The sequence below is a fragment of the Dendropsophus ebraccatus genome, chromosome 6, assembly GCF_027789765.1.
Source record: "Dendropsophus ebraccatus isolate aDenEbr1 chromosome 6, aDenEbr1.pat, whole genome shotgun sequence".
Lineage (NCBI taxonomy): Eukaryota > Metazoa > Chordata > Amphibia > Anura > Hylidae > Dendropsophus > Dendropsophus ebraccatus.
The window spans coordinates 102,908,401-103,029,529 of NC_091459.1; the positions used below are offsets into that span (position 1 = coordinate 102,908,401).

Genomic DNA, 121,129 nt, shown 5'->3' on the forward strand with positions numbered 1-121,129 from the left:
TGAAAACAAAAGCAGGAACAGACTATAAACAGAGATCAGGTCATAAAGGAAAGCCTGAGATTTCTCCTCTTTTCAAATCCACTCCTGGCTTTGGCTTCAAATCTTTGGCAGATAATCTGTCAGATAATCTTTCTGTGTAAACGCACCATAACTTGCTGATTATTGATTGCTCAGGCCAATATATGGTCAATGTAATAGCGTGTGTTTAAAGGCATTGATCAGCCAATATGTACAATGTCGGCTGATTGTGGTCTTACAAGATGCTGTAAGATGATGGTTTTGTTAACAACGGTCCATGCTACAGATGTGGCGGCAGCAGACTTCAATTTGTCGCCCAAAAGATCTAAAGGCTGTATTACTCAGCACGATTTACCAGGGAAGCAAGCTTACTCACTTACCCCTCGTTCCCCGCTCACTTCCTGTGCTATTACACACAGTCACCGAGTGGTGAGCTGCGAGAGGGGATGCCTGGGCAATCCTTAGATCATCCGGGTGGCCTATTGAAGTCAGCAGCGGTCTCCTGCTGCTGCTCTTATTACATGGAGCGCAGAGCAGCATACCGCATATTGAAAGACCACAATCTGCCAACATTGTGATATCACCTGAGCGTGTTCTCTTAACAGGCACTATTACATCTAACAGTTATCCACTGAAACAGATGGTAATCGGCCAAGTACAGCTCATAATCATTTGGTGTAATAGGGTCTTAAGGATCATTCGAGGGCCCCCTCCCGCTCCCCCCCACCCACACACACACACACACACACACTATCTGTACATGTAATAGCACAGGCATTGAGCGAAAAATGAGAGGAAAGCAATCATTATCATGACAGGTTGTCCAGCAAATCTTTTTCTTTCAAATCAACCGGTTTCAGATTTGTTATTCTATTTAAAAAAAACTCAAGTCTTCCAGTACTTATCAGCTGCTATACGTCCTTCAGGAAGTGGTGTTTTCTTTTCAGTATGACACAGCTGTATGCCGTCACCTCTGTCCAAAATAGGAACTTCTTCTCTGGACATTTCCTGTCTCGGACAAAGATGGCAGCAGAGAGCAGTGTGTGAGATTGAAAACAAAACAGCACTTCCTGCAGGACATACAGCAGCTGATAAGTATGGGGACAGTTGAGATTTTTAAATAGGAGTAAATTACAAATCTATATAACTTTCTGACACCAGTTGATTTAAAAGAAAAAGATTTTCGCCGGAGTACCCTTTAATATAATAAATATAAACTGTACCCAGCATGCAGCACTGTACCCAGCACTGTACCCAGCATGCTGTTGATATGATACTAGAACAAGCTACTCACTGCTTCAATGCCATGTGATCCAATACAAGTGTCCTTAGTGGTTACATACTATGTAGCATCATGTGTAGCCACTTTTAGTGACATATGGTTGGAGTCATATTTCTATTGCTGCCTCCTATTACTATCAGTTATGTAACAGCAGTTTCCAGGCATGTGCCTTCAATAAAAACAAAGCACCTCATGATTTAAAGCCACGTGGCTCGGCATGAATTTTAATATCCATATCTATAAAACGATTGCTGAGGTCATTACTTCCGTATTACGCTGGAATGACTGTACTTTAGGTAATGACATGTTCCCTTGTGTTAATGGTATAGGAATGTATGTAATGTATTAAAGCATTAAAAGCCTACAGCTTCAGGTTTTACAGTCACAAGCCGTATATAACGTCGAGTTTCTTTTTCCCCGACAGCAGATGTATAATAAATGTATGATAATATATGTATAATAGCTGCACGTTCTACCGTTGTTGATGTAAGGTTCTGCTTTCGTGCCAATAGGTTCACATCTGGTTTAGAGTTTCTTCTAGAAGCGTTAGGGCCCTATTCCACCGGACGATTATCGTTCAGATTATCGTTAAATCGTTCAAATCTAAACGATAATCGTTCGGTTGAAATGCAGTTAACAATTAACGACCAAACGAGAAATCTTTGATCGCATTATAAGACCTTGACCTATTTTTATCGTTGCTCATTCGCAAAATGTTTGCAAATCGTTCGCATTGAATAAAACTCGGTCGTTCACAGTAGATAGGAACGCAATAGCGAAGAAAAACAATCGCAAATACGATCATAAGTAACAATTATCTATGGAAATGAGTGAACGTTTTCAGGTCTTTCGCAATAGCGGTCGTTTGAGATCGTTAATCTTTAACGATTATGCGAACGATAATCCTCCGGTGGAATAGGGGAGGGAGGGGGGAATGATACTTACTGTCCTGGTGTGCAGCAGCGTGCGCCAGGATGGCAAGTATACCCCCCCCCCCCCCAACAGAGCATAGTGTGGCCCCCAGAGGGCCAGAGTGTAACTTTCTGAGGTTTTCAGGTGAACCAAACACCCTTCCCTCGAAGAGCAGAGGGCATCTGATTAAAGGGAAACTCCGGGTGGAGGTTGAAAAAAAATGAAACTTCTGCAGAAGCATAACGCATTACTTACCTATCTATCCCAGTTTTGAAACTACCAAAAATCCATTTGTTTTGGGGGGTTTTGTTCTTTATTGTGTTTCTGTACTTCCTGGTTAAGCAGTTCCCAGAATGCAGTATTGGTTCCAGAATGCATTGCTTTCCCTCTGCTGCTCATCACAGTCCACAGTCCATGCAGCAGCTGCTTCTGGCTGGTCAGAGATGGTGAATCACTCGGGGAATAAGGGGATCGAGCCAAGCCTCCTGTGACATCACACCCTGTCAGCATCATCAGCCTGTGCTCAGCAAACACACACAATGTGAGACAGAGGCATAGAATATTTGTCTCCTAAGGGGGGGAGAGCAGTGGGAGCAGGAGACAATGTGGATTAGCACAGGGGCCATTCCTGGATTTCTATCAGCTACCAGTGTAGCAGAACCGTACAGGTACGGTAATACATTGTATAGACGCATCTATATAACTTTTAATGTAATTTTTATAGAAAACAAATTTTCCTTATGTGGTGTTCCCCTTTAAATGATCAAGCCTCCCATTAACTTCAATGGGATTTGTTACTCAAATCTCGTACTTGAGCATTGAGACACTAGTAGCAATTCAGTTATTAGAGCCATAAGGTTTTCCTTTTGATGCCATCTAGTCAGTGTCATAATGCATCAAGAAGGAGTTGTTGGAATCAAATAAAGCTTTATATATGTGAATGTAATGATTAAATATGTTATATGTAAGTGGATACGTTTATTGGTTATGTTAATTGAAAGGAGGCTCCAATACTCTGTTGGCCGACCTCTAGTCTGGATACAAGATGAGGAGGTATACAGATCTGTACAGACTTTGTTGAAATTGGCTATCAATGCTCAATTGGTAATAAATCTAACGACTGGACAGGGCAAGGAAATGTTGTAATCTGGCATTCCTGTGTGTGCACGGACATTATCCTGCTACAAATGCCAGCTGGAGGCCTGGAGAGCCGACATATGTGGCTGCAGCATGCGCTGTACATACCTCTATGCTTTTAGCATCCCTCGTATCACTACTAGAGATCACCGACTGTGGTACCCAATGGTTCCCAAGTTCATCACACCAGTTTGTTGCTCCACAGCCAAGGCAGAGTTAAAGCGCTTACGACGAGCCCGCCATACTTAAACCCGACCATTGTGGGATTTCAAACAGAACCTGGATGATACGGTTCCAATCTGTAACAATCCCATTTTATTTGTTCTTGACACCAGTATAAATAAAGGCGATGGTGACTGGCTGTCAAAGACAGGACAAGTAATAAGTGCCATGACACCAAATTTCCTTACACTTTATTAAAAAGTCTGATGCACTATTTTGGTTTTGAAATCCTGTAGTGCGTCCTGGATCTTTTTATATATGCTATTTGGGTTGGAGAACCTTTAAGGAGATTTGATTAGGAGCACCTAGCTGCTACCTCCGATCTTAATTCCAATAGAAGCACTATGGGGGAGATTTATCAGATATGGTGTAAAGTAGAATTGTCTTAGTTGCTCCTAGCAACCTAGAGATGAGCGAATCTCGAGCATGCTCGAATCAATCCGAACCTGAACGATCGGCATTTGATTAGCGGTGGCTGCTGAAGTTGGATAAAGCCCTAAGGCTATGTGGAAAACATGGATATAGTCATTGGCTGTATCCGTGTTTTCCAGACAACCTTAGAGCTTTATCCAAGTTCAGCAGCCACCGCTGATCAAATGCCGAACGTTCGGGTTCAGATCGACTCGAACCCGAACCCGGTTCGCTCATCTCTACTAGCAACCAATCAGATTCCACCTTTCATTTTTCAAAGAATCTGTGAGGAATGAAAAGTGGAATCTGATTGGTTGCTAGGGGCACCTAAGACAATTCTACTTTACACCAATTTGATAAATCTCCCCCTAGGAGGCTACTTGATTTTTGTCCACACCGCTTCTGCATTTTGGTCTAGTTTTTATTAACTAAAAATTAACATTCTGTCATGTGTATTTGTTCATCTGAGTAGGTATTTACCTAATATGTCCTGGTATATAAAAACATAAAGAGTATTTTTTTTTGTTTTTCTCATGGATGTAGATAAGACATTATCAGGCCATTCACAATAGGTTATGCCCTAAGCTTACAGCATGTTCGGTCATCAATATAAAATATATGCAGGTCTCCTGAAACTCCACCCACAGATGATGTCATGGAGATAGGGGTTGGGCATGACCCCTTTGTTCTGCAAGAGATAAGCTGCAGACAGAGCTGTCTGGCTGCAGATTACCCCTCCCTACAGAGAACACATGGACATTTGGCCATACCAAATGTTCATGTGTATAGGGAAGATGGGATGGAGATAACAGTCAACTAACAGTTGTTGAAGGTGTATAGCCACCTTTATTGGAGAGTTTCCAGATCTTTCCAATTACATGAATGGATGATAGAAAGACAGTGTAGCATTCTCAAAAGCCATGAATACTCCTTTAAGTAGAACAACGCTTCGCTATCAATAACATTGTTCAATGCACAAGTCCTCACTGGTACAAACCAAGCCAGGTCCCAGGTATATCTCATTCCTATGTGTCTGACATCAATAGTTTTTATTTCCATTCCGCGCTGGGTGTTTTAGTGATGTCGCTTCTGGTTTTACTGTTAACATGTTGTGATTTCTTTGATTCTAGTTTAGGTGTGTGCCTGTTTGGCTCAGAGCGAAATTATTTTTACATAACCATGTTAGACGTTTTACATATCAAGCGTCGACTTGTTTACTTGAAGATTTACAAGCAATATTTTCTTTTTAAACTAGGAATGTGATTACTTAATGTGTCCAACAAAGCCTCCATTAAGTAACACTAGGAGGTGAAGGTATTTTATTTTCCCTATAAGTTATAATGATGCAGACACAACATCCACAATGTATTCATCGAGGATAGCTGTCAGCCCAAGAGCATTCTCTCCTCAGCACTCCATTAACATGAACAATTGATAGGGCCAGGCTTTTTTATGTGTCCTTAATGGGGGTCGGGGGTTAATATGGGGTAAGATGCTGCCAAATTCCTCTACTCCTCCTAAGAACAAAAAGTAGTGTCCAATTTAAAAGGATTCTGTCAGCGCCCGGACCTGACCCTAGGTGCTGACAGTTTGACAGGTGGCAGCTCACTAGTCAGCCTGATACTTTTGCCTAAGGGTCCATTTAGACAGAAAAATTATCGGACAGATTATCTGCCAAAGATTTGAAGCCAAAGCCAGAAACAGACTATAAACAGAGATCAGGTCATAAAGGGAAGCCTGAGATTTTTCCTCTTTTCAAATCCATTCCTGGCTTTGGCTTCATATTTTTAGCAGATAATCTGTCAGATAATCTTTCTGTGTAAATGGACCCTAATATGTCCGAGGAGGCGATGCTGCACAACACCAATTCAGCTACTGTAATGAAGAGTCAAGGAGGAGTTGTGGTGTAGAACTCCTTCTTCCTTCTCCCTCTTCTGTATGAATGTTATGTGCTGCCCGGCCTCCTGCAAGCTCTCACCATCTTCCTGGTCCACACATGCACCGCGCATAGGAGAAGGTTATATATACAGAGGTGGTACACAAAGTGATGTCACAAAACCCAAATAACAAAGATGAGAATAAATAGGAAACATAGGAATAATAAGCTCAGCATCATAATAGAAGGATAAGGTACACAGTGATAGCACCTTATGAAGGTGATAAAAACTAGTATCCCATGTCCCGTATGTGTCAGGATGACCAATAGACCCCTTCAGGCACTAGTGTCCAGGTGCAATTATGACCTTTGAACTTTATATAGTTATGCTCCAGTTTCTCACAGAACTTCTCAATGTAAATCATGTGGAACCATGACAGCTGGGAGACAAACTGCACATACCCATAGACTTATTGAAATAAAAGAAAATGAAAGAACAAAAGTTGGCGGTGTTCATTGCATTGTATGACATGGATCCCATAACATGCATGCCCTTACACATGAGAGCAAAGTCATCTGGATCAGCAATTTCAGCAGGACTGGCTAGCTTCTGTGCATGGTGGTATGCCCACTCTCTTCTTATAGAATATGTCGGAGGGAAGAAGAGTCAGGCATGTTGGAGTCCAGCATTCCCTATCACAGGAGATGCCAGAGGTGTCTGACAGCGCTTATTTCCCTCTCCCTGATAAAAACACATGCAGGAATGACAGGCCCGAGTATACATATTATATATATATTATGGAGTCAGGGAGACAGGGATACTCTGTAAAAAAATGTTAAAAAATCAACTGGTGTTAGAAAGTTATAAAAAATTGTAAATTACTTATATTACAAAATCTCAGTCTTTCAAGAATTTATTAAAGGGGTTGGCCACTTTATAGTAAAATTGCTCAGTGTACAGTCTTAGTAAGTGTACTCACTGTACATACTATCAGCAGCTCCCTGTGTACCTCATAGAGCTAATATCAGACATCCCTCCTCCAGGCTGGGCTGCCCTGCTCTGTGGTGAGTCTGTCCATAAGATGGCTGACATGGAGGAGCATGTGACCAGGCCACGCCCCCCCCAGTGTCCACCACTGAGCCTGTATATGTCTATGGAGGACACAGGGGACAGGGCATGGTCACATGCTCCTCCATGTCGGCCATTTTATGGACTGAAACAAAACAGAGCAGGGCAGCCCAGCCTGGTGAAGGGGAGGCTAATTTTAGCTCTATAAGGTACAAAGGTACACAGTAATGGAGAGAATGGGAAACACAAGGGCGGAAAGAGACTGCAGGGAGTATGAAGGAATGAGCAGGGCAGATGTGGGCACAGTATAGCAGCACTCTCTGGGGAGAGAGGGGTTACAGCTATGGAGAGATTACTTCCACAGTCCTGTCCCCTGATGTAAGCCCCAGCCTGAAGTGGATCGGCTATGATTTGGAAGGTGAGAGAGACTTCCTGGGTCAGAGTACAGGGCTGTAGACCCCCCTATGCAGACCATGCCCCTCTTCCAATGCCGCTCTTAAACCAAAGCAATACTCTTAAACCAAGTCACAGTTTTGAAAAACTGTGAGCTCTTAAACCAAAACACTCTTAATCCAAGTTACTCTTAAACCAAATCTGTCTAACTTTCTGACACCAGTTGATTTGAAAATAATTTTTCACTTGAGTACCCCTTTAAGGCCAAGTTCACACTTAGTAAGACAGTGGCCTTTCCGTGACACAGCTGTGTCACTGAATAGCCAATGTCAGTGAAGTTCACGTTGGCCGTTACGGCAGTACCAGCCAGATAAACTTCACTTCTTTTGATTTGGAATGTGGGCACATTTGGGTGTGCCCGCCTTCCAAATCACCATAGCAGACAATGTAAAGTGCGGCCAGAGCCAAACTTTACATTGTCTACACTGTCAGTTTTGTGCGGACGCTATTCAATGAATCGCAGCCGCACAAAACTAACATGCCAGTTTTCTCTGCAGAATCTCGGCCGAAGTGTATACAGACTGTATACACTCTGGCCGGGATTCCATAGGACACAATGTTATTTTAATTTTCAATAAATAGCGGCTGGTGTTGGAACGGCCGTTATTTATTGAAAATTTATGTTGTGTGAACTTAGCCTAAAAGTGTATGGACTCCTTTAGGGTAACATAGGTTCTCAATGTTATTATAGTCATCATCTATTACAGAACCAATAAGTCAGTGGCTGGAGAGGAGTGAATTGCACAGATATAACATCAAGATCTGAACAGCTGGGGAAGAACCCAGACACTTGTGGGGAATCCAGGTCTTTGTAAAATGAGGTGTTATGTCTTTCCTCTTTGAAGGAATCAGCTTGACACCTCGGACAGCAGCTTCTTGGAGCTTGAGATTGCTTTGTTTTCAGAAATAACATTGCACATGTGCAGGGACACATCTACCATGAGCCCAGCTTCTATTTCAATGTACAATCTGCTGTTTACATTGAGGAGAAGAAATCCTATCGCCTGTATAATGAGAATGAAATGTGGCGTATAACAAGGAGGTTTACTTTGGCTTAATTGCCTATTTCCTTTTCTGTAGCTGGTGACTGAGAAGATGGGAATGGCTAGAATGATTCCCTACATGTCGCAGCTCTTAGTAGACTGCTAAATGGCACAGGCCCATTCTAATTCCAATCCTCCAGGAACAGCCCTTTAAGGCATCCATTGTAATCTGATGGCATATGATGCTGTCTGCCATGTGTTGTATGTGTCAGGAGGTAACGGGATACTTTATGCATTGGAGAATCAGATAGGAGGAGATTTGGTATCAGGATTCCTTGTATCTTATTGCTGGAGGACACAACACAAACACAATGGTGATGTCGCAATGGCTGTCGCAATCTTTGGAGTGTGGTCATAGTAAAGCGCTGCCATGGGATGTTTATTTCAAGAAAAATATTCCATTCAAGTCAGGCAGGAAAGTGAATGTAGCGTTTCCAGGGACTTATTGTCTGGGTGTTTCTTTTATCTTGATTGACTTCAGCTGGCAGAAATGGTTTCACAAGTTTGTTGTTGGATGTAAATACGTAAGAAGACTTTTGTTTCCTGGAAATATCATAGTACAGGCCATAATCAGAATTCCTTTACGAAAATTCCTTGAAGGGCAACTCCTAAATATATTGGGCAATTTCAGACTGTGTTATAGTCCTTTTACACGGAGCGATAATTCGCCCAATCGATCGTTTAACGATTTTGGGCAACGATTTGGTCTTAATAACGATACGTTTTTATCGTTATTGTGATTGTTTTAAGATCGCTTAAGCCTATCTCACACATAGGGTGAATCTTTGAAAGACAGTTTAGACGAAGCGATCTGCGAATTTTCAGCAAGCGACCAACGATGATTTGAAAACATGTTGAAAGATCACAATGAACAATTTCTCGCTCGTCGCTCGATCGTTCGCTGTATTTTCATAAATCCGTTTTTTAGAAGCACAACCTACCACATATAACTAATCACTCATCCTTCTTTTTTCACAGTACGGACGCCAAAAGGTTACAGTCTGTAAAAAATAGCCGATCCCATTGATTTCTATGAGAGCCTCTGGGTCCGCACTAGGACATGTCCTTTTTTTTCCAGCATTGGTTTGAGTCCTTGTAATCTACTGATAGTGTGAATAGTCCAATAGACATCAATGTGCACTAACTTCAGTATGGAAATACAGATCTGTAGATTACCGGACATGTGAGTAAGGCCTTAGACTACATTTACACGTCCGTAATGCCGTCTGCAATGCTCATACCCATTCATAAATCACTTGTGATCTGTGCCGCAATTGCAGGTCTGTACCATGACCTGTCCATTTTTTTTTTCCAGCATAGATCATAGCTCCATAACAAGTATGGATGTGACCATTCGAACCCATTCAAACTAATGGGTCCATAACTGCTGATTTTACTGTTGTGTGAATGAGGCCTTATTCCACAAATCAACTGCAAATCTAATGATCTGAACTTAATACCTGCCAAGTTACTTCCATAATGTTAACCCTTTCAGGACACATTTACTTCAATGCTAATATTGTGCTAATTTATTAAAGTAGCAGGTATAACTCCTTCTGGAAGAAACCTTCAGTTCAGCCCCCACCAGGGTCTCTCTAACTGTTGTAAACCTAAAACTCCCATCATGCTCTGCCAGCCCTAGGTTGGGGACACTGCTAGAATATGACCAGGGCTACACTGTGACCTTTGGTATCACTACAAATGGTTGTAACACAATATTGCATGCATCAGTGTATTGCTTTGGATTGTAACTGTAGCTCTGTACTGAAAATCCATTTATAGCGCTACAAAGGGTCACAGTGTGGCAATAGGCAGATAACAGCTGATAACACATCTGTCTCTGTGGCTGATAACCAGCAGTGCCCACTAGGTGGCGCAGCATATTCAGCGCTGTGGAGCAGTATACTTTGTGACAGCCAGCACCGCTAGGTGGCGCCTGACAGGAATGGCTGGGTTAGCGCTGAAGTTGGAGTGTGTAGTAAAGTTGTGCGGAGTGAAGCTGCGTTCCTGCCGCACTGCTCAGCTGTGTGTGAGTGCGGTATTGGCCGTCCCTGTATCCTGAGGCGCTGGACTGTGAGCCTGTCACTCCTGAGGACACGGACACCTTCCTCCTCCCTGTGCAGGTGGAGCTGAGCCTGGAGTGACGGGAGGAGCTGAGCCGGCACCGGGACACCGGGACTAACCGCAGAGCGCAGCGTGTGCCCGGGTGTCTACAGAGCGGCCGGGAAGTGTCACAGGTCTGCGCGGTAATGGACTACACTGCGGTCACTGACTGAGAGCTAGAAGGGGACCGGGAACTAGCACAGGTAAGCAGCCTGCCAGCATACCCTTACAGCACTACAACTCCCAGCATACCCCCACTGTACTACAGCTCCCAGCATACCCCCACTGTACTACAACTCCCAGCATACCCTTACAGCACTACAACTCCCAGCATACCCCCACTGTACTACAACTCCCTGCATACCCTTACAGCACTACAACTCCCAGCATACCCCCACTGTACTACAGCTCCCAGCATACCCTTACAGCACTACAACTCCCAGCATACCCCCACTGTACTACAGCTCCCAGCATACCCTTACAGCACTACAACTCCCAGCATACCCCCACTGTACTACAGCTCCCAGCATACCCCCACTGTACTACAACTCCCTGCATACCCTTACAGCACTACAACTCCCAGCATACCCCCACTGTACTACAGCTCCCAGCATACCCCCACTGTACTACAGCTCCCAGCATACCCTTACAGCACTACAACTCCCAGCATACCCCCACTGTACTACAGCTCCCAGCATACCCTTACAGCACTACAACTCCCAGCATACCCCCACTGTACTACAGCTCCCAGCATACCCCCACTGTACTACAGCTCCCAGCATACCCTTACAGCACTACAACTCCCAGCATACCCCCACTGTACTACAGCTCCCAGCATACCCCCACTGTACTACAGCTCCCAACATACCCCCACTGTACTACAACTCCCTGCATACCCTTACAGCACTACAACTCCCAGCATACCATCACTGTACTACAACTCCCTGCATACCCTTACAGCACTACAACTCCCAGCATACCATCACTGTACTACAACTCCCAGCATACCCTTACAGCACTACAACTCCCAGCATACCATCACTGTACTACAACTCCCAGCATACCCCCACTGTACTACAACTCCCAGCATACCCTTACAGCACTACAACTCCCAGCATACCCTTACAGCACTACAACTCCCAGAATGCCCCCACTGTACTACAACTCCCAGAATACCCCCACTGTACTACAACTCCCAGCATACTCTTACAGCACTACAACTTCCAGCATACCCCCACTGTACTACAGAACCCAGCATACCCCCACTGTACTACAACTCCCAGCATAACCTCACTGTACTACAGATCCCAGCATACCCTCACTGTACTACAGATCTCAGTATAACCTCATTGTACTGCAGATCCCAGCATACCCTCAGTACATTACAACTCCCAGCATACCCTCACTGCACTACAGATCCCAGCATACCCTTACTGTACTACAACTCCCAGCATACCCTCACTGTACTACAACTTCCAGCATACCTCACTGTACTACAGATCCCAGCATACCCTTACTGTACTACAACTCCCAGCATACCTCACTGTACTACAGATCCCAGCATACCCTCACTGCACCACAACTCCCAGCATACCCTCATTGTACCACAGATCCCAGCATACCCTCACTGTACTACAGAACCCAGCATACCCTCATTGTACTACAACTCCCAGCATACCCTTACTGTACTACAACTCCCAGCATACCCTCACTACACTACAACTCCCAGCATACCCTCACTGTACTACAACTCCCAGCATACCCTCACTGTACTACAACTCCCAGCATACCCTCACTGTACTACAACTCCCAGCTAACCCTCACTGCACTACAACTCCCAGCATACCCTCACTGCACTTCAACTCCCAGCATACCCTCACTGTACTACAACTCCCAGCATACCCTCACTACACTACAACTCCCAGCATACCCCCACTGTACTACAACTCCCAGCATACCCCCCCTGCACTACAACTCCCAGCATACCCCCACTGCACTACAACTCCCAGCATACCCCCACTGTACTACAACTCCCAGCATACCCTCACTGTACTACAACTCCCAGCATACCCTCACTGCACTACAACTCCCAGCATACCCTCACTGTACTACAACTCCCAGCATACCCTCACTGTACTACAACTCCCAGCATACCCTCACTACACTACAACTCCCAGCATACCCCCACTGTACTACAACTCCCAGCATACCCCCACTGCACTACAACTCCCAGCATACCTTCACTGCACTACAACTCCCAGCATACCCCCACTGTACTACAACTCCCAGCATACCCCCACTGCACTACAACTTCCAGCATACCCCCACTGTACTACAACTCCCAGCATACCATTACAGCACTACAACTCCCAGCATACCCCCACTGTACTACAACTCCCAGCATACCCTTACAGCACTACAGCTCCCAGCATACCCTCACTGTACTACAACTCCCATCACACCCTTGCTGTACTACTAATCCCCACATACCCTCACTGCATGGTTCACTGCACTGCAGATCCCAGCATACCCTCACAGCATGCTGCATTGTACTACAGATGCCAGCATACCCTTACAGCATAGTACTGCATTAAAAAAAACCTCAGCATACCCTCACAGCACAGTACTGCACTACAAATCCCAGCATATCCGTACTGTATGGTGCATTACACTACAGGTCCCAGCATACCCTTACAGCATGGTGTGTTACACTACAGATCTCAGCACAGCCTTGGTACATGGTACTGCTCTACAAACCTCAGCACAGTGCTGCACTACAAATCTCAGTATACCCTAACAGTGCTGCACTACAAATCCCAGTATGTCCTCACAGCCTTTCCACGGTGGCACTTTACAGTGTACTACAAATCCCAGCATCTCCTCAGAGCACATCCTCACAGCACTGTACTACAAATCCCAGCATCTCCTTGCACAATGTCTATGAGCGTCTATGCTGCCAGCCTCACAGACATTACAGGCTGACGTTCTGTCCGTGTAATGTGGCCAGTTCTCCTGACAAGCCTTGGAGTAGTGACCTGCCCTCGCAGTATATTAGGGAGGCACAGTGCAGTGAGGTTGGGTTGGGACCCCTGGTCACAATATGGGGGGCCCCTGTAATACCTTATGTGGCCTCGGTCAGTATTAGAGGGTCCCTGGGACACACCACTATATCATGTGACCTGTATGGGCAGCTTCCCTCTTTCTGGCAGGTGAGGTGTTGGGGGTCCCTGCAGGTGAGCCAGTTCTCTCCTCTGTGTCCCATCAGGGTCTCTCCTGGTTTCCAGTTACCTCCTTGCCGCTTGCTTAGGATGATGTGTGAGTACAGGGCGGCTCATGTGTCACACCTGCCACCTTCCCGGCCTGGCACACACCGCTACATGCACTTCTCCCACTTTCATCTGTCACCCTGTAGGGTTCCACCTTCTTTCTTTTCATTGTTTTTCACACAAGTCTGAGAACAAACTTTCCTTTAAAGCCAGATTGTTTTTCCTTGGTCACACAAGGTGCGGAGGGATTGTATTGTGAAGGTCCGTGTCACCGATAGGGAAGCCATTAGTGTGTGAAAAGCCGCTCCTGGGAAATCTGCTACCAGGGCGTTCTTGTTACCCCGGGGTCCTGATAGAGGGAATGAGGAGGGTTTAATCCCTTGATCCTCTCCCTAATAGACACGAATGTGGTTATTCGAGCTGTCAATGAAATGAAAATGTTCAGGCTTTGTGGTGAAATAAGCCGAGGTTTACACAGAGATATTCACTATAATCCGACTGTAAATCACAGATTAGAGAGATGATTGGCTTTGTCATCCAGCGGGATATGACCATTATTCCGCATGGACAATTTTTCTTAATCAGTCTTGGTTATCTGTGTGATCATAGAGTGTAAACAGTGAAAGATCCAGTTAGGGCACGTTCACACGTGTAGGGTTTTTTTAAAAAAATTTTTATGTTTGACTTTTATGTATTGGTGAGAATACATCTTAGGTTATGAGTCTCAATGAGTCATTTTGATAGAAAAAAAAAATTCCATTCACCGAAACAAAGCAAAACATTTTTTTCTTTTAGTCTATGGGCGGATTAGCTACAGATTTGGAATCCACACCTAAGGGTATGTGCACATTGAGGAATTGGAAGCAGAATCCGCTCTTAATTTCCGCTTGCTATTCCTCCTGTAAAATATGAACAGAGCCAATGTCTAATTGTGTTCAATGGGGTTTCCGCTCTGTTGTTCACACAGCAGAATTTCCTGACGCAGATCCGCTTTCCGCCCTAAGGCTATGTTCACACAACATAAGTTGTATATTAATCACGACTGTTGTTGCCGATGTGCAACCACGGCCGTGATACACAACTTACAGTACGTGCACACCTCTGCCTGTCCCATAGACTCGATTCTATGGTCAGGTGGATTCTGCCCAAAGAATTAACATGTCAATTTTTGTAGGCGGACGGCGGAATCCACCTGACCATAGAGTGGAGTCTATGGTGCATGGGCGAGCAGCAGAATCCACGGCAGGAGATGCGGCCGGATTTCTCAGTGTGAACGCACCCAAAGAATAGACATGTCAATGGAGCTTGAATTCCACTCAAATTCCGCTCCTATTCTGCCAGAGCTGGATAGGCGAGGTATTTCTAGCAGAAAACTTTCCTCTTCAATTCCTGGCCTTTCTTGTGAACCCCTTACATCAGATTACATCAGATGGTTGCAGTGACTTGCAGGTTGTGTCCACATTTACTATGATTAGTTGTGATTAAGCATTCTAGGCTATGACTGCAGGATTGCTTTGCCACACTCCCTGAATCACACCGCATGCTGCTCATAAAAGTGAGTGGGATCATGGCACCAGAATCCATCCACAGCCGTAGCCACCTGTGGGTTGCGAACATATTTACTACGATTAGTTGTTATGCAGCAGCGCAACATTGCCATCTTATGTCTAGATAGGTTCAGGCTCGGACTGACCCACAGGGGAGCAGGGAAATCCCCGGTGGGCCCAAACCCATAGTGGGCCCCTGACCATGAGGTGGGCCTCCCTGTTTAGCAGCTCCAGGATAACATATAATCCTCCAGCACTGCTGCACACGCCCGTGAGTTAAGTGCACTCATTTGTAACTCCCCCTCTTATATGTTAACCTGCTGACAAGTTACTAGCAGTGAGATAGCATCTGTGGTCACATACACAGCTCTGTGCAAAGTTGCTATAATAATGTGAAAGGTTTGGCGCCCGGGTATATCTGGTGTATGTTGGGTGGGCCCCTAGAATCATATTCCCTGGTGGGCCCAAGGTAACCCAGTCCGACACAGGATAGGTTCCCAAAAATTGCCTCTGCACCTGGTGCAGGAAGAAAAATCTCTGCTTATGTAGGATATGGCTGAATGGCAACATGGGCTGTGTGCCCCAAGATCGCTGTGTTGCATTCCCCGATTCATGCCAATGTACGTCAATTCGGGTAATGGTGAAACCTGCAAATGGCTGCCACTGCAACTGGAAATTTACCCTGCATGATCTCTTTGGGTTATTGGGTCATGGTTAGGGCCACTAGTTGGTCTCAACATGACCCTATTTACTTATACTAGTTGGGACCCAGCATAAGGCTCAATCTTTGACTATGTTCACACACAGTATTTTTGCTCAGTGTTTTGCAACCATAACCAGGAGTGGATTGAAAACACAGAAAGGCTATGTTCACACACTGTTTAAATTTAGTAGATGGCTGCCATTTTATTTTTAAACAAAAGCCATTGTTATAAAGTAACGGAAATCTTTTGCCATTAAATGGCGGCCATCCACTAAATTTCAACAGTGTGTGAACAGAGCCTTTCTGTGTTTTTAATCCACTCCGGGTTTTGGTTGCAAAATACTGAGCAAAAATACTTTGTGGGAACCTAGCCTTTGGCTACATGACCTGTGTTGTAGCCAGATTCACAGTTTACTCCTAGAGAATTCTGTGGTTTTTGTAACTATTGCACTCAACATGTTGCAGATTTTTATTGCATTGCTTATAACACATACAAACACCCACACAAATCCACATAAGTGAAAAACCACATAGAAAACAACAGCTATAGGTTGTCATCTTCTATGGGATGCATAGAAGCATGTCAGATACAGATACTGCTCTTAGATACAGTATCTTTCAAGTCCCTAAGCCAAGACACGTAATCATCATATAAAATAAATATATATATATATATATATATAAGTCTAGAGTGAAGAAGAAATGTCTGGGATGTGTACAAGGGATGGCTGAAGTGGTTAATTCTGTGTGGTCTGCAATGTGAAGCTTAGGAGTCCTGTACTTTATCATTAAAATAAGGGACTGGAATGAACATGTAAGGAATGAAACATAATGCTTTGTATATCCTGCACCTAACTTTATCTTCTCTCTAGGAATGGTGAATTGCTGGAGCTTTTATGACCTTCATTAGGATTTTGGTGGCTTTTGAAGAATGAACAAACGTTACCATGGAGGCAGAAAGTGAGGTGGAGTTTCCCAGTGATGTTAAGTTTGTTCCATTGTGGAGGAAAGCTAATTCTCATGTTCCGCACGGAGAGGGACTGTACTACAGCCCCAGACCAAGACCACAGTCTTATCAGAGCCCGAATGGATTGCTTATTACTGATTTCCCAGTGGAGGACAAGCAGTCTTTCACAGTGACTCAACCAGCCGAAAGGATTACAAGTTCTCCAGAGAGCAGGATACATCCCCAAGGAGGAACGTACTTGCACCGTCCTAATGGCAAATTACACTCCTCATCTTCCCTATCATGTCTGGAATATAAACCCATGTCCCCAAGGCACAGGCGCTCATCTCAGGTCTTAAAAGTGGTTTCTAATAATTCTATTACGTTTACGAACGGTGAAAACCTTTCTTCTTCGAGCCCAAAACCAATGGTTTCAAGGCGGACACCTAACAGCGTTACACTATCACCTGACCGGGAAAAGATTGTGTTTGGATCCAGTACTGGATTGGTATCTAATGGGATGGTTACCACTAGTAACTGCGCTCAATCTCGCATAACGCAGGACACGAATATTTTTATTTCAAATTCGTTGCCTAGCTCTCCAAAACCTTCTTTGGAAGAAAAACAGCCTCTACAAAGAGTCCCATCGAACCCTGAAAGGCAGTCCATCGTTCTGAGTACAAATAGTGCAGTGTCTCTCAAAGTAGGGGAGCGACAAATCATTCCCAAAGACTTAGCCTCTGATATAAAGGTGACCGCAAATAAGAATAGTGCACAGAACAATCACAATATGGAGCCCAGCAGAAGATTGCTTAAGACCCGGAGCTTGGTAGAGACCAGTTCAAGTAGCCGGGAGGCTACCCCAGAAGATAGAGATGGAGATGCAGAGACGGAAAGTCCAGGCTCGCTGCGTAGAGGGCTGAGGTCCACATCCTATCGAAGGGCAGTAGTAAGTGGTGTGGAGTTTAACAACTCTACAGATAGGAAAAAGAATAATAGAATGTCCCAACCAATCCTCAAAGCTGTTGTAGAAGATAAAGAACGCTTCTCTAGTCTGGGAAGAATCAAAGTAAGTAGTTCTATCATTGTAGTATTCAGCTTATGCTAATATATATAATCTAATGCCATATAATGTTATCACCCCTGATCTTGTCCCCGCCTTATAATGTTATCACCCCTGATCTTGGCCCCGCCTTATAATGTTATCATCCCTGATCTTGGCCCCGCCTTATAATGTTATCACCCCTGATCTTGGCCCCGCCTTATAATGTTATCACCCCTGATCTTGGCCCCACCTTATAATGTTATCAATTAATAGTAACCAATCACAGCTCAGCTTTCATAGCTTAATGAGTGCTGGTGAAATGAAAGCTAAGCTATGATTGGCTGATCAGTTTTTTGGTCTCCAGTTGTTATTTATTGCCCCTATTTTATTTTAGTTATGCTCATTGGGTTTAGTTTGTTACTTTTGACTCCAACAGACAATGTATCTGTGTTAGTTGATACTTGTATTCCTCATGAAGTAACAACTCTGGAGTATTTCTCATAATTCTACATTATGACATTCCTCTAATATTCCTCCTGGACATGTATGAATAAATATGGTGTCCATACACAATCTGACATTTTCAGAAATCACCCCTGACAAAGCTGGTAACACCCAGTTGTCAATTTATATATATATTTCCAGGAGGAATGACATAAAGAAGATGTTCTATGAATAGGTTCCCTAGAATTATTTCATGACGAATACAAGTACTTACTCGAATAGACACAGCAGGAGAGATGACAGATCCTCTTTAGCTTTGCCTGTAAACTTTGTTATTGTAACTACGTCTATTCACTGTTTCACTGCAAAAATTGTTTAATAGATGACAGCTCTATATTTCCTTTATGTCTATAAAGTGTTACCAGCTCTGTCCATAAGCTGCGCTGGGTATTATACCCATTCATTAATAGGGCCAAGCTGTAATAACAGACACAGTTCATGGACAAGTGTGGTGCTGAACAGAGCCTTTCCCAATCCTGCTCAACACCATCTTGTGATGATATATATTATAAACATACACCGTATGTATGTATAGCAGCAGAATTCAGGATAAGGTAATGACAAGTCTCATGAGAAGATCAGGGATGTTTTAGAAAAGTTTTAGAAGACAGGAGTCTGGTCAGAGGAGAGAAAAAATAGTTTATAAGGAAAATATAGAAGTGATACAGCTACAGGCTGGGTTCACACTACGTATATTTCGGTCAGTATATTTCAGTCAGTATATGTATATTTCAGTCAGTATATTTCAGTCAGTATTGCAACCAAAACCAGGAGTGGATTAAAAACACAGAAAGGATCTGTTCACACAATGTTGAAATTGAGTGGATGGCCGCCATATAACAGTAAATAACGGCCATTATTTGAATACAACAGCCGTTGTTTTAAAATAACCGCAGATATTTGCCATTAAATGACGGCCATCCACTCAATTACAACATTATGTGAACAGTGTGTTTTCAATCCACTCCTTGTTTTGGTTGCTATACAGCCTCAAATATACGTAGTGTGAACATAGCCTTATACTGTATGTCTGCCTCCATCTCTTTTCACTGTTTATATGGCAGCTCTGTGGTGCTGGCAAACAGCTCATCAGTGAGGATGTCAGGTGTCAAACTAGGGATACACCATTAATAAAAATCCATTTAATTCATGAATTTTTAGTTGGCACCAATTGTAAATTGTCCTGAAGGAGGAGGTGGAGTTCCCCCTTACATAGTTACGTATCAGATCTTTGCCAGTCTGAAGGAGGGGTTATTCTTTTCTGTATACACATCTCCTCTAGTGAAACCCTTTCAGCGTGCGTGTCTTTAAATGTACTTCTAGTTATAGAAGACTGGATGTCACATCAGAAGTAGTCACTGGTGGCTGAAGCAAAATGTTTTAGGATTATTCAGTATGTCTTGCAATACCGTCTGTGGCTCAACTTTTCATCTAAGCTCTTTTTGCTTTACACAATGCCATCCCTTCTTTACAAATAGTAGCTTGACAACTTGATATGTCAAAAGTTTTCTGTACATTTTGAAGTTTAGGTGTTTTTTTTTCAGGTAACTTTTCAGGATAAGCTGACCATATTTTTTACCAGCTTACCCCTTTGTGAGCTTCATGTAAGTGTCAGCTTTCCATCAGCTCCGCTCCAGATTGGATAGAGATTAGTGATGAGCGAATAGTGAGATATTGGAATATTCGATATTCGTATGAATATCCCGCGAATATTCGAATATTCGATCGAATATTCGATCCCATTAAAGTCTATGGGAACAAGTATTCGATTAGTAAAAAACATCTATCTGACCACTTGGAGGGTAAAACCGGAAGCTGGGGGCTTTGAACGCTTATCGAACATTTATCGAATATTCGCTGGATATTCGTACGAATATCGAATATTCAAATATCTCACTATTCGATCGAATATCTATTCGATCGAACAGTATTCGCTCATCACTAATAGAGATATTCCTTTATGGTGGCTCCCATATACTGCATACACACAGAAAACAGAATCCTGCTGTCCAATTTCTCTATTGCACACCCACAGAAATAGCAGCAGCATGGAGGACATTATAGAGTGATACTTAAGCAGTCTTATGTATGAATCAAGCAGTGGTTGAGACGTGCACCTGCACAGTCTTTGTATGTGTTTTTACCTTTCTTCTTGCACGTTGTTGTCTTCCACTATTGGCTCCGGTGAAGAGTGTAACCTGATCCCTTGATGAAGCAGAATGTTTGTCGTCATGCTGCTCTCTATATACGTATGGAGCCGAGGCTTTTCAGCTTTCAGAGCACTCGTTCTGTTCTGAAAAGCTAATTCGTGGGGTGACAAGTGTTGGCACCAATCAGCTAAGGATAAGCCGTGACTGATGTTTGCCTTAAAGTGTACCTGTCATAACGTTCAAAATCTAAATCAACAGCCGATGTGAAATAAAGCCTTAAGACTAAAAAGGTAGCTTTTTAGTTTTGTGCTGGTTGAAAAAAAAGAGACTAAACACATGAAGTCCCTGCCAGTACAGAGTGTCAACCAGCAGTAGCCTACATCCCATTGCTATCTGTTGCCAAACTAAAACTCCCATCATACAATGTCAGATAACATTATGTTGAGACTTGTAGTTTTGTAGACAGTGGGGTTTGGAGATAACTGCCCCTCAGTATATAGTATATGTAGTTCACAGTGTCCTGACACACCAGGCCTGTTGACACATTTTTTTGTAAAACATTGATCCAGAGTATATTTTACTGTGTTTACTTAGATATATAAATAGCCCTTTATCTCTCTGCTTTCCATAGTTTGATATGTACAGCACTTCGGGAATACTCCTATTAATAGCTATCTTTTTTTTTCTTGTCTTCCGAAGCGCAAAATTCTGCGAGGCCAAGGAACATTTGATGGGGAAGGTATGTAAAGAGATGAATATATATATAAGATCAGTAATATGTATCAGGAAATATCCTAATTTATTGTCCTTTATTGTAATATAACGTTGGTCCTGTTGGTATTTATAGTAACGTTTACGTATGCATATGTATAAAGGCTAAATGGGTTTCCAAGAAAAGTTTATAGATGAGCTATCCTTTTAATAGATTATCAATATTAGATTAGTGACCACTTGGGACCCCTGCTGCTCAGCTGTTTGCCAGAGTTGTGGCACCACCATATACAGTGAAACAGTCCAGTTAGCAGCAGTAGTGGGAGTTGCAGTAACTCAGCTTGGCCACTACACAGTGTATGGAGCTGTCTGCTTTTCTACTGTTTCTGCATGTATGGTGATGCCACAGCTCTGGTAAACACATGATCAGAAGGGGATCTGATATTGTGATGATATATACTGAACATCATAGACCATCAATGCATTTTGTCGAAACAACATTGTACCGCAGGAGATGTTCATATGAACACTTTGTACATGACAATGAAATGCTGATGGTCACTCACAACCAGTAATGCCCAGTCCTTCTGAGAAAATGTAACCTCTTCAAAGAGACTGTCAGTAGGTTTATGTGTCTTATCTCAGGGTAGCACAGACTAGTGACAGAAAAGCTGAACAGAATGATGTATTACTTTTTATTGTTCTATACAGCTGATTCAGAGATATCATTCTTAATAACATGGAGGATGGAGTACTCTACATTATGTACATGAGCCCAGTAGTCCTCAATATTCATGAGGCAGAAAACTCTGCCCACCTGCTGCTGATTGGCAGTTATCTATCCATGCTGTGTATAGGCAGTCACCTGTCAATCAGCAGCTGGAGGGCAGGGGGGAGGGGTGTGGTAAGAATCCTATTCTCCTGCATATTAGGAGAACGGCTGAAAAGAATGATGTAAGTAATACACCAATTTGTTCAGCATTTCTGTCACTAGGTTATGCTGCCCTCATTTAAGGTGGAATAAACCTAGTGACAGATTTGAGAGGTAGAATATATGTAAAATGGAGCCACTTAACTGTCCCCAGCCAGTGACTTGTGGATGTCTTTCCTCCTCCTGTAGATTAACCCCTTAGATTGTACAATGTGGTTTAGAAGTGATCAAATGAGACTTCTCTTGGCTATTATATTTCCTTACCTAGTAAATCAGCATTCTAATATGTGTTGTGTCTACAACTTAACCTCAATGATCTCTGTGACCAGACTGCATACTGTGTGCGTGTCTTATCAGTATACAGTATAAGCAAGCCCAGGTTACTACCTGCATGACGCTACTAGATAAATGAGCCAACTCAAGCAAAACTATGAAATGGACACAAAGAGAGTAGTATATAGATGCTTTTTCTTTGTGCCACCCTAAGATTCCTACTTCTCAGAACATTGCATGTTTGTGCATGAGACACCATCACTTAGGGTACGCTGACATACTCACTCTGATGGGTAAAAGTGCCAGGCTTTATAGGAATGGTGGGCTTCGTGTAGTCACTGGCCTCCTTTAGCACCAGTTGCCAGGCAACAAACTCATATGCATTCAAGGGCGGCCACAGTAGCACAAAGCATGAAACATTTATTAGGGAATCTTAAGGACTCCCTACGGGATAATCCAATTGGGAAATGCTTTTAATGGAGTTTCTCCTTTATCATGGTAACAGCTGTGAGGGTTTTAATCTTACTGAGTGTATATGTGTGTGTGTATATGTATATATATATATATATATATATATATATATATAGAAAAAACAAAGTCCTGCAGCACTCCTCAAATGAAAAACTGATGGTGCCAAGCGGTTAGCACAAGGGACCAATCGTGCAAAATGTATAAAAAATAGAAAACCGCAGCACTCCAGAATGAATTAAAAAAACTGTGGTATTTATTTTCACCCAAAGACTTGCGACGTTTCGCTCTCACTGAGAGCTTTATCAAGCAGTGATAAAGCTCTCAGTGAGAGCGAAACGTCGCAAGTTTTTGGGTGAAAATAAATACCACAGTTTTTTTAATTTATCTGGAGTGCTGCGGTGTTCTATTTTATATATATATATATATATATATATATATATATATATATATATATATATATATTTCTTATTGAAAAACTTCTGTACCAGACTCAAGTGGTGCATCCACTGGCAGGGATACATGGAGAGAGCTGACATTCCTTCCCTTCTTTAGCTTTGTTTTTGCTTCAGTCCATATGGAATGGAGACAGTGGCGCTGTGGAACATCATGTTCAGTGCCCGCGCTGATACACTTAGATCCTGTGTGATTGTGAAACTACCTGGCACACACCGAGGACACTGGAAAACAATGTCCTGGTTTACCGTTCCTTCTGCATGTCACAAAAGGCACAAAAATACATTTCACCAATAGGAATTTGCCCAATGTCCATAAACGTTATCTGTAATTATCTATCTGGAGAGTGATCCCTGATTGATAGGTCACTTTCTGTTTGGGTATAGGGAGGAATCTATCAATCAAGGCTGGTAGGACAGGGAGAAGCTGCCAGGGACCATCCTGATGACTTGTGGTTTAGGAGGCATGAAAGTGATGACAGGTTCACTTTAAATGCACAAGTGAAACTATCATGACTAGTTATATATTGGACTGTTTGGTGTGGGAGAGGCACCTGGTTTCATGGTGTTGGTTGATGATTACATTCAACATATTTGGCTACTTTGTAAGACTACATGAAGAAGCGTTGTAGTGTTTGTCACTAAATATATATCAATACCACTGCAATTAATGGAGGTAAAATAATACTATCCCTTTAAGAGATTATAATCTGTTTACTGTCTGGTGTTGTAGATATTGTTACTGTTTGATGGTATATGTTTACCTCTGCTAGTTGTCACTTTGCACATCACCTGATGTCTACTTGAGGAAAATGGTAAAAAAGCAACCTACACGTAGTGCAGAGCAGCCTGTTTTTCAGAGTGAATTGGAGGGTTGCTAGGCTATGACTTCTCTCATACAAACACTGCTGTGAATGTATGCTGCCTGGATATTGGACGCCTGCCCAAAGTGTAAAGTACAAAAAAGTGACAGTACAATTTGTCACAAGGTTTTGTTTCTGATCCATGTCCAGCGTACTTGTAGTGTCTCTGGTATAGGCGGGCTTCTGTCATTACTTTTATAGATCTATAAGTTAGTTTTGATGCTATGTTCCTCCCCTTAGCTAAAAAATCATCTCTCATTTGTCCAGTATTGCATAGAAAGTGAGAGCTGGCCTCTGGTTGCTAACTTTTTGAAGGCATTTTGATACATGGGCCTATTGTATTCATTGAGCTATGAAGAATAACAAAAAAAAAACAGTTTCTACCTGTGACCTTGGTTTCCAGTGTAATAGAATAGCAGGGGATCCAGTTTGTGCTGTTTAAACTAATATGTCAGATACATAAAGACTATAGACCATAGGGTAATATTGTAAGGGGTAAGGCAGAGTGATGTACAAGAAATGTAAAAATATAATTTAGTTTCACCAGAGTGCCCCTTTAAGGTTTCCGTCTGCTGACACTGTTTGATAGCTGTCAGGTCAACAAGACACATGGGGGGGGGGAGGGGGGGCATTGCGCTGTAAATCCTGCAAACCTTTGCGCGATGGGAACATTTTTAAGCCTGGTGCAGAAAATGCTGGACTTAATGTCAAAGAAGCGCCTGAAGTGTTGAGGGCTGTAATGTCTCCTCACTCCCTCTCCCATCCCTGTCCCTAGTTGATTAACAGTCAGCTGGAGGCAGAGCCCCAAGTAGGGACAGGGATGGGAGGGGAGTTAGGAGGCGTTACAGCCCTTTGCACTTTAGGGGCTTGGGACCGTCTCTTCTAATCAGAGAATAAAAGCATTCTCCTTTGTTTTGGAAGGACAGACAGATATATGAAGAATATCATGTGTCTCTTTGAACTAACAGCTATCTAACAGTTTCAGCAGTTTGGAACCTGAATTACAGCTGACCGATTCCTTTTAAATATTTGCAGCACAAACTGAACTCCTAGAAGTCGTCGCCACATTGAGGACTGTTATCTTGAGCTGCATCTACATTATTAACTTCAGAGAGTTTACTTATGCAGTTCTCATCTCCCCCACTGAAGCGATACATTAATAATACAATGTCCCGGCAAGTATATCAGTGTATACAAACATAGGCATTACATGCTATTTTTATCTTGGCATTGAGCCAGAGAAGTTTCCATGAAGGCTACAATATTGATACAGAAGAATATGAAACAGATGCTACGTGCTGTTGAATGCCGAGACTTTCTAGTATTGATGCTGTGTGGACATTCTGTTTCCATTATAGAACACTTGCCTCTTAATAATACATGGCCTCCCCCATTGTTTTCAGAGAATGCTGTCCTGTATCAAAACTACAAGGAGAAGGCTCTAGATATTGATTCAGACGAGGAAGCCGATTGTAAAGAGCCAAAAGAAGACCGCATTGTTGTCTTGTATAAACCTCTAAGGTCTACATGGAGTCAGCTGTCAGTGGTAAGTTCATGTCATGTCATGTACACCATATTAACTTGTGGCTGAGCTGAGATTGGCTTAGGTTATTTCACATTGTATGTCTAAAATATCAAACATTGTGAATATATCTGCATAATTTCATAGTATCATCATAAGACTGGGTTCACATAATGTTTGTGCCTTCTGTGGCCAGGGTATGTCACCAAAATGAGGACAGATGCTGACAGACGCTATGCATGGACAGGCGCTGACTGACAGACACTATGCATGGACAGAAGTTGACCCCATTGATTTAATTTGAAATTGCATGTTCTTTAAGCTGGAGTACTCCAATAATAAACCCTGCTACTGTCTAATGTTGGTTTTCAAACCCATCAAAATAATATATAAGGGCATAGCTGGGTGGTAGCAGGTACCCCAGGTGCTGTGGACCAGGAGGCAAAAGTTAGCAATGTTGCCTTCTTCCAGAACATTTAAAGGGGTTATCCAGCGCTACAAAAACATGGCCACTTTTCCCTCTCTCTTGTCTCCTGATTGGGTGGGGTTTCAAACTCAGTTCCATTGAAGTAAATGGAGCTTAATTGCAAACCACACCTGAACTGGAGACGAGAGGGGGGAAAAGTGGCCATGTTTTTGTAGCGCTGGATAACCCCTTTAAAACGGCAAACATTTGCCCTGGTGAAGGCTGTCTACCTACATCTCTAAAGATACAAGCTCATTACTTTCAAGGCTTAGTTTGTAACAGAGACCAAGGTGGGACCTAGGAAGTTGGAGTGGAGCTTAGATAGTCCTTTGTTCAGGAGAGAGCCTGGGCTATGTACCCTCAAACTGTGAGCCTGTCTGTATCTGAAAGGTAAATCAAGGCCTCTCTGTCATCTTTCACCACCTTGTGTAAGTACCAAGGTTACTACTACTGTATGTATGTGGTGTTGCCTCCTGAATGTTATCATCATTGTACGTCATCTTCAGCAGCAGTTCTGTGCTTAGAGTACACTACAGTATATGCATGCTTTGCTCCTGTTTTTTTTCTTTCTGTTTACATAGCACAGTGCATCAGGAAACCCCTTCTCCCTCCTACATGCCATCTGTAGTAGTGTACTGTACATCATCCATAGTGCTAGCCAGTTTAGTCCTGTGCACTTTCATCAGCAATGTTAACTTCAGGCAAACAGCCCAGCTCTAGTCCTACCACCTGAAATAGAAAGATTGAGAGATAGCAATGTACCATGGAGAGGAGCCTTAGAGACTCAATAACAGGAGTGAGAGCACTAAAACTTTGTTTTCATCACTCTGAAGGGTTACTATAAAAGAGACTTTTGAAAGTACAGATATGCTTTAAGAAAAAGTTTTGTTTTTTATGCATTACACTAATTTATTTCAGCAGTATTTTAATAGTTGTTAAATTATTTCTTATTTCTTGTATTACTTATTTCTTTGATAAACTAAAATGCGCCTTTTGGTCTGCAGCCATATGTAGATGACTTACAAGTTTTTACCTAAATCAATGAGTTACTAATGGATGATAGAGATGTAGCAAGTTTAACCAGTAGTGGAGCAGCATCTCTGCCTGAAGCCTTTTTCCCATAGCTGAATCAATAGAGGTTGGACTAGGTTGCATGGCACCCATCCTTTGTCCCTCAGTACACCACAAAGTGAGTCTTTGTGGAAAGAGGGGAGGGAACAGACCCATGCTGGGGAGAGCAGCGAGAGACCTTGGGAAGTTCTGCGGTAGCAGAGAGAAGTTTAGTGCACACCGTTCAGTGTGTGTAATGGTTTTTGTTAGCGGGTTATTGAAATGCTGAGACCATTGGAAGAGGCTTGTGTTTTAGTTGAGTGGGAGCCAGTCTTTTCACTCTGTGTGCTTGACTTGGGAGGAAGAACAGCAGCTACAGATGTGAGACGTATGTTAACTATCATTCATTATATGTGGCCCCCATGTGAACCTCCCTATCCCACAGGCTGTGTAGTAGACTAGATTTGGCTACTTAAAGTGACACTGTCACCTCCTTTGTGCATTTTGACATCTCCATACAGGTGTAAAGGGTAAATTTAGCGTTTTTCATACCTTATTTTATATTATACGTCATGGTGCTTGTTCAAGTAAAGTCATCTTTTATCAACGGCAGATTGTGTTAAGTGGGCGGCATTAGCACCACTTAGCCCCGCCCACAACACCACCATTGGCCCCACCCCCTCGCCGACCATTGGAACAGGCTGGCCTAAAGGTCTAGGCCCAACCCCCTCTAGGTCGACCCACCAATGGGCCTAAAGGGGGCGGGGCCAACAGTGGCGCTGTGGGTGGGGCTAAGCGGCACTAATGCCACCGAGGCCCCGCCCACTTAACACAATCTGCAGTTGATAAAAGATCATTTTTTACTTGAACAAGCACCATGACGTATGATATAAGTTATGAAAACCGCTAAATTTAGCCTTTACACCTGTGTAGAGATGTCAGAATGCACAAAGGGGGTGACAGTGTCACTTTAAGTTTATATTTTTAGTTATACATCGATAAAGTAGAAATAATTGTGACACAAAGTGGGTTACGTGGATTATTATCAATTAACCCTACCTACATTATGTGTAGGGACATCTAAGGCATAGTGGAACATATTATCAATAATAAATACAATTGTCCTTCTATGATTGGTTTAACATCTAGACAACCAAGTCAAGTGTAGGCTAAGGATCCTTTTACATGTACAGGTAATGTGATAATGTACACAGATACAGTGAGATATACTTATATACTATATGTATCTGTAATCGTAAGTACTGCCTAGTTTGTAGCTCCTGTTAGTTGGCTTACTCTACCACCAAAACGAGTTCATGGCAAGGCACACCAAGTGTGTCAAGTGTGCTGCAAAAGTGTTTAAAAAGTGTCTGGCAGTCATTTACAGAGGACCTGTCACTAGGTAAGGAAGCCAGAAGGCTCACCTATCTGCTGCTGCCTCCTGGCTTCCAGCCATGGTTGTAGCCCCCGTTCTTGAGATAGTAATAGTCTGTGACTAGAGATGAGCGAACTTGCCAAAAGGTTGGGTTTGCACAAACCCAAATGATCAATAGTAATTCAATAGATGCCTGTGATGTTTGCCAACCATTGGCATCCACCACCCATAGGTCTATACGTATCTGGTTAGTAGATATGGTTGGACGGGGTACCATAGTTTACTACACTATTCCATACTTTATTTTTTTGCAGTATACTCACCAAAGGCACCAAAATTCCGCTAGGAATCGCCGCCCGTGGTCTCCACGCTGAATCCCACCTGCTATCTCTTTTAATGGGAGGCTTTGGAATTTTCGGCGCCGATTACGTAGCTATAATAGCCAAATGGGGACCAAAAGGAGACTAGTTAGGCCTCCATTAGGCAACATAAGCTTGTATGTGCACAAGAGCTTTCCTGATGTGTATACTAAATAGAAATCAGAAATGTAATTTGCACATACCCATACATATATACAGACAAGTGTGAGTTGAACGCTATGAACACATGCCACATGCTATGTTGGTTAGGAAAAATAAAGAGCCCATGTAACAGAAATAAGTAACTTGCATGCATTTCGTGAGGACAGATGTTTCCAGAATTAGCTGTACGGCCACCTGTGGGGCCCAGAGAAATCACAAATTGGATCCATAAATCTCCTACTGCATGACTTTGTTGTTTGCTCATTTATAACCATTAAAACCTCAGTTGAAATAATAATAATAATTGCAGAACTGACTGAATGAACTGAGATTGTTTCCCAGCTCTGTGGAGGGCAATGTGGACACGAGCCAAGTCCTGGATCTCCGTATTCCGTTCACAAATCCAAGTTAGCATTCATCACCATAACTGACGAGAGACCTGGCCCTAGGAATCTTGTCTATGATATTTGCCTGGTGTGCTGGGTAGGCATCATCAGGAGCTGTGCGTGTTTATTTATGAGGTGTAGTGTCTATGGACTTTGTCATTATACATTCTGTAATGAAGTTTACCGTGTTTTGCATTTTATCTGGTACTGTTATAAAGTCTCCAATGCATCTATAGATAAGGTATTACAGCTGTGAAGGCTTATACACACTGTATTTAGGTATTGCACCACTATGCCCAATCCTACTCATAGTTATTGGCCTTGTACCTGGGACACAAAACTGCAAAGTCACAAATCTAAATGCCCTCAATATAAGCTCCACATAGGGTTAAACTGACTGCCCTACTTGTAATATCACTATAACATTAATAGTATTCTGCACCCACTATTGTATTCTGCACCCACTGTTGACTTTGTCTATAAAGCACTAAAGAATGTGTCCCCTTTCACGGCGGCACGCATATCCGCCGGCTCCATTGACACCATTCTATAGCCGGGCCGATTCCGCGTTCTGACAAGAGAATAGACCGATCAGTTCTTTCGGTGGAATTCTGTAGTGTGAACCTACCCTAACTGTGAGCTTCTGTAGGGTGAGCGCCAGGGGTGGTATTGTCAGTCTCTTCATTAGATCCAGTTGTTACATACTTGGCTGTATTATTCAGCTAATCTCCACAACGAACATAATGTAAAACCAAAAGTAACCTTGAATGTAGAATATTCACAAAAGATTACATGTATGAGGTTATCTGATACAAAGGTGCATACATGAATATAGGTAAACATGGTGAGAGGAATAACTATAGAAACACTAACATTAGAAAATGCATTGCAATCAGAGAACTTTTTTCTTCTGTTCTAGATTTTTTATTTAATTTTATAGGTTCACACCTTTCGTTTTTGGCATCATAAAGAGAATCAGCCATCCATGCTTCATTAATTCTAATGGAGCTACATCATAGATGGGAGGGCATAGCCACCTCCAGTGCATAGAACAGGGTCAGTGCATGGCAGAAAAAATGGCACTAAGTGATGGAACCAGGCGATGTTTCTCAGAAAGGACCACGTCACTGGGATCTCTGCCCCGGCACCGATCAGCTAAAAGCTGTATACCTGGTCATACATTCGCTTTAAGCCTATGGACTGTCAAGGAGAGCGCACCACTGGTCATCTATTGACAGGATGTGTGCCTAAGTGTTTTTTCTTATTGAAAGCCAAGCAGTGATGACCCCTAGTTGACATTTTAGGCCCTCAGTAGCATATTGGGTGCCAGAATCAATGACACCAACAGCTTATGAATTGGAGAAGGGGGCTAGGGAAAAGAAAATTTCAAAAAATGCCCAAACCTTGCTTTAAGAAGCCACGGGTGCACTTAGAATGTACCTCCCCAACAAAAAAAATCTAAAGCTGTTTGTTTTTCACCCAATAAAAAAAGATGGGTCCAACCATGGCTGATTACTCAATGCCTTCTGGAACATATGCAGTTAGTAGTGGCCTATTAATTCTCCAAATAAAAGCTTGGATTCCAAGTTTACTGTTCATCCCATAAGTCAAGTCATTTCTATCAATTCCTTATTTTCCCCTAGAAAAGTGTCTGCTTTTTGTGCATTGTGAATTTCTTATAAACATTTGGTCCTTGGTACCATCTGAAGCAAATAAGAGCATATGGGGATATTTCCAGCAGTGACATAGAGCAACTGTATTATGTGCTGGAAGGAAAAGGAGATGATGGCTTGGGTTTATGTGAGCATGATATCTTATTTTTGCTTAAACATTTCAGCCTATGTTTGAACCATTGTAAAGAAGCTACATGTTCTGTGTTACCGTGTTCTATGTTACTTCTATAGATTGAAAATGGATTTTTCCAGTTAAAAATTTTTCTATGTTTATCCTGTAAAACTGGTTTTGGGATGTGATGACATACCATGCCCTGGGCAAAAGAGAACTAGCCCCTCAAATATATAGATAGATGCATATGAAGTGTGTAAATCATGCTTTGAGTGTGAACTGTTCAGCGTGAATCCTCAGGTATTTGGTTAAGCAAGCTGAACAGGTACAATAAAAAAAAGTATAACATAGTGCTGAAAACAAAAGCAAAAATAAGAAGGTGGTTAGTAGGTGAAAACATTGTGTAATGTAAAATGGAAGATAAGCAGTGAAATTGCTGCCTGTTTATAGGAAGCTACTTTATAAACTGGACAAGTCCTTTTAGTCCTCTACAGGGAATGGACGTACAACATTATTAGTGTTATCTAGGGGTTAAATAAATATATAGAAGGAGTCACAACTTCTCAGAGACACTAGCTCCTTAGGGTATTTTCACACTGAGTAAAATTGACGGAATTCCATGGTGTAGCTCTCTGCTGCGGATTCCTTCCCGCCTGCCTCAGTGTTTCTATGAGAGAGCTCGCAGAGCTACTCCCAGACCCAGTTATAGCCTTATCCAGGGTTTTAGTTTCTTATAACCACACACCTGGACTATTATATGAAATGGAACCTCCAGCAGACTCTGCTGATCCCTCCTAGTGCTGACAATGTGGTTGGCCCAAAGCATTTAAGTAGCAGCCACCCTCAAAGGCCCCGTTCACACTGAGGAAGAACGGCGTAGAGTTCTGCATTGCTCATTGTCCTGCTATGAGTAAATGGGAGGGGGCGCGCGCGTCCTGCTGATCAGGACCTACAACCACAAGCGAAGGTGACCCATCCACACCTCCTTTTGTCAGTTGTGGTTACTGTGTTTCCTCCCTCTAGCTTTATCATTGAGGTGTAATACTGCCTGAGATGACTACTGAAAAGTGAGCTCTACAGAAAAGGACGTGTCACACTATTGAGAGTTTCCATGGTTAATAACATGGAAAATGTAAAAATTACATACGATTAACAGAGTAACCTAAATTAAACAAGAAGGCTTTTTCTGACAGTACCTTCCCTTTTTATAAGTTGTAGTATACCTGGAAGCTGGATAAATGAGCAAGAGTAAGGACCTGAGGGGTCAGAGTATCCGTCAGCATTGGTTTCCCATCAGTGATGGGTCCAGTGCTCCTTTTTTTTTGTAGTTCTGTTCCAAAAATGGAAGTAACAATTAGGGATGGTCCGAACCGAGTTCGGTTCGGGTTCGTACGAACCCGAACTCTCGGCAATGATTCCCGCTGTCTGCCCTCTCCGTGGAGAGGGTGGATACAGCGGGAGGAACGCCTGGAAAACTGGGATACAGCCATAGTCATAGGCTGTATCCCAGTTTTCCAGGCGGTCCTCAGGCTGTATCCACCCTCTCCACGGAGCGGGCAGACAGCGGGAATCTGATGTTGAGCGTTCAGGTTCATACGAACCCAAACCTCGGCAGTTTCAGACCATCCCTAGTAACAATACAAAAATGCAGACTACAGGGTGAAGCTATGTCCACACATTGGGAAAGATTTATCAAATATGGTGTAAAGTAGAATTGGCTCAGTTGCCCCTAGCAACCAATCAGATTCCACCTTTCATTCCTCACTGATTCTTTTAAAAATGAAAGGTGGAATCTGATTGGTTGCTAGGGGCAACTGAGCCAATTCTACTTTACACCATGTTTTAAATCTCCCCCATTGTATTTTAACGGTTGAAATGTGCAAAACTAAAAATTTTTTCTTAATTTTATAATTGAGACTACATGAAAACTGAAGAAGATTTTTAATTGAATTGCCATTTTTTTTTTAGATTTTTGTGTTTTACGAGATCCAAAAAATACATGTGGACAAAGCACAAATCTGAGTTACCTGTATAATCAAATAGTACTTAGTTTAGCTTGTCCATTCCACAATGATGAAAAATGTACGGCCAGACAGCGCTCGTAAACACATGATGACGGCCACTTGAATTATAGAAACTTATGGAGATTGTAAATTATTATTATTTTGGCTCCCAGCTAGATGTTCTTGGAGGCAGACAGTCTCAAGCCTAAATAAGGTATAGAATTTCTTTTAAATTGTCCAAACGTCATGGCGCTGGATGCCGACTGTAACGCTGTGTGTCTTTTAAACAAAGAGCAGATTGTAGCCTCTTATTCTGATGTTACTGGTGAAATATGCTTTTGATTTATATTTTGGGAATTAAATCATACTTGGAGGTGCTGGAAGCAGAAATCTCTGATACATGGGATCTTGGGAAGCCAAAGAACTTGTGTTGCCTCCAGTCTATGCGTCTGTGAGAAATCTTTGCACTGGTCCAGGGAGATGAAATAAACAAGGTTTTCTTTCCGTCATTTCGTATACAAACAAAACATATCTACAAACTGAGCTGGCAATGCCAGTCCTATACCTGCAGGTTCACATATACGTGGATTACAGATCATACAGAACAGATTGAACATCTGGTTATAGAAAGCCTAAAAGAAGGGTGGTAGTTATTAACCTATAGACATGCTGATTGCCTTACTTAGGGGTTAAATATCACAGATATCCAATATGGAATGTTCTTCATTACGGTGTGACATTCGTGACAAGTTGCTGCCTCTAACAAAATGAGGGCTATAAGCGTAGTCCAAACATATCCTAATGAAAGCCACTTGTGGTAATGAGAGTTTACATTGCCTTCTGATCTTACACTATCAACATGTTTGTAGCTGATGTGTTGGGTTTATCTGTCTCCTCCAATATGGCACATCATTTATATGGTGGCCACATAGTCTGCAATGGGGAAATTTCAGCACTCCAGCTGTTGCAAAACTACAATTCCCATCATGCCTGGACATCCAAAGCTAAAGCATGATGGGAATTGTAGTTGTGCAACAGTTGGTGGGCTGAAGGTTCCCCATCACTGAGCCATAAACCAAATGGAATCACTTGTAGGGATATATGATTAATATGCCATTGTTTCATAGTTGCCTATGCAAATGTGTGTGTAATGTATATGTAAATGGAATGATTTATGGGGATTTGGAAGGTTTTGGGCTATACTATAACAAGCATTTTCTGCAAAATAGGCTGTAAACTTGGTTGTGGTTTCACACTTATACTTGGATGTTTTGTTAGATTTCCATAGAAGAAAACACTGGATGCGTGAAATCATGGTGTGGCGTGTTTTTCTTTGAAGTTAGTAGTTACAGAGTGTAGAAAGTTTGCCGTGTCCAGTAAAAGGTTGCTGAAATAAATTGAAACTTTCATTGATTTTAGTTCCGTGCTTGTATCTATAAACAGCTCATGTTTGTTTGTCTTGTATGTCCCGAGTTTATACCCTAGCTAAGCCAAAAGGCTTCACAGTTCAGCATTAAGCAGTAAGTTTGGATTTGTCTGGAAGAGTGAAGATTTATTGGAATTCGTGGAGATGTTTATGGCTGTCAGTCTAACAGAAGCCTTGTGGCTAGTTATTGGTAGTTAAAGGGATTATCCAGCGAAAATCTTTTTCTTTAAAATCAACTGGTATCAGAAAGTTATATAGAATTGTAATTTCCATCTATTTAAAAATCTCAAATCTTCCCATACATAGCAACTGCTGTATGTCCTGCAGGAAGTGGTGTATTCTTTTAAGTCTGACACAGTGGTCTTTGCTGACAACTCTGGCAGAGACAGGAACTGTCCAGAACAGCAGCAAATTCCCATAGAAATCCTCTTCTGCTCTTGGACAGAGATGTCGGCAGAGAGCACTGTGTCAGACTGAAAAGAATACACCACTTCCTGCAGGACATAAAGCAGCTGCTATGTATGGGGAGATTTGAGATTTTTTAAATAGAAGTAAATTACAAATCTATATAACTTTCTGAAACCAGTCGATTTGAAAGAAAAAGATTTTCACTCGATAAGCCCTTTAAGTAGTATTCTAGCCTTAGTAAATAAATGCTATTAATATAACAAAAAAATACACAATTTTGTTGTCCCTACAGTTTTTAAGGCCTCTGTTTGTTGTCAGTTTATTGCAGTTCATGGTGAAAAGCGAACAAAAAATAATATTCAAACTGCAGATCAATTTCTTTGCATCAAATTTTTCGCACATGTGGAAGAGATTTGTTAAAGGGATTATCCAGAATTACAAAAACATAGTTGCTTTCCTACAAAAACAGCACCACACCCATCAAAACCCGGCTTCATTCACTTTAATGGGACTAAGCTGCAATACTGCACACAAATTGCTGTAACTTTAATAATCTGCTGATTTCCCAGCCCTGATTGTCCATGTATGTGTGTGCTAACCCCACATGTTATGGTGCGTTTACACAGAGAGATTAATCTGACAGATCTTTGAAACCAAAGCCAGGAACAGACTATAAACAGAGAACAGATAGTAAAGGAAAGACTGAGATTTCTTCTCTTTTCAAGTCCATTCCTGGCTTTGGTTTCAATAATCTGTCAAGTTAATCTCTCTGTGTGAACGCACCCTTAGGAGTATGAACGATCACTGAATGAACAAATGTGGAGCAGTTGCAGCCTTACACATTTTTAACCATATTGACCATACATCAGACCGGCCGTACATGATCAAGACACTGGATGAGGGATGATCTTTCTTAGAATATTCTTTACTGAACATTCATGGAGAAAAATGATCACTCCTTGTAAATTGACCCAATGAACAATTGTTTCGGTTGACATAATCCTTTTTCAGTGCTCTAATCCAATGTGTATGGGTACCCTTACAGTCACTCGTACCTTAGTGAGTCCCGAACCATTTCTTTAGGTGCTCCAACATGATTGCTTACTGATTAAAGTAAATATTATTCTATTTTCATTTATTATCAATTACTTGTGACTGTATATAGTGTGAAATGATCAATTATATAAAACTGCCTAAAACATTTATCCAAAGTGCTTGAAAATTGGCAATTTTCCGGATGTGCCATCAATACTAGATTGGCAGGGTCTGACTTTTTGCACCCCTGTAGATCAGCAGAGAAGAAACAGCAGAGCTTGTGTGGGTGCCACAGCCTCTTCAGTGTTTACTGTTGCTTGTCTTTGTCATTTTTATATTATTAGCAGGGGCAATGCAAGGAACTACAGTGCTGAGTCAGCAGGACAACGCTGTAGTTCCTTTCTGCTACCTAAATGGGCACTGTCACAAAAATATATTTTGGCATACCATTTTTGTCAGGGTATTTGCATGTTCTCTCACAGCTCTTTGTTACTTGACCTGGATGGACTCATGATGCAAGTCTTCGGGCCATGTACAGTACAGTAGAACTCATAGACACAGAGTAGAGAAAGAAGCATGTTCGACTGATAAACACTTTTGATGTGTCTCTGTGACGTGTCAGAAGCTTTTTTTTTTTTTGTGAAACACTGAAGAGGCTGCTGCACTAACACAAGTTCCACAACCTCTTCAGGGATCCCCTCCCATCTAAAATTGATTACTTATGCAGAGGATAGCCTTAATAATCCCTTTTAAATGCTAGTTTTGTGCATTGAAAAATATCTTAAAATATTTTTTTCACTAATATCATAATAGCGTCTCATTCTTTTTCCCAAGGCAGGCAGGTGCAGACTATGCTGAGACCTTGCACAATCTGATGCAGTGCAAGCACTGTCCATCTTCTATCGTATCCTCATTGTGTTTTCTGCATAAGTTTCGTTTTCTGAACGTCTTTCCCCTTTGGGAAGATAAGGAAGGCAGATATGTTCCTGCATATATGCAGCACCATTCTGTGACTTTGTAGTGAAAGAAAGAAAAATTGAAGAAGTGTAAACTGATAATACATTTCAGCTGGAGACGATCATAAGTTCTTAGGGGCTGAAAACTGATACTATCCGGTTTGTGCTATTACTTCTGTGACTTACAAGGAATTTTAGAGTGATCTGTTGGAGCATGCAGGCGGCTGTTCACCTTTCATTTCTGCTGGTCACATTACGTAAGGTTATTAATGGATGTCTGTACATTTGGCTCTGGGGCAGTAAAGATGTATTTGTGAGCTGAATTAAGATTCTATCTACCATTGTGGAAAATCTGTTGCCTGAAAACACAAAGATCTCTACATTTTACTGCAGGTTAGACTTATACACTTAAAAGCAAGTGCGTGAAGCTTGTATAGTGTCACACAAGTCCTTAGGGCTCTGCACGCTGCATACTACCATATACCACTCCCAAAAGCAATGCTTCTAGGGAAGACTATCTCAGCAAGCCACCATCTGATGGAGCATGCCACAATGTTTCTGTTGTATTCTATGAGACTTACACAAGACAAAAACCTATGTATTCTTCTGTATAAAATCCAAAGCATACAGAAGTACAGTAAAGTCCTCCTATGCAGGAGTCTTCCTGTGTATTGTGGGGATGTGCTGCCAACAATGGAAGTGAATAGCCACATGAACAATCCAACCATCATTCATGTAGCTGTTCACACAAACAATTGCACCATGTAAATTGTCCTTTCAATGAGCGCTGATCAGTTTGTATATAGTCAATCAGCTCTTGTAATGGGCAGTTGTCTGCCTGTCCAAAAAACCTTAAGTAATGTAGTATGACAATGGAAAACATACTGGTAATGATTCTCATTATCCGGCTAACATACTATCATTGTGCCTAACTCTTTTATTGGCATTAGATCTGTATTTTTATGTTGTTTCCTCTGCTGACATTTAACTGCATTGCTTATGAACACTAGCTGTCTTTATGGCACTCTTATGCAACCGTTCCCTTCACAAAGCTCCTATTTATCAGAATATTAATGTGACTGTAAGTTTGATGCAAGATGTTACCTGGTTCATGCCAGTTAGAGACTGGCATAAAGCGGCATGTACAGCTGACGGGGTATACGTGATGGTAAAATGGGTCAAGCCTACCTGATGTATTGTATAAACATTTTTTGTATTGGCTGTTTTAGCTCCGCTCCATTAGGGCAAAGCTGTCTTTAGCGACTGCAGCTTGGTCGCATAGGAGAGTCCTTCTCCTTTGGAGCTCACCAGAAAGTAAGATCATGGAGAGCTGATGTCAGGATAGACAGGGTTAAAATTAACTACAAGCAACTAAAACCCCAGTGAGGAAAAAAAAAATATGACGTCACATGTAAGGGGGAATCTGGATTTCTGCTTCAGCTCCTGGAAACCAAATACTGTTTCTACAGAACTGTCTGACTGCAACGTCATCTAAATTATTTGGGAATTTCCTACATTTTCCTAAAGTCCAGGATGCATGCCCTCTGAGTATTTGTACCTCGTCTATCTGGAATTGATTTTGTTAGAGTTACTATTTTGTTTTCTTTGTCAATTATGAAAAACTTATTCAGATTTTCCGTAGGAAAGGCTTCTAAAGCCCCATCACGTAACTGTTCTCACCGGCGGAGGCTATAGGCAAGCATGGATCTGTAGTGCTGCAAATTGTTCACTTCATGTTGGTGACGCAGTGTGATGCAAATGAGTAAGCAGCTATGTATTACACACGGTGGTTCTCTGTTCTGACACATAGACCAGGGAGGGGCTAGTCGTTTTGGGTATCCTATTCCCTTCCATGATGTGAATGATTGTCCTCTAATTGAATTATTTGAGATTGTTTCATATGACGAAAGATGAACCTAATGGCCAACTTTATACTTCTAGGTCAAGAAGAATGGGTTGTCACAGAGTGTTGGCCTGGAAGAAAGAAAAAGACAAGAGGTATTGTATATATCTGGAATATTCCTTGATAAAGTTGATTATACACATAAGTTGCCAATGGCTTAATGCTTATGCAGCAACAGCTAGCTCTGCCATGTGTAAGGTAAGGGCATGGAGAATGGCAATCCCCAGACAGATGAGCCATATTAGAACTGTGTTTGGCAGCCCCTTGGGTTCCATTATGTCTGCTGTTGGTGCCCCATCATTGTTTCCCCAGCACATTGCAGTGCCCAGGCCTCTGTCCTTATTACAACCCATTGATTTCAGGATCGGGGGGGAGGGGGGTCATACAGATTGGACTACCCTTTGCTCATAAACCGTTTCCATATCCTAGAGATATGATATTACTTTATGATATGGGAGTAACCCTCTCCGCTATATTTATACTGTACTTTAAGACTTTGTCCACATTTTGGCTGTTTTATGTCTACTGCTGCCATATTCAGTCTACAATCATACATTTTGTGCATCTTGATGCTGGAGTCACGTTAACCTACCCATTTTATTAATCTACAGAGTAGGTAAATAGGCAAATGGCAGAGATAGGTATAACACATGATTGCAGTCTACACAGAATTGTTTGTAGTCTGTAACCAGGGAAACACGTAGGTCTTCCTTCTAGATGTATGCACAAAACATAAAGAAGCCTTGGGGATCTGGTAGCGTGATGACAGCTTTCCTTTATATTTGATTGTTATATCATTTTGTTTAACCTTCTTTTGTTCTCACCCCACAGGCCATGTTTGAGGTTATTTCTTCTGAACATTCTTATCTACTCAGTTTGGAGATTTTAATTCGAATGTTTAAGAATTCTAAACAGCTAAGCGCAACTATGACCAAGACCGAAAACCACCATCTCTTTTCCAACATTACCGATGTGTGTGAAGCCAGCAAAAAGTAAGACTTGTGTTGTACATTTGCTTTGTCACTTAAAAGGGTATTCTCATCATTAAAAGTCAAGCAGTATCCATGCGATAGATAATGGTGGGGATCTCACTGCTAGGATCTCAACTGATCCAAAAAACGGAGATCAAATGTTCTTTAAAAAGATTTAAAAAGGTGGAATGACAACATATGCATAGCACTTTATTCATTCTCTATGGGGCTTCTGAACATTGCCAATTGCCATTAATTCAGGGGACATTTGTTCTCCACTGCTGGGGTTGGTGGGAGTCCCAGTGGACCACCAATCAGGCTGGTTATCCCTTTTCCTGTGAAGTAAACTCCTTTTGGCTGGGTTCATACACTGTAAAATAAAAAGAAATAAACAGCTGTAAAATAGGTATAAAAAGCAGCATTTGTTTTTAATCTAATAATGTTTTATAGTAAAGAGACTCTGTCAGTAGTTTTATGTAAGGGTGGCATACCCTAGTGAACAGTATGATTTATCACTTACATTGTTTTGTGGAGCTGATGCGGAGATATCCTCCTGAATATCCAGGACTCTGAGCAAAGCACAGTACTCCTCCCCATTATGTGCATGTGCTTAGTAGTCCTTGATATTCATGAGCACCAGTTTCCTATGCCCCATGGCAGCTGATTGGCAGTTGTCTATCTATACTGTATATATACACAGTGTATAGGCAGACAACGGTCAATGAACAGTTGGAGGGCGGGGGAGTGGCGCAGCACAACAACCATAGTCACTATAGTTCAACATATATTACAAAGAGACAAATGGTTGTTTTTAAGACAATCATAATGACAAATACGTATGTAACCTTCCTACTTAGTATTTATTTAGGTTTTTGCTATTTCAGTGACTTTTTTTGTAGGTTTGTCCCCTTTATAAGCAGAGGCTATGGCTATAGTCCTGGCTGTTCCCCATGCTTTAGACTGCAGCCCTGCTTGACCACATTGGCTTTTATGCAGAATACAATGATCTTTATTCAACCAACACTGAGAAAAAGATAAGTATCTGGTTATTGGCACATGCAGGCTGATTTATAATGGGGAGGGGGGGGGGGGGGTTCTGTGGTAATTCCCTTAAAGTGTCAATGTTCACGTGAGTCCTCTTGGACACATCTTTCTACAAGTAGGGACAGAGTCTATCGGCATTGTGTCTGCTATTCTAGAATGGTGCGATGTGCCTGCAGCGGTCCCTCCTGTGCCATATATCCATCTTCAGAACAGATTGTTAGGGAACTCTGACCTCTGCAAAATGAGAATTCTTTGTCAAGTTCAGGGCTAAGCTCCAGTTCACACAGCAGAGTACATTTTACATGAAAGGTGACTTGTTCTTGCTGATTGATAAATTGAAAGATGAAAGAGATCGCACTTTTCAGTGCTCATAAATAGGACATTTGCTTTCAAAGCAATTTCTTTTAAGTGTAACGTTTTCCTTCTTAGGCAAGAATTTAATTCTGTTACATGCAACATATAAACCAGTCTGGAGCTGTGGTGCCGTAGGTTCGAGTCCACATTATTTTCCTGTTCTTTATTTAGATGTACAGTAAATTTTATATGGTATGTGGGCTTTTAAACATCTTCTCATATGTCATTACTGGTAGATGAGCTGAGACCCCTTTAAAGGGGCTGCAACAGTCTATGAAGAATTCTTATTCTGGAGCTCAGTGGGTATCTTGGCTCATGAGATCCTACAGGTAATATTTTCTGACAAATCGAGAGTGGCACATACTCTATGTAAAGACATCATATTGTGTGTCCCCTTTTATGTGTGCAAAACTGTACAATGGACAGGGACATTGAACTTCTTTCAGAGACATCGGAGAGAATAAATCTTTTTTATATCCCGTGTTGTTAGCACTGTAATCTGGTCTGGAGCACTGTTAGGAGCAATGCCCCGACGACTCCATTAATTATCATTAAAAGGAGCAGGCCAGCTCGCGCAATGGTGGTGGGGCAGTGCTCCTAACGGTGCTCCGGACTGAGGATTACATTGCTAACGGCACAGGGATGCACAGAGGAGGAAGGTAAGACACATACCTTTCTGCTTGGCACCCGTTTAGTCATAGGGGCAGTCCTTGGTGGCAGTCAGAAGCCACCACGTACTGTCTGGTTGAGGAATTATAAAAGTGATCACAGATTCCCTGTAACACAAAGCAAAAAAGTTATATCTGAATTACTTATCTCACATAGCACAGAGCATGGGAATAAAGCACAGGACAGACAGCTTGGGCTAGTGATGATTATGTCATGACTCTATTTAAGGGGCATTGTCTGACAGCAGAGAGCACGGTCTGATGTTATTGGTTGCTTCGGTTGATTTTCTGTGTAGAATTGTTTTCTACAATATGATCAAAAATGAAATCATAATGAAATCCATCCAGTCTCGAAATGACCCAACCGTCTAAAAACAGATATAACGTGGTCGCCCAGTTTAGTGCACAGACATTGCTGGAAAGGAATGGAGGAAATGAAAAAGGAAAGCTAGATTATGTGGAGTAACAGGTTTCTGTTTTTAATGAACAGAAGAAGTTTCCATGCAATATACTTCTATGTAATTGCAGTCTCCAGAGCACAGACAATCGTCATAAAAGGTTTGTGCAAACTCAGCCCTAGGCTCCTTCCACGCCATGTCGCCATTTGTCAAAGAAATTTGTGAAGTAACATATTTATACGGTATACTATTCTTCTCACGATGTATGCCAATATGTGCAACCATAGGAAATAGCAAAGGCATTATACATAACGTGCATTTTTTTTGTGGAAGTCAGTGGCTTAATGTATGGCATATTATTTTTCATATATTTTACAAAAAATGTTTAAAAAAACCCTATGTTAGTTTTATCTTCTATAATGTAGATTATTAGTACCGTTAGTGTTTGCAGAGCTACGCATGACAGGCAGAATATTACTGCTGAAGCTCTCTGTAAAACTCAGGGCCATAAACACAAGCTCCTATCAGTTTTATGGTCTCTGGCTTTGTAGATTGACAGCTGTTGCCATAGACTATTTAGAGAGCAGTTACAATGTCATTCCTGATCATGGTTTTAGCTCTTGTAAATTTCATACATATTTTTCAAGTGAATACAATCTATGAAAATGTACCCTATATAAAATCTGGGATGCCATAGGCCTAGCTCTGGTAGAGTGAAATGAAGTGACGCAAGTGGCTTTGAACATTTTTCATGTTGAAATTTCACTGCACCTTTGCTCACCCTCCCAGCCTTAGGGGCCTAGTACACAGGACGGACGATTATCGTGCATATAAATAGTTATATCATTCAAATTTAAACAATGATTTGTATACTGTATATCGTTCATTTTTTTTTCTGGGATCAGAAGGAGTAAACGATCGTAGTAGCGATTGTAGTAATGATCATAACTAACGACCATTGTTCTGTGTGTTATGCAATTGTTTATCGGTAATCATTAAGAAACAGGATCCATAGGCTAGGTTCACCTCATGTTTTTGCATCCTGTTTCCTGTTTAAAAAAAAATAATTAACATCCACAAAGATGAATAGAAAGATCATGATGTCACTCACCACGCAATATAACATAATTCACTGCAATGCACAGACATGACCCATGGTAAAGAGATACAGGACAGGGTGACTGCCTTTTCGCAGCACCTGCTTCTTCTTGGTCTGTCAGGATTTTTTTTTTTTTTAATGGGGCAAAAAAATAAAATAATTGTCTATCTGGTAAAAAACAGACCCTAACGGAAAATTGTCAAGTACAGACAGTTGGATACCTCCATTGTAATATTTAAAGTGAATGTAGCACTTTGGTAAGTAAATTTTTTTTTTTTATCATACTACCTGCTCAGCACCAGTGCACGTCCCTGTGGCGAGGTCCATTTTGCAGACCACCATCTGGTTCACTCCATCTGCACTCGTTTCTTCATATGCAAATCGGGCCGTTCTATGCACTGGAGGTGAGCCCGGCACCCCCAATGCTCCGATAGCCTCTCTCCTCTGTGGCGCAGCCAGACTTGATTCTGATGAGGTGCTTCACATAGGGGATAATGGAGCACTGGGAGCATCGGGTCCGCCTCCACTGCATAGAGCGGCCCGATTTGCATATGAAGAAACCGGTGCAGATGGCAGAAAAAGGGAGGTGGTGTAAAAAATGGGCCGCACCAACAAGATGTATGTGCTGGCGCTGACTAGGTAGTGTGAAAAAAAAATTTCACTTATTTAAGTGGCACATTTGCTTTAACTTTTCCCAAAATATAGTTTCTCCTTAATATTTTACACATAGCTCTTGCCTCCTTAAAAATAATGAATTCACAATGTATTCTGGTATAGACGGACATCTAACCAGAACTAGATCTGGAAACATGCGACCACTGTTCTAGCAAAATTCATTTCTCTAATACAGAACATTACTGTGTACTAGAGGAATGCAGATATCTAAGGAAATATGGGCCAGGAATTGTAGTGGCCTTCACTATAAAAGATGGCCTGGTATAAATAGACCCTCTTGCATATGTCAGAGGGTCCTGAATGAAGCGGTCATCAATATGTGTTGGGACAAAGAGATCTTTGTAAGGCGTTGAATGCAGTCAGAATGCCTCATCTCCTCCAGGCTGCTCCTTGGAATCTGTCCCCCTTAAAAAAGGGAAAGTGTTTCAAACAGTTGGCGGTTCCCAGCCATGTGTGTTTGTAGTGGCCTTCTTCTACAATGTGTAGCTGTCGATATGCATTCTTTCATGTCGACGAAATTCCCTTGGCTGCTGCTTTTCATAATAGCAGTGTCTGGTACAGTGAGAAATTGCAGCTTTCAACTGTTAGTAAATAGGACAGCGGTGTACAGTTCCCAGGGTGGATGGAGTGTAATATACCTTGGGATTACATTATACTCCCTAATAGACAAAATTACAATGTTAGATTTACATGTGGTTACTAGAGTAAAGCATAGACATTGTTTCAATACCAAAAAGTTATTAGAGAAGCAATTATTCAAATTTTTAGATCATATGTTATATATCAGAGAGTCACCTATGACAGAAACTCTCTGTGCCACATGAAGAGCATCATTGCTAAAAGTAGGGGCATAGCTAGGATTCACAGGGCCCCATAGCAAAAACATTTAAGGGGCCCCCTCTATATATATATATATATATATATATATATATATATATATATAATATGCATATGCACACACTGTGCGATGTGGCCAAAAAAAAAAAAATAATCTCTTGTGGCCAGAGGCAGAATATTGGCTGCAGCCACAAGGGTGACTGGCAGAGCAGGGAACCAATGGCTGCTTGCTATGACAGTCCATGGTTTTTACCTATAAGGGCCCATTAGGAGCCGTTATGGTTAAATACATAATTACATAGGTGCAGGAGCAGACTACCATCTGCTTGACCCCTTATGTACTGCAGTGTGTAAGTCACCCAAAGTTTCCTTCCCTTTCCTTTTTGCACATTTTCCTTTCCTACTTGATTGCGCAGCTGGAGAACAGAGGTCAAAGGTTATCAGTACAGTGAAGCAGAGATCTCTGTCTTCTGCTTGTTAACCCTTTTTTTGTGTTGCAGCATGTAAGTAAACATTGGGTCACTCACACACTGCAGTACATAAGGGGTTACACAGAAGGACACACGCTCTTACCTTTTCCCCCAGGCCCCCCTCCTGCATGGGCCCCATAGCAACTGCCTACCCTGCCTCTATGTACGCTACGCTACTGGCTAAGATAAGTGTGACATTGTGTAAATGTCTATACAACCAGCATTTACATTTACCAAGCGTGCTATCAACAATGATAATAATGGCAAGATCATTGAAAATAAAAGTTTTATCATTGATATAGAGAGCTATTGATCTCTATAAATGGACAATAAAAGATTCCCTTTGAAATATGCTTTAAAAGTTTACTGTTAACATTTCTTCTTCTTTTTTTTTTTTTTTACTTTAAACATTTCAAATTATTATGTGCAGCAGAGGAACATGTGCTATACTTAATGCTATGCTACTTTGGATAAGCCAGATGCATAAATATAGTATAGGTCTAGATCAATCTGGAAAAGAAAGAACTTTTTTACATTATAAGGCCCATAATGCAGTATAAATAGGCATCGACAAACGCAAAGAAATAATTTTCTCGATTTTTGTCTGATAGTAGGGTAGCAGAAGCTTTATACATAATAACTAGAGCCTTCCCCATTATTCCCTACCTGGCAACCTTGTGACAGTCCGAAAAGTTCCAGCACTGTCAGTAAACACTACTAGGTTTATTAAACTTTTACTTTAGTCCTATCACTCCATGGTCACTTTAAGTCCTTGCTCTAAATCTCTCCGTAAACAACATTTGCTTATATCACATAGATTCTGTAAGTAAATCATTACATGTTTATTGCCAGGGATAGATGTTGTCTACCGCCATATAACCAGTGGTGCTATCCCTTTCTTTAGTCACGCTTTTGAAGTTCTTTTTAACATTTTGTCTTTTATATATATATCCCAAGTGATTACGGGCTGAATAAGGTGTACTGTAGCTGCAGCATTGTTGGTCATAAGTAAAAGTTTGCTGTTATTTTAGAGTGGTATTCTCATCTCAACTAATATAGCTTGCCTCCTTCTCCTCATATGCTTTTCTTTTCCTCCCGTTGTTGACAGGTCGTTGTCAAGGTTACAGACCATCTCTCTAAAAACATTGCTCTGGCTGGTGTATATAGCTATAATGTACATGTATAGAGAGATAATTATGTATACTAAAATATATAACTTTGTATACTGTAGCTTTATATACACCAGCCACACCACTGCTTTTAGAGCAGAGTAATGGTCTGTAATCTAGACAGCGAGGGAAGGAGCAGCATATCAGGAGAAGGAGGCTAGGTTGCTAAATGAATGTATTTGCAAAAATATTTAACTTGATGAGTCCTACAAGTACAACTATATTAGTTGAAATGAGGATACCCCTTAAAGTGTTTTTGTGTTGTTTTTTGCAGAAATCAATAGTCCAGGCGATTTTTAGAAACTTTTTAATTGGGTTTATTAGGCAAATATGCCATTATCTGCATTCAAAAAGACTTTCCCCAGGTCCCCCCCCCCCTTCTCTCTCTCATTCACTGCTCATTATCAGGAAATCTCTACTCTTTTACATCAGTTGCATCCTGTCTGTTCTATGGAGAGGGGATGGGGGAGGAGGGAGATTAGTTGGCAGCAGAGAGCAGAGAACAAAGTACTAAAGCGGGAGCTGCATGAAAGCTGTATTCAGAGGTCAGAGAGGTCAGTGCTGATTTCAGAGGAGATAGCCTGGTGATGTAGCTGTAAATTAACTCTTTGTTGTCCTGTTTTAGTGCCTCATCTCCCTCAACCCCTCCCCTCTCCATAGACAATCATAAAGACAGGGGGGAGAGTTTCAAACTGCTTTTTCATGATAAAAATGCATTTTTCAGCTAATAAACCCAATTACAGTTTCTTAAAATCGCCTGGACTATTGATTTCTGCAAAAAAAAAAAAAATTTAAACGACAGTGACTCTTTTAGGGTCTGTTCACACATAAAGGATCTGCAGCAGATTTGATGCTGCAGATATCATTGTGACTTATTGACTGAGTGTGTGAATGCACTCTTAAAGCAACAGTAAACGACCACCTATGAACAACAATGCTGCACCTACAGTACACCTTATTTAGCCCTCAAAGGCAATCACATGGGATATGCATATAAAAGACAAAGGGGGAGATATATCAAAGGGTGTAAAATTTAGACTGGTGCAAACTGCCCACAGCAGCCAATCACAGCTCGGCTTTAGGCAGTGCTGAAAGGAAAGCTGAGCTGTGATTGGTTGCTGTGGGTAGTTTGCACCAGTCTAAATTTTACACCCTTTATAATAATAATAATAATAATAATAATAATTTTTTATTTATATAGCGCCAACAGATTCCGCAGCACTTTACAATTCTGGAGGTACATACATAGACAAAAAATCGACATTACAGAGATACATATAATTATCCATACATGAGGAGTGAGGTCCCTGCTCGCATGCATGAGCTTACAGACTATCAGCAGGGGGTGCGAGACAAAATGGCAGAGGGGCAAAGTGCATCGTTGTTCTTATGGTCCAGCCATCTTTATAAATAAGGCAGTGCAGGTAAGGGGGGGTGAACCTGTCACCAGCCAATGCCTGCATGCACAGGTCTAAGTGCTTAAATGCTTGGTGTGTGTGTGTGTGTGTGTGCGTGTATGTATGTGTCTGTGTGCGTGGTGGAGGTGTGTGTGTGTGTGTGTGTGTGTGTGTGGAGGGGGGTTTGAGGGTTGAGTCAAAATTAGGGAACCTGGTAAGCCTGTTTGAACAGATGAGTTTTGAGGGCACGTTTGAAGCTTTGTGTATCGGTGGTGAGTCTGACAGTCTTGGGTAATGCATTTCATAGAACTGGTGCAGCTCGGGTGAAGTCCTGGAGACGGGAGTGAGAGGTGCGGATCAAGGTGGATGTTAATCGTAAGTCATTAGAGGAGCGTAGGGCACGGGTAGGGCGGTAGACAGAGATGAGGGAGGAGATGTATGGAGGTGCAGCACTGTGGAGAGCCTTGTGGGTGAGCAGGAGGACTTTATATTGTATCCTGTGTTTAATAGGGAGCCAGTGTAGTGACTGGCACAGGGGGGAGGCATCAGTATAACGGCTGGACATGGGGATGAGCCTGGCCGCTGTATTGAGAATGGACTGGAGAGAGGAGAGTTTAGAGGAAGGAAGGCCGATTAGTAAGGAATTGCAGTAGTCAAGACGGGAATGAATCAGAGCGACAATGAGAGTTTTAGCAGATTCGACAGGAAGGAAGGGACGGATTTTAGAGATGTTTTTTAGATGCAGATTACAGGAACGTGAAAGAGATTTATGTGAGGAGTGAAGGACAGATCTGAGTCAAACATAACCCCAAGGCAGCGGGCTTGCTGTGTAGGGGCTATGGTCGCACCACAGACAGAGATGGAGATGCCAGGTGGAGGGTGTTTAGCAGAGGGAGGGAAGACAAGAAGTTCAGTCTTAGAAAGGTTTAGTTTTAGGAATAGGGAGGACATAGCGTTGGAGACAGCAGACAGACAGTTACTGGTGTTCTGTAGAAGTGCGGGGGTGATATCACGGGAGGAGGTATATAGCTGGGTATCATCAGCATAGAGATGGTACTGAAAACCAAACTTGCTGATGATTTGTCCGATGGGTAAAGTGTAAAGTGAGAAAAGGAGAGGGCCCAGGACTGATCCCTGAGGAACCCCAACTGTAAGGGGGAGAGAAGATGACGTGGAGCCAGAAAGTGATACACTAAAGGAGCGGTCGGAGAGATAGGAGGAGAACCAGGAAAGAGCAGAGTCCTTGAGGCCGATAGAGCGGAGCGTGGAGAGGAGGAGCTGGTGGTCTACAGTGTCAAAAGCTGCAGATAGGTCCAGGAGGATGAGAAGTGAATGGTCACCTTTAGATTTGGCGGAGAGGAGATCGTTAGAGACTTTAGTAAGGGCAGTTTCTGTAGAGTGGTGAGGACGGAAACCGGACTGAAGGGGGTCAAGGAGAGAGTTGTCAGAGAGGATGCAGGTTAGGCGGGAATAGACCAGACGTTCCAACAGTTTGGAGATAAAAGGAAGATTAGAGACAGGTCGATAGTTGGCTGCACAGGAGGGGTCTAGGGAGGTTTTTTTCAGTAAGGGAGTGATAATGGAGTGTTTGAAAGCCGAGGGGAAGATGCCAGAGGAGAGGGAGAGGTTGAAGATTTTAGTAAGGTAAGTAGTGACAACAGGAGAGAGAGACTGGACAAGGTGTGAGGGAATAGGGTCACTAGGGCAGGTGGTGGGACGAGATGAGGAGAGGAGTCTGGAGACTTCCTCCTCTGTTACAGGTTCAAATACTGAGAGGGAAGAGGAGGAAATACAAGAGGGAATGGGATCAACACTTCTTTGGGCCTGGGAGGTGATCTCCTGACGGATGGTATCTATCTTTTCCTTGAAGTAGGATGCTAGGTCTTCAGCACAGAGGTTAGTTACGGGTGTCTGAACTTTGGGTTTGAGGAGGGAGTTGAGGGTATCAAAGAGACGTTTTGGGTTATGGGATAGAGAAGAAATGAGAGAGGTAAAGTAAGATTGTTTAGCAGAATGAAGAGCGGAGTAGTAGCTTCTAAGCACAAATTTGTAATGTAGGAGGTTTGCATCAGTTTTAGACTTCCTCCACGAACGTTCAGCACACCTAGAACACCGTCTAAGAAAACGAGTTGAAGGTGTGTGCCAAGGTTGTGGTCGTCTGCGTTTTGCTGATTGAGGTGTGAGGGGTGCCATTTTGTCAAGGGTTGTTTTGAGGGTGTCGTGATAGCACTTGGCAGCCAGATTGGGACAGGAGAGCGAAGTGATAGGAGGCAGTGATGACTGTACAGAGTCTGTAAGTTGTTGGGTGTTGATGGCGCGTAAGTTTCTGTACATGACCAAGGTTGGGGTGTCAGGAGGAGAATGAGTATTAGTGATTGAAAAGGATAAATCTCCCCCAAAATGTTAAAAATGACTTCAGAAGCATGACTAAAGAAAGGGATGGCACTGTTGTTTATTGCCAGGGATAGATGTCTACTGCCATATAACCATGTAATGATTTACTTGATAAATAACAGCATAAAACAACACTTATCCAGAATCTATGTGATATCAGCGGATGATGTTTACAGAGAGATTTAGAGCAAGGACTTGTGCTTAAAGTGACCATGGAGTGAAAGTACTAAAGTAAAAGTTTATAGAGAACTATAACTATATTAGTTGACATGAGAATACCCCTTAAGGCTACATTCACATGTCCGTTGCTCTGTCCAAAATTGCGGACAGAACATAGAACCAATGGTATTCAATGGCCCCATTCACATGTCCATACGTGTGTACGGGGCCGCAATCTGTGCCGCAAAATAAAAGGACATGTTATGCGGACAGCATTTTGCGGCACGGATCGCTACGCTCATTAGCGTAGTGATCCGTGCGGCAAAATGCTGTCCGCATAACATGTCCTTTTTTTTTTTTTTGCGGCACGGATCACTACGCTAATGAAGCTGCATTGTAGTGCTCCGTGAAGCACAGAGCTCTACAGATGCACATTCGTAGTGCGGGCTGCGGGTCCGCGGTCACGGGCTGCACTGCGGATGTGTGAATGTAGCCTAAGTCCTTTAAGTTAGTAGTGCAGTATGGACTATGTGTGGTCAATGAGACAGGAGTTTTCTGTGGGAATACAGAACCTTATTGAAGGTTTTCTGATCTATGCTGATGTAGCACTGAAAAGTAATTTGACTCCGCTTAGAATACATTTTTTTAGGTATTGTACTCAATACCAGATTATGGAAATATTATGGAACTGCATATTATGTAGCTATATTATGGGTCGCTTAGCAAGAAAAACACATAACTTAGCAGTAAACAATGAAGGTAAATACCCAGGTATCTGATAGCATTACTTTTACTGTACTTGGCAAACAATAGACTATTTGTTGAAGGACTGTCCTCTGATTGTGGACAGCCATAAAGTACAGCCTATAGCACGGTAATGGTCATTAAGACTAACCTTGATGAGCATGTTGGAGATACTATTTCAGGGTATTCAATTCACACTGGTATCAGGGGTGTTATCTTGGATAGAATAGTTGAGGGGGTTATTTTCAATGGATTTTGTGAAGGCTTTGGTGTAAAATTGTCACAAATGTTGGAGCAGTCTCTTATCTGCTCCAAAATTGGTGACTTCTCCTGTGTTTTGGGGAAAAGAATTCGGAGCATTGCGCAAAAATTAGCGACTTTTGTACATTCGTTTTCAGCTGCAAACATTGATAAATTGTCCCCAATGTGTTCAGTCAGGTTCTTTAATTCATGAGAAAGGCATGCAGACTATCCTCTTTACTCTTCACCAAGTCTAGAAAAAATTCCCAAGTCCTTGACCGAGGCCACCTTACTAAGGCTAGCTTCACACTTCCTTAAAGTCCAGGAAAACCGCCAATAAAAACGCTATAGCATTTTTGGGGGTTTTTTTGCAAATAAACTGGAGGTCAGTGAAAGTTACACACATGGCGTTTTTTAAAGCTTTGAGGGTGGGGCTTTTTTTTGGCAAACTGTGGCGTTTTTTTCTTCAATAGACTTCTGTGGGATCGTTCTGGTTGTCTCAAAAACACCATTGCTGTGCATATGGCTTTTCTTTTTTCCTGACATAAAGTCAAAAACGCCGGAAAAAAGACGCAAATGCATGGTAAAAACACATTGGCAGTTTTCCTGGCCTAAGGCCTGAAAACCGTCACGCAAAAAGGGTGTGTGAGGGCGCCCGTATAGGAGTTTTTTATATTGCTGACAGATTATATTCCTTTGATAGTTAGTAGATTCTCTTCCTGATTTCTGTACGTGCTATGCTATATTGGGACTTCTTCAGCCATTCACGTCTGTTTCTTTGGATAGACATGTGCTCATTAGAGTTGAGTGACAAGATGCCTATTAAATTCTATAATGTCTTCCTTGAAGGACATTCTGCAAAGTGCTTGAGGGGAAGGGACCTGCAGTGTCAACATGCGTGTGTTTTCCCTTGAATGCCATTTCAGCTGGCTCGTCGTATGAAGTGTATTGTGTCTTGTTATATAGACAGAGCTTTAATGCCAAATTGAAAGTAAATGGAGCATATTCCCACCAGTTGTCTATATAACATTGACCTTATCCCACAGTTCACTTTTGCTGTTAAGTTAGACACTTGGCTTCCGTGCTGCTGCAAGGATGAGGTTACAGTTTGTGAACATAACAGAGATAAAAGCTGAAACTGCAATGCAGCGAAGACTGACACCATCCTGTGATTATAGATTAATGTGGTTTCTCACGAGGCTCCTAAAGGTAATCCATAGTATGTTCTTAGTATGTATTCCTTTTCTTTTCTTTTAGATGCTGTCATGCACTATTCTTTCCTTATACCAGTATAATATTTGCATATCCTGGATAAAGTCAGATTTTGCTGTAAGATTTTAGAGAAAGCTAGTAATAGCCTACTGGTAGATGGAGGAATAGCATACACATGCATGGTGGTTATCGCAAACAGGACAAACTGGTCTACCATTGATCTAGCTCCAGATATATTCATTCCTGATTACCTGTTATTATAATTAAGATTCAGTTTGGGGCAATCTGATTCCAGAGCGCTATACAAGCGATAGGGGTAACAAACATTACAAAATAAAAGCATATTACATTGATGGCCTGCGAGGGCGTACAATCGTTATAGTGTGACTTTGAAGCCAAATGGGCCCTTTTGTTTTGAGAATTTATCTTCGAGCTGCACATTGGGTCAGTGGAATCTATATTGCCAGTCTAAAATATGGCGTCCATGGCAACTTTTACTGGGTATAATATGTGCCTACTCCAGCCACCAGGGGTTGTCTGGTGACAACTCATTATTAAAGTGCTCCCAGTGTAGTCCGCTCCCCGCTCTGTGTCAGTGAGATGTGTCCTATAGACTGACTGTATATTATGAGGCGTTTTATCACGTGACACAGAAGCGGGAGAGTAATGCGTTGAGTGTGGCTTCTCCTGGTTCATTCTCATGATCAGCCAGAGTGAACGCTCAGATCTGGATTGATGAAAACTTTGCCTCTCTGACATGCAAATAATTTGGGGGGGGCCAACAGTGCCTCTCCACCATCGCTGCTGGTTTGCATGCCGCCTGGTGTCTGTTGCTGTGCCATGCAAACAGGAAGTGCCAAAGATCAAAGACATTCATCCAGAAATGATCTCAGAATGTTTCCAGAAAGATTCTTTGTTATTTATCATATATGGACATTCTGGACATGTAGAATAAAATGTGTATGGTTGTGTTGGCAAAATGATTGATTGTTAAAACTGCAATGTTCTCTTTCGAATACAGTTGGGTTGTCCTATCTGTATCCATCAGATGTACCACTAGTAAAGTTAGCTTAAAGGGGTATTCCAAGTTAAAATAATAACTGCAGCTATATGCAGCAGCTCCTATGGAGAATGAGTGGAGTGTCAGCATGCACGCATCACTCACTGCATATTCTGTGGATAGAAGATGTTATTTTATTTTTATAATTACAATACCCCATAATTTCTTGTCTTTATCTAGGGAGAACAGTCCTCTCTTTTTGTATGATTTTTATTGTGCAACTGAAAAACAGAATCTACATAATGGAAATGTAAAACTGTTTTGTTGTTATAGATACAATATACAAAGCTTAATGGATTGGGTACTGAGCAGAATTTCCCTAAAACCCTGGCAGGAAAGAGACCCTTGAGAACTGTGGTGGAAACTTGTCCACCTACAATATGTCAACATTGTTCAAGAAATAGTCATTAAAGATGTGTATGGGTCCCATAATGGTGGTTATTAATGTAATTTAGAGTAATGGTCCCTTATGTTCTCCCCTCACATCCAATAGGTCTTGGGTTTCAGACTGTCGCGGTGATACAGGATTTATTATCTCACCGCTGGTGCTGACGAAATAATTACATAGCAGATTCCTGCAGCCATGCCAGCAATAGACAGAAAGCATTAGCTCACAGACAGAGAGATTCCAAGAGTGGTCCCCTGATATTATGAACAGGACATGTATTACTGCAAAAAATCTGACTTTTGTGAGAAAATAATTTGTTTAAAGCAATGATCTGCAACATACGAGACTCCAGCTGTCCTAAAACTACAATTCTCAGCATGCCCTGAACAATTTACAGTGTTATGACATGCCAGGGCCTTAAGTTTCACAACAGCTTGAGACCCACAGGTGGTCGACCACTGACATAACATATGTACACAACCTGATCAGCAGGAATGTCCATGGCTACATCTATAGCTTCTGTTCATTGACTACAGTCTGACCTTATTTAAAGACTGTGTGATGTACAATGGACACAAAGGAAAATTACAAATCAAGTGGGGTATTCCACTCAAACTTTAAACTTTTCATATGTTACTGCCCCTGGTGAGACTAACAATTTATTTCATACTTGTTATTATCTATTCAGTCTCCTTCCCCCAGTTCTGAGCTGCTGCTTTCTGCTGTAGACACAAAAATCTGTGTGTGAGCTTTTCTGTCAGTCTCCCCCTCATCCCTCTTTCATTCCGAGATGGCTGATATACACAATTCCCTATTTGCAACTTTGTAATGCCTGGAGGATTCATCGCTGTGAGTTTATCAGCAACTTGACCTCAGATTGAAGAGGTTATCTAGCATAAGAAAAACATTGCCACTTTCTTCCAAAGACAGCACCACTCTTGTCTCCAGTTTGGGTGCAGGTTTTGCAACTCAGTTCCATTATACTGAGTGGAGATTAATTGCAAACCACATTTGGACTGGATACAAGAGTCATGTTATCTCTGGGAGAAAGTGGCCATGTTTTTCTAACGCTGAATAACCTCTTTAACCCTCCCAGCATTACAAAGAAGCTACAAAGTTTCAGATAGGGACTTATTTACATTAGTGTCGCTAAAAGGAGGGGACAGATGGGAAAGATGGAGAGAAAAGTATGGAATGTTGGTCTCTTCTTGGGCAGCAACATATGAAAAGTTGTGTTTAAGTAGAATACCCCTTTAACCCCTTAAGGACAACAGGCTTACATTTACGCCCCTGCTGCCTGGGCCTTAAGGCAGGAGGGCCTAAATGTACGCCCTGCCACTCTCCCAGGCTATGGAGCGTGCTCATGAGCTGAGCCCACCCCATAGTGAGTGAGGACTGGCTGCTATCTGCAGCCAGGCCCTCTCCCTCAATGGCGCGTGAACGCGATCTCACGGCCGCCCACCATTAACCTCTTAAATGCCGCAATCGCGCCACGATCGTGCCGTTTCAGTGTAAGTGACCAGAGCGTCTCCGGTCACTTACTGATCAGGACCCCCGCAGCGTGTTTGCGGTGGTCCTGATCGTATGGCCTGACTGACGGAGGTCTAATGCTAACCTCCGTGCAGTCCGATCTTCTGGTAGAGTCTGCCACAGACCACAGACAGGCTCTATCAGAAGATCGCAGATTACAGATTATGGCATAGCAGTGATCAGTGTATTCAATCAAATGTATGTAAGTAAAAGTCCCCTAATGGGACTATAAAAGTGTAAAAAAAAAAAAAAGGCATCAATGAAAGTTTTAAAAAATGCCTCAAAGCCCCTCCCCCAATAAAAGTGAAAATCACACCCCCTTCCCATTTTATACATAAAACACATAAAAATAATAAAGTTAATTAACATATAATATGCCGTAGTGTGTGTAATCGTCCAATCTATTAAAATAAATCAATATATTTCGCACACGGTGAACAGCATGAAAAAAGCGATAAAAAATGCAGAGATTTTTTTTTTTTTTTGTAACTTATTTTTTATTGAGGAATAAAGGATAGTACATACAATGCAATATAAAGTAAAACATAGAACGTATAGGCTCAGGAAAAAGTGCCAAGGTACGGACATAAGAATGGATAGTAACATAAACCATAAAGCATACATCGTAGGGTTGTCCGGTTCCTGTATACAGCTGAAAGTCCAAGCCAATTACCAAGTAACGTGTACATGGGGGAGGTATTCGGTTGTGAACTTTACCGAACAAAAAATAATGGATAGAACAGATAACAGATAAGGGGTAAAATATAGCGTAGTAGGAAAAGGAGGGTAAAACATCAGTGAATCAGGGTCTTACAACTTTGAAATAAAGCAAAACCAGTTAATATTGTTTGTCTTATTTGGATATACAGTAAACATGGCATAAACATGGCACATCAGTACTTGATCTTAGGTTATTCGCTAACACTCTCCTGCAAATAACCATAGAGGGGAAATAGAAAGGTTCACATAAGAAGGGAGAATAGGAAGGGAAGAAGATAGCGTTCCTTGTAGTCCCTTGAAGTATTTTAGGGGTAGGCCGTTTTGTAGTCTGACCATTTAATCCACTGTTTGTGGAATCGAGGTATTTTATTCACCTTTCTAGCAATCATGAATTCCATAGAGTAATTAAAAGCTACTCCTGCTATTACTTCTGGGATGGTTGGTAGGTTAGTGCTTTTCCAATGGGATGCAATCTTAGTTCTAGTTACTGTTAGTACGTGAACCATAATGGTGACGTCTTGCAATAGCATGTCTTCTAGGTTCAGGTGCAGTAATGCAGTGTCTGGGCCCCAAGGGGGATCAAAAAGAAGATTTGTTTTTAACAGGATGAATATGTGGTGCCACAATGGCGCAATCTTTTGACATTGCCACCACACGTGCAGCAGAGTGCCCACTGGTTCACCACACCTCCAACAAATGTTGGGACAGTTGGGGTAAATTTTAGATATTCTGTATGGCGTAAGATACCATCTATATAACATTTTTCTGGACGCTTCAATGTGGTTGACACTGTGGGATACTGAGTTAGTTATAGTAAACGTGTGGGACCATTGCTGCATCGTTGGGGAAATGTGTAGCTCCTGTTCCCATTTGTGTATTGCAGGGGGCATAGCGTCTTCATTAGATAGGGACCTATATGCTTTAGTTATGGCTTTGTCTTTAAAATTGGGTTTTCAAAAAAGGTTTCAAATTTATAAAGTGACGCAATTGTAAAAATTTATAAAAATCTTTATTTGATAGACTGTATTTATGTGCTATGGTTGTGAAATCTAGAAACCCATGGGGTCCAAATGCTTTCCCTAGCTCAGATAGGCCTGTAGCTATCCACTTTCCATAATTAGTATTGGGAATCTGTTGCTGCACAACCTGCATAGGTAATTTCAGATATCTAGTGGGTAGCAATCCTGATCTGACAATAGGATGAAGCCATAATCGTGTGGAGGCGTTGATTGTGGGGTATGGAGAAGGAATGACTTTGCCTAAGATACGCAACTGCCACATAAAATGTCGCATGGATGGAGAGATTATTTTTTTATACATAAAAAGTAATTTTAAAAAAAGCAATAAAAAGTGATCAATACGTTTGATCTAGAAAAAAATGTTACTAATAAAATCTAGAGATCCTGGCGCAAAAAAAAATTACACCCCATAAAACCCCATAGGTGAAAATATAAAAGCGCTATAAGAGTCACAATAGGGCCATTTTAAATATACCCATTTGCAAAAAAAAAAAAAGTCTTACTGCTAATAAAAATTGTAAAACGTTAGAAAACCTAGTAAACCTGCATATCGCTGTGTTCAGACTGACCTATAGAATAAAGGAAAAATGTCAGTTTTACTGTAAAGTGCATTACCTAAACATGGAAGCCCCCCAAAATTTGCGGAATCACATTTTTTTAACCCAAATTCACCCCTTAAATGATATTTTGGGGGTTCCATCATTTATTTTATGGCAGATGCCATAACAAAGTACACCTGTTCCTGAAAAAAACAAGACCTCACATGGCCCTGTAGGTGGAAAATTGTTATGGGACTGAGAAGGCGAGGAGGAAAAAACGAAAATGTGAAAGTGACAATTTGCCCGGTCCTTAAGGTAATTTCAGGCCCGGTCCACATGCACCACATGCACTTTAGGGTTAGTACCTCATATCTTAACTCTTAGTACCTGTTGTCAGGCTCTGGCTATGTTCACACACAGTAATTTGGGCCCTTTTTTCCAGCCAATTGTCAATTATCCCTAGAAATAGCTAGTTTGCAAATTGCATACTAGTTTTTATGTAGCAAAAAAATAAGTAAATAAATAAATAGGAATAAAAAAAAGTGCCTGAAAACAGAAAAAAAGCTAAAAGATTACAAAGAAGAGGGCTGATTTTTTTTTTAGGGTACAAACCCACTTGACGTATTTGCTGCATGAATCAGTCTTAAAAATAAGCAGGCAAAACGCAGGTTGGCTTTATACAATTGTTCTGCATTTACGCAATTGCGTATTTTTGAAGCGTGAAGCTTGTTGTTAGCAAGTTAGCAAAGCATCAGTTGTTAACAACCTGTGCGAAAAACGCATGTAGCTTCACGCTTCAAAAATACGCAACTGCGTATTTTAACGCAGAACAATTGTATAAAGCCAACCTGCGTTTTGCCTGCTTATTTTTAAGACTGATTCACGCAGCAAATACGTCAAGTGGGTTTGTACCCTTAGGGTGTAAATATTGACAAAAACGTTGTGCACATTACTGCAAGCATATTGTTACTTTCCACTTTTCAGGGATGTTTCTGAATGCATAAGGCACAGAGAGCAAAACTTTAAATATTTATTACAGAATATAATACATATTATAATACAACACATGATACATAATTCAAGGTGCCGGGGAACTAATGATCACAGAGGGAATATTAATGGCTGCTCTAGAGCCAAGAATAATGTATGTTGGAGCTGGAGGAGTCATCCACATCTGTTCAAGTTGTTAGTTTGTATCCGTGTATCACTGCGTCTGACATAACAGGAGGTGTGGGGGCTTTGTAGTTTATAGAAATAAGATGGACAGATATAAGATACCTGGCTATTGGGTGTGCCTTAACATTTCTATAGCTGAAAGTAATTACATTGCAGGTTTGTTTTTATTGCTACTACAATTACACAATGATATGTTCATAAGGTCCAAGGTCCTGCAGTATGGAAAATCGGCGTAGGCGTTTCTTTCTTCACTGTGTTATCATAGAATATGAAGGTACATTATGTCTTCAGCTCGATAAAGGACATATGGATCTGTAAAAATCTTTATTCCTCTATTAATTACAGAGGGGTTCAGCTGTTGTACAGTAAATGTACAGGTACGATAAGCAATGTTGTAGAAAATGACAAAACTTGTTCTTCTTCGGCTGAGATGACATTAGTGCCATAGCAGATATGTTGGTTGCATTGACATAATAGGGCCCATCATGATTTCATCCAGCAATTTCACTGCAAGCAGCACTATTTTTATTTTATTTTTTAAATAACTTTTTACTAGGTTTTCTACATACAAACAAAACAAGGATACCAGAGATCCAGGGGTAAGGCACCAGGAGAGAATACAGAGGATGTGCAATAGTCATCACGATGTCTGATATGAGTGTAATAACATAGAAATACAATGAAATGAAAGAGGCAATCGGGCCTCTCGTGAGAACCAAAATAACAGCTACTGGTGTATCGAAGACCAATAAAAGGGGCAGGCCATAGGGTCGATCCTCACCATTCCTGTTTATCGGTCTAGGAGCTCGCCACACGATCTAGAATACCATAACTGTGACGTAAGTGTGAGATCCTCTTGTCTGCACAGTGTCCTATTGGGGGATTCATAGGGCTCCTAACGAGCCGGCTACGCCTGCCTTACAGTACTACTCCGTGAGGCGGAAGGGGCGCATAATATCTGCTATCTCTTGAAGACTATAGTAATTGACAGCAGCACTGTTCTTGATGTTATAAAACATAAATGTGAACATTGACTTAGTAAAGTAGTGTTTCAGATTTTGTCATTAATGAACACACCTGTAACGGGTAATGGGTGTGGACACATTGTGTCACCCAACTTCTTTGGCTTGGGGCCACATTCAAGGGTGTTTCCTAAGTAGCCCCTACATATAACCGGCCTGTATGGGCCAGTGGCTCTGAGTTCCTGAGGGACCCATGGCCCCCCAAACAGACTTATGTTCAGTCATGATTTGCATAAAAATTGCTGCTTTTTACCGCAATTTTGCTTAAATCAGGGCAAAACTGCAGCCAGGAGACAATGCAGTAACATTAGAGAATACATTGAAGGACCTTATCATGTGATAATGATGTCACCACAGGTCCTTTACAGGCTGCATTATGGAGGAAAAAGACTTAAGTTAGTGCAGCCATAGTTACATTGGTTTTGGGGGGGCCCAAGCTTGGTGAACAGCAAACAGTAAAGTTAATCCGCCCCTGGTATGGGCATCTGCATGTGGCTGCTGGGGCCGGTCCAGCAGGCCATGAAACACCAGTGCCAAGTACTGGGTGGATAGGTAGAAGCAAGTCCAGCTTCTAGCTGAGGTTGTGAGCAGGTAGTGGAGTAGTATGATCTGAGACAGGCAGAATGGTTGTTGCAGGCAGGCTCAGGTTTGTGGTCTGCAGTTAAGGTCATAGACAGGAAAGCTAATATGGTACAGAAGGTCAGGCAGAGGTGCAGTTGGGATTGCGTGTAGAATCTAAGCAGATGGACAGGAACACCTTCACTAGAATGAAAAGGAATTGGAATTGGTGTGGGTCATTTAAATAGGTTATGACCTGTGCCATTTGGTCAGGGAACAGATGTGGGTGTCCATGCTTGCCTATCACATGTCAGAGAGAGCATGCACATGCGCCCTACAGGCTGCAAAAGGAACTACAAGAGGCAGCAAGTGCAGAAGCATGGTGGGGGTGGAAGGCCTGGGCCTGACCATGACAGGTACTGTATTTTCTAACAGGTACCACTTACCTTACAGGGATATGTCATAGTATCAAAGTAGATGCACAATCACTATTGCATTTCATTCATTTAGTGGAAGTGTAAATGACTGCAGGGAATTAAAATACAAAACTGTTGCTGTCTTAAGGCTTCCATATATATTTGATTGCTATTGTCGATAGGTATCTTCACCAACTACCTTAAATAATATGACATGCTGAAAACCAGCTAAATCGCTACTGGGGATGCCTCCGTACTGTACACATCATATCATCAGCCAGTCCCATTAAACTTCTGCTTATTTTAGTCTAAGGTGTTTGGTCGGCTTCACTGTTTATAAGTAGTGGCGGACTACAGGAAATCTGCAGTGCGTATGTACTGTATGCTCTGCATATACTCAGCTATAGGCACAGAGTCCTCCTACATGCCAAGGGATATAGTAGTCTGTATAGTATATCTATATAGGCGATTGTATGGAATTCTGTCATTATCTAATATTTGATAATTTGTACAAAAGAAAATTTAACCCTTTCAGTGAAGTCCTTGAGTTGTGGTTTATATGCCCTCTCTAGTTTACATCCTTATGCCTTATGCTATTTTTATCCAAAGAAAATTCATTAGTAAAAGCCATTAAAATGGCGTCTGTCCAATCCACATGTTCTTTTGTTCCCAGTGACACAGTACTAGATGGTATATGGTCAGTAGTAGTATTTCCATCTCCTGCAGTTTCTGGGTGGTTTGCGTAGTGTGGAAATGTTCCCATCTGGTATGATTTAAGTGCAGACTCGTTCTCCTTTCCTCCTGTTTTTACAGGGATTGATTTTTTCAGTTCGGGACTTGAACACCTCAGCAATTTTTCGTCAAATAAAAGCTAGATTCGAGTGAGAGGGGGGGATGTGGTGCCAGCCAGTAGTGTTTATGAAGTGTCACCTCATCATCATTGTATTTCCATTTACTACATTACATTTTGCAGACATACAGAATAATATAGATACTGTGTTCTGTGTATTATATGAACTTTCCATTTACTGCCATCTATAGAAACATAGAAGACTGTCAGCAGAAAAAGACCACTGGGTCTATCTAGTCTGCCCTTTTAGGATTTCCCATCTTATTATCTCAGGATAGATATATGTTTATCCCAGGCAGGTTTACATTCAGTTATTGTATATTTACCAACCATATCTGCTGGAAGTTTGTTCCAAGTATCTACTACTCTTTCAGTAAAATAATATAATATGTTCTTGTGTTGTTTCTGATCTTATCCCCCAATCACATGACAGGAAGCTTCTTCAGCCTCACACAAGTTGCCTAAGTACAGACCCATTTCGTACGGCCTCTTATAGTGTTGCACTATTATTATCCTCCATTGTCTTATACTAATGTAATGTGACTATGTACTGTATGTAGATCTGTCACATTTTCTAGCTTGCTAAACCTATAAATCCTCCTCTATTATCACTGTGACCTTTGTACAATGATGTGACATCAGAGCTTACACCTGTTCATATTTATAGACCTAAAGTGATGCATACATATGTAGAACATTGTGTAATCTGTGAACATTATAAATCAAACATCAGGTGTCCATTAATGGCTTCATGATTTTGCATTAATAAGAGTGTTTTGCCTGCATATACAGCATGTGTATATTCAGAGGTAGCAGAGCTGTATGTGCTGCTTATTTGTGTAGTACATTTATGCACAGTGCAGTGTACACCGACTGATTACACCCCGCAATATCCTGATTAGTTGTGTCAGATGACACACTCAGCTCTGCTTCTACTGTGTGCTGGGTTATTTCACTATACAGCATATGTCAGTCGGGTTCATTATTCTGACACTGACCGTATTTAGGTATATACACTGCCATCTCATACAAAGAACTCCCAGTAAACAACTTATATTTTCTTCCCGACACCCGCAGCCACTTGCCAGTTCTGGAATTAGTTGTGTCCAAGTTGGAGAGCCAAACTGAAAGCAGTACAAAAAGCTCATTGTTACTATTATTCAAAGCAATCCTTATCTGTCAGTAGGGGGCAATGCCAACTGCATAATTCACTTCCAACCAAGAGATGACATTTGTCATTTTCTGGTACACAATAAAAAAGTGACATGGTGCAGAGTATGCATAGAACAGAGCGATCCCATTCTATATGCAGTAAGCTAGTCACATAGTATTGTGCTGCTGGAGCATCCAGAGATTCTAGTTTCTCAACAGCACCACCTCTTGGTATTTTAAGCTTTGGAAGAAAAAGTTCTATAGAGACTTGAAACAATATAGACTGGTGCTACTACTTTTGAAGGGGTTGTCCAGACAAAAATACATTTAAAACGGCTTAGGGTAATACTCACATGCAACCAGTTCTCATTGCAACAGTGAAGATCCCATTGCACAGAGCTTCTTCCCGACACAAAGGATGTCCCCGCTCAGCTATTCATTACTTGGCATAGAACTTGGAAGAATCGCCCACAAGAGATGAGCGAACTTAAAGGAAGTTCAGGCTTGCGCCATTGGTTGTTTCCATGTTGTTCAGACAGCCCAGCATCCATGTGCTACAGTATGTGCTATGATTTCTGTATACTGTATATTGTAAATATTAGAGATGAGCAAACACACAGTAAGTAAGAACCTTAGGGCTGCATCCATCTTCTCCAGGCTGCGGGATTAGAATGTCAAGTGTTTGGGCTCTAGCAAATATTTTTGTATTGTATCTAATATTTTATATACATGACATTTATTTTAGTATATATACATTTTATCAATAAAAAAAATCATGTTTAGTTCTCTTTAGTAATCCCTTTAAAATAAAAGCCACAGGATAAAAATTGCATTACTTGGTGCAAGCTTGGTCCCCATCGCTGTACCTCATATCTGTAGCTATAAACAACCTTCATATAAATATAGCTGTGTCACAATAGCTAAAGATGTGTGCTAAGTAGCACTCTTGTTCCTCTGGGAATTTCTTTGATGCCTGAAGGAAGAATTTTGATGCTTCATATCCATATTATTTACAATACTGGTATATAATGGTGTTACTTCTAATGTTCCACAATTTCAGCAATGTGTCCCAGTAACGGGTTATATGATATATGCACCAAGAAGATCAATTACCTATAGCAGGAAAGGTGTCAGTGATTACAACTAAAATTCTAAGTAAAACAGAAAAACCCACGTTGAAAGCTAGATACATAAATCAAATAGAAGGGTAATTCACTTCTCACAGTACCCCACACATGTCAGAAACTTAGTAAACAGTATGGTGAATGGGAATGAATAGGGAATGGGACATGTCTTCTGCCCAGTAGGCAACTCCTGGATTTTAACGCAAAGTTTTTGCTGAACCTGGTAAGAGTATGTAGTCCCAGGGATCTGCCAGGACCTTAATCTCCAAACTTTTCTAATCTCCTGATAGGAGTAAACCTTCTTTATGAAACATTTTCATAGCCATAAGAACTATCCCAGCCCCCTTATCCTCCCCTGGTGGATACTTATCTTATCATTGGTCTGCAAAGCTTTCTATTGTTATTTGATTCACTGGAGTTAAATTAGTTGTCTGGCTGCTCTCTTTGATTTTAACCTTCTATAAATCCCTGACCACTAGGCTTTGTAATGTGTTAAATTAGTCTTTTATCATTATCACTATTTTATTAGGAACATGATCTTTTTATAAAATATTTCTTTAAAGCCAAGTTCCTGTTGAATTTTTATTCACTCTTATGAAGACATCAGTCAGCGTGTGGCTATTCCTTATGTGGTTTTAGTATCTCATACACATTCCTTATTTGTCATGTATACATTAGTCTTTCTTTTATATAATGAATTGCAACACCAGCTTGTAAGAACCATGAAACTTACATTCTCATTCGAAAACCTCCCGTGTCTCCACTAGCGTTTTATGTGCTACTACCAGCTATTAGTAATGCTGTTATAAATATAAAATAATTAGTACCTTGTAAAAGGAAACTATGATGACAGTATCAGTCTGCTATTTCTATTATGTAAGTTCAGTCTTGTGTGTAATGTGAGAATACTCTTATGGCCGGATTGTGATTGAATTTTTATATCATTATTACTAGCTCTCGAGAGGACTGGATGTACTAAGTAGCCTGCGGCCCGTCCCGACGCTGTTTTTTTTTTACTTCATCAGGGCAGGGATTAGCATGAGTAAACATTTTATTTGGCAAACAATAATCTTCTTGCGACATTGTTTTTCATTCTTCCTGTTCACAATTCCCTCTAGTAACCTAATATTAACCACTACCTAAACATGAGCAGCTGCTGTTTGTAGAACGGGTGAAGCATCAGCTAAGTACTTATTATAATGGGACCCTCAGCGTTATCTTTATTTATTTTTAAGGGTAGCTTCAAGGATTCCACGCTTCAAGTTTTGCTGCAATGCCGAGCACAGTTGTCGGCTATGGCTCCGCATTCTTGCAGCAGATTATCATTCCTTTGTTAGAATGTAGCCACTGCTGACTTATCCCTAAAGGCCCTATTACATGAATCGATTATCTGCTGTATTTGACCGATTATTAACCACTACGGCCGATATCACTTTGTGTAATAAAAGACTATGGTCAGCCGACCTGATTAATGTCGGCTGATTGTTGTTTTTCATTGTCTTTGAACATGTTGAAAGACAAACGATGTGGAGAGCAACAATTTGCTGCCGTCACTCCGTGTAATAGCGGTGGTAGCAGACCACAGCTATCTCCTATTGGCTTCCAGACAATCCAAAGATCGTCCGGGGAGACCCCCCGCAGCTCCCCACGGCCCTCCCTCCCCCGCACTTACCCACTTGCTGTTGGAAAGTGGGGAACGAGGAGCAAGCGAGCGTTGACCTGACAGGTCGACGCTCGCTTGCTCCTGAAGATCACCCCATGTAATAGGGCTTGACTCATGAGCTAATACATTACCTGCTACGCTCCCGCATGCTTCCCCGGCTCCCCGGTCACTGACGTCTTGCTCAGCCAATCAGTGTTTGCGGCGGGACAGCACATTGATAGACTGAGCGGGATTTCAGCAACCCAAATTGGCGCTGGTTCGCAATGCTTCTACAAGGCACGATCAGTCATGTGGCTGGGCCACACAAAAGGTGAGATCAGCCAATGAGGTTGCCAGCTGATCGCTGGCCCTTTTACATGAGCAAATTATTGGGTAAATGAGCATTGCTAGGAATAATAGTCAGCCCATGTAAAAGGGCCCTGAGATTTTTTATTTGGTTCCTATGTATTCTGATTGGATTGAAACCTGGAGAATAATTTGGAGGTAAAGTCAGCAGCACTTTGTCATGTTATTTGCACTAGTAATGACCATTTCTTGCAGTGTGACAGGGTCCATTATCCTGCCGTTAGAAACCATTATCATAAACGGGTATACTTGGTCTGAAACAATATTTAGGTATACGACAGATGTCAAAGAAACATTTGCATAGAGTAGCAGGGTCCGAGGTTTCCTTCTTCCATTTCCATAGTTCCTCCTTGCACCATCTTTTCCAAATGTAAAAACATACAGACACATGATGTCAGAATGAATGATTCTTTAGGCCAGGTCTCTTTCTTTTATTGCTCTTTGGTACAGTTTATGCGCCTATTGTATGCAACTCTGATTTGTAACTGAAGTCCCATAAGGAGCAAGCTGTAATTCACTGTATGCTCTGAAGCCATTTTATTATAGCAAACAAAACTGACTAGCCTTTGGTGTGTATGTGTGTGTGTGTATATATATATATATATATATATATATATATATATATATATATATATATATATATATATTTATATATTATATATATATCAGGGCTCCAGACAAAAAAATTTACCTGCGAGCCATTGGCTCCTAACCTGAAAAATTTAGGCGCCAAATAGAATATTTGGTCGCCAACATTTTAAAATGTAAAATTAATGTTATGTTAAATGGGACTTACTGTGTGCAGAGGCCTCCTCCTTTAGATCCTTTCTTTTCTTAGTTTGAAAACGTTCAACATGGAAACTTGCAACTTGACAACCATATACAGTCTGACTCAGTACTTCAGCTTCACTTGGCTAGCCTTTTAATGAGGCTTACTCTTCTGAACTTGAACTTAAAGGGAACCTGTCGACCCCCGTGCCGGGGTGACAGGCTCCCAACCCCCCGTTAGAGCCCTCACCTCATCGCGCCGGGTCCCGCTTCTGAAGATGGTCGGGTCACGGAGATCTCAGCCGCTGCAGCCCGGCGTGCGCTGAGAGATGAGTCCAACGCTCATAGAGAATGACGGGAGAGTCCAGCGCTCTGTCATCTCTCAGTGTGCGTGTCGGGCTGCAGCGGCTGAGATCTCCGTGACCCGACCATCTTCAGAAGCGGGACCCGGCGCGATGAGGTGAGTATAGGGGGCTCTAACGGGGGGTTGGGAGCCTGTCACCCCGTCACCGGGGGTGACAGGTTCCCTTTAAAAGCTTGCAACAGTCTATACATACTGAGCTGGACTTATGACTGCAGCCATAGTGACTCCCCACAAGATGTGTATATAGATAGATATATCTCTCACCTAGTGACTAATGCAAGTGACCCCCTACAATACAGACACCTGAGGGGCCCTGATAATAATAATTGTGCATATATCTATCTCCCAGTGTCTGCAGCCAGTTTGCCCTACACTTATAGATGGCCCCCTCCTTTTATAGATGCCCCCTCCTCCCCCCATTATAGATGCCCCCTCCTCCCCCCATTATAGATGCCCCCTCCTCCCCCCATTATAGATGCCCCCTCCTCCCCCCCCATTATAGATGCCCCCTCCCCCCCCCATTATAGATGCCCCCTCCCCCCCCATTATAGATGCCCCCTCCCCCCCCCATTATAGATGCCCCCTCTTCTCCCCCCCTTATAGATACCCCCTCCCCTTATAGATGGCCCCCTCTCCCCCCATTATAGATGCCCCCTCTTCTCCCCCCCCCTTATAGATACCCCTCCCCTTATAGATGGCCCCCTCTCCCCCCATTATAGATGCCCCCCTTCTCTTCCCCCCTTATAGATACCCCCTCCCCCCTTTCCTCTATGCTAAGCAGTATTTAAAAAAAATAAACACACAAACTCACCTGACAACCCGCTCCCCCGGCGATCCTCTTCTTCTTCAGGCGCTGTCCCCGGCTGATGCGCAGCTGCCGGGGGTGTCCCGTCCTATCCCCGGCAGTGCGGCGCGTCAGTGAGCTCCCTGTACGCCGGGGCTGTGACTTCTGACACAGGAAGCATCTCTGACGTGCGCTTCCTGTGCCGGAAGTCAGGGCCCCAGGCAGCTCACTGATGCGCCGCGCTGCCGGGGATAGGATGGGACACCCCCGGCAGCCGCGCATCAGCCGCGCATCAGCCGGCGATACTTAAAGAGACAGCGCGCCGCCGCCGGGGCCAGTCGCAAATGGCGCCCAGATTAATAAATCTGGGCGCCATTTGCAAAATGTCAGTCGCATTGGCGACCATTTTAGTCGCCATCTGGAGCCCTGTATATATATAGACAAAAAAAAACAGAAGGTGCAGCAGCAACCCACAGGTGCAGGGGCTCACCGTATATACTCCTCCCAGCGTACGCACGGTAAACACCTGCTCTGTAGATATAAAAAAATTAGGATCTTAGCAAAGTATTTGATCAAACAGAGTGTACCATATCGCTACTTTAAGGCGTCCTCGAGACATGGTCCCTACTCTAGTATTTTCACACTAGCAATGGCCTCTCCTGGGCTGAATAAGTATAGTACAGACAAAAAAACAGAAGGTGCAGCAGCAACCTCGAGGTCGCCTTAACGTTAGCTACATGGTACTAAAGCCACAAGCAGCGTGCAACCTGCAGTGTGAACAGAGTCATAGATGTGCGGCCAATTTTCCCTTTTTTTCTGTTGAATGTGTGGGGGGGGGGGGGTGGCTACCTCCTGTTGGCCTGCACTCCACCCATGTCCCAAGGCTGCTATAAAAGAGATCATTTGGCTCCTATCTGCCCAGTTGTAGCCTTATTCAGCCCAGGAGAGGCCATTGCTAGTGTGAAAATACTAGAGTAGGGATCATGTCTCTGAGGACACCTTAACGTTGGCGACCTGGTACACTCTGTTTGATCAAATAGTTTGCTAAGATCCTCATTTTTTAATATCTACAGAGCAGGCGTTTACGGTGTGTACGCTGGGAGGAGTATATACAGTAAGCCCTTGCACCTGTGGGTTGCTGCTGCACCTTCTGTTTTTTTGTCTGTACTAAAGCCAGGAGCAGCGTGCAACCTGCAGTGTACTCAGAATGTATCAGAATGTACTATCATGAGACAAAGCAGCTAAAGGTTTCACTGGAAGAATCTGATATACAGTGCCTGAGGCCGTGGTGCATGACCCTGAGATTATTCTCTCTTTTGGTGTTTTTTGACTTTCCAGCAACATATATCCCAGCATATCAGTTTTCCCCCAGTGGTTTCCTTAAAACTTTGGCTAAAGTTTCTTTTATATAACACTTCTGGTACATCTCTTCCTAAATGAAATTTGCATAGTTATGTAGTACATTGTACTCTCATTCTGGCTGACTAGTTTGGTTTGTTAGTGAATTATGTATACTGTATGTAATCATGTTATTATTTGTGTCTTCTAGATTTTTTAAAGAACTGGAAGGGAGACATCAAAGAAACATTCTCATTGATGACATCAGTGACATTGTGGAGAAACATGCAAAATCTACATTTGATCCATATGTAAAATATTGCACTAATGAAGTTTACCAGCAAAGGACCCTCCAGAAATTAATGTACGGGTTATTGGAGTACTTTTTGTATGTGATTTTAATCTAGTCTATCCTATTAAAAATGGCCATATTCTGGGGCAGGACGTGCCCTCTTTGCTGTCTCTCTTTAGTCGGCCACCACCCTCTGCCTGCCTCCTCCTTGTAAGCTAATACAGGATTGCTCCAGCGGTCTCAGATGGTCCACACAATGACTTTTATTGGCTTCTTTTATATGCTGCACTCATTATTTCTGTTATATTTTTTACATGACATTCTGACCATTAACAATATATGTGTTTATAAATTTCCCCAGATCTACAAATGCATCTTTTAGGGAGGTTCTGATGAAAATTGAGTCTCAAGAAGAATGCAGGAATCTCCCGATGATCTCTTTCCTCATCCTTCCAATGCAAAGGGTTACTCGTCTCCCACTCCTCATGGATGTAAGTTTCCTGTTATTTGGGGCAGCTGGTTTACATAGAATGTTAAAGTCTAAAGTATTATTTTGCACAAGTTACACATTATGTACTGACATGTATACCCAAGAAGCACTGTAAGTGTATGTCACATGTTTCTGCTGTCCTGCACTATCTTTAGCTCAGCTAAAGCACATCGATCTTTTTGTTCACCTATATAGATGATATAGGTGCAATTCTACAATTGTTCTTAGACCTAATACCAGTCCACTACCAAATCCTGCTGTTCTCACTGCCAGAGGACTTAACCAGGCCTAGATTTTCCTGCCTGAACTAGTGCAGCTTACAACTATGTTCACACTACGTACGCATTGTTACAACAGCCGTGATTTCTGTGGTTCTTACGTAGTGCTGCAGGCTGTGGAAATCCCGTCCGGAGTGTATACACATAGTATACACTCCAGCCAGGATCCCTAGCGGCGCAGTAGAAAACTGACATGTCCGTTTTCTGTGGCCGCTATTCAGTGAATAGTGGCCGCCTAAAACCCTGTCAGTTCACACAATGGCGCGAGCCACAATTTTTTTAAAGTAGATGTTTATTTGTTTTCTATGTGTGACTGTAGAATATGTTTTTGACATTTACATGTTCGTTAATACTTTAATTCATAAAGTTATTAAAAAATATTTTTGTTATAATTTTTAGACCATTTGTCAAAAAACACCAAAAGATTCCGCTAAGTATGAAGCCTGTAAAAGAGCCTTGAAAGAAGTTAGCAAGGTTGGTCTGATGTACTTTATTCCTACATGGCTGTGCATGCTATCAAATGCTGCTGTATTTTATTCAGTTCTCTGCCAATCTTATACTGGTGACTAGCTGTTTTATTACTTTGTTAATACCAGACATAATGTTTGCTGACCTGATTGGCGTGCAGTCACTCCTGCTGCCGGAAGTTTGGGTAACTAGAGATACAACCATGCTATGTCAGTTCTGTGCATGGGCCCTGTTCTGATCCAATAGGGCTTGGAATTGATCCAGCGTGGTCGTATCCATGACAGGTTCCCTTTAAAACACCTCAGAGTTAAAAGAGGAAAATACAAGGAACCATATGGAGAATAACTTGATCCATTTCAAAGTATGGTATTGGGAGTCTCTTAAGTTTACTGGTTGTGCTGTTGGGATAGGTATTCTACTATGACACAGATAAGATACCTGTCTGTTCTCTGCAATGAACCTCAGTTTGCTGAAGTTGTTTTTAGGTTGTTGTTTTTTTGTGTTTGTGTGTTTTAAAGTGTCACTGTCGTTTAAGTTTTTTTTGCAGAAATCAATAGTCCAGGCGATTTTAAGAAACTTTGTAATTGGGTTTCTTAGCTGAAAAATGCATTTTTATCATTAAAAAGTAGTTTGAAGCTCTCCCCCCTGTCTTCATGGTTATCTATGAAGAGGGGAGGGGTGGAGGGAGATGAGGCACCATAACAGGACAACAAAGAGTTAATTTACAGCTACATCACCAGGCTATCTCCTCTGAAGTCAGCACTGACCTCTCTGACCTCTGAATAACGGCTTTTACACAGCTCCCACTGTGTAATCCTTTGTTCTCTGCTCTCTGCTGGCAACTAATCTCCTTCCTCCTCCCCTCTCCGTAGGTTAGACAGGGCTCGACTGATGTAAAAGAGTCGAGATTTCCTGATAATGAGCAGTTAATGAGAGAGAGGAGGGGGAAGGGACCTGGGGAAAGTATTTTTGAATGCAGATAATGGAATATTTGCCTAATAAACTCAATTACAAAGTTTCTTAAAATCGCCTGGACTATTGATTTCTGCAAAAAAAAAACAAAAAAAAAAACACGACAGTGACACTTTAAATCCACCATAAGCTGAAATCCCACAGGATATCACAGTGATAGTTGGCTAAGCTAAAGTGAAAAGGATGAGGAATGGTCTCTGAGCCACACAAAGCAGCCTGTTTTGTAACCGCTTGATGGGTCTTCCTGCATTAGAGAACATCTGAGGTCACAATGTGTGTGAGAGATGTTCGTTCAAATCATGGGAAGCAAAGTTCATGCTGCCTGGACCAAAGCCTAAAAGTAATGGCTCATTACTTCATATACTTGCATGTGTTGCAACACAAAATGAGATAAGTTGTTTAAAGATTGCATAGTTTAGGAGAGCAGGATGATTGAGGGTTGCCGAAGTATAACAGCATTGTGCTTTGATATAAAAGGAAGTGTATATTCCCTGAGGAGCACTGAGAAACATATGCGTTTACAAAATGTGCTTGTATATGGGGCCGGGAGGGAGCTACTATTTTAGGATTAACTTAAAAATTCACAATCATAACTAAATTACTGAAAAGTACACAAAATATGCTGTCTAAAATATGAGAGTAAAAACATGTATGTTCTATGCACTAGCTTATCATTTAAAGGGGTACTCCAATGAAAGAAAATGTTTTCAAATCTACTGGCCCAAATTATACAGATTTGTAAATTACTTGTATTTGAATGACTTAAGTCTTCCAGTACTTATCAGATGCTGAATGTCCTGCAGGAAGTTGTGTTTTTCTATTCTGACACAATGTTCTCTGCTATCACCTCTGTCCATGATAGGAACTGTCCAAAGCAGGAAAGGTTTTCTATGAGGATTTGCTACTGCTCTGGACAGTTCCTGTCATTGACAGAGGTGGCAGCAGAGAGCAAAGTGTCAGTCTGGAAAGAAAATTCACTTCCTGTAAGGCATACAGCAGCTGATACATCCCGGGAGGCTTGGGGTTTTTAAATAGAAGTAATTTACAGATCTGTATAAATTTCTATGGCCGCATTCATACGTTCCATGTTCTGCGCGGTACACGGACGTGGAATGCATGTAACGGACTCCCCCTTCGCCCTGGCAGCATCTGTGGCAAGAACTGTATGCCTATGTGCTGTAATGAAGTAGCCACGCGGTTCTTTCGTTACAGCGCAGCTCATAGGCATACAGTTCCCCCGCTCCCAGCATCTTATCACAGATGCTGCCAAGGGGGAGTCTGTTACATGCATTCCACGTTCGTGTTCCGTGCAGAACAAGGAACGTGTGAATGTGGCCTTACACCAGTTAAATTTTTTCTCCGGGGCACCCATTTTGGATGGAATCTCATGATACTTGTACCATATTTGCTCTTTACTTACTTGTGTGTCTGTGGAGAGAGCTTGCTAGGTGTCCTGTGATTACAGCAGCCTCTGCACTGATTCGGGCAGCCATGCATCTACTTAGTCTGTCTTTTCTGTGCTTTTGTTTGTTTACAAAGCCCCCTTCTTCTTCCTTATAATGATACATCATTGGAACAAGGAAAAAGTGGACCACAGTGGGGAAAAAAAGACTTGATGGCGGGAGTGGTGGAGAATGGTAGAGATGAGTCTACAGGCTTTTTTTTTTTTTTTTGCACACAGGGAAATATATAAAAATTTATGCTCCCCAGAAAACCCCAATGGTTATATATGCCCTGATCGAGATTTACTTCTCATAATACTCATTCCCATCAGTATGTGCTTCATATATTATTGACATAATAAAGAATAGGTTATATTTTCATTGACTTAATGCATACATTCACCTTTGAACATAATTTTACGCATAGGCCACATATAAAGTTGGTTAAGATTCGATAGACTAGTTATTTTTCACTGATCCTCAGTTACAGCCTGTATAATAGAGCAGTCTCATCAAATGCTGCTTGTACCATTTCTCAGGCTCTTGACTTCCCATGTCCTTGCATCTTCTAGTTCATCGTCTGTACTGGGTATCATCTGTATACGGAGAAGCATAGTCCTTACACCAGGCACTGAACAGTGAATTGCTGTATAAAAAATGAATTCTCCCAGAGCAGTGCAGAGCCCTTCAGTATATGAGCTCACATCAAGTATTTTTAATAGGAATCAGCAGAAATCTAGCTGTAACCCCAGGCTATAATACAGCCTGTAACTAAGGATCAGTGTGGATCAGTGTCGTATTGTAATGCAAACTATTTGTAAAGTCACTCATTTTCAGTATAGATTACATTCTTTCTATAAAATGAGTAATGTTTAGAGTTGAATTTTTACTTATTTTTTTTTAATTCTTTATTTCTTTTTCAAAAAATTTTTTTACATAAAAAAGGGAGAATAATAATAATAATAACATATCATGTAAGCAAACCATGACATTGAAATTGCAGTACTGTCACAGATAAAAAATGCAAGTATACATGATATGGTTAAATTCAACACTTTTCACACTAGTTTTTTTCAAAAAACAGATGCCATTGTGTGCATCCGTTTTGATCCATTTTTCTATTGACTTCCATTATAAAAACTGATCCAGTTTTAGTTGACCTAATTTTTGTGTCCGTTTAAAAAAAGGATCTCTTTTGATCCATTTTTTAATAATGGAAGTCAATGGAAAAATGGATCAAAACTAATGCACACAAAGGAATCTGTTTTTTTTCATCCATATTTTGGAAGAAAAAAAAAAAACTGATTGCAAAAACGTAGTGTGAACCCAGCCTTAGTAGAAACCAGCAGCCCTATACATACATAACATAACATAGCATAAGCTTGATATTTATGCAAAGGATGGGAGTAAATCCTGTCCTGGGAGATCAGGAAAACTTTTCCTAAAGCAAGGCTTCCTGTCCTCCTGGGATGAGATCAGAATACATCATTGGCCTTATAAATACACCTTGTGTTTAGAGCTGTAATACAGCCTTGACTAGGAGCCATTAGGCTGGTTATTTTCCTCCAAAAAATGTTCTGGAACACATTAAGGAAAAAAGCGGGGAAACCTTTCCAAAAGAAAAACCTATCCTGTGACTATACAGCCCTGCACAGAACCGTACTGTCACTGCCTGAACCTCTTCACTGTGTTTTCATTGATAATTTGACATTTTCCGGAAGTGAGGATTGAGAAGATCAGATATTTTGGTAACGTGTCTGATCAATTTATATAGGTTGTGAGCTGTGGGTTTGCACATGTTATGACTGAACACCACCCAAGGCGCTCAGCATTCCTGTCAGTGTTACCTTATCCACCTGAGGAAAGTAGCTTGTTCTGGACTAGTCAGATCTCAAACCTCCAGGCTGGGGTAAAGTTGCGTCAGGGATCGTGTTAACCCTGGCTACATCTGTAATCCTTATTTGCATGTTCCAGCTACATAGGAGCAGTTTTCTTTTCACTTAGCAGTCTTCAAAGATACATTGCTCAGAATCTTAGAACTTTATGTCATCTACCCCTCTACCAGGATTAATACGAATAGTGTTAGGCTGGGTTCACACTGCGTTTTTGCAATCCGTTTTTTTCTTCATCCGTTTTTGAAAAATGAAAAACGGATTGCAAAAACGGATGCATTTGTGTGCATCCGTTTTGATCTGTTTTTCCATTGACTTCCAATATAAAAAAAAAAACGAATCAAAACTGATCCGTTTTTTTATTTTAAACTGACACAAAAACGTTGCTGACACTATTTTTTTTGTCCTTTAAAAAAAACGGATCCGTTAAACGTATGCTAAAAACGCAGTGTGAACCCAGCCTTATTCTTTTTTATTTGCACTTGTTGCTGTTAGTGTTAGGGAATAGTTAAGGCATCTGCGGGAGGTTTTTGTGGGAGATTCAGAGGGTTCATCTGTTTTGTCCCCAATAGATATTAGGAGCAGATATAGGGTCTGCGACAGTAATAATGGAGTAGTCATTTTGTAGTTTTGGCTCTTCAAGCAAACTTTAGAAAGACTGTAGTGAACAGCCAAGATGTCACATACAGTAGGTGAATAAAGCTTCTAACTGATAACTCATGCACTATGGTGCTGTGACCGGCCCTATATCTGTTCCTTGTATCTTTAAATGGTCACTGCACTTTTTAATAAATTTAAAGAAGTCAGGTGAAAATTGTTATTTAAGTATTGTATTGCCCCCCCAAAAGTTATACAAATCACCAGTATACACTTATTACAGGAAATGCTTATAAAGTGCTTTTTTCCCTGCACTTACTACTGCATTAAGGGTACAAACCCACACACCGTATATGCAGCGTATTTACTACTGCGATACTCAGCAAATACGCAGCAAATACGCAGCAGATTAGATCTAAATAACTGAACACAGCATCAAATCTTCACCATCACATCTCCTCCGTATTTGCTGCGTTTTTGCTGCGTATACGGTGTGTGGGTTTATACCCTAAGGCTTCACTTCCTGGATAACATGGTGATGTCACGACCCGACTCCCAGAGCTGTGCGGGCTGTGGCTGCTGGAGAGGATGATGGCAGAGGGATGCTTAGTGTCCCTTAGTGTCCCTCTGCCATTATCCTCTCCAGCAGACACAGCCCGCACAGCTCTGGGTGTCGGGTCGTGACATCACCATGTTATCCAGGAAGTGAAGCCTTGATGCAGTAGTAAGTGTAGGGAAAAAAAGCACTTTATATGCATTTCCCGTAATAAGTGTATATTGGGGATTTGTTTAACTTTTGGAGGGCAATACATTACTTAAATAAAAAATTTCGCTGGACTTCTCCTTTAAGTCAATACGAGTGAATATAAGAAACTTTGTAATATATCTTATCAGAGAAAAGTGCTTCTTCATCCTTTCATCAATTATAAGTAATTTTCCTGGGTCAGTAAAATGCATAGTATTATTATAGTAGTGCCACGCTTGTTCTGTTTGTTTGTTTGTTATTATTCCTACATACATTTAAATATTCATTCTTTCACAGTTGGTACGTTTGTGCAATGAAGGAGCACGGAAGATGGAAAGAACAGAAATGATGGTGACCATTAACTCTCAGTTGGAGTTTAAAATAAAGGTACCAAAATTTCTTTATGTTTTAAATGTAGCCAAATGTGGACGGTGAACATATTCCCCTTAACAGAGTCTATCAGATGAGAAGGTTTTAGATTTTCTGAAAAAATATTGCTTCCAGCTGCAGTTTGTCTTTAGGTACTATCAGTTTCTCAGAGTACTGTTTATTGCGAGCTAGCAGTCTCCGAGAAGAAACCAGCACCAGTTCCATTAGGTCTGCACATAACTGTAGTGGGCATAGGCCATCCCACAAAAGCAAAACAAAATAGCAAGTAGCGAGAGAGTCATCTGCTTAGTCCCAAAATGTTTTATTTAGTGTCCACTATCATACAGCCATTTATTAGGTGCTATATATAAAGGCTTACATAGATTTTGTCATGTTACAGGAAAAGACTATTTTTCCAAACTTTTCTAACATATTTGTAAATCACTTCATCTTAAAGTTTTGGCCACTAGGTGTCTCCCTTTTTTGCATTCTGCTGCCTAATGCCTGTTGTTAGGTTACGTTTGTCTGTAGTAACAGATAGATCAGTACAGAACACAAATGTGACATAGAGGGGGCTTAACAAAGCCTGGCTGTTTACCTGCCATCTCAGCCTGTCTGCTCAAGTGCAAGAGCCTTTAGAAATATATGCCAGCTCAGAGCTGGCATAGATTTTCACTATGCTAAATTGTAGTACATTCAGCGTGAAGGTGTGACCATGCCCTCTTTGCGCAAAACCAACATTTTGCCGGTCTGCACCAGACATAGACTAAATGTGATTGGGGAGGCAGCTAAGGGAGGAAGTAACTGTGTGTATTGCTTGCAGACAGCCTAGCTGTGGTCCTACCCCCTGAAATGTAGATATTGTGCACTATGGGGGTGACTCTTCGGAGCTCTAAAAAACAAAACAGAATTTGGGCAAACTTCTGATATAATGACTTGTCTAAAAGTTTGTGTCAGTGAGGTCAGGGTGCGGACATTGCTAGAATGAAAGGGCAAAAGCACAAGGCTGCACATGTGGTGCCCCTTCATCTCCACTCTAAACCGCTATAGGAGCATAGACTTTCAATGTAATTGTTGTAGCAGCCTCGACAGATATTTTTTTATCCACATTTACTTTGAACAGCTCTTGTATCCCTAAAAATTACTCTGCATTATTAAAAATTATAAAAAAAGGGAAGAAAAAGCGATCGCAACAGAAAAAGTATTGCAAAGCATTGACTAATTTATGTTCATCTAAGGCCAACCAGAGCCAAGTGCATTTTATAGGAATTCTGATCGGAGGATGAATTGGCACAGTAGAAGGGCTTTTCTATAACAGACAGATCCTCTCATTACAAGACAAATTGGATAAATCCTAATCCCAGAGTAATTTATTACATACACTGGGAAGTTATTTTTAGATGTATAGATCTGCCATACCAAATATTATCTATAGTAATTATGGGTATAGTAAGCATATGTTTATTTCCACCTAGCTCTGGTTCAGTAGGGATAGACAAGTCCTATGGATTAAAATAGCTGATTCACAACTGGAAATATTAAACATCTGGGACTGCAGAACCTCCCAAATGATCATGTTCCTAAGTTGCACATGTTGGTCAGTTGTATTCACTCTACATTTAAAACTTTTTCTAAGGGTGCATTCACACGTACAGGATCCGCAGCAGATCTGCAGCAGATTTGATGATGCTGTGTTAAGTTATTTAGATCAAAATAACGGTGTGTGTGAAGCTACCCTTAAAGTTTCTCTGCGGTTTTGAAAACCTCTGGCATGTCAGCATGATATCTGATAAGTTTATGATTGGTGGTTGTCTGAATACTGAGACCCCTATCAATCACTGTACAGGGACAGAAGTGTGGTGTATGGGCCATAGGCTTACTATGTACACTACAGGGCTCCTTTCAATGGACCTTCCAGACTGATCTGTAAGCAACATAAGACTGAAAAAAAAAATCAGCTTTATACCTTTATGGTGCGTTCACACCTACAGGATCTGCAGCTGATTTTCTGCAGCAGATTTCATTTAACCCCTTAAGGACCGGGCCTGAAATGGCCTTAAGGACCGGAGCAAATTTTATGAATTTGACCAGTGTCACTTTATTCATTAATAACTTCGGGATGCTTTTACCTATCCGGCTGATTCTGAGATTGTTTTCTCGTGACATATTGTACTTCACATTTCTTGTAAATTGGAGTCGATACTTATAACGAATCTTTATGAAAAAACTCAAAATAGCGTGAAAAATTGTGAAAAAATGCATTTTTCCAACTTTAAAACTTTTCTGCTTATACAGAAAATGGTTATACCACATAAATTATATATTAAATAGCATTAGCAACATGTCTACTTTATGTTGGCGGCATTTATTAAACTATATTTCATTATTTTTAGACAATAGGAAGCTTAAAACATTAGCAGCAAATTTCCAAATTTTCAGTAAAATTTCAAAATCAGATATTTTTAGGGAACTGTTCAGGTTTAAAGTGTATTTGAGGGGACTGTGTGTTAGAAAGCCCCACAAAGCACCCCATTTCAGAAACTGCACCCCCTAAACTCTGCAAAAGCACATCCAGAAAGTTTTTTAACCCTTTAGGGGAGTCACAGAAATAAAAGCTAAGTGTGTAAGAAATTTGAAAATTTTAATTTTCTGTGCAGAGATTTTATTGTAATCCAATATTTTTCATAATTATAAACCTATTACCAGAGAAATGCACCCCAATATTGATTGCCCCGTTTCTGCAGTTTATAGAAATACCCCATATGTGGCCCTATTGCGCTATTTGACGCAACCACAAGCCTCAGATATAAGGGAGCGCCTAGTAAATTTCAATGGCTCCGTTATTTTTGGTCATTTTTGACTGTACCACTTCAGGTTGGCAGAGGCTCTGGGGTGCCAAAACCTAAAAAACACCCCTAAAGGGACACCATTTAGAAAACTACACCCCTCAAGGAATGTAACAAGGGGTGCGGTGAGCATCTGGACCCCACAGGTGCTTCACAGATTTTCCAAACAATATGGCTTGAAAAAAGACTAAAGTATTTTTTACACTAAAATGTTGTTCTAGCCTTCAATTTTTCATTTTCACAAAGGGATAAAAGGAAAAAAAAAACACAAAACATGTAGCGCAGTTTCTCCCGAGTAAGGAAATACCCCACATGTGGACATAAAGTGCCAAGCGGGCGCAGGACGAGCCTCCAAAGGGAAGGAGCGCCAATTGGCTTTTGGAAGCTGGATTTCACTGGAATGGATTTCAAGGGCCATGTCGCATTTACAGAGCCCTCGTGCTGCCAAGACACTGAAAACCCCCCACAAGTGACCCCATTCTGGAAACTACACCCCTCAAGGAACCTAACAAGGGGTGCAGTAAGCATATGGACCCCACTGGTGACGGGCACAAATGTGGAAAAATGTGACGTGAAAGTGAAAATTTTCATTTTTTCACTTTCATGGCACAAATGTGCCCGTCATCCAGGGGTCCATATCCTCACTGCACCCCTTGTTAGATTCCTTGAGGGGTGTAGTTTCCAGAATGGGGTCACTTGTGGGGGGTTTACAGTGTTTTGGCAGCACAAGGGCTCTGTAAATGAGACATGGCGTTCATCATCCATTCTAGCCAAATCCAACCTCTAAAATCCAAATGGCGCTCCTTCCCTTCGGAGGCTTGCCCTGCACCCACATGGCGCTTTATGTCCAGATGTGGGGTATTTACGGACTCGGGGGAAATTGCTCTACACATTTTGTGTTTTTTTTTCTCTTTTAACCCCTTGTGAAAATGATAAATTCAAGGCTAGACCAACATTATAGTGTAAAAAATTTAATATTTCATTTTCACGCCACATTGTTCCACATTTGTGCCCGTCACCAGTGGGGTCCATATGCTGACTACACCCCTTGTTACATTCCTTGAGGGGTGTAGTTTCCATAATAGGGTCACTTGTGGGGGGTTTAACTGTCTTGGCAACACAGGGGCCTTTTGAATGCAACATGGCCCCTCGAAATCCATTCCATCCAAATCCAGCCTTCAAAAACCAAATGGCGCACCTTCCCTTTGGAGGCTTACCCTGCACCCGCATGGCGCTTTATGTCCACATGTGGGGTATTTCCGTACTCAGGGGAAATTGCTCTACACATTGTGTTTTTTTTTATCTTTTAACCCCTTGTGAAAATGAAAAAATCAAGACAAGATCAATGATTTAGAGTAAAAATTAAAAAAAAATTACACTAAATGTTGGTCTAGCCTTGATTTTTTTCCATTTCCACAAGGGGTTAAAAAAGAAAATGAACACAAAACGTGTAGGGTAGTTTCCCCTGAGTACGAAAATACCCCACATGTGGACATAATTTGCCATATGGGCACAGGGCAAGTCACCAAAAGGACAGAGCGCCATTTAGAGGCTGGAATGGGGGATGGAGGCCATGTCGCAATTACAAAGCTCCTGTGCTGCCAGAACAGTAGAAACCCCCGACAAGTGACCCAATTCTGGAAACTACACCCCATAAGGAATCTAACAAGGGGTGCAGTGAGCATATGGACCCCACTAGTGATGGGCACATGTGTAGAACATGTGCCGTGAAAATAAAAAATACCATTTTTTTTCATTTTCACGTCCCAAATGTGGCCGTCACCAGGGGGCCATATACCCGCTGCCCCACTTGTTAGATTCCTTATGGGGTGTAGTTTCCAGAATGGGGTCACTTGTGGGGGGTTTCTACTGTCCTGGCCGCACAGAGGCTTTGTAATTGCATCATGGTATCCTCTAATGGGAATGGCGGCCATACCTACTTAGCTGGGGAAAAGGGACAATTCTAATTTATTTGGGGGTATTAGGCCAATTATTAGTTTATAAGGTTGAAAATGACAGGTGTCCATCAAACTCAATCTGTGTTGATCCAGAGGAAGGCAAAAACCCCTCGTGAGGCAGACGACAGTAGCCTCATCACAGGGGAAAAATTCCTTCCCGACTCCATAATGGCGATCAGAATAATCCCTGGATCAACGTGACCCCTGAAATAGGAATAAGGGACAGAATTTAGATAATGTAGAACCCCAGTGACGTGTGGTGCACCTTGGAGCGATCCTGTATGCAGAGGCCGGGGGGATCAGGACAGGCGTCACACTGGAAAATGGTGTCCTTCCTGATCCCCCTGTTACCCCACACTCTGCACTTCTTCTGGGGTCTCCCTTTCTCCAGTGTGGGGGACGTCACCTGGAAAATGTTGCCCTGGTGCGATACGGGGTCCTTCATATCCAGAAGCGCTGGGTCCGCTCCATGGCTGCTAAATATTAGGGCGCTATTACTACTTCTGATATGTTCGGATCGTGCCGCAAGCTACAGTAGCTCGGGCAGCGAGGGACCGGAAGAGGGGGTGCTGGTATAAAGGTTATCCCCGTACAGGTGGTGACCTTTATCCAGCAGTGGGAAGATCAGTTCCCGGACGATGTCCCCACTAACTCCGAGGATGGGGGGGCATCTGGGGGCTGGATTCGAGTGTCCCTTCCTTCATACACTCTAAGGGTACATGCACACTGCGGAATCGTGACAGATAACCCTTTGTGCATTCCGCAGTTGGCACCCGCCGGCGGACTGATGCAGGCGCACGTCTCCGTCCGTGTCGTAGACTCCATTCTATGCACGGGCGGATTCCGCTCTGCGTCCAACGTGTTGATGGAATGACGGATGATGGAATCCGCCCATGCATAGGATAGAGTCTATGACACGGGCGGAGACGCGCCCCTGCATCAGTCCGCCGGCGGGTGCCAGCTGCGGAATGCACGAAGGGTTATCCTTCGCCATTCCGCAGTGTGCACATACCCTAAATCTGTAAGTGTACCCTGAGGTACTCTCACAGAGTTTGTAGAATTTCACGCCATACCGTCATCTCTTATTGGGATGGTACTGGCGGAAAAGACGTGTCTGGGGGGCAGCGTACGCTACGCTACCCCCCAGACATGTCACTGGATGATGAGGAGGATGAGGATGAATGGAGGAACAAAGGACCCCCCATTCATCCTCACTGGCTGTTTCGGTGTCGGAGGCAATAATAATGTATGCGTCCGATACCGAAAACACCCTGGGGGCCATCTTTATATGGGGATTGGTATATGGGGTATGTAGTGGTGTAGTGTAAAACTTTATTCAATGTAGTGTGGTGTAATGTAGTGTTTTTTTTACGTGTTTTTTACAGTAAGTATACAAAAAAAACCTACGCCAAAAATGGTGTTGCTGATGAATGCCGCACTTATGTTCGGCACTTATCAGCAGACCGTGGCAGTAGGATATAAAAAAAAACCACCCTACGCCAAAAAGGAGGAGTTGCTGATTAGCAGCGCACTTTCGTGCGATGCTGATCAACACTCAGCGGCGATAGGGTGCGGAAAACATAAAAAAAAAAAAATTGGGAAAAATTTTTTTTTTTTTACTACATTCTGAACATCCCTGTAGTGGCTGATACGTGTATTACACTTATCAGCCGCTAGGGGGCAGCAGAGCGCAAGATCCGAAAATAGACGACGCTGGAGCCGGAAAAATACGAAAATAGACGACGCTGGAGCCGGAAACAGACGATCGGGACTCACGGAAGAAGCCGAAGTCCCGACAAGATGAAGAGGACGCCGGGAACCCGGAAGACGCCGATCAGGACCCCGGGACAGGTGAGTAATGTACAAATACCTGCTCCGGACCCCTCAGCTACCTAGCTGAGGGGTCCGGAGCAGGTATTTATTACTTGTGGGGACTTTGATCGCCGTGAACGGCCGGCCGGCTGGCCGGCCGGTCACAGCGATCGGGACGGTGGTACCGTGACCACCATTACTTTTTACAGTAATGGCGGTCGGTGCCGTCCTCGGACAGCACCGACCGCCATTTTTTTCCGGGTCATCGGGCCACCGATGGCCCGGAAAGGTTCCGATCGCCGCTATGGGCTTATCAGCCAATAGCGGCGATCGTCGGCATGGGGGGGGTTAACAACCCTCCATGCCGACAGGGAGAGATGGCCTGCTATGTATTATAGCAGGCTATCTCCCCCGATCGGGACCCGGCCGGCCGCGGCGCCCGTTTAAAGGGCTGACGTACCGGTACGTCATGGGTCCTTAAGTGACAGTGATCCATGACGTGCCGGTACGTCATGGGTCCTTAAGAGGTTAAATAACTGAACACAGCATCAAATCTGCTGCAGATCTGCTGCAGATCCTGTAGGTGTGAACGCACCCTAAGGGTATAAACCCACACACCGTATATGCAGCGTATTTACTGCTGCGATACGCAGCAAACTCGCAGCAGATTAGATCTAAATAACTGAACACAGCATCAAATCTGTACCATAAATCTGCTGCGTATTTGTTGCGTATTTGTTGCGTATCTGCTGTGTATACGGTGTGTGGGTTTGTACCCTTAAAGTGACTCTGTACTCAAAATCTGACATCCCCCCCAAAACCACTTGTACCTTCGGATAGCTGCTTTTAATCCAACATCTGTCCTGGGGTCCGTTTGGCAGGTTATTGTCCTAGAAAACAACTTTTAAACTTGCAGCCCTTTGCCCAACGGCCGGGGCTTACAGTATCTGTGCCCTAACTTTGCACCACCCCTCCGTCCCTCCTCCCCACCCTCTTCATCATTAGAAAGCCCCTAGAACATTTTCTCCTGTCTGAACATTGCACGGGTGCCTAAACGATCCAGCCCATGTGCCGTGCTTACACAGGTGAGGAATAGGAGACAGTCTGCCTGGAGCATTCCCAATGATTAGGAGGGGAGAAGGGATGGAGAGGGTGTGCTAGCCTAATGCATACACAATCTAGGCCATGGCTGTTGGGCACAGGGCTGCAAGATTAAAAGTTGTTTTTAGGACAGTAACTGCATCACCTGCTGAACGGACCCCAGAACAGATCTTGGATTAAAAGCAGCTATCCGAAGGTACAAGTGGTTTGGGGGGGGGGGGTCAGATTGTGGGTACAGAGTCACTCTAACATAATGATTTTCATTACCCCTATCACTAGGTCTAGTTAAAGTATTGTATTGCCCCCCCCCCAAAAGTTATACAAATCACCAATATATACTTGTTATGGGAAATGCTTATACAGTGCTTTTTTCCCTGCACTTACTACTGCATCAAGGCTTCACTTCCTGGATAACATGGTGATGTCACTTCCTGGATAAAATGGTGATGTCACAACCGACTCCCAGAGCTGTGCGGGCTGTGGCTGCTGGAGAGGATGATGGCAGAGGGACACTGAGGGACACAGGGCACTGGAGGGACACTGAGCATCCCTCTGCCATCATCCTCTCCAGCAGCCACAGCCCGCACAGCCAGGAAGTGACATCACCATTTTATTCAGGAAGTGAAGCTTTGATGCAGTAGTAAGTGCAGGGGAAAAAGCACTTTATAAGCATTTCCTGTAATAACTGTATATTGGGGATTTGTATAACTTTTGGGAGGCAATACAATACTTAAATAAAAAAATTTCGGCGGACTTCTCCTTTAAGGGGAAACTGACAGAGCATGACAGGCGTTCTGGAGTGGAGCCAACAAGCCACTCTACCTTGGCCATAATATTCAGACACAGGGCGGGAGTCCATACCCCCAGGTGATGGCAAGCCTCTGCTCTGCTGACATCTAACATTTCTACCAGATTTCAGTGTATAACTTCATTTGCATTCAAGTTTTTATTGGCTCTTAATATTACAGTGCAGTGATTCACAGGCAAACAATTTTTTAACTATGTTACATGACCTTTTATCTGGTGCGAGCACTTAGTACACCCGTTTAGTCTCTGCACCTAGAAATATTCATTACTGTATTTTGTCTGTGTATTCGATAATTGATGAGGTTTTCATGGTGTTTTGTAGGGTGAGTGATTGCGCTCCTATACATCATTTGGTATATTGGTATTTATTTACCAAATTAGAACTGTGGGAATCTTATTAAAAAAATATATATATATTGTGAGGTCATTGAATGTTTGTGTAAAACATGTGTGAATTACCTTAGTCCTGGACTTTTAGTCTGTTAACTTTTATATTATATAAATAAACATAATGTAAACCAAACTTTTTAATACAGTAAAAGAAACAGCAATACTGATGCACACCAGCCAGGTATGTTTATGTATGTGTGTGTGTGTGTGTGTATGTATATGTGTATATATATATATATATATATATATATATATATATATTTTTTTTTTATATATATATATATATATATATATATATGCGCCAAAAAAGACGCTCTTTTGGCATATGACATATGACAGATTGCCATTTCACCATTCAGTGGACATTACACATTAAATTGTATAATGTATAACACGCATAAAATTATATGTCGCTTTGGTTTGGAAACCTGTGGCTGAGAAACTAAAAGGGCATGTTGTGGTACCATCTCATTTTTGCTGAAAATTTCCGAAATTGTATTAAAAACTACATGTTTTTGCAGTAAATAGGTGTTATAATTTTGGAAAATCCCAGCAAAATTATCACATGATCACAACTTAAAAGACCCAGTGATCAGCAGACAAATGAGCAATGACTTCAATGCTGGTATTGTGTTTCTCTAACAATCATCACCGTTTGGCCACACATCTTGTATAAACCGGTGATGTGAGCCAATGATGTAAGCGAAGGTCATTGAGCATTTTAAAAGGCTTGTTAAATGAGTGTGGATATACTAGGTCTGGGAAGAAAGGTTATACAAAACAGTTCTCACTCTTCCTTGGGAAGGTGGCATTCCTTCAAGTCAGTGTTTCACTCCATCTAGGAGTCTTAGAACATGGGCTAGGAATATATGCCAAGCCCTAAATCTCTCCAAAAGGAAAGACTGCCCATCTGCAGACATCGGATTCACAGTTATTGCCCCTAGTCCGTACAGAGCAGGGTGTTGGCTGGCTAGTGAGAGGTCTATCGCAGAGCGTCATAATGTCATGTGGAGACTCAAAGGCCATTCCTGCTCCATTGGGAATTCTGGAAAGAATGGATATGCTTTTTGGCAGACCCATATTTCTTCCCAGAATTCCCGATAGAGCAACAATAGGCTCCACATGACTTTATGATGGTCTCCTTAAGAAGAAATAGTATCCCTTTGAACTTCTAGATCATCACTCGTATCAAGCATGGATCTGCTTATATAAAAGGACTAAGTGACAATAAAAACAAAACATGGATTTGTGGCACAAGCAGTCAGTGGTGTAATGTGATGTCAGCAGGCATCTGCCATGCTAGTTGATGTCACCTTGATTTAGTCCAAGTATATGTGGTAAATATTTTTATTCCTTTAAAAGCATTACAGTCAACTAGAGTTGTAGCTGGAGCATCTTGTACCTCTTTTCTCTCTTTCAGTATAGTAGGTGCCTCTCCCCAATTACATGTCAGGCAGTGTATAACCTTGTGCTGGTTCTGATTACTTCCTATCTCCCTAGAGTGTTGCCAAATGTACCATACAGCACAGCACTAATCCTATTGTTTACGTCTTTTCCTGGCCCTAAGGGACCAAAGTCATTGTAAATCATTTATGAGAAAATGAAGCCGATTAAGTCTGCAGGAATTTAATTTGTTTTTATATCATCGCTATGTACAGAAGAACAGTTAGGAAATCTAGATCCTGAATACTTCTCAGTTTTCGGTAATTGGTTTCCACAAAGAGGGAGCAGTGAATATTGTCCCGAGTAGAAGATTCTGTGTTGATGTCTCTATTATTTACCAACCTGCTCTGGAAAGAAAGCTTTGGTTTTAGGATTACTGTCAGTGCATATTAAAATTATGCAGAGTATATTATAGCAGGCTATATTAACCAACTTTATATTAGCATTGAACCAGGAGTGAGTGTGGACTGACCTGATACGAATGGTGGTACTGATCGATCATAATATATGGTTGTAAAGGCCATTAGGAGCTTCGGGCATAGTGTGAGTGTGTCTCAGGATATGGGGACACTCGCACTAGTGTACATGTGAGTAGCTAAAGTGGACTCGATGGCCTTGAATGTTTCTTAGTTGAAGCAGGCAGACCTGTAGCACCACTTATATTTTATTTATTTTTTTTGTATGAATGGTCTGGTTCAGCTTAGAGCCTTGTGATAGATAGAGACAATTGAATTAATATTAAGGGCAATGTTGATTAACATTGTGGCTGGGCGTGGCGGTCTGTTGCGGGCGGGCGGAATGGTACGGAGTCATAAGTGGATAGGAATTAGGGGCGATGTGGAAGTAAGGGTTCGAGAGAGGACAGATTGGTCAATGGCGAGGTATTTCGCATTGGCGTCGGGTGGGGCAAGACCTCTATGTAATGAAGTCTGTAAAGTACGATTGGGATTATTGATGTACTGATGGCCGATGTCCCTACCAATGTTCGAGACTTTAGGTTTCACCTTTTTATATTTATTCTGGTTTTGTGTATAGAATAAAAAGTAAATAAAAAAAAAAAAAAAGAGCCACAATAAACTAAAAAAATCCAATGCTCTTCCCTATTCCTATATCTTCTTAATACCAAGATATAGCAATTTTGCTATTAAAGGGGTATTCCCCCCAAAATTATTTTTGCATTAATACGCTGCCCACCCGTAGCTTTCCATCTCTCCAATATAAAGTTATTATGGATTCTGCACAGTTTTGCTGTTATCCAGCTGCTTTCACCCCCACGGATTGCATAGAATCATCAGACCTCAGTCCAACCCGACACGCTCCCTGCTCCTGGCCCCGACCCTCCGAGACGGCATCACGTGTCCTCAGTCCCAGCACAGTGAGGTGACTGAGAACACTGATGGGGTGGCTGCTGTTACAGAGGGAGACAGTGATCAGCGCAGCTGTGACTGCATCCCTCTCTAACAGCAGCCACCCGGTCACCCCCAGCCCAGAGCTCACCCCCTGTGTCCAGAGCCTCCCCGTGCACCGTCCATCACTCACCCGGAGCACACAGCCCCCTTCCCCACAACAAACCGCCCCCCCCTATCACCCGTGGCATCCCTCACTCACCCGCAGCAACCCCCCGCGGCAAGCTCTGCCCCCCCCCCCCCGCAATCGCCCACGGCAATCTCCGCCCCTGCGATCGCTTGCGGCAAGCTCCGCCCCCTGCAATCGCCCGCGGCAAGCTCCACCCCACATCCACCCCCCGCCCCCGCGATCACCCACGGCAATCTCCGCCCCCCGCGGCAAGCTCCACCCCTCGCAATCGCCCGCTGCAAGCTCCGCCCCCTATCACCAGCGGAACCCGACCCCACGATCACTGCCCAACCCCTCCACCGCAACATCACCAAGTGGCACCCCCCCCCCGCTCTGCTACACCGCCCCCCCAACTCAGCTCTGCTACACCGCCCCCCCAACTCAACTCTGCTACACCGCCCCCCCCCAACTCAGCTCTGCTACACCGTCCCCAACTTAGCTTTGCTACACCGTCCCCCCAACTCAGCTCTGTTACACCGTCACCCCCAACTCAGCTCTGTTACACCGTCTCACCCAACTCAGCTCTGTTACACCGTCACCCCCAACTCAACTCTGTTACACCGTCACCCCCAACTCAACTCTGTTACACCGTCACCCCCAACTCAGCTCTGCTACACCGTCACCTCCAACTCAGCTCTGCTACACCGTCACCGCCAACTCAGCTTTGCTACACAGTCTCCGCCAACTCCGCTCTGCTACACAATCACCGCCAACTCCGCTCTGCTACACTGTCACCGCCAACTCAGCTCTGCTACATTGTCATCCCCAACTCAGCTCTGCTACACCGTCACCACCAACTCAGCTCTGCTACATTGTCATCCCCAACTCAGCTCTGCTACGTTGTCATCCCCCACTCAGCACTTCTACACCGTCACTTCCAACTCCGCTCTGCTACACTGTCACCGCCAACTCCGCTCTGGTACACTGTCACCGCCAACTCAGCTCTGCTACATTGTCATCCCCAACTCAGCTCTGCTACACCGTCACCACCAACTCAGCTCTGCTATATTGTCATCCCCAACTCAGCTCTGCTATGTTGTCATCCCCAACTCAGCACTTCTACACCGTCACTTCCAATCAGCTTTGCTACACCGACACCGCCATCTCAGCTCTGCTACACTGTCATCCCCAACTCAGCTCTGCTACACCGTCACCGCCAACTCAGCTCTGCTACATTGTCATCCCCAACTCAGCTCTGCTACATCGTCACTTCCAACTCAGCTTTGCTACACCGACACCGCCATCTCAGCTCTGCTATACCGTCATCATCTCCTTCATTGTCTCAGCTCTGCTACTTCACCATCATCAGGCATAAGCATTGCATGATGGGAAATGTAGTTTCCGATCTTGGATATAGATCGGCTTTTAGAAAAACTTGTAACTCAGGAACGGCAGCAGCTAGAAAGATGGAAGACATCTCAAAATACTCAGAGGGACTTGGTGAGTAAGACCAGCTAGGTTTGGGAGCATTACATTTTTTTAGCTCTTGGGGGGAATACCCCCTTTAACCCTGAATTGCTAGGTGGGTAAAATTTAAAAAACTTTTCCACCTATGCCTGATTCATATCACGCCAACCAAGTAGTAAGATGTCTATATGTTGGGAATGGGCCACACAGCAAGGGGTCACTCGCTACATGGGGTTTCTGAGCCATTGGTTGGGGATCACTGTGTTATGGCATAATTTTGTATGAGTAATGGTTAAATATTCAAAATATATCTTATATACATATTATAGACACTACCTATAATAGAAAACTTGCTGAATCTTCCAGACCTAATATTGTGGTAAATACTGGAAATCAAAGTATTTTAGGAGTGATACCTTTATTGGCCAACAAAAAATTGTTAGAGCTGTGAGCTTTTGGGATTCACAAGATCCCTTCTTCAGACAAGTTCACAAATGAAAAATTTCCAAACCTGAAATATACCAAACCTAAAAGTGAAACGCTCGGCATTTCACTTACAGCAGCTGGAGAAGTTGGATACAGCCCTAGGGCTGCCAGGAATATATGGATATAGCCATAGGCTGTAAAAAATTTCGCCATGCAAGAAAATAATCAGTGTGAACATACCCTTATAGTCTGCAGGAGGCTATGGTAGACATATGGGTATTTTACTTGCTTTTACTGAGAACTTACATGATTTTCATATTTGGAATTCTTTGGATTCTTTATAGTAAAAATGTAAACACAGTGATCCTGATTCCACACGAGTCCACAGCTAAAACAAGAATTCTTACATTACATCTGAAAAATGTGCAGTATACATCATATGGAGGCAGTGACCACCTGCCGAGCTACGTACAGCACAAAGCAGACAGTACCGGTGTTGTGTTACTAGAATGGTTAGCTGCCTGTCATACATAGCTTCTGTGGTCCCTGGCCCCTGCAGCCTAGTAGCAGAGCATGTAACATTATATTAGGAAATGGTCATAGTTTGCTAATATAATTATTACAATGGAGTCTTTAAAAAGAAAGTAAAATAAAGGGTCCAAATCTTCACTTAAAGTTACTCTCTAAAATAAAAAGCCTAGATATCCCATAGTGGAGTACAAGGCTGCTGTATTACATCACAGCTTGACCATTGCTTCAGTAGGGACATTGGGCTGGGGATGAGCTATCTTGTTATTCCCATCTGAATCATCCTGTTTGGTTGACTCTTTGCAGGGAGCGGAGTGCTTTCGTTTAGGAAAGGAGTTACCAGTGTTGGCACTCTGCCCTTCAGCATCTTGGCACAGACTAAAGACATTTGATCACGCATCTACCAGTCCCATGGTTTGGCTGAGGACCAAGAGGCCCATTACTATACCCTTTGTAGTCATTAACCCTTTGTTATAGCTGATAGATGTAAAAAGTATTAAACCTGGTCAGATATTCATAATTAGCTTGGGGGTGGGCGGTTGTCCTTTTTCTTAACATAATCATGTATTGCTTTTATATTGATGTCTACATTTACACTTTATATTGTGTACCGTTTATTTGCAGGAGTAATATAATGAAAATACGGAATGTTTATTACTGTAGTAATGTCATGTGTTGCATCTTCTACAGCCATTCCCCTTAGTGTCGTCTTCTCGTTGGTTATTGAAGAGGGGGGAACTTGCATCCTATGTAGAGGATACTGGCATTTTCTCCAAGAGGACAACAAAACAGCAGGTCTACTTCTTCCTGTTCAATGATGTGCTCATTATCACTAAGAAGAAGAGGTACGTTATTCATTTCTATGTAGAAATCTGTAGAATAACTTCATGCCAAAGTTACTTTACTATCTACTTTCTACTGTAAAATGTTTTATTGCTGCAATGAAGTAACTATTACCGAAGTGTTTGGTAGTATTGGGTGGAGAAGCCGAACTGCAGCCATTGGGAGCCATGGAAAACATGGATACAACAACCATAGGCATTCAACTTCTCCAACCGTGGGGAGTCAAATGCCAAGCAGATGAGCTTGGAGAACATAACCGAACCCAAACACTAGTATTAGGTTTAAAAAAAGAGCACATATAGAGTCTTTGAAATTATAACAAGACTTGTCTAAGATTATAAGAATCAGTTTTTTTTTCTAGAATCAGCACAACTTGTTTACCATGGTTGTGTCTTATATTGCAACTCAACCACACTAAAACTCCAAATAGCATTCAACATTTTGTTGCCTGTTTAATCCTTTAAGTAATGTTACAGTGTCCTCAAGTGTTAAACAGTTCTACAAACTAGCTGGGCAAGCTATTGTTAATGCTGCTGTAGGGACCCAAACATGCCAGGAAGTTACAAACATCCGGTAAAAAATGTGATTTCCTGTATCCAGACAACAGGGACATAGAAGCGAGCCGGTAACCAGCATTCATTTTATACATAAAGAAAGTAATGTAGATTATAAGAAGAGGAGAAGAAAATATTTAGGTATTTTAGAGCATTCATAGCATTTCTTGCTTCAGGAAAAGAGACTCATCCCTTGAGCTCATCTGGTATTTGCTATAGATAATCTTTTAATAGTATCTAATAACAAGGGAAATGCTCAGGGGCCAGAAACTATTAAGGTTTTAATCCTTCATTCCTTGATAGTATTTGCCATGTACTATTTAGAGTGGATGGATGACAATTGAAGGGGATTGTTTCTTCATAATCATTAACTTTAAAGTGTGATAATTCATGGCAGGCATGTTCATTACAGACCATAGATGTGCACCACAGGGCTTGCTAAGCCGAGGTCACAGAAATGGGAAGATAACAATCGTTGGAAGCACATCGATGTGCCAGTTAATTGTTTCACCTTAAGGGTGCATTCACACTGAGGAAAAGAGGTAGAAATTACAAGCGGAATCCCAGTCGCGGACTCCGCTTGGAATTCTGCCTCCCTCAGTGTCTCAATTTTAAGTATAGGGTGCCTCTGCTCCCTGCTGCTCTCCATTGAAAGAATTGACAGGTTAAAGGAGATATCTGGAGAGCAAAAATTCTTACCTCTTCTGCTCTCCACTTCTTCCCTCTGACCTTCTCTTCTCTGCTGGTGGGCAGCATGTTGCAGGCAATTGGCTGCCCAATGTTACCAATGTTGCAGTGACATCAGGCAGCTATTGGACAGTAAGTGGAGGTGTGGTTTCACCTGCATGCAATGCCTGCAACATGCCCCACCCCCTTGTCTGCATCAGTTATCAGCAGAGACAATTGGAGGGAGGTATAGCTCTGGAGAGTAGAAGAGCTTTTCTTCTCTCCTGATCATCTCTTTAACATCCAGAACAACAACTTTTTCAGTCCAACCATGAATGGCAAGAACGCAGACATCTAAAATCTCTAGCTCAGCATAGGACTATAGTGATTTAGTAGAAATTAGACATAAAATATATAAGCTTTATTTCAGCTACCCCTGCGTTCACCATAAGTTGAGTATTATGTATATTTGGTATCAAGAATATCTTGCTGCCAATGTATAGTGCCATTTCCATATGATAGTGAAAGTCATACGTTTACATACACTTAGGTTGACTTCATAAAACTCATATTCTCCCCTCCACAGAGGTCACTCTAGTGTTAGCAAGCTGTGTAGGATATCTGTACATGACACGTTTTGCATTATAATGAATGTGGATAAGGTGTATGGAAAATCATGACCTCAGCTGTACTTATGAACACCACTTGTGACTGCAGTGGGTGAGCAATCCTCTTGGGTTCATGGGAACTCTGCCATCACCAGGACAGCAGTAGTAAGAATCAGCTCTACTGTTTCAATTGTTCATTTTATGAACGCGAGAGAATAATTCATAACATATTCTTTCTTTAAAGAATTGGAGTGATTTCTAAAAGATGACAGCCAAGATCATAGATATTAAAGAGATTTATGAACATTTCTCCACTCATGGCCTGTAATGTTGAATATGTCCATTTTCCATTTCCAGGAATGTTACAAAGCCAAAAGCACATTTACAGCATAAACAAATCAATCTTTCTCAACAAGTCTTATTGGAAATCTTTAAGCTGGAGCTTGGTCCCAGACCTTCCTGGTTGCTGTTTACAGGAAGAGGCCACGGGCAGCCCTCCTCTTCTTTCCTTGCAATCTGTATGTGTGAAAGGGAAGAAAACATTTCTGATTAAGAAAACACCCTATGACCCTATAGCTTTTATACTGATAATCTAAACTATGAGATACATAACCAATCATGGGGTTAAAGAGCAAAATGAGAAACTGGCCCATAAATATGTTCTCCAGTTTTTTCTAAGTTACATTTGTATATGGGGAAGCTGGGCTACAGCCAGTATGGATGATATTATTGCAAGTAGGGGTGAGGGAATTTACAGTACTAGAGATACAAAAAAGTATGTCCATACCATCATAAACAGGACTGCATAAGGGTACGTCATGCCCATATAATTGGAGGACTTCTCTGACTTTGACAAACGCTATTATTAGTGTAGGTGGCATCTCGGGTACCGGATATCAGCAGGGTAACCTGGGAAATGTTAACTATTCCTGGTTTTATCACAATAACCTTCAAGCCTATACTTATATAGCGTGTTCATTACTATATGTTTTGAGTTTTTGGTGACCTTGTACATTTATCTGTATTGTCTCAGCTCCGGTCAGCTTGTTCTCTTAACAGCAACAACATTCTTTATACTGCTATGATGATAATAATATATTTGCTGGCTTCTCTTTTTTAATGGATTACACGTTGCGTGAAGTTGTTTGGGTTTTTATTTTTTATTTGTTTGGATATATTTCTTATTCTTTATCTGCAACCAGGCAGAATGGTTACAAGTGTATTGTTATAAACACAACTTTACTTGTATACTGCATTAGAGTCTGTTTACTTCAGTGAAGAGAGTGGAATAACTGCTGCCAAATGTATCTAGGTAACTAAGGACTTGTCATATATAACATGAGGCTACCTTCTAACACATCAGGGCAAGGATGGGGAACCTTTGGCTCTCCAGCTGTTAGGGCTGAGTTGGTGCCCTGAATCACTGTGTAAAGCTGCCGTGCAGTTTGCGGCACGTATCAGCCACGGCTGCAGCAGCAGCTATATACCCTGGGCGCGCAGCAGGCAGAGGAGGGCAGGTAGTCATCTGGGTGGCTCCCGGCCCGTGGGGTTCCCAGCTAGATGTCCCGTTCAGCCAGCCAGCGTGCTGCCCTGCCAGGTACAGTATATGCTCCGGCCGGCGGGGGGGTGTTAATGGGGCAGTTTCCCAACATACTCGCAGCATGATTTCAGTCCTGCTGCCAGTATGTCTGCCCATAGACATTAGAGAACAGGGATTTGCAGCAAAAAATCCACTGCAGATCTGTTGTGTGTGTTTGTACCCTTAAGTGGTATTATCAGCAGGTTAGACGAATCTGAATGTGACCTGCCTCCTATATGTTGAGCACAGGGCACCAAGGAGGAAGGTAAGTCTCTTACCTCCTCCTCGGCGCCATTCCGATTAGTGTAATCCTCGGCCTGGAGCACCGTTAGGAGCACTGCCCCACCCACAGCTGGCCCGCTCCTTCTAATAATAATGGTAATCAATGCAGTGGGCAGTACGCCAGCTGGGAATTCAACTACTAACAGCACGGGAACAGCGCAGAGGAGGAAGGTAAAATAAAAAAAAAAACAAACACATAGGGCCAAAAGCCCTACTGAAAAATATGTATTTACAATAAAACTTAACTGTAATTTTGACACAGTTGATACAGATCTATATAGACATTCCCACCTTTTCATTGTATAGAGGAGGAAGGTAAGAGACATTCCCTTTCTCCTGGGTGCCACATGCACAATAGGGGCTATCAACAAGTTAGATTCATGGTGAAAACCAACTGTTAGTACTAATGGGACAGATCATGTGACTAGGATTAAACTGAGCATGAGCGTCCCAAGAAACAGAATACCAGGTGGGTCATTACCAAGGGCAACAGGTTATAAAACTAAGCACATGGGGGTATTAGTGAGTATATGTTTTTAATGATACATTTTTAAAAAATTTGGAATATGTTTGATTCAACATAATGCATCACTATAGGCCTAGTTTTCTTTGTGACACCACCCATTTAACCTTGGCTGTCCAGGCATGTTGGGAGGGTAGTTTTGCAACAGCTGGAGGGCCAAAGATTCCTTATCCGCTTCATTAGGGTATGTTCACCCTTGCATCACCAAAATACCCCAGTCACTTCTTTGTACAATTTTGTTCTGTACATACCTACAGCTCTGACATTAGACAGGAGTGCAGTGCTTACATGAAGATGCCCAAGAGCCACGTGTGTCTGCTATACCCCTGTTGTATTCCAAGGCATTTCATTTCTAGGAGGCGTCCTGAGCCTAAGCAGAGAAGTCATGGCTGCATTATATACTGCAATGTGTATTTCAAATATGTGGTGGAGAAATAGACTTTGTTTTCTGGCAGCTATGTAAGTAATGTAAGTAAATTGGAGAACTACCTATAACACAGTTCCAATCTACTACAGACTTAGGGAGGCATTTATTAAGTCCGGCGTTTTTTACGCCGGACTTAAAAATGCCCCCGCAGCTCCGGCGGTACGGAGATTTATGTAAAGGCGGACTGCCTGTACATAAATCCTGTGCGCGCCGGTGCGCACCGCCGAAAACCTACGCCAGCTGAGTACTGGAGTAGGTTTTCGGCGTAGAATTGGGCGGAACGGATGATAAATCGCGCGGACTCTGAGTCCGCGCCCTCCGTTCCGCCCACTTCCCGCCTACTTTCCGCCCCCTTTCCGCCCCCTGGCGTACTCGGCGGAAAGTGCCGATTTGCGATTATTTTATTCGCAAATCGGCCATTTGCGTATAAAATAATACGCAAATCGGCACTTTCCGCCAAAAATCATCCGTCCGCCGGATGATACATGTGGCCCTTAGTGTATAAAAGAAAGCTGGATGTAGAAGTGCCATATAGGTAGATAACTACAGTCCTTCCCAGTCATTCGGGTCATATTCTTAGGAAGCGCTCAGAGATCTCTTATGACAATCTGATAAATGCTGTCAAATAACTTGATGTTTTCATCAGAGGAAGTATGTCGGCTTTCCTGGCGACACAACGCCACCCAACACAATAAAGTATGATTTCCCCCCCATAAACTATTTATGAGCCAATTCCTCAGAGGAAACTAGAGATGACGGACTGATGTTTCCAAGCCGCAGCTTCATCCAGTGGTTTTGTATTGACTGTGATTATCTCAACCAACACACAGTACAGAAACCACCCATAAAATAGATTGCTTTAGTGTCATCTTACAGTGTTAACCCTACATGTACTATTTTGTGGGTGGGCTTAGTAAATGTTTATTGATTCTGTATATTTTGCAGGTTTAACACCTATATTTTAAGTAGTGAAAAAGAAAAAGTGTCAGAGGTCATGCACACAAAGGAGTTGTATTATGGCACCCATAGCACTCTGCAGGGCCTCCGATCTAATACAAAGTCATACAGAGTGTGTTCACAGTGATTTGTTGTATGCTCCATCTGATATCTGATATTTTTCCTGCAGTCATTGCTCTGGGAGGAGAATATAGCTATAGTATGACCCCATATGAAGACACCATGCATAGTGGCTACAGATTTATAGTGTGGATCCATAGGGTCTCTGTGTGCCTCCATGTGCACATGGATCTGCCACCCAGCTGCAGTAGTTATATTATGTTGTATTGCCATGAAGCATTTGTGAGTGCAATAAAGTTACAAATAATGTGATGCAGACCCGGCTTAAAGAAAAAAAATGGTGACGCCCCTGTTTGAGCAAGACCATCACTCATGGTTCTAGTGGTGCTGCACAAACCATCACTACCATGCCACAAGAACAATACACACACAATTTCCAGAATTGCACTTCATCCCTTTTACAGGGCATTTTTTTAGTCATAGAGTTGTGCAAATTATTTACTTTTTAAAAGTTGAGTGTAATAAATATGCCTAAAAAGGGAAAAGTAACTAAATGTGTCTAAAATGTAACAGAGAGTAAAATCAGATTGTGAAAAATGCACAAGAAAACAAATGTGAAAGGCTTAGAAGAGCCCTCCTAAGTGTTCATGCAAAGAACAGCGCTGCAGTGTAAAGAATAGCAGAAGGGTGGACTAGCAGGCATCTGGTGTACTTACAATCATCTAATTCCTTCACATTACAGCCGTGTAGCTGAGCCCTTACATTCTGTCCACTATGGGAATAATGTATATTTAGCAGTTTTTCCCAATGAAATGTAAATATATCTATATTTGTAGTATTTTGGTTATTCGCTGTCCAGCTTTCTCTTCCTTTGCTTCATTCCTATGGGATTCCAGTAAGCTGCTGGGATTTTTGGCTTTGTGCCTTTTGGAGAACAGATATATTTGACAAAATGCAGCTGGACATTAAAGGCTGGAATGGCTCCAGGAATGAGACAATGCCCTGGAATGCTACCTGTGTGCAGCTGCATGGAGACAGATCTGGTACCAGAGAGCAGCTGATAAAATGTCACTTCTAAGAGGACATGTTTATACTTGTTTATTGGAAATGGCACTGGGGAAGATAAGCTGTACTGTAATGAATTTCAGGACTTGATTGGGAGGCAAAAAGCAGTGATTTATGTAAATACATTATGTATTTTCTTTTAATTAGAAAAACTAATAAGGCTGGATTAACACTATGTTTTTGCAATCCATTTTTCTCATCCGTTTTTGCAAAAAAACTGAAGCATTTGTCTGCATCTGTTTTTCCATTGACTTCTATTATTAAAAAAAAAAAAAAAAAAAGGACCAAAACGCATCCTTTTTATGTACACAAAAACGTAGCTGACCTATTTTTCTGTACTTAAAAAAAGGATGCTTTTTGAGCCGTTTGTTTTTGGGTTTTTTTATCATGGAAGTCGATGGAAAAACGGATCAAAATGGATGCACACAAATGCATCCATTTTTCAATCTGTTTTTTGCATCCGTTAAACGCACAGCAAAAAACGCAGTGTGAACCCGGCCTGAGACAAAAAAAAAAAAGTTAAACACTCCCAACAGTTGCTTCAGGTATATTCAGCACAATACATACCGTATTTACTACCATGGCTTCTGCCCTGACACTTGCTTTTATTGTTTGTTCATGTGTATATGTGTGCATTTAACACATCTATAATTTACAAGTACAGAGCGTTAATGTTAAAGTGGTAATTTGTTAAGAGCACCTTTAAAGTGTTACAGTCATTGAAAAGATAACTTTTGTGATGACGTAAAGAAATGTCAATAGTTTTTATTGATCAAGGCTGGGATGATTAGACCCCTATTAATTGCAGACACAACCCTGGAGAACCCCTCTAAGTGCACCTTTGCTGCAGAATACGGCCTAATAGACTTTCTGTATAATCTTTATTTTACAACAAGGGGATGATAGAGATGGAGGCACTTAGCTGAGTGCTTCTCCAGGTTTGTTAGTGATTGGTGGGAGTCTAAGCACCCAAACCTCTACCTTAAAAGTTCTTTGTTTTTTAATAAGAGTGACACCGTCATCAGCTCGGGGAAAGGAAGCGATAGAGGAGTGCTGCTCGTTTGCTAGATGATACCTCATACGTGACACATCATGCATAGCTGTGCCAGGTGACACGTGGACTGGATGCCTGATGCATGACTGGTTATCCTGATCTCTATACTGCTTATAGAAGGCACCAGGCTTGTCTGATGATTTGTGCCCTTACACTTACCTAGCAGTTATACAGGAATGCCTGTATGAGACACAATGGGAGGAAGTTTCTCCAGAACGTGCCTCGCAGTGCCAGGAATGTTCTGTGTGTGAGCGCTCCTCATTATTCCAATGTACACATTCCTCCTGGGAGGTTTACTAATGAATATTTCTCATGTTCCGTCTGTAAATGGTTTTCGCATTAGCAGCCTTTGACCATCCCATCGATCATACTTTTCCCTGTACAAAAATATTCAATACTGACAAATTGTCGTTTGGCCAATTTGAAGGATTTGGGTTTGTTTACTGGATTTTGTGGCCCACACCTGTTACTGTTACATATGGGAAAGATACATGCGGGTAATCTCAGACTCTCCTGTTACCCAGCTTTCTATGAAATGCACAACAGCTGGTGAACTTGTCTGGTCACATACTACATGAATGTTATTGTCACCAGCAATGTCATGTGTGTTGTTTCCTGTTGTTGCTATGAGTGTAGCTTATACAGGTGACTGACATAATGACTGTTGGCTGCAGATTATGGCTTTCCTTACATATGGCTCCACATGGGCCTGCTCAATGTGCACAGCTCATTTCTTATCCTGAAAACAAGGGAGTTAATACTCACTAGATGATGCACAGATTGCTTCTTTCTATTGTAAATAAATAGCAGTAAATCCTCTGCATGCTAATAGCGTTGGCCTCTTTATTAAAGTTGCCCAGACCCAGAAAAAGTTGATGTAAATCCAAAAAAAGAAGACATACCTGCCTTGATCTCCCACAGTTATCGATCAAACGTCTCCCGATCTGCAGAGCTCAATGCTAATTCCTGTTTCCTGTGATGCATCAGCCACACTGGAAGTGTCCACTTAGCCAGTCACTGGCCTCCGTTCTAGCACCTTTGCTAAAAACTGCTTTGCCTGGTTGATTATCACTATATAGATTTGAATTGCTACGTGCAGAAGAATTACAAGATTTTTTTAGGTAAACCTTAGAACATGAAAAAAATGGAAAACAAACAAGCAAGCACCTTTTTACAATTTTCCCCAAAACAAGTCCTAAAAAATGTATTGTTATTAGTAAATTTATTGATTGGTAGACCACCTATGGAATCTGGCGTTCCATAAGGCGAAATTTCTAGATTTTTTGCTAGAAGGAAAACAAGTAAAAAAAAATCCCAGACCCCTAAACTGATTCAGACCCCAGATCAGATCTTCCAACTAATTCAGATCCTAGACCACACTTATAAAGTTATTCAGATATCAGACTTGAAAAAAAGACAACTTGCTCTTTCTGAGACCTCCACCCTTTTAGTCACCACCTCACACAACGTTCTAATGCTGGGGTGTATCAAGACCCTGCATGTGTCACCACACGTGTCTTCCAAGCCAGTAGTGCCACGCTTGAAGGCAGCCCTGCCATCATAAAAGCATTGGTGTACACACTGTCCTCCTCTCTGCTGGCAGTTCTGCACAGTCTAGATTTAGACCACCATCAGCCAGTTAGGGGCCATTGTCCTAGCATCATATTAGATGTTTTTATTCATAGGAATTTAGACTTCGAGTCCCCCACCATTGCTAGCGTAATGCAGCTAGTGCTTTATAGACTGCAGATCGGTCTGAACCTCTGTCCGCTTCTCCTGCTATGTTCAACCGGCCCCAATAACGGAAACCTCTAAACTTTAACGTTTTTATGGATAAGTGATCCATGTAAATATCTTCTTGGTGAGGTTTTATATCTTTTGCTGTAGTATTTCCATTGCTTCTTACTACACTGTGAGTGTGACTGCAGTGTACAAAGTAGCCCTAGATGTTTAATCCCAAAGTCACCTGCTAAATGGACATCTACACGTGTATTATTAACACACACGCTTATATGCAGGCTGCTTATGCATTGTCATATACTGTAAGTAATAGTATGCACACGTTACCCAGCCTGCTGTACAATAGGTTTGATATGATAAATCATGATACTAACTTGCCCTGCTGGTTGTACAAGATCCCTGTAAACCTATGTAATAGTATCTATATTATCCTAGCCTTCTGTTTACCATCAAAGTATGATACACATATAACAAGATGATTTTATTTACTGAAAAGCAGGGGAACCTTTGGCCCTCCAGCTGTTGCAAAACTACCACTCCCATCATGCCTGGGAATTGTAAGTTTGCAACAGCTGGAGAGCCAAGGTTCCCTATCCCTGTATTATAGTGTACAAAAGTAAGTAGATAAGGATGGGGAGCCTACTGGCCTCCAGCTGTTGCCAAACTACAATTTTCATCATAGTTGGACAGGCATGATGGGAATTGTAGTTGTACAACAGCTGGAGGCCAGTAGGTTCCCCATTGCTGAAATAGTACATGCAGTAAGGAGAATTTTTTTTCCTCTTTAGTGATTCATTTATAGCGTGTTAAGTATATTTACAGTATCCAGGAAATGTAAACAAACGTATATATTATGACTCACTATGTATCCTAGCCGCAAAGCTTTACCAATGGGCTTTTAGGATTCTTTATTACCTGCTGGAATCTATTCATTGTCAGAATAAAATGCAACCCAATGATAATGAATGAAGTGTTATTAGATTACCACAGTGGCTACAAAGCTTCTCTGTAAGCACATGCGGCTCATAGGCCTATTTGATATAGTTCCTGACTTAGTTTCCAAGACATTTTGGGCTAGTGTGTTTGTGAGAGTCCACAGATATGTCAGAATAGATCATAGATCACTTCAGCTCAGTAGATTCTTCAGTGCTGTTCTCGAAGTGCAGAGATCGTCACAGGAGGAGTTGGTTACTTGTTGGTTTCCACTGGCAGGCTGACATGTATGTTCATGTACATGGACTAGAGAAAGTCCTGGACAGCTTCAGGGATAACCCTGTCCATCACTAACTCTAGTACTGGGCAGCTTAAGTGCCTATGCTTATGCCTATGGATATATGCCTGTTGTAACGTAGAAAACAATAAAGAGCCTATGCTTACCTCGCACTCCCTTGATGTCCCCTACTGCGGTGTCTCCAGGTCCCCTTCATTGACTGCTGCCACTTCTGAGACAAACTTGTCTCAGCAGTGACTGTCTTCTCAGCCAATGACTGGCAGCCATGCTGTCCTGTCTCAATCAGTGATTGGCTGTGTAGCTATCACTCCCGAGATGAGTCCATCTTGAAAGTAGCAGTGGCTGCGGTCAGCAAGAAGACCTGGAGACACTGCAGAAGGACACCAAGGGAGTGCAGAGAGTTAAGTATAGGCTCTTTGTAACCACAGGCATAAATCAAAAGCCTTCTTCTGCTGGATATCCCCTTTTATGAGCTAAATCTGCTTCTTATTGCTCTCTCCCTATTGACATGAATAAGGGAGCATGCATGCACATGGCGTAATGTGTACGGCCAGATTTTTCTGGCCAGACATCTTTGTGCATTTTTAAGGGGTGCAGATTGCAGGGTCTAGTGTTCTATTTGCCCTACTATACCTATACCAAAAAGGATAATACCTGTACAAATGGTTCCAGCCTGTTACAAGTTTTGTTTCCCGACATTATTGCCTACAGCCTTCAGCAGTGTATAGACAGCCAGTCTAGTGGTTTGTATTGTACATCCATCACTACTACATACTGTGTAACAGAACTCCCACTTGAGGTATAGGATCATTATTTCAGCTTTGGGCTTATTTAACTTAACAATGCAATGAATTTGGTAACAGATCCAGAATAGGTCACATGAGATATTATTGGGCCCTGTTCTTTTCAATATAATTATTTACAACCGTGAACGAAATGTTCGTGTTGGCAGTCATCACTGAACTATGTAAGGTATTTTACACAGCGGAGTAATATAATACTACTGAGGTATTTGGGCAAATTTGGAAACTTGGGTGGAGACATATAAAGAAATGTTAGGTTCAGCACTTGGGGTGTGATAACAAATCTGCTACTAATACATATGGGACACAGAAATGAGATGGAAAGGGATTTATAAATTCTAGTGAACTGTAAACTAAAGTGCAGCCAGACAGCCAAAGGCACATGAAGAAAGCGTAGGGTGATATTGGGGTAAGTGATTATATAAGCCACTTGGGTAATTAATATTGCATACAGGTTTTAGTACAGGAAGGACATAGCAGGGGTTGATGGGATTAAATGGTCACTAGTACCAGCAAATATAATAAACATTTTAATATATCTTATTAGAGAAAGATGTCTCTGCTCCCCTTTTCCTCCCTTTCTCCCCCTTTTAAAATCTGTCTCCAGACAGATTATCTCACTAAGGTTTCATGCTACTTGTATATGTGGAAGGGAAAAAGGAAGGGGGGCGGTGGCAGGAGAGAGACAAAGGCAAAGAGACAAACAGGGACAATGAAAAAAGTTCTAACAAGTGTTATACCTCACCCTGTGCTAGACTTACAGCTTATACTGCTCAGTGCTGCTTTATAATGTCCTCCAGACTGCTGCTTCTGTGAGTGTGCAATAGAGATAGAGGAGAGCAAGATCACTTCTGTATGTGTGCAGTGTATGGGAGCCATTATAAAGGCTAGCTTCCACCCATTAGATCAGCTACAACTCATAATGACAGGGAACCTGTCATTAAAAAAAAAAACAAAAAAAAATGTGCGCTCCTCTGAGACATAGACAGACCACTTAGATTTACATTTAAGTCGATCTAGGTCATGTGACGTGGAGTCATGTACGCTGCGCACATACCTTTCCCATTTTTACTCCTCCCTGAAAAACCTTTTGAAATGTTTCTTTGATAAATTTTTGAGACATTTGGTATATCCTTACATTGTGATAGACTGTGCAGTTGGACCTGTCTGTCACATAAGAGGACACTAGAGATAGTTTGGAGGAATATCAAATCATAGCTGTAGCCTCAGGTTTTCAATATAACAGGTTTGTGCATTAGGCTGGGTTCACACTACTTTTTTAAAATTAATTTTGGCAAAAAAACAAAAAAAAACAAACGCATTTAAGTGCATCCGTTTTGATTTGTTTTTTCCACATTGAATTTCATTATAAAAAAAAAGTATCAAAACGCATCCGTTTTTGTAACGTACACAAAAAACTTGTTCGACCACATAATGTAAGTCAATGAAAAAAAAAAAAAAAACGGATGCACACAAATGCATGTTTTATCCTCCATTTTTTTTGGTGAAAACAGATGAAGAAAACCTAGTGTGAACCCAGCCTAAGCCAAATATCATTTTCCAAATCTCCTGCAACCAACTCGTTTATCAGAGGGATATTGACACCTGCACCAAGTACCAAGAATACCCATGTATATCCCGTATCCCTGCTGTATGAAGGAAGTTCTGCATTTACTGAGCACTCCTTACCTACAGTATTACTCTCTTCCTCCGCTTCATAAAAGCAGCAGGGAGGAAGTTTATTTTACTAGCAAGTCTAAAGTAGCAGCAGAGTTGTGCGTGCGTGTACACTACTTTCCAGAACGTGGTATTTTACATCATTCCTTCTATTGCCTTGAGTTGAAGTAAATTACATTCCCAAGTAGGAGAGAAGTTTGACTGACAAGGGTCCCTGAGCTAAGCTGCCTGTCTCCTCCACATTGTGTGGTGTTTATATGAAAGAGCACTCACCCTTTAGTAGTTGGCAGCGGCTCAGGAATCGCAGATGTTACAGTGAATTTCATGTTAGTGTTTTGATTTCCTTCCAATGTGTTTCCTATCTGTGTCTTAAACAGTAAACAGGTAATGACCTCATGTTAAATGCTCCCGGAATAGCACAACTGGTCTTCACCTTTCCTTTCGCCTATGTATCCTGTCCTGATAGCCGCACTATATTAACAAATATCGGTAACGCTTTAACTGATATCCATTCATTAAGGAGTATACCAGCAATAGACATGACATACTATCGTGGTGAATGGTTGGGGGTCTCATTGCTTGGACCTCTAGTGATCAGATTGCAAAGTCTAGTAATGGCTCGTACAGTCTATGGGCAATTATAGCAGAAGTGCTTGAGATATGTAATAAAACATTAAAGGGGTTAGCCAGGCTCAGTTAAACATGGATGCTTTGGAGAAAAAGCAGCACCAGTTTGGGTGTGGTTCTATTAAAGTGAATAGAGAAGAATTGAAATATCAAACACAGGCTGATGACAGGGGTGGTGCTGTTTTTGCAAGAAAGTAGCTGTGCTTTTTCTAATCCTCTAATCCTGAATAACCCCTTTAAAATCAAATTACAATGTAAACAGATAATTATAACTGGTGAGTATAAAGAAACCAAAGTGGTAGTAACACTGGGATAGGGTATCCAGTATCTGCTTCCAGTGGGTCAGATTTGGGGTCATATAGGTTCCATGGTATTCGTCATTGTAAGGCACTGATTCATAAATTTTGGATTTTTTTTTTTCAGTGATGAGAGCTACAATGTGACAGACTATTCTATGCTGGACCAGCTCCATGTTGAGCCGTATGACAATGAAGATCTATCATCTTCTCCTTTAAAGAACAGCACACCCATCCTTTACTCAAGACAGAGCACAGCAAACCACCTGTTCACACTCACCATCCGAAGCAATTATGCCGGGGAAGAAGTCGAGATGTTGTTGGGAGCAGAGACCCTGTAAGTAAAGATCTGTTACAGCATTGCATGACTTATCAGTGGAGTGTTATGCTCCAATTATGTGCTTAGTAGTCTTGTATACTGATGGTCATGGTGCTCATATGTAGTGTTATTAGTATTATCATTATAGGTTTCGGGTGCCATCTAATATTGATAACAGCTGATTATTGGGGATTTCAGCAGCCAGACCCCACAATCAGATCGCTGTTGGGGGAGCTACTTCAGAAGAGATGGATGTGACAGTCAAGTTGGTGTCACCTCCTGCCGTTACTACTGCTGCTGTCTGACAGGGCAGAAAGAAGCCAAAAGCCATCATCAAAAGGGGTCATCAGGCCTGGAAAAACATAGCTGCTTTCTTTAAAAAAAATAAAAAATAAAAAAAACAACTGTCTTAAGGTTGTGTGTGTTATTATAACTTGGATCAATTGAACTGAGCTGCAATTCCACACAGAAGTGGCGCTGTTTCTAGAGAAAGCAGCTATGTTTAGCCTGGATAATCCCTTTAATCATCAAATTTCAGTCCTCAAAATCTCTCTAACTTCTTTTTTGCACCATTCACCTGTCACGCAGAAGCTGCCAGTCTCAGTCATTCACAGTTGGTGGTAATCCCATGGTAACACCTCTAACAATGGCCCGGTCAGCAGCCCTGACAGCTTCAGGGACAGTCATCTCCAACAACCCTTGGCTGTCTCTCACTTTTGTCCTAGCACTGCACTTGTCTTGCTATATCACTGCTGCAGGCCACAACGCTCAGGTTCACGCACAAGCATCACTCTCATCTTCATTAGCAGCTCTTACATACTGTAGGCGCCATATGTATTGCATGCCTAATTCTACATGTCTGCACTTTGCTAGGAGGTGTCACAGGTATTGGCCTCATTGTCTTAAGGCAGCCAAGCACTTGATGGGGTTTTCACCTGCAGGATAAAGCTAATGGCTCAGTTTATGCATGGAATATACTCGCCATCCACATTGTTACGCCTAGTCACAGAGCTAATTTTTTTTTAATATATTGCTTGTTCTGTCATTCTTCCTGGTCATTACATTTACATGCTACATCGGTAGTGGTAATAGTTATTGTCAGATACAATAGTTTCTATTTCTATGACACATAATAGACATAGTGAATAGCATTACAACCTCAGCGCTGAGATCCCAGCCATAGTGAGAGTGTCTATTTCTATAGGGACTGGTAGGGAGCAGATTCTTTGTATCCTTGGACTTTTATAGGACAGAGAGCTGTTTTCATCTCTCGGTGTTCCTCCAGGTATCTGCTTTCCATCACTTCACTCCCTGCACTTAACCACAGGGCTCCCTGGTGCAGATGGATTGTTAATGACAAAGTGTCAGTAAATTCTAAGTGTTGTAGACTTATCACCTCTGCTATCATGGTATGATAGGTTCTCCAGCTACAACATTTGCTTTCTACGGCACATAAGACGGCTGCCCAGTATGTGCTCCATCCACGTCTGTCTTTTCTATATCTTTGTATCCCCCCACCACCACCACACATTTAGGGTCTATTTACACGAAAAGATTATCTGACAGATTATCTGCCAAAGATTTTAAGCCAAAGCCAGAAACAGACTATAATCAGAGATGAGGTCATAAAGGAAAGCCTGAGATTTCTCCTCTTTTTAAATCCATTCTTGGCTTTGGCTTCAAATCTTTGGCAGATAATCTGTCAGATGATCTTTCTGCATGTATGGACCCTAAGACAGGACAATCGTAGACTAAAATGCACCAGAATTTACACCGTTGCGTAGTTGGTAAATCTGGTGCATATTTAGGCTATGTTCACACTACGTAAGTTCCGCAGAAATCACGGCCGTTGTTACAACAGCAGGCTGAGGGAATCCCGGTCGGAGTGTATACACATAGTCGGGATCCCTAGCGATGCCGTAGAAAACTGACATGTCAGAAAACCCTGTCAGTGCAAACTATGGAGCGAGCGGCTCTGGCTGCACGCTCCATAGTGTGTAGTGGAGAGTTCTGATGCGGGCATGCACGGACGCACCCCCATCAGAATTTAGCGGCGCTAAAGATCATCCGGCTGGTACTGCAGTACCGGCCGGATCACAGAACGGCCGGTCTCAGAAAAGATCATCCCGGCCGGTACTGCAGTACCAGCCGGAAGATCTTTAGCGCCGCTAAGTTCTGGTCATGGAACGGCTGGTCTCATACTCCATGTGACCATAGCCCCAGACTGTCTATTCTGCCACTTTCACTTTTATACACTACGTATAAGGTTTTACCCATAGGGGGCAGAAATGAAACTGTTTACCTGAGTGATACCATCTGATAACTTGTCATAAACCAGGGAGTGGGAACCTGTACAAGTATATCATCGTCCTCAGCCATAAGACATTCAATCCAGTAAATATTTCAGTGAAGCTTCAAATAAAATCTTTATCACAGGAAATTTTGGGAACAATCACAGTCTATTTATTTATAGTAAAGTATATGTATTATGGATGATGGAGAACACAATGCAACAGCTGGACCAGTGCTGACCATTCTCCTAATGGATAATGTATATACAGTATATGTATAGGGTAGTATTGGGGCTGCAGCAATAAGTGGTTAGTGCCCCACCAGCACAGGGAAATAAATAATTACTGTCATGTACAGGTCATGTGATTGCACATACAGCCCTTGGATGGAGTTGGGGGTCTATGTCTGTGGCCTCACACTGTGAGTGTGTGCACAGTGTTGTATAAATGTTGGCTTATACCACTGAGGGATTTCAAATGCTGCAATACAATTTAAAGGGATGTTCTTATCTGAGACATTCCTGTTATATTAACACAGATTATGTAACTCTCACAAACTACTATCTCCTCCTCTCTGGGGTGTCAAACTGGAGATCAAGCAACCCCTTTCTTCTAATACGGGGGTGCCAGAAGGAACCTCTGCTTCTCAAAAATTGATGACATACCCAGTGGATATAATGCAAGTATGTTTGTTTCTGGATGACTGGGGCCAGTAGTGCTCCACTGTGGTAGGTAGACCACCATTGGTAAAACATATCCTGCAGCAGTGCAGTCATTTGTATACCAATGGCATTGATGCTTGATATTTGCTTATTTCTTAGCTCTGTTTCTGCTTTAGTTGGATAATTGAGTCTTGATTACAAACGTGTCTTACAGGAGTGACCGAGCACGCTGGATCACAGCACTGGGTCAGAGCACAGAAAAAGCCTGCACGGATAGAACCAGTAAGTTTCACTTTCTCTTACTGTCCCACACTGCCCCCCTGCTGTGCTTATGGAAAACTGCACTTTAATTGCATGCTTGATGCTGCAGACTTATATATAACATACAGACCTTTTGGTGAACACATGTTCTATTGAAGTGGTCTCTGTTCTAGGGAGATACCTTAGTCTTTTGTTACAGCAGCTTCTCTGTACACATTAAAATAACATTGTGAACTTAACCTAAAATGTATAATTGCAATAGGACATAGCGCTACACAATTGACACCAATCAATGCTGACTGTATATGGATATGCCATCCTTGATAATGTGAATGCTAACACCCAGCTGTTAATGTATACATACAGCACAGAGAACCAACACAGCACTGAAATGTTGCTCCAGAACTGGTATTTCATGTAGAATACTAGTATTTATATGTCTTGCTCCTTATTTTTTCAATGTTAATGTAGCTAATTGTTTTACTATTTTTTTTTTTTATTCATTACAGCTTTAACACAAGTGGAGATTATCCGGACCTACACCGCCAAACAGCCAGATGAGCTATCCCTACAAGTGGCCGACGTCGTCCTAATTTACCAGAAAGTCAATGATGGTAAGAAAAAAAAGAATGTACACTTGTGCTTAAAGTGACACTGTCACCCCCTTTTTGCATTCTGACTTCTCTTCATAGATGTAAAGGGTAAATTTAGCAGTTTTCATAACTTATTTTACATCATACGTCATGGTGCTTGTTCAAGTAAAAAGTGATCTTTTATCATCTGCAGATTGTGCTAAGTGGGCGGGGCTTCATGGCAACTGCACCACTTAGCCCTGCCTACAGCACCACCAAAGGCCCCACCCCTCTGTGACGTCATTGGCACATAGGCCCGCACCCTCATCAACCATTGGAACAGGCTGGCCTAAAGGTCTAGGCCCCGCCCCCTCTAGGTCGGCCCATACCAATACTTAATATCCAGTAATACAGCCTCCCTTAAGTTTATCTGGAAAAGAAAAGAATTCCACACACTAAAGATAAGAAATCCTACAAGGGATTCTAAATATTTGATCACCACTTCCTAAAACCCATTAGGACACTGTATGTAAGCAGCATCCATGTCAGTTCATCTTCTTTTAAAGGGGTTATCCAGTACTACAAAAACATGGCCACTTTCTTCCAGAGACAGCACTACTCTTGTCTTCAGTTCCGGTGTGGTTTGCAATTGAGCTCCATTCACTTCAGTAGAAATGGAGTTACAGTGGTGCTGTCTCTGGAAGAAAGTGGCCATGTTTTTTTTAAGTAGTGGATAACCCCTTTAATGTCCTGCACTATGTTGTGTATTCACTCTTCTAGTAAAATTCCACGTTTCTCTTTCCTCCCTTATGTAGTAATAAATCTCATTCCCTTTTGTTTCTCAGGATGGTATGAGGGCGAGAGACTGAGGGACGGAGAAAGAGGATGGTTCCCCCTTGAATGTGCAAAAGAAATAACATGCAAAGCTACAATAGAGAAGAACATGGAACGAATGGGACGTTTGCTGGCACTGGAAACTAATGTGTAGAAGGTTATATTGTTAGCAATTTCTTTCCTGCAGGATTTGCACTATAGTAGCGGCACTGTGTAGTGAAGTACCGGAGTTATGACTGGCCTAGGACTTCTGCATGGAAGAAAGTAGAACCAAGACATGGCCGGGTTGATTGACTTAACCAGACAAGTGCTGGACTGTCTATATGACAGCTTATCAGTCCACGTATTTTTAGCTTCATTTATCTCTGGAATTCACCAGAGAAAGTTTATACTTCACAGCAAGAAATATTGAAATACAGCAATGAAATGACAGCAATGAAATGACTATGGGGGAAACTAAAATCTATGGAGACCTCACAGGTTCTACCCCACACTTCACGGGATCATCCTGTATTGTACACACAGTGGAAAGTTGCAGAACATGCTGTGGATTAGGAGTGACCACGTTATCTATGACAAATCAGATACAATGTCCATTTTAACAGGTTTGGAAAGCACAAGTTGTTATTTTACCACTAGAGCATGGAGGAGAATGTCCATGTCATGGAGCGATGGCAGGATCACTCTAAGCAGCCATAATACCATAATTATTATTACAGAACCATTGTGCCATATCTATTCTTAGAAGAAAGCTTCCAGTGAGTAACATAAGAAAACATTTTGCTGTCTTCTCTTTAAAATATTATTATATGATAATAATACCATTATTAATATTATTGGGGTTGTATGAAATTAGACAAACAGAAAGTTCCCCAATCTTGTCTAATGGTTATATATGGTATAATATGTATGGTATTGGTATATATGTACCATATGCAATACCATATGTATTATACATGATATTACACTTTAGCCCCATTCTCTGAGCCCATGGACATGATGGGTGGTGCAGCTTCTGTAATACAAGGGACCTTTTTTTATTCAGTCAGGACAAGCCCTGGAATTAATAATAGTAGTAATAATAATAATGAATGGTTTCTGTTCTGTGGTTGCTGGATGAGCCCCCTGATTTCAGTGATTGACTGCTGTCAGTTGTCACTAGAAGTATCTTTACAACAGGGCCTTTGGGCCTCCAGCTGTTGCAAAGCTACAATTCCCATAATGTCATAATTATTGTCATTGTTTTTTTTACATTGGCCCACATTTAGACCTCATGTTCACTCCAAGTATACATTGGGATACCAGCAAAGAGGTTGACCCTAATGGACCAAATGTAGTCTACTTAGGACCTTGTTCATTTTTTTTAATATAGATATATATTTTTTGGACCTCAATTTATTCCAAAACATATTGTGAATGGGACCTAACTAACACTGGTGGATTTTATGACCTTTAAGTATAGGAAGCTGTGAGATTGATCCCCACTAATAAAAGGGACATGTCATGTAATACATTTTGCACATTTTAAGCTAACAAGTTAATCAGATCTACTTCTGCTAATAGTAAGAGTAGATTTGCATTATTTCCTATTATACTCCATCTCATTTGGAGACTTTTCTCTTTGCTTGCCATCACTCTCCAACTTGCTCCAAATCCTGGCATAGTTTATTGTGCACCACTGCATGGTAAGTATGCATCATTGTCTTTTTAGAACAGAGATGGGGAACCTTTGACCAGAGGCATGATGGAGGTTGTAGTTTAGTAACAGCTGAAGGTTCCCCATCCCTGCTTTAAAGTTCTTAATATGACTGCTTTTATTTATAGAAGATTTTATCCATTGACATGCACAGCACATGGCAGTGTAGATGCAATCTAGACATCATTGGGATTACAGACCATTGGCAAAATAGCTTAGAAATACACAGTACAGTATATTTAATGAGTTAAAAATAAAATACAAACTATGCCACACAATGGACAGGAACATACTCTGCAATAAATGGTGGTTTAACTTGTGAAGACACTTCTGTTCTGTGTATGACAACTCCAATGACATAAAGCCTGCAGGTATTTGGATATTCTCAGACTTGTAGTTCTACAAAAACTGTGTTGGAGTTAACACTTAAGGGAACATTGTTTACAACGCCTGGTTATAGTAGTGAATGTTTTAATCCTAGCAAGCACCATGTGCCTTGTCTGTATGTTTTAAACTGGAGACCTGTATAATTCCTATGTTAGAGTAATTCCTATGTATTCCAGACTAATACAGAATACTGTGATGTTTTATCATTGTGCAGCTGTACATAAAAGATGTTAATAATGTACATATCAGTGCTGTGTGGTGGTGAATTCTTATTTATGTGGATAGTATGAGTGTAGTTAGGCCTTATGCACAAGTTCAGTATTTTTTTCTGGTCCTGAAACAACCCGTGAGAAATTGCGGATTGGACATCCGTATTCCATCCGTATTCCATCCGTATTTCCGTAATTCCATTTTTTTACTACTCATTGCTTTTCAATGCACTTCATCCGGATTTTTTTGCGGAAATACGGATGCCAACATGTTACAATCCGTAAACAATCCGTAACCAATTGATTTCAATGAGAGGATCCGCAAAAAAAAATGGGTCCGCACCCGGTCCGCACTAGGACATGTCCTTTTTTTTTTACGGATTGATTTTCATCCATTTCTGCTACTGATCGTGTGAATAGCCCAATAGACTTCAATGTGCACTAACTCGGATCCGGAAATACGGATCCGGAAATTACGGAACGTGTGAATAAGGCCTTACTATACGCAGAATAAAGTAATGGGTACACAATTACTCACAATGCTGGGGACAGGTATCCGGTTACATCAATAAATGTGTTGCCTAATTTGGAAAACTCATGTTCACACATTGCATAGGGGAAAGCTTGGTTAATAGGAAGGGTCTCATCCCTTAGCCAGAGTGGTTACAAAAAGCATCTCTCGCTCTGGAGGACCTGGCCTAGTATGGTCAGACAAGTCATGGTCATTCTTTAATGTATAGTTTGTCCTGTTGGGGTGGTGCAGAGAGACTGAACACTTACTGCAAGGTTTCCCCACAGATTACAGCCGATCACTGAAGGTCCCAACAGAGGGACGTATGTCTGGATGCTTCTGCCGTTTCTCCTACATGACCAGTTACCACACTCCAGGGCGCCAATAAAAGTTATAACCTAAAGTGCTGCATTACAGGACATTTGAACACTGTGTGAAGAATGCTGTTTATGATGGAAGCACACTGGAGGCAGTGTGAACAGCAATAGAGAGCTAAGATGTTTCCTTTAATGGAAATGTTCAGCAGGTTAGAAGGATCTAACCTACCAATATGTCCCTATAACACACCGGGTGCTGATGATGAAGATAGATTTCTTACCTTCATCCTCTGCACAGTTTTCGTGCTATTAGTACTGCTCCCAGTGTTCTGATCCACCTCTGTCCAGGGGGCCTGCACCAAAACTACTCATTAGTATAAGGGTTAAACTGCTTATTAACCCTTATACTAATGAATAGTTTTGGTGCAGGCCCCCTGGACAGGGGTGGATCAGAACACTGGGAGCAGTAGTCTCGTCCCCCAGTGCACTAAAACAACGTATTAGCATATGGATTAAATTGCTAATAGCATGAAAACTGTACAGAGGATGAAGGTAAGAAACTTACCTTCACCCTGAGTGCTGTAGGGACGTAAACAGGTTAAATACCTATAACCTGCTGATAGTTTCCCTTTAAAGGGGTTATTCAGTGTTAGAAAAACATGGCCACTTTATCCCAGAGACAGCCTCTTGTCTCCAGTTTGGGTGCAGGTTTTGCAACTCTGTTTCATTGAAGTGAATGAAGATTAATTGCAAACAAGAGTTGTGTTGTCTCTGGAAGAAAGTGGCCATGTTTTTCTAACACTGAATAAACCCCTTAATGGTGCGTTCACACCTACAGGATCTGCAGCTGATTTTCTGCAGCAGATTTTATTTAAATAACTGAACACAGCATCAAATCTGCTGCAAATCCTGTAGGTGTGAACGCACCATTAAGCAGTATTTTTGCCTCAAAATGACAAAAGATTGTGTCATGTCCAGCTCAGGCTCAGCCACAGTAAGTAGGGTATAAGCAGATAGAAGTAGTAGGCTCTCTAGCATAACTCCCCTTAAATTAACAAAGTTAGTATGTATAGTCTTAAATTTGTTTTTGATTGTAACATAAATAGTTGGTTACAATGAATCAAAATCGTGTGTAGAGATAAATAATTTTTATAAACAACTAAAATAAGAATAACCAGTGAAAAGTACAAACAAAATTAAAACACAACTGTATCAAAATTCTTAAGGCTCTGTAGGCATATATATCAGTATATATCTTCATAATGTGATAATCACAGGAGTATACATATTAAAATTCCTAGTATAAAACACATATAAGAAACATAGCATAGTTTGAAAAATGATTTGGTATTGAAAAAAAGGTATCTTTGTATAATATATTTCATAAACAATTATAGCAGTATGATCTTGCCCATATGCGACTCTGCAGGGCCCTTGCAGGTCGCAGTGGTTTGTGGTCACTGTACTGTTCCTCTGTTAGTCAATTCGGGATATATTATATCGTCTATTAATAGTTATGCCCGTATATGCAGAGGTAATACTGTTGGAATAGAATAAAAGCGGTGAAAATACACCTCTCACCAGTCCGAAGTCTATGTGTTTGCAGTATCTGCGGCCACAGCTAGTGAGGAGCATGTAGATGGATATGGAACTTCTCCTGCCCAAAGATCCTTCAGTCGGAGAGTTCTCCTCAGGGTATTCCGCATAGATCTTGTCTCTCATGTTTGTGGAGCTTCAAGAGGTATGTTTCATGTCTGATTACCTCTTCCAATGCGGCTGGGTGTTCACCCCTGGCTGGGTGCTATTCCCGTGGTTGTTGCCGGTATGGGGAAAGCTTTTAGTTTATCCAGTATATAATCAGGTCTGAAGTCCGGACTGGTGGTATATTGTGCACAATGCGTCTTTCTGCTATGTATAGATGTTGCAACTATTAGACGTGTTTCAGAACGATGCGCCGTTCTTTCCTCAGTAATATGTTGCAACATTCTTGTATGTGTTTTATACTAGGAATTTTAATATGTATACTCCTGTGATTATCACATTATAAAGATATATACTGATATATATGCCTACAGAGCCTTATGAATTTTGATACAGGTGTTTTTTAATTTTGTTTGTACTTTTCGCTGGTTATTCTTATTTTAGTTGTTTATAAAAATTATTTATCTCTACACACGATTTTGATTCATTGTAACCAATTATTTATGTTACAATCAAAAACAAATTTAAGACTATACATACTAACTTGGTTAATTTAAGGGGAGTTATGCTAGAGAGCCTACTACTTCTATTTACTCATATTTGCTGGTTCGCTGCACACCCCTATCCCTAATAGTACCATCAGGTTGAGTTCTTACATTAGAATATTTCATAGGGTATAAGCAGACCCCTAGATCTCTGGGCAGAATGATTAGATGAAGCCAATGAGTTGACACATGATAACCTTGAGGAACCATGTCACAGTTTACCAACCAGCGATGTAAGCAACATTAAAGCAACTCTGTACCCACAATCTGACCCACCCCCCAAACCACTTGTATCTTCAAAAAGCTGCTTTTAATTCAAGATATGTCCTGGGGTCCGTTCGGCAGGTGATGCAGTTATTGTCCTAAAAAACAACCTTTAAACTTGCAGCCCTGTGCCCAGTGGGCATGGCCTAGATTGTGTATGCAATAGGCTGGCACAACCTCTCTGTCCCTCCTCCCCACCATCCTCAACATTAGAAAAGCTACAGGCAGATTGTCTCCTATTCATCAGCTGTGTCAGCCCGACACATGGGCTGGATCGTTAAGGCACTGCAATGTTCAGACAGGAGAAAATGTTCCAGTGGCATTCCTAATGAAGAGGGTGGGGAGGAGGGATGGAGGGGTGGTGCAAAGTTAGGGCACAGATATTCTAAGCCACGCCCGTTGGGCACGGGGCTGCAAGTTTAAAAGTTGTTTTTTAGGACGATAACTGCATCACCTGCTGAACGGACCCCAGGACAGATCTTGAATTAAAAGCAGCTATCCGAAGGCACAAGTGGTTGGGGGGGTGGGGCTTTGGCAGATTGTGGGTACAGAGTCACTTTAAAGTGAGATTGTCGCCCCCCTTACTCTATGGGCAGTTCTCAGCACTATTCACAAGTTTAAATCCTGCACATTTTAGATATATATATATATATATATATATTATATATCTTGCCTATGTTTTCTTTTTGCTGTAAAATCATAAAAGGGGATGACAGTATCACTTTAAAGGCAATGTGTCATCAGAAAATGACTTATTGTTTAAAAAAAAAAAAAAGTAGTCATTTTTAAGTTTTCATGTTTCATGTTTTTCTTTTTTCCAAATTTTCTATCTATATTATAAAAGAATCCTGAAACCTTGCAGTTTTCATTCTCACCACTGGGGCTATAACAAAGCAGAGACTTCCTGGTCTGTCTGTGGTGATAAGAGCAGGCTGCTGTAAAGTGATCTGTCCAGCATTGCAGCGACATGTGACACCAGTAGATAGAGAAGACAATAGCAGCTCCCTGTGGAATGACCTTTTCAAAGGTCACAGAGCACGCTCAGTAATGTTTCACATTCATCTTAAGGGAAATAGACTGTGTCTATTGTTTTCTATGTCCATGAGTCTTGTTGTAAAGCATGTGTCTAAACACTGTTAAAAACAGCTCAGGTAATATGCCTGCCCCTATAACAATGTACAAAAAGTGAAAAAGAAAAATCAGTCAGAAAATAGAAACAGATTAGAATTTAAAAAAAGTTTTTGTATCGGATTCTAATCATTAAAAGAAAATGTTGGTGGAACATTTCCTTTACACATCACAGAAGCTAGATGAGAATCTTTTTACACATGTCAATGATCAATCAATTAAAAAAAGTCAAGACATAAATCAGAAAATATGTACTTTTATTGAATACAGAAAACAGAGGATGTTTATGTTAAGGATCTGCATTCATACATTAAGATAGTTTTGGAATTTACAAACACTGAAAAAAAAATCTTCACTGCACTTCAGTTTTTATTGTTTTTTTCCCCACTAAAATCACAAAAACAGGGACCCCTGTGTACAGTTAGGAGAGTCTGATGTGAGCATTGGTGTTGCTATTCCAGTCCACGACTACAGACAAGTACATATCAGGGCTAGACCCACAAACTTTACATACAGTGGTAATGCACACTTAAGACCACCATTCCTTTCAGACTCTTCCTTATTGTAGACATGGCCCCTTTCTTGTAATTGGTGGGGTCCTATTAAAGCGACTCTGTACCCACAATCTGACACCCCCCCCCCCCCCCCCAAACCACTTGTAACTTCAGGTAGCTGCTTTTAATCCAAGATCTCTCCTGGGGTCCCTTCGGCAGGGGATGCAGTTATTGTCCTAAAAACAACTTTTAATCCTGCAGCGCTGTGTCTAACGGCCAGGGCTTACATTTGTATATGCATTAGGCCGGCACAACCTCTCTGTCCTTCCTCCCCACCCTCCTCATCATTAGGAATACTCCAGGCAGATTGCTTCCTATTCCCCGCCTGTGGCAGCCAGGCACATGGGCTGTATCGTTAATACACCTGTGCAAAGCTCAAACAGCAGTAAATGTTCCTGGATCATCCCTGATGATGAGGAGGGTGGGGAGGAAGGACATAGAGGTGGTGCCAGCCTAATGCATATACAAATGTAAGCCCCGGCCGTTAGACACAGCACTGCCAGATTAAAAGTTGTTTTTAGGACAGTAACTGCATCCCCTGCCGAACAGACCCCAGGACAGATCTTGGATTAAAAGCAGCTATCTGAAGGTACAAGTGGTTTGGGGGGGGACAGATTGTGGGTACGGAATCACTTCAAATCAGACAGATAAATGTTCATTCTGGGAAAAAGTAAAAGGAAATGTAGCACTTTGGTGAAAAAACTAAATTCTATATTTGTTCGCTAAGGTGGCCGACATGGGGGAGCATGTGACCATGGTCACATGCTCCTCTGTGTCAGTCATTTTATGGACAGAATCACCACAGAGCGGGACAGCCCCGCCTGGAGGAGGAAAGTCTGATTTTAGCTCTATGAGCTATACAGGGAGCTGCTGTCAGTATATACAGTGAGTAAACTCACTAATACTGAATACACTGAACTATTTTACTATAAAGTGGCCAACCCCTGTAAGTCCTGCACCCAATCTTTCTTTTACATGTTTGATTCTGTCTTTTTGTCAATAGAACAAAGTGATGGTAGTGCTTGGAAAGTGTTCGTCCACTTTGCTTATTTTAAAAGTTTCTGAATGCAGCAGATCTAAACCGGCATGATGCTTTCTTAGCATTCCTGCCATGTTGTTGTAGTGATCAGAAATTGATGACAAATGCTAGCAATACATCAATGTTCTTGGTAAGCCAGCGCCTTTATTGGGAATTTTAACCCATATACTGTATTCTCTTTCTAATAGTATGCATCGTATGAGCACCATTAGTATACATATCTGCATCTGGGCACAAGAAAGCATATGCACACTTATGAATGCATGTAGTATTTTCCACTAACTACTACAGCAAAGTGCAAGGTCAGTATATAAACTACTAAGGAGTCAAATTAGCAAATCTTTCATTCTAATAACTATATAATTTACTTTATGTTATACGCGGCAGGGACATGTAATACACCGGCTTCCAAATAAATATCAGTCAAGTGACTACAGGCTACAATAAGGTGGACTGCCATGTCCTGCAGAGCTATTCCTGCTTTACACTCACTTGTGATAGTGGGTAATTCTGATAACAATTTATTGCCTATAAGAAGCTTAAGTAGTTCTATAGTGGACATTTATCAGGCAGAGCTCCTGATAGAGAATTATCTTGGTAAAGCTACAAGATGAATTCATCCTACTGGTCATTTCATGTCTGTAAAATAAAATACTTGTGCATTTGTCCAGGGGGAAAGCTAACCACAAAACACATCGTATGATATGTCACACATTCACGTGACCATAATGGTGAAGTCCGATTTCATCCCACCCGATTTACTGAATAAAAATTCTCTATAGGATTTTTCAGCTCCGTTGGCACTGCCGAGGGATTCCCATTACTGAAGATATGACCCATTGGTCCAAGAAAAGAAAAAAACATTCAAACTGATGAATTGTGTTTTCCAGGAGCAGAAATCTGTGTGAAGTGCCAAAGGGGGTAAAGTTCCCAGTAGAGCTATTCTGTTCAGGAAATCAGAAGTGATCTGAAGTCCAATATGCCACCAATGGGAACCTCTCACTTTTGCCAGAAGATATTTCTCAGATTTGTGTGTAAAAGGAAAAAAAAGCCTAATGGAATAACTTGTGGTTTTTTGTTTTTACCAAAATGGAATAGTCGCAAGGCATTAGAACAGGCAAAACATTCAAACATAAAT

The 121,129-nt window shown here is 41.8% G+C and overlaps 1 protein-coding gene across 1 annotated transcript; it reads left to right on the forward strand.

Annotated features, from left to right (window-relative positions):
• The first annotated feature begins 10,463 nt into the window (after window positions 1-10,463).
• ARHGEF26 (Rho guanine nucleotide exchange factor 26) lies at window positions 10,464-113,575 on the forward strand. Its single transcript, XM_069975468.1, has 15 exons — window positions 10,464-10,729; window positions 16,915-18,057; window positions 21,387-21,426; window positions 25,792-25,934; window positions 39,263-39,319; window positions 40,056-40,216; window positions 70,083-70,235; window positions 70,525-70,654; window positions 71,331-71,405; window positions 77,345-77,434; window positions 92,400-92,554; window positions 106,829-107,038; window positions 110,188-110,255; window positions 110,744-110,848; window positions 111,652-113,575. Exons 2-15 carry the CDS (start codon window positions 16,990-16,992, stop codon window positions 111,792-111,794), a joined length of 2,598 nt encoding a protein of 865 aa, XP_069831569.1. The 5' UTR covers window positions 10,464-10,729; window positions 16,915-16,989; the 3' UTR covers window positions 111,795-113,575.
• The last annotated feature ends 7,554 nt before the right edge of the window (window positions 113,576-121,129 follow it).

What these genes read in the sequence shown, in the direction of transcription:
- ARHGEF26 (XM_069975468.1), top strand. Translation starts at nt 16,990, where the DNA reads ATGGAGGCAGAAAGTGAGGTGGAGTTTCCCAGTGATGTTAAGTTTGTT. An exon ending in AGTTGGAGTTTAAAATAAAG is followed by an intron (nt 77,435 to 92,399) that starts GTACCAAAATTT and finishes CATCTTCTACAG; the next exon opens with CCATTCCCCTTAGTGTCGTC. An exon ending in AGCCTGCACGGATAGAACCA is followed by an intron (nt 110,256 to 110,743) that starts GTAAGTTTCACT and finishes TATTCATTACAG; the next exon opens with CTTTAACACAAGTGGAGATT.